This window comes from Malaya genurostris, chromosome 3, assembly GCF_030247185.1.
Source record: "Malaya genurostris strain Urasoe2022 chromosome 3, Malgen_1.1, whole genome shotgun sequence".
Lineage (NCBI taxonomy): Eukaryota > Metazoa > Arthropoda > Insecta > Diptera > Culicidae > Malaya > Malaya genurostris.
The window spans coordinates 88,200,735-88,342,555 of NC_080572.1; the positions used below are offsets into that span (position 1 = coordinate 88,200,735).

The window sequence follows — 141,821 nt, forward strand, 5'->3', positions numbered from 1 at the left end:
CGTTGTCGTCTTATAATTTAATTCGTCGACCCTTGCCGCTCGTTCCGTAAAAATCACTCCAAATTTTTACCACCAACGTTATCGCGCTCAAGATCTCACTTTATCAAAAAAAAAATTTCTCCTCGTCGCCACTTTTTATGTCTATTAATTTAATTTTCTTTTTTAATTTTCAGGATTCGGATGATCAACTATAACCAACTACACTCGATGATTTTCAAGAAGGAAGTGAGTTTATTCTCTTTCCTAGAGCACGTTTTAATAGAGCCGTAGGTAGTATTGTCGTATGCTAAACATATCGACCATGATTAATATATGTACAGGTGTATACATATCACAACCCTGGTGGGACCTTGGTCGTATGCTGACAGGGAAGGGGAGGGGGCTTGCCTTCTCTTTACAGAGAGCGAGCCTAGCCGTGCGTCTGTTCTCCATGTTGGGGCGGCTGATTACCGTCCTTGTGTCAGTGTGCGACTCTAAACAGTGCTGACACGATGGCCCTCCGGCGAGACAGGAAGTTGGTGCAGACCTAACAAGCCGCCCGGAAAAAGGAAGTTACGAATAATCAAGGAAGAAATACGACTCGGAATAATCGGCAAAGACCTACGCGACGAACTAAGGACTACGATTGGAAGCTTGGAAGCACATGGAACTACAAATCGCTTGGCTTCCCAGGATACGACCGAATTCTGCATGATGAGCTTCAAATCCGCAGCTTCGATGTCGTAGCACTTTGTTGGACGGGACAGAAGGTGTGGAAAAATGGACATCGATCGGCTACTTTCTACCAGAGCTGTGGCACAACCCGAGCTAATCGAGTAATTTTTCATTTTGACTGATTTAGAGACGAAATTGAACGATTTTGATACCCTTACAAATTGTCCCAGTTCATGAATTTGATTAGTATCGGCCCTTACACGAGTCATTAAAAATGTCATTACTAAAAAACAATATCATTTTATAGAACGTGTAATGGTGCAGTAATGACGAGATTTCTATCAAATTTGAAATACATCATTACTTAGTCATCTTTAAAAATGACAAAAAATAATGCTCGTGTAAGAGCCGCTAATCGCAACTCAAAACATGAGTTATGTTTAAAGAGCGTGTAAGAAGAGTGACGACAGCTGTCCGGTTTTAAAGCGGCTCTTACACAAGAATTATTAGTGTCACCATGATTATTAAAGTAATGACATTCCAAATTTGTATGGAGAATTCATCATTAATGCCCTTACCCGTTCATTAAAAATGACATTATTTTTAAGTAATGACACTTTTAATGATCGTTCAAGGACCGCTTTGCACGAGAATTAATAATGTCGTTTTCAATAGCGGGCCTTACACGAGACTTATTAATGTCATTTTTAATGACCACTAAAGTAATGACATTCCAAATTTGTATGGAGAATTCATCATTACTGCTCTTGCACGTTCATTAAAATGACATTACTTTTTAGTAATGACACTTTTAATGATCGTGTAAGGGCCGCTAATGATTACTAAAGAATGACATACCAAACGTTTACACTCAGGCAAAAAATATATGGAATTTTATAATTATATCGTATGCGAGTCATAAGACCGTCTTATGAAGTCACGAAAATTGGAATTCCAATATAAAACCATATGAAATTCACACGAAATATTTGGGAACATAGTATGAAATTTCTATGACAAACATAACTTCTCTCATATACTGTGGAATTCAGAAATTGTTCGGATAATAACTATAATAGTGAAAGATAAGATGTATAATGCAGAGTCAGTATCATTATAATACAGGTATATTTTTCATATTACTTTTTTTGAAATGGTGATTTTGGTGGTTTTTGAAGTATCAAGAAGATTTGCCTTATGATTTTCTCTACTTATTTTATCTAAGTGTATGGAGAATCCATCATTATTGCCATTACACGTTCATTAAAAAAGGCATTACTTTTTAGTAATGACACTTTTAATGATCGCGTAAGGGCCGCTTAAGAAATATTCCCTGTCAGTGTCATTCCAAATAAACAAACTGATAACAATGTATATCAATAAATCAATAGTAATTCGGAAATTGATAAAAATAGAAGTCTCGGTTATATGCACAAATTACAATGAATAATAATGAAACAATCTCGCGACGAACGAACCCAAAGGGCAAAAAATCAACTGCACTGGCGATTGCAAAAACAAGGTTAATTGTTAATAACTTAAAAAAGAGCAGCATTCAACCACAGAGAACAGACATCCAATTAGTCAGTTCAATGTGTGTAAGAAATTTAACTTATATTAATTTTACTATTATTGAATTCGCCTACAGAGGCGCTTCGAGCAGCTCAGCAGTCGTTTATGGGCTCTTGTGTTCGAGTTTGCATACAATGGTAATTCATGCACGCGAAATCGTACTCAAAGGTGATTTTTTACGAATTTTTACTTGTATGCTTTACACAGCTTTTTTAAAACAGTTTAAACTTTCTTGAATGCCTGTTCTCTATGATTTAACTTTCCATATGCTCGAAATTGAATCCTTAATGAAGAAGTAAGTGCAGTACTTCCCAAAATCGAAACGAAGATTACCAAAAAAAACTACCTGTTTCGATCAACCTTGCGTGAAAACGGACAAATGAACATTTGTATCCAAGGCCATCGAAAACCTAAGCAGATCTTGTCAGCTTAAAGAGAAATCAGTGTTCAGTTCAGCAACGCCATCGCACGGTATCACATTTTAACATATCATGTCAAATATATGGGTGTGCAGTGCGGTTACTTTGATATTTCACATCCATAAGCAACCTGATAGAAATGATAAAACAGTTTTATCTGTTTTCCACTGAATTCAGGACGGCGCTAGTGTATCTAAACAATGCAGGTACAATGAGTTACGAAACAAAAAGATTGCAAGAGAAACCTATACTTCATAACGTTATTTACGGTTACTGTGTACACAGCCTAATAAACATGACACTAAATGATAGAGTGGATGTATTTGATAGGGTAACGTGACGCCATCATGACATCTACGAGTACTATTCCAACTAAAGGAATATTCGAAATGGCCGCTAAAATGACAAAAGAATCCAATTTGAGTGTCTGTTGTAAAGGCGTAATAATCAAAAGAAAAAGTAGACAAAGAGAGGCTCTCATTTGCAGTTCTGAGTGTCTCCAAATGAAAATTGTCTGTCAGAATCTAATTACCGGGAATTTCAGTACACGGAACCACTAAACAACATAATTTTAAGGGGGTTCGTTCAACAACCTAATTTTAGGTGAAGTTCTGTATGTACTCAATCGTAAGTTATATTTACTCTACAGTTGAGTCGTATTTACTCAATTTCAGGTTGATACGGTTTACTTAATTTTAGCTTATTGAAACTCGAAACTCTCGCTGTTAGGTGGTTTTGCTCTTTGTATTTTGACAACAATGGAAGGAGCGAATGAAAGAAAAGATTCAAAAGAACTCAAAATTAAGTAAAAAGAAGTCAAATAATAGGAAGTTTTTATTTTCAATGTAGTTTTAGAGTTTGTCGACTCTCGGCCGTTCAAATATCGGTTTAAAGTTTTAGTAATTAATGCTACTCCAAACAATAGCGGACCTTACACGATCATTAAAAGTGTCATTACTAAAAAATATTATAATTTTAATGAACGTGTATAGTGCAGTAATGACGAGTTTTCTATGCAAATTTGAAATATCACTACTTAGTCATCATTAAGAATGACAAAAATAATTCTAGGGAGTAGGGTCCACTAGGAGATTGATAGTACCTCTTAGCTCTCTCCGGACAGTACCAGCCTAGATGCCGTGTGGAATCATGCGAAAAAAAATGAACCAAGAATAGATCCACTGGGTTCCTGCTTCCATGTCGTAAAAGGCGACAATTGCAGGAGTTTCTTTTTCCTTTCAGTTATTAGATATTTTCAATGTTTCTCTTCTGATTACTCTATTTTACTGAATTATCTCTTTATTCAACCTATCAATGTCCGTCTATCTTCGGAGAAAAGTTTTATTTGGAATGTTGTCTTCTTCCATGTTATTGATTGTCTTTCAGGATTGTAAATTGAATGATAAAAATCAAACAATGCGCAAATCCGTTGATATTACAAAGCTAATAACAGAGACAACATATATCGGTATAATGAAAACATAGTAAAAATACACTTGATGTTAATATTTCAAACAATAAATTAATATTTTTCTCGGTAGCCGGCTGCCCAGATCAACCAATATAACCAATTAATAATTTTATCAAATAATTAAAATAATAAAGTGGAAATAATAAAGGATCAGGACGCGCGTGAGGTCTGTTGACCTTTGTTTGGTAATTTAAAATGATTTTATAACAACTGCTTAGAATATGTCAATGCAATGAATCAACTGTTTTGTCTAAATCCTACTCACTCGTTTATTTTGTAATTTCATTTATAAAAAAATAGGGATGTTTTTATTTTTTACGCGATAGTATTGCAAATTTTTCTTGAGTTTCCTCGAATAAGAGCTGTGAATCAAGACTTCCCGGGTCTTCAATATAGGATATTGTTGAAACGTTCACTCGGGAAGTCAGTGAGTTTAGTGGTACATCCAAGCATCTTGAAACCGGAACATACTGAGTCGCGCACGAATAATACCAATACTGAAATTTTTACTAACAAGTATCCTTCTCCCGTGACACTTGTGGAGTGCATAGTAGTATATACGGCCTCTAGTAACAACAAGTGTTGGACTAACATCCCTTCCCATTCCTTAGACGATCTACGTTCGAGCCTGGCCGGCGCCGGTACTGATCAATGAATTCTGGGATTACCAGAAGATGTACATTGAAGGATGATTTACCAGTCCCAGGTCGGATCATCTAAAAACTCCCTGTACAATTTCAGTTAATCCCGATTAGTAACGGAGTAGCAACCAGGGGTGGTCGCTCAAGATCAAGCTCAATTAAAAATGACAAAAATAATTCTCGTGTAAGGGCCGCTAATGAAATATATGTGTATTTTCCGTGTTATACCAGAGCGCAGCCATTTACGCGACTACCATGCATGATAATAAACACGTTAACTGAAATCACACCTGTATCGATGATCATTGAATACCGTCATCTAACGCCAGCAAAACAGACACCTACCGTAAGTACAGTGACAAATAGGATTTCTTGAATGAGTAAAAGCAGAAATCGGCGGAACAATCATTCTTTCTTTTTCTGTTCAAGTGATGTTTATCAGTATAAGCAGCACAAATAAAATCAGTTTCGCCCGTTTTCGGTCACATCGTTACAAAGATTCGCCTGTTAAGCTGTCAACTATTTAGTACTGTTCTGTCTGTCCACTTGTCAATTTTCATTCGAATCATCGTCATCAGTGCTTATGGAAGTTATTTTTCCGTGAAATATACGTGTTTTCAGTATCTTTTTTATAAAAGTTGGTGTGATTTCGCTAGTAAAAATTATATTCATACAAACAATAGAGCAATCGGATTCATTGTTTTTTGGGCAGTGCTAGCTTTTTGTCGCGATCGGAAACGACACGTAAAATCGGAATAGGCGTTTCACGTCATTTTCCTTGCGGAGGAAGTGTGCGATGTGCTGTGTGGTGCCAAGTTAAAAACTGGGTGTGAAAAGTAAATGACGTTCTGTGTCAATGGAATAAACAGGAAAATAATTGACTGGTTTGCGTCGGAATATATTTGGGATGTTTTTACTATCAACTGAATCATAGAATTAACTGCGCTATCCGGCGTTTTGGCTTCCACTATTTGTCCATCTGTAAGTACCATTCTGCCCCAATAATCTCATTCGCGTGACAGTACATATTAGTACAATATGGAACAAATAGTCAGGTGTACATGAAAGATCAAATATAGAAACATCAACTTATCTGAATCTGTTGAATTTTTCTTTTTCTATTTCGATATATATTTTAATAGTTAAAAAAGTGTCTGTTGCTACTCAGAAATACCAGAAAAGTTTGTTGGCTGGCTGCGTACTTAACTTGTGTATTTAGTTCCTTTTTGTATAAATCACTGTAGGGTGAATGTGCCACAGTTCGGAACCCCCAGAAGTATAACAAAAGATCATTTCTCGGTTAACTTTTCAAAAGGGCGTATAAGCAAGTGACAGTTTCTCTTTGTTTACTTTCTCTTCTATTAATTACCAAGCGGTTTCCACGTTTATCACTCAACTCTTTGCATGAAATGATAGCCGAAACTTTCGACTTTCAAACAGAATAGTGATATCAAAGAAAATCTTTTTAATCACATCACAATAATCGAAAGAGAGAGTGCTCAAAGAGAAACTGTCACTTGCTTATACGCCCTTTTGAAAAATTAATCAAGATTTATGACCATTACTAGTTCAGTATTGAGTAATTTGTTTTGTTTATTACCGCCCCGTGACGTTATACAATTAAGTCGATCGATTTTATCGAATAAGCACTCTTACAAAAACCCGTTCGTTTCGAGCTTCGTAATGCGATATCTTGTTTCAATTTTGATGTAAAAACACATCTTTAATTCTGTCTTTTTCTCTATTTTCTCAGAGTTAATATAATAGACTTATTTCAACACATCTATCCCTTTTTTATATACAAATGTCAAAATTTTGGATAGCTCTCAGATTGCTAACTCAATGCAAAAGAAAAACAGTGCTCGAGTTTATAAACAAAAGAGATTCTTGCTAATGATTCAGTTCAGCAGAAGACACCGTAGAGTAAGTCGTATGAGTGAATAAAATGCCAGCTAAAAATCATCTTGGGAGGGATTTCAAGGTTATATTTGATTGCTTCCATTTGATAATTTACATCTTGAATCAACGGAACTTGATGACATGACATGACATTTCGATTGATTTTATTGAAATCACAGACCGGTTAAAGCATAGTGAGACCACAAACCGTTTGACAACACATAAACGTATTTGCGTATGTTCCATTGATGTAAATGTACCTAATTAAGATAAATTCAACCTGTTTTGAGAAGATTTTGCGAACGAGGTGATTACAAGCAAGAGGCCGCTGTTTCAGAATGATCTTTGTTGAACTCGGGCTGCGTCACCGAGGTTTGCCTTGCCCTCGTCATATTTATTCTTGCGCCCGACTAAAGGATGAATTTATAATTGTGCACTCATATGATTACACAATAATAATCAAATATGACTGCAGATTGGATATATTCCATAAAAAAAAACTCCCAAAATGAGTCAAATATGTATATACGTATTCAAACCTAAGATAATACCTGACAACTGGCTTCTTATTTTCTCTTCATTGTTCTTCTCATCACCTTAGTAATTCTAAAAAAAATCAACTAATGTCGATTACAGTGATGGTCGATTTATTTATGTAGATATGTTCAATTCAGAACCCAAGTCAAAATCGAAAATTGGTGTTTATCTGTATGAACGGTGATTTATCGGTTCTTTTAGGAGAATATGTTTATTGTGGTATAGAGTTCAAAAATCGGTATAGCAATAGATAAGTGTACCTAGCAACGTTGAGTCTGCGTAGAGCAGAGAGCTGATTTCGACGTAAACGTTTCAAAATGACACATAACTAATGAGCGTTTTTCTTCAATTGCATTATCTTCTGTAAATAACTTCTTAATTTTGAGGTTTACTTGCAAAATATTCATGGAAAATGAAAGACGATATTTCCATTCTAACTACTATATGTAACGAACATATGTATAATAACGCAGATATAATCGAAAGAGAAAGCAAACAAAGAGAATGTGTCAATTACTTTCAGGCCCTTTTGAAATGTTTACGTAGATTTCAAGTTTTTTTTATCTGAGTTTCAAAATATTTGCTTAAAGTGTTGATCGAATCATTTGTTTAAAGTGTTGATCGAATCATGCGCACGATTTATATGCTTCACCCTATATTGGCTAATATGATGACGCAACCATTTATTCTCGCCTTGTTTTTAAAATTGACAAAACGTCAAACCCGATCTTTAGTACAAGCCGTATGCAACGAGGCGAGAATACCTACAAGCAACTTTTTGAGGGAGGACGTGGCAGCAACTGTGCCGAGTGGGATAGCAGTACGCTCTTCATCTAACCACAAGCGAACAGAGGAGCACAGGTTGTGACCGTTCTTGGTCGCTGAGTGAAAAAAAATCACCGAACCAGCGAAAGTAGGAGTACTTTGTACGGCAAAAGAGCGAGATAAAAGGTCTCTAAGGAAAATTCGCCGCCATCTTGACGTGTTAGACCGTCGTTTCTTGCGTTCATTGCAACGAAAATCGGATATTTTGCGTAAATCGGCCGTTTTCCGTCCGGTTTGGATCCTTCGCGGCTAGTGCTGTATCCTGTCCTAGCGATTAGTAGTGTGGTAGGAAAGCCTGGACCGGAATTTTCACCACACGGCCACGATCAATCCTGTGTTGCGGCGTGTGACGTGAATGAATCAGCTAACCTTTTTGTCCAGCAGGAAAGTACGTTTTCTCCGGAGGAAGAAGAAAAACTGTGTAAGTGCTAGTGCAGTGGACGTCGGTTTATTACGGAGGCCCCATTGTATCTCACAAACAGATTTGTGTTACATTGTGGATATGACTGATTTGGCCGTATAGAAAATAGTTTAACGCGTAAGGAGTGACGATTGTGAAATGCAATTAAATCAAACTGGAAAATTTGGGACGTTACGATGTCACTATCAAGAATGATTAGCACTGACGACTGGCTTCACTAGCAGACAGAAAATTGTAAATTACACAGTTCAATACATGTGTACTGTTCCTGATTCATTACTTTCTCTCCATTGAACTCAGCTAAAGCAAGAACTTAGTCATCGTTCATATGAACGACAACGAATTTGATATATCTTCCAACGTTACTCAAAAATATCTCGGTTTGATGGCCTATGATAAATGATGAAAATTATCTATACAAGACCGATTTATTACCATACATTGGAAACGAAAAGCTTTCATTTTGTATATGTCCTGAGAAAAGTGAGTGAGATCCACTTTTGAGCATATGACTATTCCCGTCGTTAATCGAAAACCGGAAACCAGGTTAGACAGAATCGGTTTATTTAGTTGCCTACTGATAATGGCTATCAATTTGTGGAGTTTTGAGTCCAGTTTAGAAAAATTTGTGCGGTTTTTGTTTCGCCGGTTTAGGTAACGGTGTACAATATTTAATACACTTTACCCTATAACTCTGGAACCGGAAGTCGGATCCGGATGTAATTCAGGAATTCCGTATGAGACCATTCATTTGAGTATAAGTTTGTGGAAATCGGTCAAACTATCGCTGAGAAAAGTGAGAGATCCATTTTGGAATATATATTTATCAATATATTTTGTTTCGCCGGTTTAAGTGACGGTGTACAATATTTATCACTCTTTACCGTATAGATCCGGAACTGGGAGTCGTATCCGGATGAAATTTAGGAAATTTTGTATGGCACCGTGAGACCTTTCATTTGAATCTGAGTTTATAAAAATTGGATGAGCGATCTTTGAGAAAATCTTTTGCACGTTTCTAGTTCATTTTGTACATTTTACCTCATAACTTCCGAATCGGAAGTCGGATCCAGATGAAATTCAATAGCATTTTATGAGACTACAAAGCCTTCAATTAAAATCTTAGTTGAAGAAAATCGGTTTAGCGGCCTCTGCGAAAATCGAGTGCACTTTCTTCATTTTTTTTGCACATTTTACCCCGTTACTCCCGAACCGGAAGTTCGATCCGGGTAAAATTCATTAGCACCCTATGGGACCAAGAGACCTTTCATTGAGTTCTGAGTTCTAAGTTTGTGAAAATCGGTCCAGCCATCTCCGAAAAAATCGAGTGCACATTTTTGTTGCACACGCAGACATTTGCTCAGTTCGTCGAGCTGAGTCGAATGGTATATAGCATTCGGCCCTCCGGGCCTCGGTTAAAAAGTCGATTTCCACAGTGATTGCATAACCTTTCTAAATGAGAAAGGCAAAAACAGTGTCACGTTCAAATAAGTTCAGATAGGGTCTTGGATTCTAATTTTGTTATAATTCAAAGGTAAAACAATTCCATCGGTGTAATCGCTTAACGGTTGTTGTTTCTTGTTTATGTTAAAATGGTTTCTATTTTACATCTATAAAATTATTAATAGTTTTTCTCAGTTTGAACTAGTAAAGTAATTTTAAATAGTGGCCCTTATTGCCGGTCTCACTTTCACTTAATTTGACTTTACCTATTCCAAGTATCACGCAAATTGAAGTGATCACTGTAGTAAAAAAATATCATTTTTTTATTTGATGGTGTGTCAACTTGACAGGGCTGGGACCTATAGAGATCTGTCTTGCCCGTTAGGTTATGTGTTCGGTTATGTTATTATTTGCGATTATGATTATATTCGATTGTAAATGCTTTTACAGTGACTCCTGATGATAGTTTCGGGGCGTTTTGTTTTAGAATTGTTATTTATTTTACTTATGTTCAGAAATATTTTTAAATATTTCGGTTGTGCAACTTTTAAGTTTCACAATACTACCGTAAGTTTCGCAATACTACCGTGAAAATCACTGTAGAACAATTTTAAGTACATCTAAAACAATTATGCAGCAAATCATTAACTTGTTCATGTTTCACTAGCAGTTATAGAAGTTCTGCAAAAATTTTCTCATCGTAATGTAAAACGGGAGTAACTATAACAATTGTACAACTTATCAAAAATTTTCCAAACGGTTGTCATAATTGTATCGGACACAATATACGTCAAAATGGCTATAAATCTTTTATAGAAAAAAAATTAGCGAAATGATGCACTCCGCATTGCAAAAAATGATAAGCCGTATTGAGAACCTTGCAGTAAAAATATTTTTCTGCTGAGTCCAGTGTGTGGAGTTTTCTTCAGTTTGAAAAAAAACAATGGTACAAAATTCAGAACTTGCAAAAAAGTTGTGCAAGTTTTATCTGTTTGAAATGAACTTTGAAAACTTGCAAACATGAGAATATTATCATGAAAGTTACTGAAATACAGCACTACCTACGCAATAAAAATAAAAATCAATCAGATAATTTGTATTCGGTTTGAATAGACGCGAAAAAATGAGCAGACCTGACTTCACTTCTTAAAGATATTGAACGAAAATTTAAGCTCATCGAAGTTACACTCATAGTTATATAGTACCACTTGGGCAACTTGTTTTTGCCACTCCAGCACTTGGGCTTACCAAAATAAAACCTACAGTGCGTATCACAAAAGTTGGGCGCGCTAAGATGAATGATTGTTAAGTATTGTTGTTTAATTCAATCAAAAAACGTAGAGCATTTCTTTTCGAAATATTAACATGTAAATGTTTCCTGTTATTTAGATAATATAGATCATTACGTTGCGTGAACTATTTTCTATTCAACTCACTGTTACCATCGATGCCATATTGGAAAATATCCAGGAAAAATTCATTTCGAGATTTCTCAGGTTCAATAAAACATTAGTTTGATCAAAATCGTCTGAAAATTTTAGGAATGTTTGAATATACGCATTTTAAACACCATTCCGATGATCCTCATTAAAAATAATTGAATGTTATTATTTTGTTAAGAGATCAATTCTACAATATGTAGCATTATTATTTTTCATGTGCATATTATTTTACAAGATCCATGTTTGTGTTAAGCGCAGTTTTATTGAAAATCAAATGTGAAACTTATTCATCAGAAATAAAGTTTATGTTTTTATAAACGTCATTCCATTTCTTGTTTACATTACACAGTAGTTTTCACGAGGTTCACAATTGTTTTTTCACTGATTTTTTTACTGCCTATGTAATGGGATCGATGCATGAGTTTTTGTATCAGTTGCACAATCGTTGTGAATAAATATTCGTAACAACGGAGGAAGCTAAAGATAAGTTGCACAACACAGAAAAATTGCGCTTTTTTATATAATAAAATTTTTATTCTGGCCTTTTCACGTAAAAGCTTTACGTGGTCGATTGGCTTACTTTTTTGTTACCTAAAATTTTTTTTTGTTATTGGATCTCGTTGTCACCCTTTTTCTAGGGGGAGATGAGTTTCCATTTCTATCCAACGAGGATCGGGGGTCACTTCCTCCGCGGCTTATCTCATCATCCATTGCTTCATCGTCGGTGTTGTGTGTGATTTCCGTTTTCTTTTCGTTTTCCTTGTTGATCGTAGTCTTGGGCTCGTTGAGAGTTGCTGTAGATGCGCCTTGTTGTACATTGGTTGCAGTTGCTGGTTGGTTGGAGGGTAAGTTGTTAACTGCAGCTGGTGTACTTTGTTCTATAGGGGATACTGATGGTTTCGTTGAAGGGTTATTGGTGGCTGTCACAGATGTACTGGGGTTGCTTGGGGTTGGTGTGAAGGAAGCACGGTGTGATAGTCTCCTTGTCCAGTTTATCACATGGCTTACCGTAGTGAACAGCTTTTTGGCAATATTCACATGTGGCCATCTGATTGTCATAGGTAACAAGTGATTTGCACGGAATTCTTGTATCTTGATCGAAAGTCACATAAGAATGTATAGGCCTCTTCAAGCGCATGCGTAACAAACGTACACCGAATATAAGAATTATAAGAATCGGTGACGCTTGAAGGAAGATCATACACACGCACTTCTATAGCACTATCTTCCATATATACTGGAATGTTGTACTTAAGGTTCTCGTGCTCCACATAGTGCACATTGTTATTGTCTTTTGCGAATTGAATTGCACCCAACTCTTTATAAAACTGTATGTAAATAACATTATTCGTCTTATTGCATTGAAGTAAATGCACACGTTTAATGTCAAGATGCATTTGCTCCTTAAGCAAACCTTCAAGTTCTCGTATCGAAGGTCGAATTTCGCACTGCCTGAAGTCAACAACAATTGTATTCTTTCGTGTCGGCGGTAGCTTTTGTTCTTTTGGTTCACTCATTTCGAGGTCGTTATATTGTTTACTACACAATACTGTACTTGGTTTCTTCCGTCCCGAACGTAAGCGGTTTTGTTTTATCGACTGACTTGGATAAGATGTGAAAGCGAACTGTGAAATTGCACTTTTTCAATGACACAACAGTTACAGGGATTGTATTCTAAACTAACTTGATTAATTTGCCCAATCAATAGAAAAATACAGGACAGCAACCTAGCATGCTACTTGAGAAGGGTCAGTATATAACAAATAAATTCAATGACCGCATGAATCATGTAAATCCTTATTACTTCACGCTTTACTTTAACTAAGATTGATCGACAATTCTGAAGCAGGTCCAATACGACCTATCAAAATTGTTTTATATTAGGTAGGAAACTACAGCGAATCAAGTACCCGCAATTAGAGTGACAACACTAGCCCGTTTAACCCGTTTTACCAAAACTCTTTTCATAATTCGAATCTTAAGATGAAATTATTTCCGAAACCAAATGGGTTTTGTTCACAACAAAAAAGGAGCGCATCTGGTAGTTGAAAGTGAGCGAAATTCGTGTTACCGTATACACTTAAACTTATTTGAAAACTTTTGATGTAGCACACATTTTTGTTTTCTATATAATAATTCAGAGAAAATGGTCAGTCACTTTCAGCTTAGCAAATTTTTGTTCTATTAGTAATATTATGATACCTACTAATTGTAAAATACGTATCGAACTGAACAGATCAAATCGATTTCGTAATAACAGAATGAAATTTTAAATATTAGCGAGTAATTTCTAATTTCTTCTGCTATAATGACAGAGACGATGGTTTTGAGGGAGTAAGCGACATATCAGTATCACTTTCTATCACAGTCACGTAACGGGATGACAAACCGTTACCGTTACGTTACACGCTAGAAAGCATACAAGCAAATCATAAACGCAAAGGTTTGGTCCACATTACCAATATAAATTACTTAAAACTTGTGTTGCCTTGTACCTCAGCGGCTATTGCGGTTAGTTTTTTTTTAATAAGACCTTTACGGACCGTTATGTGTTTGTTCAGTTCAAGTACAAAATATCCTATCGTGTATAGAAAACAGAAGGATAGATGTAGGTGGAACCATTTCTAATCGATACCCATTCTTATTACAGATTCACCACTGAAAATCATTCTGTTCCAATAGAAAAATATCGTAGCGAAAAAAATCAACGCAATAGTATAAACAGCCCCATCGTACTTTTTCTTTCATCAAAAACAACGCAAGCACACCGGAAGCAGGATCTATTTGTTGATTTAGGTTAGGGTATTTCGCGTTCTTTTCTAAGAAGCGAACCTTTAAAGAAAACAGCGAACAACAAAAGGCACCACCAGCAACAATGGGGAACGTTTTCGCGAATCTGTTCAAAGGGTTGTTCGGCAAGAAGGAGATGAGAATACTGATGGTTGGATTGGATGCCGCTGGTAAAACCACAATCCTGTATAAACTAAAATTAGGAGAAATTGTTACAACGATTCCTACCATTGGTATGTAAACTGTAAAACAGGTTCCCATAGCTATTACACCGTTTACCGTTACCTTTTTCCGCTTTTTTTTTTGCTCTTTCGCAGGTTTCAATGTGGAGACTGTAGAATACAAAAATATTAGTTTTACAGTATGGGACGTGGGCGGTCAGGACAAGATTCGGCCACTGTGGAGGCATTACTTTCAGAACACACAAGTAAGAATCAATACTAATCTAATGAGTGACTAGGAGAACTGATAATGTACCTTTGTTTGTTTCAGGGACTTATCTTTGTCGTAGACAGTAACGACAGAGAGCGTATCGGCGAAGCCAGAGAAGAACTGATGCGAATGCTGGCAGAAGACGAGCTTAGAGATGCGGTTTTACTTATATTTGCAAACAAACAGGTGAGTCGATCGTTTGAATAGTCCAGTAAGAGCAGTCAATCCTCACGCTGAATTAAATAACACCCTGAATTATGGACGATATTAGAAAATTTCTGTAAAAATAAAAACAAATAGTGATAATAGTGTGATAATGCTTGCCAAAACTGAAGCAAACAAAGATATTGTATCCGATTCTGTCACAATTGGTTGATTGAAAGTTTAGTAATACGCAAAAAAAAACTAATTAGACAACAGTGACCCTATGTAGTCCAAACAGTGTTACCAAAATAGTATAAACAATAATAGGTCTAAGACAAATATATTACCGGTTTGATAGAAAGGAGGTTTAGCATAATGGCCGTTTGACAGAAGGCTATTAGATATGATTTATATGTAGTCATCTAGTAGTCATCTGACATATGCAAACCATTAGTTAGAATGACATCTGCTGTCTCTATTGGACTTTTAGGTGCTTCGAATTTTCGCGTCGCTATAACAGCAGTATTGCTCAGATATTGTATTCGATTAATCATAATTCATTGAATGAAAGTCGAGTAATCAGTAATATAACAAGGCGACTCTGCTGATGAGATGACTATTGGAATAATAGCCCTATAATACACCGGTTTAAGCGCTATTCACACTAGGCAGTGACGTATCCGGAACGGGACTGGTCCGGATCCCGTCCGGGTTTCGCTTCAAATTTGTTCAATGCAGCTCCATGTGAATATTCTCACTAGACCGTGTCTGTATCGACACACGTCCGAAGCACGGCCAAAGCATGCGTTGACTCAAAGTTACTATTGGCAGGTATTTGAATTGTTGCATGCTTTTCATCCAAGGCTCCAAGACACAGCGGGAAATTCCACAAACATCGTTAGCAATCTTCTTCCACATATCTTCTGTTGGTTTCGGCATTGCATCGTCGAATAATTTATCGGTAATCACACGAAATATTTCGTGAACAATCTGGTAGACAGTCCCAAGTCTGTAACTAAATGCTATGGTTTTTTTCCGTGTCTCCTGTTGCTAAATATCGGAAATCATTAGACAAACACAAACTATAAGCCATATCAATGATCGTTATACAATTTTTGGTTGGAGTTTTCTTGACATTTACAGAGAAATCTTGTTAATAAATCAATGAAAATATCTTAAACAAACTGCCAGCCTCTCTTGGGGAGTCACTGCTAATCGGAATGTAGTGTAATACTTTTTAAGACATGGATGAATTTTACTCAACAGCGAGATCAAACAGGCTTCTGACAATCGGAAATATTCCTCGATCTCGTCATTCACAAGCTGCTTATACAAGGAAGTGAATTCACCCTCAATTGCTCTTTTTCGCCAAAGTTCGTGCATCCAAATCTTCTTTCTTTTTTTTTTGTTTTTAAACTGCTGAAATGACGGAAATATCATTTAGAGCAATTGCAATTACGGCTTATTCTTCGTTGGAAAAATGTGCCATTTTCGTGAGGAACAGAAAAACATCAAATGCAAATAAACTGACTAATAGCAACGGCAGCGACACGTAACAATCGAAAGAAAAAGTAAACAAAGAGAATCTTTCATTGTTACTTAGGCCGAAATGAACATTTTATACAGATTTTATTAGGTGTACAACTTTGCTTCCGCCGTTTTTTTTTCAAAAATTTAAAGCTTTATTGCGAAAAAGTGCTTACAGATGTATTATTCAAAGTATTGTCCGTCGCTAGCGACCACTTTCTCCCATCTTTCCGGAAATTTTCGGATCCCGGCTCGAAAAAAAGGAGTCCTTTTTTGACGCTATTCATAAAGCAATCCATTTTCCAACTCTTCGAAGGATTGAAAATGTTGATCTGCCAGGCCGTGTGCCATCGAACGGAATAGGTAGAAGTCAGAAGGGGCGACAATGTTCATTTCGACCTAAGTAACAATGAGAGATTCTCTTTGTTTACTTTCTCTTTCGATTATTGCGAAATATTCCTGCTTATTTTGGTATTTTTTGCAGTGTGGATACGAAGATGAGAGCTTTAGTTATTATTACTAGTAAATAATTGGAGATAAGAATTGCTAAGAGTACCGTAATAATCGAAAGAAAAAGTAAACAAAGAGAATCTTTCATTGTTACTTAGGCCGAAATGAACATTTTATACAGATTTTATTAGGTGTACAACTTTGCTTCCGCCGTTTTTTTTTTTTCAAAAATTTAAAGCTTTATTGCGAAAAAGTGCTTACAGATGTATTATTCAAAGTATTGTCCGTCGCTAGCGACCACTTTCTCCCATCTTTCCGGAAATTTTCGGATCCTGGCTCGAAAAAAAGGAGTCCTTTTTTGACGCTATTCATAAAGCAATCCATTTTTCCAACTCTTCGAAGGATTGAAAATGTTGATCTGCCAGGCCGTGTGCCATCGAACGGAATAGGTAGAAGTCAGAAGGGGCGACAATGTTCATTTCGACCTAAGTAACAATGAGAGATTCTCTTTGTTTACTTTCTCTTTCGATTATTGCGAAATATTCCTGCTTATTTTGGTATTTTTTGCAGTGTGGATACGAAGATGAGAGCTTTAGTTATTATTACCAGTAAATAATTGGAGATAAGAATTGCTAAGAGTACCGTAATAATCGAAAGAAAAAGTAAACAAAGAGAATCTTTCATTGTTACTTAGGCCGAAATGAACATTTTATACAGATTTTATTAGGTGTACAACTTTGCTTCCGCCGTTTTTTTTTCAAAAATTTTAAGTTTTATTGCGAAAAAGTGCTTACAGATGTATTATTCAAAGTATTGTCCGTCGCTAGCGACCACTTTCTCCCATCTTTCCGGAAATTTTCGGATCCCGGCTCGAAAAAAAGGAGTCCTTTTTTGACGCTATTCATAAAGCAATCCATTTTCCAACTCTTCGAAGGATTGAAAATGTTGATCTGCCAGGCCGTGTGCCATCGAACGGAATAGGTAGAAGTCAGAAGGGGCGACAATGTTCATTTCGACCTAAGTAACAATGAGAGATTCTCTTTGTTTACTTTCTCTTTCGATTATTGCGAAATATTCCTGCTTATTTTGGTATTTTTTGCAGTGTGGATACGAAGATGAGAGCTTTAGTTATTATTACTAGTAAATAATTGGAGATAAGAATTGCTAAGAGTACCGTAATAATCGAAAGAAAAAGTAAACAAAGAGAATCTTTCATTGTTACTTAGGCCGAAATGAACATTTTATACAGATTTTATTAGGTGTACAACTTTGCTTCCGCCGTTTTTTTTTTTCAAAAATTTAAAGCTTTATTGCGAAAAATTGCTTACAGATGTATTATTCAAAGTATTGTCCGTCGCTAGCGACCACTTTCTCCCATCTTTCCGGAAATTTTCGGATCCCGGCTCGAAAAAAAGGAGTCCTTTTTTGACGCTATTCATAAAGCAATCCATTTTCCAACTCTTCGAAGGATTGAAAATGTTGATCTGCCAGGCCGTGTGCATTCGAACGGAATAGGTAGAAGTTAGAAGGGGCGACATCTGGGGAATACGGCGGGTGGGGCAAGACTTCCCATTTCAGCGTTTCCAGGTACTTTTGACCACTTTTGCGACGTAAGGCCGAGCATTGTCATGTTAGAGGATGACTTTGCCATGTCGCTCTTGATATTGTGGCCGCTTTTCTTTTAGCGCGCGACTAAGGCGCATCAGTTGCGTTCGGTAGCGATCTCCTGTGATGGTTTCACCCGGTTTTAAGAGTTCGTAGTAAATTGTTATTCATCTTTGAAGGTTTTTTCTCTTACACCATCATGTTTGTCTTCGACATCGAAATCACCATTTTTAAAACGTTGTAACCACTCCCGACACGTTCTTTTTCTCAGAGCAGCATCACCGTAAGTTTCTGAAAGCATTCGATGTCCTTCAGTTGCATTTTTTTTCGAATTGAAACAGAAAAGTAAAACTTCCCGCAAATGGCGAGAATTGGGCACATAAACAGACATTTTCGAGTGTGAATAATACGAAAACAAGAACAGCTGTCACTGGAACGGCGATGACAATTCGTTAGGCACTGTACACACTCACTTTAAAGGCATTATCATCTATGTATTTTATCCAGCCTCAGCCGGTACAGCCACCTATCGGAACCTGATACAAATAAATCCCGGCACATTGCGGTTGTCGTATGTTCGAGCCCCGACCTGGAAGGATTCGTAGTGTCAGTAGCATCGCAGCACCAGCCATGCAATGGTTCTGTACACTCTGAATCGGCTGCGAAGTCTGTTGAAACAGAAGGGAAACAAATTCCACTACAGGAATGTAATACCAAGGCTTTGCCTACTCCGGTATAGGACAGCAAAGACTGCCTTGATTATACTCAAATTGCAGCGAGTCTAGTCGGTGCTGCATTACACCAGTGTAGAGCTAACAAAAAAAAGAACGACATTAGTGTTATTCTAGTTGAGTGTTTCTCTTTTCTCATACCAGCATAACATCAATTAAGTATTTTTAATATATGCGCGCTGGCATATCTTATCAGTGTTTTGATTAGTTTCATGTGATTTAATACAATTCGAATCAAAAGAGGACGTCGCTACTGATAGTATGATAGATGATGAATATTATCATTTCTAATATCTTTATAGGGTCGTGAATGCTTTGATGCTCGAGGAATGATGAAAAGTTTCATTTATTTTTCATTAAATTGAATTGTATATCGAAACTGTAACGTATAATTAGTTCCGTCAATTAAAAACCCTGAAGAAATATTTACTGGTGATCTATGGAAATTCTTACAGGACGCGCACCTACAGAAATCACCTCTTTCTAGTTGCGGGCGTTTGCCCGGATTACCAATCAAATCAAATCAAATCAAAGCCCGGATTATCAATCAAAATCCTAGTCTAAAACTCTTCCGTTTTCAAACTGCTCGAGAAAAATTATTTTAGTTTCAGCTTACTTCCGCTGACACATTTGATTAGCAACAAACACATTCCTATATGGATTTCCTCTTGCAGAAATTATTGCGATATAAAGATTTACGTAAACCCGCAAAAAATAAACCTTTAATTTAACACGCGAAAGGCAATGAGTATGGAATGTTGTAAAACTATTTATTTTTCCGACAAACTGCTTTTGTAACAGAAAATATTTAGTTTTGTTTATTTTGTGTAGCGCAATCTAATACGAATGCATTGAAGCAGTGTTGCTAACTTTTTATTAGAGAATTATATTCTAGATTATTAGGGAATTAAAATCTACATTCATTTTTATTAGGGAAATAAAATCTAAATTCATAATTCTCGGGTAATTTTTCAAAAGGGCGTATAAGCAAGTGACAGTTTTTCTTTAATCACTCTCTCTTTCGATTATCGAGGGGCTGGGGTCCACTAGGAGATTGATAGTACCTATTAGCTCTCTCCGGACTGTACCAGCCTAGATGCCGTGTGGAATCCGGCGGAAAAAAATTGAATGAAGAATAGATCCACTGGGTTCCTGCTTCCATGTCGTAAAAGGCGACAATTGCAGGAGTTTCTTTTTCCTTTCAGTTATCAGATATTTTCAATGTTTTAATTCTGATTACTCTATTTTACTAAATCATCTCTTTATTCAACCTATCAATTTCCGTCTAGCTTCGGAGAAAAGTTTTATTAGGAATGATTTCTTCTTCCATGTTATTGATTGTCTTTCAGGATTATAAAATGAATGATAAAATTCAACCATTGCGCAAATCCGTTTATATTACAAAGTTAATAACAGAGATAACATGTATCGGTATTTTGAATACATAGTAAAAAACACTTGATATTAATATTTCAAACAGTAAATTAATATTTTTCTCGGTAGCCGGCTGCCCAGATCAACTAATATAACCAATTAATAATTTTAATAAATAATTAAAATAATAAAGCGGAAATAATAAAGAATCAAGACGCGTGTGAAATCCTTTGTTTGGTGATTTAAAATGATTTTATAATAACTGTTTAGAATATTTCAATGTAATGAATCAACTTTTTTGTTTAAATCCTATTCGCTCGTTTATTTTGTATCACGTAGTTTCATTTATAAAAACGTACTTAATCCACCTAGCAGTGAGATGATACCTTTTTTTATCAATCCACATGTGTTTTTTTTGCATGACTAAAAAAAACACGAAAGGTAGATGCATAAACGAGTGACTGCATACTCGACAGCCGGCTGTCCGGAGTTTTGTCAATTTCGGAGATTGACTGTTTCGTGCATTATATTGCCAGCACAAAGTAACACATAAAACGATAATACTTTAAAACATTCTTGGTAGCCGGCTACCCAGAGCAATAAACACATGACTCTGTCAGCTTGGAGCGAAATCAATCTTCAGTTCAGCAACGCCATCGCACGGCATCACATTCAACATATCATGTCAATTGTATGGGTGCGCAGCCCTGCTAGTTTGGTGCGCACGAATTTAACATTTCTCTCCTCTACTTCTATGTATGAGATTCGATGCGGACTCACCTGAGGGTGACATGCTCGCAAAAAAGGATGTTGCCCATGATTTGTTCGGGAAATGTGAGAGCTGGATATCTTGTTAATATGATGTCTTTGGTAGTATTCAATATTGACCGTTTCACTCTTTTCAAGGTATTCAATGAACAAATTGTCATTCGACACCCAAGATACAAAGGCCCATAACTTTACCTTTCGATGTTTGGATCTTCAGACACTTTTATCCACTGATTTTTGAGGTTTTGAACAATCGAAATATTACAAGGTTATTTATAATTGATTAAATTATTACTGTTGTATACAATCAAAGTGATATGAAGCACAATGACATTGAAATTAATCAATTCTATGGTTCACATATGAATTCAAATTTATAATGAAATTAAAAAAAAACTCGCCCTAACTAAGGGGTTTGTAGGGTCTTAACACTTTTGAAAAATCATTTATTATCTCTTTGTATTTTGTTATAGTTTTGTTTGAAACGAGCAAATGACTTGTCAATTACAATGTAAAGCTACCGAAACTGCCAACAGTCATTTCGGATTAAATGTTTTGAATTATTGCCAACATTACGGATGAGATGTCATCATTCTGATTATAGGCATTCGGAGTAAAACATTTGTAGAATATTTTGTAAAATTTTAAATCCTATCAGAATTTGAGAGTATTTACAAAATTCGACATTAATTATTATAGAGTGAAACAACCTTAAAACGTCGATAAAACAAAGTGAACTGTAGAACTGTTTAATAGAGTATCTACTCAATAAAAATGCGTCTAGTTAAACTGGAGTACAAACTAATAATGACTTTATTATCTCAGACCTCACTTCGTTTCTGACATGAGTTTCACTTTTCTCTCTCGCGAGTCAAACTCTCTCTTGAGAACTAGTATAACATAACATAGAGCAGCTTAGAAAAGACAGAATTAGTGACTTTGTGAAAGTGTAATAACGTGATAGTGAAATAGTGGAATTATTTATTACATAAATAGTGCAACTATTGAATATATTCCGCTAACAGCTCCAAGTAAAATAGTCAATACAATGCAATTTAGACCAATCATTTCCTAACAAATTAAAAGTAATTCTCAAGAGTCTTGATTTGAGCAAGAACTTCCTGTATGTTAAAAAAATTGATTATGTTTTCATTCTCCTTTTTGGAGTTTGTGTTTTTACAGTAATATTTTACAGTCTGTGAAAAAAAATCACCCAATTCCATTATTATTATACATTATTGTTTGCAACATTCTAAGCCACCGCATGGCGATGAAACCATAAATTATTTAGTTAATAATAACGGGCCCTCCAATACTGGTTTCGCGCGTGGATATTATTTCCACTTTCTTTGATTAGTTTACGCTAAGTTCGGATGGGACTGATACTCGTTCTCACCAGTTATAAATTGATGCTATCAATTTAATTGACACCGGAAATTCTTCAGCTCGTCTATATAACCGACTAGGGAAAGAAGTTGTTGATTGTTATTATACATTGAATGATAGAAACCAGAGAATCCAGTATTAGCCAGCTCGTGTTTTGGTGACGCATTGATAGTGGGAACCGACCCGCATCGAAATGTTTACTGTTTATAGTTTTAGACCGCGTGTTACCACTTTTGTGCGAAATTACTCGCGTCAGTTCAATATAGAATTGTCACATACAAATTCCATGAATTTGTTTACTTGGTGCTTTTGCTGTGTTATATCCAGTCATCGCTCAACTATTCATTGTTGTTCATAACTTGGCATATCATCAATCAAACGAAATTCGCTTATGTACTTCAGTGAAACATGTATGATGTATGTATGTATGTATGTACATGAAATTTCGGTCGTCGGATTTTTTTTAGTTGATGCCAGACGCCTTAAAAATGTATGGAACGTCGAGATCTGGTATTATTTGAAAAAAAATTGGAAAAAATCGGTCAAAAAATGGTTAATTTTTTCAAGCCCTAAAGTCGATTATTTTCTAAAACCGTTTTTTTTTCGAGATGACACGACATTTCATGGTTTCGTGCATTTCTACATCTAGTTTCTGGATATCGGAAAATTTTTACCGCCGTGCGGATCCTCTTTCTATGGTCCGATTTGGTTCAAATTTAGCAGGGACTTTTTTTGAGATGCAAAAGCTTTCGGGCACTACCGGTTTGTGAAATTCAATGGTCTCCAGGTTTGCCTCATAATGGAAATTTAAAGCCTGAAGACAGAAAAAATTAAAACTGGGGATGAATTAAGATTGTGGTTTCTGAAGAGGAGAAAAAAAACTTGTTTTAATCCACCTAGTGGTGTAATGATGCCTTTCTCATATCAATTTTACTGTCATATATAATACTGTGGTATTCTTCAAAATAATTTTCTTCGATTCTTAAAAGAGTTATCCGAAATCGGTTTGTTTGACGGTCTACTGATAAAAACTATCAATTGGAAAAGATTTGAGGTCGATTTAGATTTTTTTACGGTTTTTCGCCATTTTCAGTGATGGTATAAAATTTTTAACACACTACTTCACCCTATATTTCCGGATCCGGATGAAATTCAGGTACTACGTATGGGACTGCAGGACCTTTCATTTGAACCTAAGTTTGTGAAAATCGGTCGCGCCATCTATGAGAAAAGTTGAAACACATATTTTAATTTTTTTTTGCATATTTTTGCAATTTTTTTCCTGTAACTCCGGAACAAGAAGTCGGATCCAAATAATTTTCAGGATTTTTTTATGGGACAACAAGACCTTTCATTTGAATCTAAGTTTGTGAAAATCGGTTCAGTCATCTCCGAAAAAAGTTGGTCACTTATTTTCACAATTTTTTGCACATTTTAACCCATAATTCCGGAACGGGAAGTCGGATCCAAATAATATTCAGGAATTTTGTATGGGACCACAAGACCTTTCATTTGAGTCTAAGTTTGTGAAAATCGGCGCAGCCAACTCCGAGAAAAGTTAGTGCAAAAAATGTTACATGAATCACTTGCTGATGAGCACGGCAAGCTTCTCTACGGTATTGACGAATCGCGCAGAATGCCAGTCGGTTCTTGTTTTGTGAAGGGGCTTTTTTGAAAATATGATAACACACATATTCAAGTGTGGAATTCCTTTGCAAAACTTTTGTATACGCATCTGCCGTCTTTGTTAGGAAAAGCCATACTCATGACTTTAAAAGCAACTTTAGATATTACTCGATATTAATTGAAATTTCTACCATCATTTAATTTAATTTTATCTAGTCTAATCGCATCGATGCGTAGAACTATTTCCAAGCAGTAGGTGTAGGTATGACATCAAAAATCTGTTTAAAATGGGTTAAGCTATAAATGTTCAAAACCTGACCATTGTTTGTACGGTTTTATTTTTTTTTTGGATTCGCATTCCTATACAAAAAACAAAGTCCTGCATCGAAAGAACCTACGAGTTGTATTATCCAATCCTATGTTGATGCGTTGAATTTTGCCACTTGACTTCGTTCCAACTATTTTTGCGTAGAATCGGGACGTCATCAGTTTGGTATATTATTATTAGCTCTATTAAACAGACATCTTAATTAAAAAAAATCTATGCAATCACAATAAGTGACTTTTCCAAATGTCATTCTATCGGTGACATTGTATTGATATTATATAACGTCACCCTGACAACAAACAGCTTCAAACTCCCCTAATCACGATTGTCTTTCACTTTCCAGGATCTACCAAATGCAATGAATGCCGCGGAGATCACCGACAAGCTGGGCCTGCATTCGCTGAGAAATCGCAACTGGTACATTCAGGCAACCTGCGCAACCAGCGGAGACGGTCTGTACGAGGGTCTCGACTGGCTGTCCAACCAGCTGAAGAATGCTAATCGTTAAGGAAGGGAACTGAAGCAAAAAAGAGCAGCCTCGACAGACGCGCAGTACAGGACGCGAACTAGCAATGCGAGCGAGCGAGATCGAGATAAATATTAAGCAAGAGCGTAAGAGAATAAGAAAAGCTCCGAAAAAGATGCTGTTGAGATAGGGAAAACCAACAAATAATGTAGCAAAAAAAAAATTAACAAAAAACTCAGAAAACCAACTCCCTCTTAAAGAAAATAAGGAAAAACATTAAAATGCAGAAGCCAGCCAGGTGATGTGTGTGTGAATGATTATATAAAAATGAAAGAAATAATATAAAGTAATATAATGATAAAATAAAGGAAAACACACTGAAAAAAAAGAAACAAAAATGATGCTGACGCGTATTGAAAAAAATTAGCATGTGAGAATAAAACATAAGCTAAGCTGTGCAAGTGAGCTGAAATAAACCTTGGCAAAGGAGTAAGTGAAAAACAAACGATCAACATGTGCTTATTATTGATTGTACTACGCAAACAGCTGTGTCCTGAAGCTTTTTCGCTGTCGCAGTACGAAGAAAAATGGCATTATCAGTCCTGTTAAATTTTTATGCATCTTTCGTGAGGAACAATTTTTGATATCATTCTGCCAAAACTCGGCTTGTACCGGCGGTGTTCCGCTTTCTATCCGTTGGTAATGCGCAAGTAAGGCTGCCTCTTTTAGATACAATTATTTTTTTTTTCATTGTGCAAAGGGACTCGTTTATGTTTCACCTGTTCGAGGGTATATAAAAAATAACTAAAATAGATTTTATTTATTATTGCTCCTTCCTTTATTAGTACACGATTGATGACTAGAATACAGTTATTGAGAAGTAAAGAAACATTCGCATACGGATAAGAACACTAGAAGATGAAAAAAGATTTTGTTTGCTTAAATTTCGTGAAACGGATACGTCTAGGATGGCTTTTCAGGAAGGGCTATTTGATAAGGATTCCACTTTTGAAATTAAAACACAAGTACACAATTCACGTGCAAGTGCAACAAAAGAAAATACGGAAGAGACTGCAAAAATCACTGTCATAATTCGTGAGAAAGGTGAAGAAATATGCAAGGAATTCTGACTGTGACATATGCATCAACTGAAACAGCTAATGACAGAAACTGAAACCAATAAAAGACGCTACCACATTGAAAAGAGTCACTGTAAACAGCATCAACAGGTGAAACAAAGAATATCCGGGAATGACATCCGAAAACGTTCATTCAAAATCAGTTTAAGGAGAAAATTACAGCTACAAGTGTAACAGTTACGTTTAATTAAGATGAATAAAACACTATATATAGACGATGTGTTCGAATATGAATCAAGGAACAAAAAAAACTCCTCTGTATTGTCTAGTGCAGGTATTTCCGATGTGGTCGGAATGTACAATGGAAGAAGTGTTGATTACCCCCACCGTTAACAGTTTAAGAAGACGTTTATCGTTCTCCAGGAGCTCTGTACTCCCGCTGCGCGCGCACCTACTTCGATTGCGCATACCCAGTGAGTTCAAGGTCTTTCCTGCTGTCGACGACCTCTCCCAGCTGAGCATTACGTAGACCATTCTCTCTTCCGACATTCTTGCTACATGTCTAGCCCACTATAGTCTGTCGTATTTTATAAGTCTTCCAATGTCCTCATGTATGTATAATTGGTACAGCTCAAGATTCATGTTTCTGCGCCATTCTCCACTCACTTCTGTACCGCCGAGTATTGAGCGTAGAATTTTTCTCTCAATGACGCCGAGTACTATCAGCTTCTTTCTTGAAGGGCACAAAAGCCTCTTCCACACCTCACGATGGTTCCGTTCCTCTGCACGCTGGTTTTTCGAATCGCACCTTCGAGTGCTGTATTGAACAACAAATTTGAGAGTGCGTCGCCCTGCTTCAATCCATCTAACACCACGAAAGCATAGCAGCTATATTGACGCTTGATTTCGATTCATCGAGCATCGCACGAATCAGTATAATTAGCTTTGTCGAAAAGCCATGTTCTAACATGATGTGACACAATTAGTTTCGTTTCACTGCGTCGTACGCTGATTTGAAATCTACAAGCAGATGATGAGTCCGCAAGTTGTATTCCCGAAACTTATCGAGAATTTGTCTCAAGGTGAACATCGTTCGTCGTTGAACGTCCTTCTTGAAAACCGCAAAACAGTCGACAAGCGATTCTTCCAACGGACACTGAAAAGAACTCTAGAATGTATTTTGTAGGCATTATTGAGGAGTGTTACGCCTCGATAGTTTTTACAATCAAGTCAGTGACCCTTTTTGAAGATACGGCATATGAGACCATCCAGCCTGCCCGAATGCATTTCCTCTCCTTCCCAGATCATTCCGATCACTTGAAGGAGTGCGTAGTACAGCCGCTCGCTTTCAACTTTAAGGAGTTCGGCCGAGAACCCGTCCTTTTCAACGTTTCAGCCTTTCCATTTTTAAGCTGTAGCCGCTTTCCGTACTTCGCTCAGCGTGGGTGGGTCCACAGCTTGTCTCAATTCTCATTCTGTTCGTACTCTCTTCTATCGATTGTTCATTTAATAGTCGTTTCAGCGGAGTCGCTTTACCGTTCATTGAAAAGCTCAAAGGGCGAAAAAATTACGCCACGTGGCAAGGTCACTGAAGGTCAAGAAATAGACGAAGAAACGAGCTTTCGAGCGATGGCCACCATCTATTTGAGTCTGGAGACGACTAATTACAGTCTCGTGCAGGACACAGAAGATGCCAAATTGATGACAGTGTATGGCAGTGGTAAAGAAAATATAAGCCTACAAAATGGTTTAATTCAACTTTATCGATTTTATTTAAACATAAAAAATACAACCGTTTACACTAACGTTTGAGCAAGAATGATTGAACCAGTTAAAAAAGTGATGCCAAATTACTTTGTATATAAGGAATATGTAGTCTCTATCACACTGAAAAAAGTATGATCGTTGTTTCTCAACACTCCTCCTCAACGATATTGCTCTTATTGAAAGTAAGTCCGAGTAGTTTGGAGAACTTATGCTGTTTGATTGCATTCAACGGCTTTGTAAAAATGTCAGGAATCATATGCTCGGTTGACCGATATTCCAATTCCGCTATGCCTTCATCGCAATACTGTTTCACAAAATGTCCTCTGGTCTCTATATGTTTGGATCGTCGGCTGCATCTTTCAGATTGTATGAATTTCATACAGCTCTGGTTATCTTGATATATTTTCACAGGACGTTCCACATTTTCACCAAAATCTTCCAAAAGACGACGTAGCCACACTAGCTCTTGAACTGCCTCACTAAGTGCAATATATTCCGACTCCATTGACGAAATTGCAACGCAGTTTTGTTTTCTGCTTGCCCATGATACAGCGGCGCCTCCGTAATGAAAAACAAATCCGGTGGTTGACTTCCTGGTGGAAATATCACCAGCCCAATCAGCATCCGAATGACCAATTAGCTCTCCTTCTGCATCGCTATATGCCAACCTCCAGTCTTTTGTCTTTTTCAAGTATCGTGCGACTCGCTTCGCCGCCACCCAATCTGCTTCAGTAGGCGAACTCACCTTCCTTCCTAAGATCGTTGAACTTACCGCTATATCTGGCCTTGCGCAGACAGCAATATACAAAAGAGCACCAACAAGACTTCTGTACAATGTCACGTCTTCGAATAGTGGGCTGTCATTACTCACTTTCGTATAATTCACTTCCATTGGCGTTTTAGCCCCCTTTGCATCTTTAAGTCCAAACTTCGCCAACATACGATCGATATAGCTTTCGAGTCTAATGTTATATTTTCCGTTAACTTTTTGCACTTCTAATCCCAAAAAGAAATTGAGATCACCCCAATTTCAAAACATTTCTTTAACTGCTCTCCAACTGATTTAATTTCTTCTTCGTCTTCACTTCCAATTATAATATCGTCAACGTACACCATCAAATATACTGTCTTCTTTTTGCTTTGCATTGTATATACACATGGGTCAGCGACACCTTGTTTGAAACCTATTTTTACCAAAACGCTATGCAACCGTTGATTCCAGCATCGCGCTGACTGTTTCAAACCATAGATACTCCGTTTCAAACGACATACCATGCTTTCTTTACCAGCAATAACATGGCCGGGCGGTTGACGCATATAAAGCTCTTGATCTAGTGTGCCATACAAGTAGGCCGTTTTCACATCAAAATGCCGCAATGTCATTTTCTTTCGGCTAGCCAAACCTAACAGGACACGAAACGACGAGTGCTTCGTCACAGGTGCAAAGATTTCGTCAAAATCTTCTCCGTACTGTTGAGAATATCCCTGCGCCACTAGACGAGCCTTGTATTTGGTGATGTCTCCAGAGGCGTTTCTCTTAAGTTTATAAACCCACCTACACCCGACCGGTTTCTTATCTGCAGGTAATTCAACCAAATCCCAAGTGTCATTATCGGAAAGGGATTTTAGTTCATCTGACATGGCAGCTTGCCATTTATCTCCTTGTTCACAGGCCAATGCTTCTCGAAAAGTTTTCGGTTCCAACTCCTCCTCAAGCAGTCGACCAGTAGCAAAAACTTCTTCAATCAATCGGGCAGGCTTGATACCCTTCGTCACTCGATCTGATCGCCTTGCGATTTCATCCAAAGGGAAGCCTCTGAATGAACGTTCTCCGTCAGATGCACTATCGTACTGTGATAAATCGTTGTCAAGCTCCAAGAAGGATTCTGAATCACATTGTTGTTCACTGACCGGACTCTCAAACACATGTTCCTCCGGAAACAACTGCACTTCGAAATTTCCCCTCTCAACAGGCTTTGAAGTATCCTGCTGAAAATCCACTTTTATATCACACAGCTCAAGAAATTTTGCATCTCTACTGATTGTTATGGAATCCGTCTTTACATTCAGGAAACGATAGGCTTTCCGCCCTTCAGCATAGCCAACGAAATGTAATTTTTCTGCTTTAAGATCAAGCTTTCGCCTCTTTTCTTTAGGGATATGCACATAAGCCATCGATCCAAAAACTCTTAAATGTGCATAAGACGGTTTCTTTTGGTGCCATAATTCATATGGGGTTGACTCAACCGACGAAGACGGTAAAAGATTTTGTAAATAATTTGCTGTTGTAATTGCCTCCCCCCAGTACTTTTTGTTCAAGCCTGATTCCGCCAACATGCATCTCATCATTTCTGTCAAATATCGATTCTTACGTTCAGCGACTCCATTTTGCTGAGGAGAGTATGGAGCAGTCTGCTGATGAACAATACCATTCTGTGCAAAAAATCGTTTCAACGACATGCTGGAGTATTCACCACCCCCATCTGATCGAATGATTCTAGGAAAATAACCATATTGGTTCTTGATTAGATTGCAGTATTCTTGAATTCTCTTTTCAGCATCTGATTTCTGCTGAAGCAGATAAATCGTCGAATATCGACTGAAATCATCAACCATCACAATGTAAAAACGATTTCCTCCTGGAGTACTAACTTCCAAGGGACCTCCCAAGTCAGTATGGATTAGATCGGCCACTGCCTTCGTTTTGCTTCCAGAACTCAAGAAAGATTCCCTGCTCATTTTTCCTTCAGAACAAATGCCACAAATCGATTGAACTTTACAATCACTAATCTTCAAGCCCACAGCTAGATTATTGTGAAAAATTCGAGATATGGCCTGCGAATCACGATGCCCTAGCCGCCGGTGCCATAAATGTTGACAAAATTCATTGTGCTTCGTTGATGCCATCATTGCCTTTTCTGGACACTGTTTCAAATGATATAACCCATTTTTACGTTGTCCGATTAACACCGCTTGCTCTCCCTTTAGCACTCGACAACCCATCTTCTCAAAAACTACAGTAAAACCAAGATCCGTGATTTTACTCACTGAGAGCAGATTTCCCGCAAGAGACGGAACATGGAAAACATTCTCAAGTTTGACGTTGACGCGAGTACCAGATTCGTTTTCAGAAAATAATTCTCCTACACCACAACCAGATGATTTTATAGACTTTCCATCTGCTAGACATACAGAAGATGATTGTGATCTATCGACATTGTGCAGCAAAGATATATCATTGGTCATGTGGGACGTAGCACCAGAATCCAGATACCACAGACCAGCTCCAGTTCCTTCAGCCATCAAACACAACTCGTGCTCACTAGCAAAACTATTCGCAATATTCGCTGTTTGTTTAGTTGGGTTTTCTTTGCCATTTCGATCCTGCATCAATTTCCGGCAGTCCCGTCGAAAGTGCCCATTTTTCTTACAATAGTGACAAATCTTTTCCTTTTTCACTTTGTGCTTTTCATTCACATTTGGTTTTTCAGATCCTGTGACAAAAGCCTTTTCACCTGAAGCAGAGTTTTCAGCACGACGCCGCCCTTCATCAAGTAATTTGCCTTTCACGAAGTCAACTGTGAGATCCGCATCAGGACGACTTTCAAGAGCAACAATTAGTGAGTCATAGGACTCGGGAAGACTAGACAGCATCAAGGCAACGAACCAGAAATCTTTAACTTCTTCTCCCAACGCAGCCAACCGCAAACGTAAAGAAGTCATATCCTTCAAATGATTTGCCATATTTCCACCTTCAGGCATTCGCATAGTAATCAACCGACGAACAACATGAATTACGCTTGACAGAGATGCTCGTTCGTAGTAATCTCTCAATGCATCCCACATAGCTTTTGCCGTTGTCTTTTGCATCACATGCACCAACTGACTATCTTCCAAAGCTAATCCAATTAACGCTTGTGCTCTCTCGTCATTCGATTCCCAATCTTCAGGTACAGGTTCCGGTTTAACACCTGTCACTACATTCAGCAGCTTCTCGCGTGTTAATAATAGTCGCATTTTAAATTTCCAAATAGCGTAGTTGCTGTCGTTCAGCTTTTCGACAAGCGCCTTTGTGTCCGCCATCTTTTCACTCGAACACGTTATGACAAGCAAATACGAATTTATATTTTTACGAATTTATATTAAAACGCGTTAGAAAAAAAAAGAAACTATAGGCATTCTTTCCACATACACTGGGCCCATAACCTGATGACAGTGTATGGCAGTGGTAAAGAAAATATAAGCCTACAAAATGGTTTAATTCAACTTTATCGATTTTATTTAAACATAAAAAATACAACCGTTTACACTAACGTTTGAGCAAGAATGATTGAACCAGTTAAAAAAGTGATGCCAAATTACTTTGTATATAAGGAATATGTAGTCTCTATCACACTGAAAAAAGTATGATCGTTGTTTCTCAACACAAATAAGTCTGGGAGAAACTGCGGAATGCCCTGGCCCCTCCCGAAATCAAAAACATATAATTATTTAGAACGTCTCAGACATGTGTTACAGCAACCAAACACAAGACAGTAAACTTAAAAAATGTAATACAATATCAATTCCAGTGGAAATGTTTAAAGTGTATGTTAAAAACAGCCGTAAAAGGCACACCGAGAATTAGGTACATAAGCAATCTTCAGTAACATTACTTTCCAATTTTTGGGCCCCTCCCGAAATGAAATCCTGGGTACGGGCCTGGTGGCAACAGCAAACAACGGTAGTATGATGTCAGTCGCGAAGGGACTGGTCAAGCTTGATCTCAAAGAAGAACCCATCGAAGTGAAGGAAGTGCTGCAGATTCCGGAACTAGCTACTAATCTACTGCCGATCACTAAAATTTGTCAAACTGTGTATTTCAATGCAAAGGGATGTGAAGTTCGAGAGAGTGATGGCAACGTGATCGCATCTGGCACACAGGTAGACGGCCTGTATATACTTAACCACAGGATTGAGGAAGCGCTACTGACACCGAGCACCAGCATTTGGCATAGACGGCTCGGACATCTCAATCGTCAAAGCATGAGGAAACTGGTGACGATGGCAGAAGGTTTCAAAATGGCAAATGACTTCACACCAGAGTGCAGAGTATCGCGTAATGCGAGTAATGCGATGCAAGTCAAAAGGTTTTTGTCTATTTCCTGGAACATAAGAAACAAGCTTTTGAAACATACGAAAGTTTCAAGTCCATGACTGAGCGTCAAACAGGAAGAAAGCTAAAGGCTTTGAGAACGGACAACGGAACCGAGTACGTCTACAGAACCTTGTTACAGTAATATATAGTTTATTGGGTTCATTGAGGGTGTTTAGGTTTAGCGTACCATCACACACTGAGTTTAAAGAAAACACCCCTCACACACGTCATACGTCAAGAGAAAAGAAAAAGGGAGTTGTGTGTTGGACGGGGTTGGAACCACATGTGATGAGTTGGTGGCAAGTGCATCGACCGAAAAATAATAAAAAGAAAAGTGAATCGTAAGGAGAAGCCGGGATGTTAGGTTCTTCTCGCCTTCTTGGGGAGACATCGTACGCCTTGTAAGAGCATCGGACAGGACGATCAATCGCTGGTCGCAGAGGGTTTACACCCGGCCGGCCGCATTCCGCAGGGGATCCTTGGCTCGAACGTGATAATATACGCATCACACAGCGTAGAGTGGTTCCTGTGAGCGCTGGTGCTGTAACCGCGGCGGTCACACAGGAAAACTTGGCAAACCACGCCGCGCGTGTGCCAAGGAAACCGTGGAGGAACTTTTCGGTGGAATCAACCGTCGGCATCGATTCCTCCATTCCACAAATCACAGACCGGTCAATCAGACGCAATCGAGGTGGTCGAAGTTCGGTGGAGCAGGTGTCATTGGCAACGTCACGCCACAATTCACGGACCCAAGGGAACACGGCGAGTCACGTACACGTCAGAAGTAGACCAGCTGCAGCTACATGAACAGCGCGAGTTTTCCTACGAGACTTCGCAGGCCGGCATCCATGTCAGCTCGAGGGCATCCCAGGGAATCAGCTCCCGAGTCATAAGGCCCGTATGGACTTTGGAAAAATGATGACAACACATTAGGTGAGTGATTACGCTCTTTTCCCTCAATATTTGTAAACCCTATGACATCATGTTCATTCCGTGCTTAGGGATATTTGTTCTGATTTGGATAGGCAGAGAACCTTTCAGTAACAACCTTCAGAACAAGCATGATGAAAGATGGAGTGCGCCACGAAAAGACTTGTCCGTACACCCCTCAGCAAAACGGAGTAGCGGAAAGGATGAACTGGACACTCATCGAGAAAGCCAGAAGAAATTTTAGGCCGAGGCGGTTTCAACAGCGGTGTACCTTGTTAATAGATAGTCAATCATGACAACATCGGAAGAATCTTGGACCGGTAGAAACCCCGATTTACATCAACGAAGATATTTACAATAATGAAACTGAAGATTTAGCAACATCCAGCAGCAATTCAAGTGATTCTGGGTTTCTGGATGCCGACAACGAGCCTGTGCTCCCCTCGCAACTTGCTAGACCAGCTGTAGAGCAGCAAGGGTTTAGTCACAGCGACCGGGAGCGCCGAATTCCAGGCAAGTATTCTAATTACGTGACCTATAGTTCGTTTTCTGGTGACGTTGTTTCCCCCCAGCCTATACCGATGTGTTCTAAGACGTCACTCGATAACCCTCAAACCTACGAAGAAGCACTAAACGGGCCGGATCGCGAAAAGTGGATTGCGGCCATGCGTGAGAAAATCGCTGCTCTGGAGGAAAACGAAACATGGGAGCTGGCTAGCCTGCCAAGCGATAGGGAAGTTATTCGTAACACATGGGTCTTCAAGACAAAGCGAGGACCATCTGGTGACATTGAGTGGTACAAGGCGCGTCTGGTCGTCGAAGGGTGCGACCTGGCATCGATTACGACGAGGTGTATTCCCCCGTGGTGCGTTATTGCACCATTCGTTACCTACTGGCGCTGTCAGTGAAGCATAATCTAGATGTAGAACGAATGGATGCTGTTACTGCCTTTCTCCAAGGCAATCTGTCGAACGAGGTCATCTACATGGAACCACCGACAAGGTTTGCTGGCACTACAAAGCCAGCCAGTTACGAGAAACACTTTATGGGCTAAAACAGTCGAGCCGTGTGTGGAGCACCCAGTTGGACAAAGCGCTGAAAGGATTCGGATTAGAACAATCAAATGTTCATCCTTGCCTGTATCTCCGAATCAACGATAAAAAAATGGTTTTATTTATTTCGACGATTTCATGATATTCACGAACAATGACAAGCTGAAGCAAAAGTTGAAATCGTTCCTACACAGTCGCTTCACAATGAAGGATCTTGGTGAAGCGCGTTTCTGCTTAGGACTGAGAATTACGCGACACAAATAGAACGATGGGTGGATCAGGAGCACTACATCGACAGCATTTTGGAACGATTCAATATGGTAAACTGCAATCCAGTATCTACGCCAGCAGAGGATGAAGGATGACAGGATGAAATACGCGAAATGAAGCAGATTCCCTAGCAGGAGGCAGTGGGCTGTCTCACCTATCTGGCGCAGGCAACGCGTCCCGATATAAGTTTCGCTGTTAATCAAGTCAGCTAATTCAACGCGAATCCTGGACGTAATCACTGAACAGCGGTCAAGCGGTACCTGCGATGAACACGTTCAAATCGCCTAACATATTCGAAGGAGAATTGCACATACCTAGTCGGTTTTACAGATGCTGATTGGGGAGGAGAACCGGACTCCACTTGACAGTAGAACTGTTCGAATAAATAAAACTAGAACGGCTGGCTGGGGATACGCTTTTTTCAGTTTTAGTTCTATAATAGGTCGCCCATATAAAACTTCCAGCTGCTGAATTTGCTCTAATGTAGTACTTTTGGTTTTAGAAGTTTTTTCGCATGAGAAATTAGATTTGTTGGTGACATTGTGAATATCAATATGGTATGAGATTTATTTTGACAAAAATCATCCAAGGGTGTAACAAATTCATCAACTAATATTTTAGAAAAAAAATACAAGGATGTGGTGTGTCTTGCAGCTGATTGGATTTGAATTATTTTTTTCGGAACTTTGTTTTATTTTTTACAGATAACTTGTGAATTTCGTAGAGTGGCTAAGAAAATAACTGGCCAAGGCCGGAATTGAAGTCGCCGAGGTGTGATATTTCTTCTTCTTCACTTCTGTTGGCGTCACCTCACTTGAGATGACGCCGATTGATGGAACAGCGATTTAGCTATTTTTCCAGTTAGTTTTCATTTATAGTCCAATGCACTTTCTTTTCACTGGACTACAAGTGAAACCCTCGCTATGCGACAACGTGGAGTCACCGAAGTACGGATGAAAATCCTTTCTTTCTCACGAAATACTCGAATTTTCACCGCACTAACACGATACGACGTGTTCACTCCTTGAGGGTTTCACCGGAAGTCAGGTGTGATATTTGACAGAAAAAATTAATAACCGAGGTACAAGAAAAAAATGAGGACGTCGCGAGCATGACCCATGACACAACAAATGCAAGTGTCCCTACACTCTTACCAGGGTCAAAACCTACCCAAAATCAACTGTAGTGCATCTCCCCAATTTTAGGTAACGAGTCAGAGTAGATTGAGTAGATAACGACATAATTTTGGGTAGCTTATAGAAGAGCTCGACAATGAGTGATTTCTCCTAAAAAATAGGTAAAAATGATTTTCAGTGAGTATAAATCGATGACCAAATGTTACGGTGACATTGCGAATATCAGGTGGCAATTCCTGCGGTAGCAACGAAGAAAAGTCAATTGGAGAATATCGAGATGCTGAATAGCAAAACGAAACAAGAAGGAAGTTCAAAAGACGAGTCGAATAATGTCGAGTCAAATCACTATTTCAAGGCTTAAAATGAATTTTATTTTTGGTAAGCTGTCGATAATGCTATAAATGTAACTTGAAGTTTGAATTTCAGTGTATGTTATCCGTAGTTTGGCGACTCGGCGTAGTTTGGCGTAGCCACACAGTGAGATTTTCGCTTGTAGTCCAGTAAAAAGAAAGTCCATTGGACTATAAACGAAAATGAACTGGTAATATAACCTAAGTTGCTGTGTCATCAATCGGCGTTATCTTAAGTGGGGAGACGCCAACCAGAAACGCAAAACAAGTCTTTTAAATGCTAAGGAGAAAAGCCCTGTTTCTTGCTGATAAAGTTTATGATATATTACAGATTTATAGGTGAAAGATATTACAAGATTCCAGTCGTCATTTGAGTGATTATGCGAAGAACGTAAAAATTATACGAAACTGTATTAAAAACTATTCCAATTATTTCGGTAGGTCTTATTAGTTGATGGCCAAACGAAGTATATCGAAGGTATATCGGTTCTCAGTGTCCGGTTCCAGAGGTACCAGAATCGTTCTTCGCAAGCGTATCCTCAAATGAAAAGTCTTATAATTTCATAGGTGGCTTCGATATTTTATTCAGATTCAACTTCCAGTTCCGAAATTATAGAGTGATTAGTGTTGACGATGTATAGTAGTAAAAATTATGCAATAGCAAAGAATTTTTTTGATGTGAAACACATCTTTATTTTTTATATAGGGGTGCAAATTAGAAACTCAATGAAAAATACACGTAGGAATGTGGTCAGGTTTTAAACACTTACAGCTCAGTCTATTGTGTATCAATTATTAATATTATTTCATCATTTGATAGCAAATATTTCTAAGTTTCGATTTGAATGTATCAAGCCACGTATTTTCAATTATATATGATTGAAATTTTGATTAGTAGCGAGCAGTGTCCTATTTGGCTGCTAAAAATCTTTGGCCTACCGGATTTCCCTGCCATAGACGACGGTTTCGAAGGAGTAAGCGATGTATCAAAGAGAGAGCATCGCTTTGATTGGTCAATCGATGCAAAAGCAAAGCTGTTGGAAGCACACGAATCTAGAAATAGAAGCGAAATTATAGCTAACGTTTCAATCCTACGCGTAGCATGCTAGAGGTAGGTTGTTGCTAGACAGCAATACAAAAACGTGCCATAAAAGGATTTGAAGCTTTAATTGGTATGCTATGATCTTGTGTCATGCAAGCTCGGATGAAATTTCATGTTATGTCGTTTCCCCATGAGAAATTGACAACTACCCCTGGATAAATTTTGAGTGCTTAAGATTAATTTCTAATTTATATTAGATGAACTCGATCGATAATGAGAAAAAGTTTATCGCTTCAACCGAAATCGCAGAATGGTAGAGAAACTTAACGCTAAAAAAACTGCTTGCATACAAAACTTGAACACAAGCTTGGCGAAGAGAAGCTTAATTATCGAAATCGCAAGTATGTACAAAGATATAATTGCATACATTTGGGATATTGGTGTGATTTCGTTGTCTATAAAACAAATGCAAATCAAGACAAATGATGTTCGGTGTTGGTTCGCATTGATTGAACTTTTTGATTGTAGATCATTAGAAATTTTGGTTGCCTTGTTCCACATCAATGAGTCGAACAACCCCATGGGGCTGATCCTTGTAGTTTTTGAATGAAGCTTGCTTCTATTGCTCATATTTCCAGTAGTGAGAAAGGCATCATTACACCACTAGGTGGATTAAGACGGACTTTTGTATGTGAATTTTCGAAGTTATACGGTACTTTATGCATATTTCCAAGGCTATGTGTTTTTTATGTGTTACATGAGATTACCATCCGTAAATGACCGAATTTTTTTCTCTGTATTGTTTGAAACTATTTGATGGTATAATTGATTCGGGGATGGTCGATGGAAAAATTATTTCGGAACACGATGTATGCGAAATAGGTCATCGGAAGTTGATTGAGCTTAGTCCTACCAGAGGATAAAACATGGTGTAAACATGGTAACATATTTTTTCTTCTAACTGCTATACAGTGGGGTTTGGGATAGGTTTGACACGCACACACACACATGTATATGAAAAACACTTGTTTTCCCAAATCGTTTTGCAATCGAAAAATATATGTAAAACAAAGTGATATTTATATACAATCCATGTGTAATCTGCGTCAGCAGTATTTTTCATTATTTCATAAAGATTGGTATGTCGGTGAAATTGACGCTTTTCTTCAAATAGCTAGAAATTTGAACACCTAGAAGAATATAAAACCGCTGACAGTATTTAGCACTTGAAATAGATAAAGGAATCTAGTGCTACTTATTGTTTACAATAAACAGTCGAATCCTATACGTCGTATTTGGTGCTTCCGCTTGATCGCAATATTAACAGATAGCATTTTGGCTCCCGTTGACAACAGCACAAGCTCCTCAGCGATTAGGTTGTTATTTTCACAAATACAACAGCTCTTGAATGATTTGTGGGCTCGGTATAGGATCAAATGTGATGATTGGTTGTAACAATATTGACACAACCAAATGGTTTCATTTGATGATATATGTGTTTGTGGTTCGAGAGAAGATACGTTTTTATTCGATTATGTAGACAATTCTAATTTAGAAGTTATTGGATCATCATAAATATTGACTTGTTTCTACACACTCTAATACCTCATCTGTAGCCTCAACAAAAACAAGTCTACATGTCTGTTTCAATGTGATTACAATGCTTTTCATTTGTCAAAAATTACTGCGAGACAGTGTTCTCAATTACTAGAGGTATTTGACAAAACCCCTGAAAAAAAGAAATCCAATCAGTTTTACGGCAAAGTCTTGTTCATTAAAAACTCAATTCAGTTCCACGTGTAGATTAATGCTGCTAAAAAATACGCCCGAAATTCTTGACAACTTAAAAGCACACGCGGAATGTGTTCTGCAATTTCAAATTTTCAAAAGTTAATTAGTTACATTAAAAACATTCTACCAAATGATTCTCTTCCATTCGAACTTTTGGTTACGTGGGAAAATAGCTGTTCCATTTAATGCGATAGACAAAACACTAAAGCTATTTGTTAGATAGACTAAAAACTTTTAAGATTAATACAGCAATTATTCACTCCAGGAAGAGTGATGGATCATGCCACTTATTTCTATGTCTATGTTATTAACCCTAGATCGCTCTTTTTTCTATATGTAAACGATGTGTGAGATGAATTTTTACCCCAGAATTGAAATCTGTCTAAAATTACCAAATTTCAATATATTTACAAATAAACGGTACACCACCATTCCAAAACCTATCGCGAAGAAGCCTCTATATCTTTTTCTATCTTTTTAAAATACCTTACCCTATAATTCCGGAACCGGACCTTCTATTCTAACCTATGTTTGTGAAAATCGTTTAAACCATCACTGAGAAAAGTGAGTGAGAAATTTTGGGAAATATGACTACTATTCCCGGTACCTACAGAATCGGAAACCGGAACCGACTGATAATGACTATCAAATGGAGCAGTTTTGGGTCAAGTTCAGATTTTTTTACGTTTTTGTTTTGCCCCTTTAAGTGATGGCATATAATTTTTAACACACTTTACCCTAAAATGCCGGAACCGGAATTCGGATCAAAATGAATTTCAGAAGTTTTGTATAGGACCATAAGAGTTTTGTATAGGACCATGAATCTAATACCGTTTTCGTTTTAGAACCTACACGCGAGCGACTCTGGCTCCGAGTAAAACGAACACGTGGTACGCGCCCTAAACAACTCATATAAAAAATAAAAAAAATAAACAAACTTGCATGTACATCGAGGTGCGACCCGAGAAAATGTTCAGTGCGAAACTACGCGATTGAAGTCCAATCATGAGCGACCCCAGGTTGCTAAAACAAACGCATCAAAAGTTGTTTTGGCGACTCTAGGTCAGCTCTCGGGCTGCTCTGATCAATTTACGAAAACGGTATAAGCTGGTAAAAATAGGTCACGCCATCTCTGAGAAAAGTAATTTCAGATTGGAATTTTTACACTAATCACCCTGTAATTCCAGAATCGGAAGTCGGATCAAAATTAAATTCAGTAATTTTCTATGGGACTACAAGACCTTTCATTTGAATCTGATTTTGAGAAAATCGATGTTGTCGTCTCCGAGAAAAGAGAGTACACATCATTTTTCATTTTGTTGCACATTTTACCCCATAATTCCGAAACCGAAAATCGGATCCAAACAAAAAGCAGGGATTTTATATGGAATCACAAGACCTTTCATTCATCTAAGTTTGTGAAAATCGTTCCAGTTATCTCCGTGGAAAGTTAGTACAAAAAAACGTTACATATACACAGAGATGTCCATCTTCTCTGTGTGACGAAGAGCAAGCAAAATTTCTCCTCTCGCACTGACAACTTTAACGAGAGCTCTTCTCTTTTGCATATATACATCACTGTTGTATAAAGTGTGCACGCATCATGAGTGCGCGTGTTTATTTTTTTTACCTCTAGCACTGAATCGCGCCCAAGTGCTAGAGCAGAGCTATCACACATACACATAGACATGACACTCGGACCACCGGTCACGATTCAATTTTTTTCATATTTTTTGCCATTGAAATTATTGTAATTTGTATAACAATTTTTTTAATCCCCTTTTTTGCTGTCCTATAAATTTTTGTGTTAAAATAAGTGTGTCATGAATTCGCCTTTAGTATAGGTGCACCGTTACAATTTTGAAAGTGAAGAAATAAGACCATGCACAATTCACACAATATATAAACTCATGAGAACAATTTAGATATACAAAAGTTTGAAGAAACGTGTTAGTTTATTCGTATTTACGTCATCTATTTATATCTTTGACATTACTCGTTCACTTAAAAAAACAAGCCCCTAAACACGTCCTTGTTGCGTTTCTCTATAGAAAGGTATTAGAAAAAATATCTGACTTTCGAACGAAGTCTCGGAGACCCATAGTGTTATATACAATTCGACTCAGTTCGACGAGATCAGAAAATGTCTTTACTGGAATCAGAGATGGCTCAACCGATTTAAACAAACTTAGGCTCGTTTGAAAGCTACTGATCAAGTTTAAAAATGCAAAGGCTGTGACCTACTGGTTCCGGAGATATGATGGTATAAGTGACGTAACCTACAAAACCCTTTGTTTTTTTTTACCGCGCAATTTTTTCAGAGATGGCTAAACCGATCTTAACAACCTTAGGCTCGTTTGGAAGCTACTGTTAGGCCAAAGATAAACTCAAGATAGAATAGTCTGCGATTTCTTATGTATCATTTGAATAGGACCCCTCGATGATATCGGTTCACTGTTAGTTTTAATCTTTTGAAGCAAAAAAACAAGCGTCTGATCACTAGATGCGTCGTAACTATGACAATGATTGTTTTTTATCGCATAAATACGTTAATTTCATAGGCAATATACATAAGTTTTTCTTCGCCGTGGCATAGTATACATACATAGTACTTTAAACATTAAATGAAAGTGTTATTCGAGTTTCAGTAAAAGCTAACACACAGTTCGAAATCTCGGCAAACCAAGCGGCAAACAGATTTGCTGATTTTGGTATATTTGTTGTTTACTGACAAGCTCAGCTTAATATTTTTCCAAATTTTGACAAAAGAACGCGCTTTGCCGAGATATCAGAATATTACAATAACGAATTTCGGAAAAGTGCATATGGATTACTGAACAATCAGTAAAATGTCGTGTTGCCGATCTAATTCGGTATTCTGTTTTAAGTGTGTTCGAAGTTATTAATAACTATAGGGGATTCAGTACCTCACATCTTATTAGCAGTCGTGATGATAGCTCCCAAAAGCGATCTTTCAATGGAAGAACCCCCGCTAGAACTTCAAGACTCATTGCATGTGTCGAATGCATGCAGCCTAAAGCAATTCGCAAACAACGATACTGAATTCGCTCTAATTTGATAATATGGAATTTTGCAGCGGAATGAAAACAAACACATTTATATTCCATTAATGAAAGTTTCGTTGTCTGTTACAATTTTATTAGATCTTCCGGATGAGCACCCCACCCATGATTATTTATGTTTGGAGAAATATCAAGTTACAGTATGAACGATATTGAGCAATTTCGCCTTATATCCAGTGATTCATACAATAAGAAAGTAAAAACTACTTACTTAGATCCATAGCCTAGAATTTATTTAGTTTGTTATTGCTTCATCCCATGAAGCATTAAAGCAAAGACATCATGTTAACAAGATATCCAGCTCTCACATTTCCCGAACAAATCATTGGCAACATTCTTTTTTGTGAGCATGGCGTCCTCAGGCGAGTCCGCATCAAATCTCCTACATAGAAGTAGGGGAGAGAAATGACAAATTCGTGCGCGCCAAAATAGCAGCACTGCGCTCCTACATACTCTTACCAGCCGCTACCTGATTTTGGGTCAAAACCTACCCAAAATCATCCAAAGTGCATCTCCCCAATTATGGGTAACGAGTGATGACCTCAAAGTGTAGGTAAATGTATGTTTAGTACAAGTGTTATGCCATAACAAAGCACGCTACCCATTTTTACCGATCAACTCAAAGTTTGAGGGTAGCTTATAGGAGAGCTCAACAATGAGTGATTTCTCCTCAAAAAATAGGTAGAAATGATTTTCAGTGTACAACTGACATGCTATGTTGAATGTGATACCGTGTGATGGCGTTGCTGAACTGAAAATTGATTTCGCTCCAAGCTGACAGGGTCTGATTAAAGTCAGTTGTGGCAAGAAAACATTATGTGCTGAATTTAAACATATGTTTGCTTCCTTTCTAACTTGTATTGTTTCCATGGCATTTTGTCGGAACTAGTCGACGCTTGTTAACGGAGGGTCAATAAAATACATTTTTACTGAACCAACTGGTTAACGATTACTGACCCAATATTTTTAAACATTAAGTATGGAACATTGTAATCTTGAGTTTATCTTTGGTTAGGCCATGCATCAAGTTCGAAGATCAAACAAACTTAGGCTCATTTGAAAGCTACTAGCTACTAAAACGCAAAAACGGAACTCTCTTCATGTTCTCTGAGACGGCCGAGTAGAGCGAAAATACAAAAAACCTATGTTAATCCACCTAGTGGTGTAATGATGCCTTTCTCATATCTCTCATATTCTCAAATATAAGTGGTTTTTCGCAAAATAATTCTCTTTGATTCTTGTAAAACAAAAAGGGTTTTCCATCAACTACAAAGTGAAACAGATCTCAGATCTGTAAGACTATCTTTGAGAAAACGAAGTGAGTTCCACTATTGCAGGTACTTCCGGAACCGGTATAGTCGAAGACGGTTCGAGACAATTGACAGGGATCCATTTTTGAAGCTATAGTCACAACCTCCGGTCGTTAATCGAAAACCGGGAATCAAAAAGGCCGACATTAATTTGTTTGGCCGTCTACTGACAATGACTATCGATTGGAAATGTTTTGAGGCAAGCTTAGAAATTAGTTTACTTGTTTAACTCGCCGCTTTTAGTGACGGTATACATATTTTGACAATCTTCACCCTGTAATTCCGCAACCGGATGTCGGATTCGAATGAAATTCAGAAATTCAATAGTGAACTACAAAACTTTTCATTTAAGTTTGTAAAAATCGGTCAATCCATCGCTGAGAAAAGTAAGTGAGATCCTTTTTGGAATATATGACCATTATTCCCGGTGCTTCTCGAATCGGAAACCGAGAACCAGGGTAGCCGGTTTGTTTTATCTGTCTCTGAAAAAGTGAGGAAGTAATTTGAATGATCACCCTGTAATTCCGGAAACGAAAGTTGGATCAAAATAAAATTCTAGAACTTTGTATGGGACCATAAGACCTTTCATTTGAATCTAAGTTTGTGAGAATCGCCGTCTCTGAGAAAAGTTAGTGCACTTATTTTCATTTGTTTTGCACATATCACCCTGTAATTCCGAAACCGGGAATATTGATCATGTCGTTTGGACATGCGTGGAGTATCGTGATGTCAGATCTCAACTAATAAATTCTTTGCGTACCCAAGGTAGACTATCCAATGTTCCAGTCGAGACATTCTTGCTTGTCGTGACCTTCCATACATGAAATTTCTTTATCATTTCATAAAAACAATTGGAGTTTAAATTTAATAAATGACCCTTTTAAGACTTAGTTCTGATTCCAGCTGCGTCCATGAGTTCAACCAATAGCTAAATTAGGATAGAAATTATGTAATGATACAAACAAGCTCTAAATAGTTTATGAAATTATCAACAAAATGTCTGAAAATATCAGCTTATTTTATAATTTAAAGAAGTTAATCGTTTGGTTCAAATAATAATATAGATTTCATAATTAATGACGAATTATCTAATATGATATTTAAGTAATGAGAGGAATATGTTTTAATAAATTTAAATCGTTGTGACATATTATATTATATATAGAATTATATTAGGATAAGAATTTTATGTAAAAGTGATGCTACGGCGAAGAAAAACTTATGTAAACTGCCTTAAGAAATAAACGTATTTATGGAGAAAAAATCTTTCATTTGAATCTAAGGTAATGAAAATTGGTTCAGCCATCTCCGAGAACTCATTCAGTAATAGCCGTTCAACCGAGAAGGTTGTGTATAGAAGCGTACAGTTTAATAACGCTGGTTGGTTTACACGCGTTAAATACGACAACGGTTGAACTACAGGTAGAAACCTGTTGGCAGCAGCCGTTAAAACGTATAGTCGTGCTGCATAAGAGAGCCCTAGTGCTGGGCCAAGCTGGTGAAGGAAACAACAAAGGGCGTTTCCCAAACTCTACCCAGGCCGCAATATACAGCCACAAGTGCTGAGCAGGAGAGTGCAAAGGCACATCGAAGAGGAAGAGTGCAAAGGCACATAGAAGCAGGAGAGTGCAAAGGCACACAGGTGCGAAGGCACTTCGGTGCAGAAGCATATCGGTGCGGAGCACTAGGAAGAAGGAGACAAGACAACTCGGTCTTTCCACTGCCATACAACACGCAGGTATACACCGGTGACCTGCGCTGGTTACAGCTGGCGAAGACGAAAGCAAATCGGAATTCGAGTGGTGCTGGATGTCAGGTAGCAGTAGCATCACATCATATTCTATCGCTACAGTGAGCTTCAGCATTGTATCAACGTCCAGATACATCCAACAAGAACATCTAGAGCAACGAGGATCTACACGGCAGTGCAACGGAGATAGACAACAATTTCAAGGTAGAAGTTTTTTCTTTTCCTTTTGATTGAGTACTGTGTAGTGTTGGTTTCATTTTTATTTAAAGTTTGATTAAAAATTTTAATGTGATGGATGAATCCATGGACGTAAATCCTAGCATGAATCCTATACCCCCACGAACGAAAAAATATCAGGAGAGCTCTTCTGGGCCTTGGATAGTCTTTTTTAGACGTATATCAAAGCCATTAAACATTTTTCAAATTAATAAAGGTTTGACATCACGATACTCTTCAATCAAAGAGATCATAAAAGTAAATAACGATAAAATTCGTGTTGTGGTAAATAATTTGAAACACGCGAATGATATTGTCTCTTCGGAACATTTCAATAAAGAGTATAAAGTTTACATACCCTCCAAAGATGTCGAAATTGACGGTGTTGTTACCGAAGCGAGTCTTTCGGTAGATGATTTACTCAAGCATGGTGTTGGTCGTTTCAAGAACTCTATGCTTGAGGGTGTGAAAATACTGGAGTGCAAACAACTGTACTCAGTAGTTCATGAAGAGGAAAAAAAAGTTTATCGCCCATCAGACTCGTTTCGAGTGACATTTGTCGGGTCTGCGTTGCCGTCCCATGTCTATGTCGATAAAATTCGCCTCCCTGTTCGGCTTTTTGTTCCAAATGTAATGAATTGTACGAACTGCAAAAAATTCGGCCACACAGCTACTTACTGTAGTAATAAACCAAAATGTATTAAGTGTGAAGGGCCTCATAAAGATAATGATTGCAACAAAGAAATTGAAAAATGTATTTATTGTGGGAATAGTCCTCATGATGATATTTCAGTATGCACTGCATTTAAAGTGCACAAAGACAAAATTAAGCTTTCTTTAAAAGCACGGTCTAAGCGCACATATGCAGAAATGCTTAAAACGGGTTTTCAAATCTAGAGGAACCAGAGGACTCTGACTCTGACGAAAATAGTGAAGGTAATTCGTTTATCACTACCCAAGGGTCAGTTAAGAGAAAGAAGTCTTCCTCCAAATTACCAAAAAAGACACCTAAAATTTCATCTTCAAAAAAAGATCCCCGTGTTAAACAAAAAAAGTCAAAACCAAAGACTGTGCCTCCTGGTTTGTCAAATTCACAAACCAGTCCAGGATCTAGTACAGAAAAAGATAATAATCCAGTGGGCTCCATTTCACAGCCACCAACAGGATTACTGAAGTTTTCGGAAATTGTTGAATGGATTTTCTCAGCATTCAATATATCTGAACCCTTAAAGACCCTCATAATGGCATTCCTTCCAATAGCTAGAACCTTTTTGAAGCAGTTATCAGCTCAATGGCCAATTGTCTCAGGTTTTGTATCTTTTGATGGATAATTTATCACCCGTCGCAAATGATACAATCACTGTCCTGCAGTGGAATTGTCGAAGCATCATGCCAAAACTTGATTCTTTTAAAATATTATTGCATAGTCAAAAATGTGATGTATTTGCTTTATGCGAAACATGGCTTACTTCAAACATATCTTTAAATTTTAATGATTTTAACATTATACGTCTCGATAGAGACTCTCCGTATGGTGAAGTGCTTTTGGGAATTAAGAAATGCTATTCCTTTTATAGATTAAACATCCCTTCAACTTCTAGTATAGAAGTTGTTGCTTGCCAAATAAACATTAAAGGCAAAGATATTTGCATAGCTTCGGTTTATATTCCTCCAAAAGCACAAGTTGGACAGCAACAGCTTAATGAAATGGTTGAAGCCCTTCCTGCACCACGATTGATTCTGGGGGATTTAAATTCGCACGGTATTATGTGGGGTTCCGTTTACAATGATAGCAGATCATCTTTAATACAAAACATTTGTGACAATTTTAGCATGACGGTATTAAATATGGGTAGCATGACACGGATCCCAAGACCTCCGGCACGCCCAAGTGCATTAGATCTATCTCTTTGCTCAACATCAATTCGACTAGATTGCACCTGGAAAATACTGCCTGATTTACACGGTAGCGATCATTTACCAATCATCATCTCAATTAGCAGTAGCAATTGCATTGCTACTTCCGCTAGTATTCCATATGATTTGACAAAAAATATCGACTGGATTAAATATCAAAGTAGTATCTCTAGTATTTTGAATTCAATGGAAGAGCTCCCTCCACTTGAAGAATATGACTTCCTCATTTGTTCGATTCTGGAGGCAGCAGAACAATCCCAAACTAAACGCTTTCCTGGGCCAACGACTAACAGAAGGCCTCCCAACCCCTGGTGGGACAAAGAGTGCTCAGAGGCTAAACTCGCAAAACAAAATGCTTGCAAGACGTTTCTAAAACGGGGAGGAGGAACTCCTCAGAATTTTGAAAAACTTATGGTTTTAGAAACCAAGTACAAGTACGAGCCAAAAAATGTAGCTATTGGAGACATTTTGTCGAAGGTTTGTCAAGAGATACCTCAATGAGCACTCTTTGGAACACGGCCAGACGAATGAGGAATCGTACCGTGGGCAATGAGAGTGATGAATACTCGAACCGATGGATATTTGACTTTGCTAGGAAAGTTTGCCCAGATTCTGTTCCTACGCAGAGCATTATACGGGAATCTCCTCCAAATAATGGTTTTATTAATAACCCATTTTCAATGATGGAATTTTCTATAGCACTCTTGTCTTGTAACAATAACGCTCCAGGGTTGGACAGAATTAAATTCAACTTGGTGAAGAATCTGCCCAACCTCGCAAAAAGACGTTTGTTGGAATTGTTCAACAAGTTTCTTGAGCAAAATATTGTTCCACCTGACTGGAGACAAGTGAAAGTTATCGCCATTCAAAAACCGGGGAAACCAGCTTCCAATCACAACTCATATAGACCCATTGCGATGTTGTCCTGCATCAGAAAATTGTTCGAAAAAAATATTCTACGACGTCTCGACACTTGGGTCGAGACGAACGGTTTGTTGTCAGATACTCAGTTTGGCTTCCGTAGAAATAAAGGGACGAATGATTGCCTTGCATTACTTTCGTCTGACATCCAAATTGCCTTCGCTCAAAAGCAACAAATGGCATCTGTATTTTTAGACATTAAAGGAGCATTTGATTCAGTTTCCATTGATGTTCTTTCAGACAAGCTTCACCAAAATGGACTCCCAGCGGTTATAAATAATTATTTGCACAACCTTTTGTCAGAGAAACACATGCATTTTTCACATGGCGATTTGGCAACACTCAGAAATAGTTACATGGGTCTCCCGCAAGGCTCATGCCTCAGTCCGCTCCTCTATAATTTTTACGTAAATGACATTGACAGCTGTCTAGTAACCCCATGTACACTAAGACAATTGGCAGATGATGGCGTGGTTTCAGTTACTGGACCCAAAGCTATTGATCTGCATAAACCATTGCAAGATACCTTAGATAACTTGTCCGATTGGGCTGTTCATCTTGGTATCGAATTCTCTGCGGAGAAAACAGAGTTAGTCGTCTTTTCAAGAAAGCATGATCCCGCGCAGCTTCAGCTCCATATGATGGGAAGAATGGTCCAACAGGTTTTAACTTTTAAATACCTCGGGGTGTGGTTCGATTCCAAATGCACGTGGGGAGGACACATTAGGTTTCTGATAACAAAATGCCAACAAAGAGTAAATTTTCTTCGAACAATAACAGGATCTTGGTGGGGTGCTCATCCGGAAGATCTAATAAAATTGTATCAGACAACGATACTTTCAGTTCTGGAATATGGATGCGTTTGCTTTCGTTCCGCTGCAAACTCTCATATTATCAAACTGGAGCGAATTCAGTATCGTTGTTTGCGAATTGCTTTAGGGTGCATGCATTCGACACATACAATGAGTCTTGAAGTTCTGGCGGGAGTTCTTCCATTAAAAGATCGATTTTGGGAGCTTTCATCACGCCTGCTAATAAGATGTGAGGTGCTGAATCCCATGGTAATTAATAATTTCGAACGACTAGTCGAGCTTCGAACAAAATTCATGACAGTATATTTTAACCATATGTCACAGGAAATCAACCCTTCAAGATATATTCCTATCCGTGTCAGCCTCCTAAATGTCCCTGACTCAACTTTATTTTTCGATACATCCATGCAGCGCGAAGTGCGTGGAATCCCGGATCATCTACGTTCGACGGAAATCCCAAAAATATTTTCAAGTAAGTTCAGGCATATTGACTCTGAGAAAATGTTTTACACGGACGGATCGCGAATTGAAGAAGCGACAGGGTTTGGTATGTTCAACAATAATGTTTCGGCCTCATTTAGGCTTCAAGAACCTGCATCTGTTTATATAGCAGAGCTAGCAGCAGTTCATTATAGTTTGAGTGTAATCGTCACATTAATTCCAAACCATTATTTCCTCTTCACAGATAGTCTGAGTGCAATTGAAGCCATTCGCTCAAACATGACTGGCAAGACTGAACCGTTTTTCCTGGGCAAAATAAAACAGTGCCTGAACGACATATTGAACAATAATTATCTAATCACTATAGTCTGGGTCCCGGCTCATTGCTCCATTCCTGGCAATGAAAGAGCCGATATTTTAGCCAAACGTGGTGCTATTGAGGGTGAAATTTATGAGAGACCAATTGCTTTCAACGAATTCTATAGCTCGTCTCGCCAAAGAACACTTGCCAGCTGGCAAGCTTCTTGGGATAAAGATGATCTGGGTCGGTGGATGCACTCAATTATTCCGAAAATATCGACAAAGGCATGGTTCAGGGGACTGGATGTGAGTAGAGATTTCATTCGTGTGATGTCCAGACTCATGTCCAATCACTACACGTTAGATGCACATCTTCTTCGAATTGGGCTCTCCGAGACTAATCATTGTGCTTGTGGCGAAGGTTATCGAGATATTGATCATGTCGTTTGGACATGCGTGGAGTATCGTGATGTCAGATCTCAACTAATAAATTCTTTGCGTACCCAAGGTAGACTATCCAATATCCCAGTTCGAGACATTCTTGCTTGTCGTGACCTTTCATACATGAAACTTATTTATCATTTCATAAAGAAAACTGGAGTTTCAATTTAATAAAGGCCCCTTTCAAGACTTAGTTCTGATCCCAGCTGCGTCCATGAGTTCAACCAATAGCTAAATTAAAATAAAAAAAATGTAATGATACAAACAAACTCGAAACAGTTTATGAAATTATTAACAAAATGTCTGAAAATAACAGCTTATTTTATAATTTATAGAAGTTAATCGTTTGGTTCAAATAATATTTCCGAGTAGATTTCATAATTAATGACGAGTTACCTAAGATGATATTTAAGTAATAAGAGAATATGTTTTAATAAATGCAAAACGTTGTGACTATGTTAGAATTAAATTAGGATAAGAATATTATGTAAAAGTGATGCTACGGCGAAGAAAAACTTATGTAAACTGCCTTAAGAAATAAACGTATTTATGAAAAAAAAAATCTCCGAGAACAATGAGTGCAAAAAATGTTACATACATACATTCACACACGCACACATACATACACATATACACACATGCAGACATTTTGCGTACTCAACGAATTAATGTCTAATAATAAAAAAAATCCTATGAACAGTATATACCAAGGGTAGAAATAAACAAATTTTTTGTTTCACAGTAAATAAAAATAGTCAGTATTATCTTCTCATATCACGTATTTATTGTAGATATTATAATGAATTTAAAAAAATGATTGATTTTTGATAAGATAAATTTTGGTTTTACTTAGAATTTTAAAAGGTCTTCAATTTCATTTCCCACAATTTAAAACATAATCGCAATTTTAGTTTTGTTGTTTTTTAATCACGGTGTTCGGTTTTTTGATTCACAATCGGAAATCTTGATTCACATTTTCATGCGCAAAAAGGGGCTTATTTCCACCTCTGGTATATACATTATTATTTTGAACGATTTTAGGGTGAACTATTATTGCCATTATTTATTGCATGGAGTCGTTTTTGTTTAGATATCTGACAGTTACATATGATGTAAGTAGGTCCGCATGTTCACTAAAAATATTTACGAATGTCGTTAAAATGCGATAATCACTTACACATAACTCATATCAAGTTATCAATTTGAATCACCAGGTTCAGTTTGCCACCAGTAGCCTATAAAAAAAACCATTTGATTGTTACCCTCATTGTGTCCAAATCACATGGTCGAACGCTGATTGGTTCGCGCAATGGACACACCTCTACGACCGAACGCAATGATATGTGTGTTGTTAAGCGAAAATTAATATGTAAATAACGACTATCGGCGGCCGCGGTCAAAGTAATTTTTCAAACCTGACCGGGAGTGCTCAAACCGTGATGATAGACTGACTTATGGGGCTCGTGCGATTTCGTCTAACCCTTGGCTGGACCGATGTATTTAGTTATGAATATTTTTCTCTTTTTTCCATAGGAACATATATAGCTTTGCTGTCACTAATTTCTGTTTAGATTCACTAAAAGTTTGAGTGAAAAAGTTTAATGTCATCGGTTCAATTGAGTTCCCGATCAAAAATTGCCAATGAAGCTCGGACAGTTCAGCTTACTTGATTTCGATAGATTTTTTTCGGGTATGAAATAAATAATACGAACTGATAATATCAGGGCATGTTCAGGAATGTTCTAGTTCTTGATGCATGATTAATGTCAGTTTTAAAATTGAAATCCGGAACTTATAACAGCAGCGTTTTACTCGTGTTTCAAACAAAGAAAAAATAAAACGGCAACGTATACCAGTTTTAAATTTGACAGTAGAACTGTTCGAATAAATAAAACTAGATCGGCTGGCTGGGGATACGTTTGTTTCAGTTTTAGTTCTATTATAGATCGCCCATTTAAAACTTACAGCTACTGAATTTGCTCTTAATTGTTTAATAACAATAATAATAATAATAATAATAATAATAATAATAATAATAATTATTATTATTATTATTATTATTATTATTATTATTATTATTATTATTATTATTATTATTATTATTATTATTATTATTATTATTATTATTATTAATAATAATAATAATAATTATTATTATTATTATTATTATTATTATTATTAACGATAATTACGATTGCGACGATGGATGGATGGATCATAGGGAATGTTTTTGATGTAAAACTCCTACGCACCAAGTGGTATGTTGACTACTTAAACGGGTAGTAATGTTGACTAAAGAACATTGCCAGTAATGACCTATCAAGGGTTTGTAAAATCTACTACATGTAACGAATGCTGGGTTATCATTTATTGGGTGAATTTTGTTGTTTGACTTTGCCTTCTGGCTTTTTGGGTCTCGCACGAGTGGCGCGACTGCAACATAATTACGCCGTGAGAATTTCATTGATAAGCTCTTGAGTTTGTTATATTTAGAGTTTTTTCTAAAGGTATTGTCAACCTCTAGGGTTGTCAACCGAGTAATATAGGAACATTGAGCCGAGTCAATCCGGAACTTATAACAGCAGCGTTTTACTCGTGTTTCAAATAAAGAAAAAATAAAACGGCAACGTATACCAGTTTTAAATTTGACAGTAGAACTGTTCGAATAAATAAAACTAGATCGGCTGGCTGGGGATACGTTTGTTTCAGTTTTAGTTCTATTATAGATCGCCCATTTAAAACTTACAGCTACTGAATTTGCTCTTAATTGTTTAATAACAATAATAATAATAATAATAATAATAATTATTATTATTATTATTATTAATAATAATAATAATAATAATAATAATAATAATAATAATAATAATTATTATTATTATTATTATTATTATTATTATTATTATTATTATTAACGATAATTACGATTGCGACGATGGATGGATGGATCATAGGGAATGTTTTTGATGTAAAACTCCTGCGCACCAAGTGGTATGTTGACTACTTAAACGGGTAGTAATGTTGACTAAAGAACATTGCCAGTAATGACCTATCAAGGGTTTGTAAAATCTACTACATGTAACGAATGCTGGGTTATCATTTATTGGGTGAATTTTGTTGTTTGACTTTGCCTTCTGGCTTTTTGGGTCTCGCACGAGTGGCGCGACTGCAACATAATTACGCCGTGAGAATTTCATTGATAAGCTCTTGAGTTTGTTATATTTAGAGTTTTTTCTAAAGGTATTGTCAACCTCTAGGGTTGTCAACCGAGTAATATAGGAACATTGAGCCGAGTCAATCGTGATGTATTGTTAAATACGTGAGAGTAAAAAACAATCATTCTCCTGAGTACCGTCGTCTATCTGATTTAGATCATTGTTTGAAGATATGCAACCTAATATTGTTATCGTTCGTTGTTACTAACGGCCAGTCCTTGCACAATTCAGTGCGAAGTTCATAATTCAATGATAACCAATAAAAACAACAAGTCAAATTATCAATTGGGTAGCAATCCCGCACATTTACCGTTCGGGATAATAATTCATTTCACCAGTGAGCATATTTTATGGATGCAGGGATCGGAGTATGAGTTAACTAAAACATCAAACGCCTATCTACTAATACACTATAGACAGCCGAACGATGAATGTGGCGCGAGAGTATCACTCAATCACACGCGTGCTCTGCGAATAAAAAAAACGGCCGCAGTGGAGCCTTAAAACGATTCGATTCGTATGGTTCCAGCTTCAGTCGAGTTCCCGACTAACTTGGGATCGCGGCACGCGCTCTTCAATGGTCCATAGTTGATTCGAAGTTATAATTGTGAAACGGTATTGTACAAAGCCACATCAACGGAATAACCAAGGTAATTTGGGGAATATCTGAATGAAGAAAAGTGATTTTTCATAACATTCGCAATTGAATCTGAAATGAAATGTGTGACATTCAATAAGAAAAAAACAGTAATTACTACGATTATAAAACCAAAACAGCGATTCCGAACAAAATGGACTCGAGTCTGAGAGTTTTGAATCAGCCGAATCCATAAGTTAGAAATTCATAAGTTACGTTACGAATGCTGAGAGAATACCGAACCACTATTTGTTATGCAGTTTAATGTTTGTTTGTTCTTCAAAAAGTTATTGCTTAATTTCGGTGAAGAATATCGATTTTGATCCAGGAACTGAAGTTTACGTGAGTCAATATGTAAAATACTAATCATGAGGAAGTTTCAGGTCAGTAATCGTGAATCGAAGAACTCCGTCATGGTGTCTTACCCAAGCAACCAAAAGTTTTACATAATCTGTAAAAATCTATTTTAAAGTTAACAAAAAGTAAAGATAGCAAGGTTTAGTTCCGTGTGATCTTTTTTACTACAAAAAAGTACACGTGGAACTTTCGACAACTTCAATCTACAGAACAAGTTTCGTGTAAAACAAGTGCAACGTGCGGAACTTGTTCTGTACTTTCAAGTTACTTAGAGGTGGATAGATTTATTTATTTATTTACTAGCTGAATTACCCGGCGTTACTCGGAAATGTTCCGTGAAGGAAAGGCTGCAAACGATATTCTAGCAATTGTTCTGCCAATTGAAATACTCTGATTGTAGTGAAACACAACTTAGACGGCAACCAGATTGAACAAAACTCTGTACATGTTCTGATTGCGGTATTTTTGTCAAATCGAATCAGTTTTATGTTTGATAAACTTTTTCAGGAATATTTTTTTTATTCAATAAATATAATATAATTTAAGGTTTAGGAGTATTTAAACCACCTTTCTCTCTATAAATACCGTCTTAGTAATTTCTGAGTTCCACAAAGTATACGCATTTGTAACGTACTTGAATTAACATTCCTCGTCACATCCAATCATCAATATCTCAGGCCCACTTTTTTTCGTTATAAAAATTCTTATACATCATTATTTCCACGTAACCGCTCTAGATTTTCTATTTGACTATGAACTATTTGACAACGAAAGCCTTTTTTATATCGTTCATCAAGACCCGGCTTTAACTAATTATGGTCGTTTGCCTTGAACCAAAAGGCTGTTTTTTGTAATAATGACTACATTAGTATTATAGAATAACGATTCAGTCAATACAAATGTTGTCGTAAATTTATTTCCATCACCTTGGGTCGACAGCAGTCCTAATTTATTTCAATTCAGATCAATGTTAAAAATTCTTATATCCCCTCCCTCTAGTGAATATCTTTGTGACCTCCACTTAGTTGCTGAGAATATGCTGTACTCGTCTAAAAGTACCATTTATTTGTGCAATCTTTTCAATTTCACTTTACACTTCCCATGTTTTGGGACACTTTATAAACTCCCTTTACCTTAAAATAACCTTATAATCTAGTTTGATGTGAAAGTAGTGTCTGTATCACTCAAGAAGGATTGTTTTTCGTCTAATAAATTGTACATTGAACTCCCTTTTTTTAGTGAACTTAGTACAGCTCTCCTCCATGATTACCCTTATGGTCACCTCTAATAGTGTATCTGAGCTCGTCTTGAAGTATCGATATGTGGCAAACTTGCGATTCGAGACCCCCTCTTGTTTATCGACAAATAAGATAAATTCTACACCCCATTTTAGAGGCACTTGCTACAAACACCACCCTTTTGTTCGCCTCAGCAATGAATATCTAAGCTCGTCAGGAAAAATTAAAAATACCTTTATGACCATTTTTGAGTTGCAAAAAGTACCAAGTTGTGTAATAATTCACTGAGCTATTATGAAACTATTCGATATATACAAACAATTTGGCTTCCAGTTTATTATATAAGACTCTTGCTCTCAGGCGTATAAATATCTGTGCCTGTCGATTTTTGCAAAATTCGAAACATTTTGCCTCAAATACTCCCTGTTAGCAAACACTTACTACATCTATCCTCCTTAGAATATTCTCATAGAAACCTATGAACAGCAAGAATAACTTGTGCCAAGTTAGGTGATAATACCTTATGATCAAAAAAGTACCGGAATTTTCGTAACACTTTTATACACATTCTGTCAAATTTTGACGCATATCGTACGATTAGTTTTTGTTTGGCGTCTATACAAAGAAGTTGAAAAATTTTCGTGTGGCGATTTTTATAATGGATGAAGCTCGCCTTCGAAGCGCCATTCAGTCGATTGTTGTGCGGTTTCGATGTCATATTCATAGATCCACACCTCATCACCAGCTATGATGCATTCGATGAATGTGGGGTTACTATCTGCGTTGGAAATCATCTCTTTGGCCAGATCAACACGACGCTGTTTTTGAATGAAATTCAGCTTTTTTGGCACCAGCCGAGAAGCGACGCGTTTCAAACCCAAAACATCAGTTAAAATGTGTTCGGCTGATCCATAAGAGATGCCCAACAACACAGCAATCTCTCTAATCGGTACAGAACGATTTTGCAACACGATTTGCTTCGCCGATTCAATGTTTTCTTCAGTAGCAGATGTTGTTGGGCGGCCAGGGATCTCATCATGATCCAAGCTTGTACGACCATCTTTGAAGCGATTATACCACTCGTATGCCTCTGTTTTTCCTAGACACGATTCACCAAAGGCCTTTTCTAACATTTTCAACGTTTCGGAACACTTAAATCCATTTGCAACACAAAATTTGATGCACGCACGTTGTTCTAAATCTTCATCCATTATAAAAATCGCCACACGAAAATTTTTCAACTTCTTTGTATAGACGCCAAACAAAAACTAATCGTACGATATGCGTCAAAATTTGACAGAATGTGTATAAAAGTGTTGCCAACGTTGAGAGAATAAAAGTTTGTCGATTGGACAAGCGCGGGAATTTTAAAATGAAAATTCCGGTTCTTTTTTGATCATAAGGTATGTTCAGTTGTTTCGGAGCTATGTTCGATCATATAAACAATTTGATCTTTGCACCCACCTTCGTTGAGATCCTTACTCTTTCCCCTCCCCCCTCCTTCTCCTCCTCCTAAAAATGCCCTTATGATCATCTAAAGTGCAAATGATGAAATGAAGGACACTTCAAATAAATAAATATCAAAGGCCCGGGTTGGGTATCCTGTGGAATTGCAAACGCAGCGAGGAACTCATTGGAAACGTGATCGCTAAGTTTTACAGCTAAATGACAATCCATAAGGTATGTTTGCGGCTATCGAATCATGTTCGAACCGAACACCGGGAACATAAACGAAGACTTCCATAAAATAATACAAATTTCTTTAGAGATTGACACTCGAAATAGTCGAGATAGAATAGATACTATTTGTTCAATATCAAGCTACATTTATCTTCACATTCAAAGAGTCACATTTCTGAAATTGTTTGTCTGCGTTTTGTTATTCACTTCAAAACAAATATTGTTATAGAGGAGGGGTGGTTAAAAAAACTGTTTTGTTAAGGCAGCCTTGAACTTGTTTCAGTTTTTATCAGTACCTAACGCGAATACAAAAAGGAGAAAGATTGATAAAGGAAATAGCAGAAACGAGAATTTGCGAAAAATACGACGGAGATGGAACTAGAATGTGGAACACAGCGTAGAAATCAACCTAATTGAACCGAACATGCAAACAAGGATGGCTTTTATCGTATCAAAGAACGCTCTCTAGCAACTCTTCACACGATTCAATCAGTGCCATTAAAGAGAGACGGATATCATCGCAGCAACAAAAAAAACGGCATGGCTCATTTTACATAGAATGGACACCAGTGCGAGAGCGAATTTCTCTCGATAACCTGTCTGAGAATCTTGCGGTTCTCTCTTGGTAAATTCCACACAGCACCGATCATTATCAGACTGTACTTTTTTTTAAGGGCCGTAAAATACTCAGAGTACGAAGTGGAGCTGGGTTGACGGTTCAATACATAGGGCGCTGGTCTTACAAACCAGTTGTCGTATGTTCGAGTTTCGACCTGGAAGGATTCGTAGTGTCTAGCCATGCAATGGTTATGTACACTCTGAATCGTCTGCGAAGTCTGTTGAAACAGAAGATCAAATTCCACTACAGCAATGTAATACCACGGCTTTGCTTTACGAAGTAGAGCGAAGAAATGTAGAAAAATTCTCTCACGGTTCATGCATTGAGAGACACAAGTTCTTGCAGCATCTTCTACCGGATTGAAAATGGTGTATACAATACAAAGAAATATCGAGCACGTTCTGTCAAATTATAGGCAATCACCAACACTGCATACAAACATGTTCTTCTTTGTACGGCCTCTTCGTAGGTCAATTATACATGGGGACGGTACCGGCCGGCAGCAGAAACGATTCATAAACGACTTTTTGGAAAACTTTTTTAATCCTTAACTGCATACCGTTGCCATCAACCAGAGAGTGGTGGGTAATTGAAAGCAATAATATTCATTATTAAATTAGTGTAAATAATACGATGTTTGAGTTATATGAACGCCATAGTTCAAAAGGAATGTATCAATTTTGATCTTACATCTTACAACGTTAGTTTACTACTTTTGATCGAATTCAATACAAGCGGAAAGTTTGCACGAAAAAAATCCGAATGGAAAGTTTGCCTGAAACGAATGTTGGAAATTATCCATTAACTACCCTCGTTTTATTGCATCCCTCCACATAGGACATAGGGTTATTGTTCCCATTTTTATTCGACAGGCGGTGCACCTCATTATATTATTTATTGTTTAGTTAGAATAGATAAATTGGTTTATAAATGTTTGCTTTTGTCATAAGAAGAAATATTAAAGTGAAGTTAAAATAACAATACTGTTGCATTAACGATGAAATTGTCTATGAATCGATCGCACCAATTTTCACCCCCTTTTGAGCGCATTGTCTTAAACAGAGAAGGTAGATCTTAATCCAAACATCTGGGATGAGTATGGGAGTGGTTACTCTTACCACCTCGATATCTTGCGTACCTGCACTGCTAGTAAAATTTAATAAAAAATCTTATTACCTTTTTGTTATCTTTTAACAATTTAGTTCTCAGGAATATTTTTTGTATTATTTTGCAAGTAAGGGAAGAAGTGAAAATAATTGGATTAAAATCGATACCAAGTCCCGGTACGATTCCGAGAACAGGTCTTCTATCTCAAAATAGAAGGAGATTTGTCCTACATCAGTGCTAAAAAATATCTATCCAATTAGACTATCTCTAACAGATAACAGTCAAAAATCAATAAGATCTAATGACGCGTGCAATCCTATTCGCTCAATAAACGTACGACACAGGTTGATTATTGGAAACAATCATACCACAACCTACGTCTAAGTCCTTGAAAGTATGTTTTTTCTCTTAAACGTAAACGTAACATCCTCCTCGACGGGCAAGCATGACGGTGCAGGAAACTAACATTATAGCGATTTTCTTCAGTTCGTTAATCGATTCGTGTTCCAAACAATCAAAAGTGGGCAAATGCTAATTTTCATAAATGGAACCGGTCAATCTACTGGCTAGTCACTGAACGGCAAGGTCGTTTTTGTTATTGATAGATTCGAATATACCGTTACAGTAGCGTCGGTTGTGTTTGTATTGCAAACACCAGGAGTGTTACAACTCCAACCAAGGCAGGCTATGAAAAAGGCACGACATCCATCGTGATAGGATATGCGCATGAAAAGTTCGGTTGATCTCGCAGTGTATTAATGTTCACACCGGAGATATGTTAGTATAGGTAGAACTGTTACAAAGCCGGCATATATTTATTTCAGTATACTTGTTCCTGAATCAACTAACGGTTATGTGATAATCAGCACAGGTGTTGCGATATCATATAAAATTCGTAACTAAGAAAGATACAAACTATGATTCTGCTTAAGTATTTGATAACGTTTTCAAATGCAATTTTGAAATGAATCGGATATTTTGAATGAGATGTTTTTACCTCTACTGTCTTGTTTGTTTAATTTTTCGTATGTAGATTTCCTAATTAAAATATAAATAAAACCTATCAAAAATTCATCGTTTGGTAAATCATTAAGCTCATGTTGATAACAAGTTGAATACATTATAATCTCAGTATATTAATTTAAACAAGCTCATATAGAAATAGAACTGAGCAAATGTATATATATATATATATATATATATATATATATATATATATATATATATATATATATATATATATATATATATATATATATATATATATATATATATATATATATATATATATATATATATATATATATATATATATATATATATATATTTATATATATATATATATATATATATATATATATATATATATATATATATATATATATATATATATATATATATATGTATATATATATATATATATATATATATATATATATATATATATATATATATATATATATATATATATATATATATATATATATATATATATATATATATATATATATATATATTTATATATGTGTGTGTGTGTATGTGACGAATAATGTAACTCGATTTTCTCAGAGATGACTGGATCGATTTTCAGAAACTCAGATTTAAATGGAAGGTCTAAAGGTCCCATAGATCACTATTGAATTTTATCTCGCTCCGATTTCCGGTTCCGAAGTTACAGGGTGATATGCATCAAAAAATGAAAAAAATTGTTAATTTTCTCACAGATGGCGTGACCGATTTTCACAAACTTAGATTTAAAGAAAGGCAGTTTAGTCACATAGATCGCTTTTGAATTTTATCTTTATCCGACTTCCGGTTCCGGAATTACAAGGCAATATGTGCAAATCTATGAGAAAATGCGCATTTTCTCGGAAATTTATCAACCCATTTTTACAAAGTAAGAAGCAAATAAAAGGTCTTAAAATTCTTTATAAAGTCCCCGAGATGTTGATCCAGATCCAACTTCCGGTTCCGGTATTACAGTGCGATTAGTGAAAATTTTCAATTCAATGAGTATTTTTTCACATGCGATGGCGAAACGAGGTGCACATTTTTATAAAACTAAGTTCATCTAGTTGGCACTACTAGTCTCCGCACTACTAAAACTAATTTGGGACTACTAGTCTCCGGTTTTCGTCTCCGAAAGCACCGATAATAGTGAAAAAATCTCCAAAGGCGGAACATTACGGAACAGGTTTTCACGAATCATAATTCAAATTAAAGCTCTTATTGTCTTGAAGAACACTATGCAATTTCATCCAGATCCGACCTCCGGTTCCGAAATTATAGAGATGAGTGTCAAAACATTCAAATCGTCATTCATAATGACAATGCAAGACTGGTACGCGCCGGTACGTGTGGGTTTGCTCCGTTCGCAGCATGCTTTGTTCAATTTCGTATAGCATGCAAGGTTGACACATTAAAATTTATATTTTTCAGATGAAAAAAATTCTTCTATTCAATTTGTACCTACTTGTTAGTTCTATTACAAGATCATGATAACGATGCTTTTCTATAAAAAAAACACTTATTGCCTTTCTCATATGGAAAGTTCATGCAATCACTTGAAAAATTGGCTAGTGCAAATTGGCCCAGAGGGGTAAGTGTTCTATATCATTCGAAACAGTTCATCGAGAAAACTGATTCAATTTGTAGGATATATTAGTTACTTACTAAGCGAACCGATTTCGGCTATTCTGGTTCCAAGTTCCCGGTTCCAGTGGCCAAAATTCTAAAACGAGATTCACTCAATTTTTTCAGAGATAATTTGATCGATTTCCACAAACAGACTCAAATAAAAATTCCTATATTCTCATAGGTTGCTGTTTAATTTCATGCGGATCCGAATTCCGGTTCCAGAACTATAGGGTAAAGTGTGTTTCATCATTTAGTGCTACGATGCAAAATAAAGAAAAAAATCTCATTAACTTGACATAACTGTTCACAAATTGAAAAGGTTAGGTTAGTTTATACCCAAAGAAAGTTTCTTTTATTCAAGATTGAAAAAAAAATTTCTTCGCTGAATCTTCTAGTGATATTTTTTAAAATATAAGTAATATGAGAAGGGCACCCATTACACCACTAGGTGGAGCAAAATCATACTGGTAATTGAATAACCAAACACATAAGGTGTATGTGCGAAGAACATGTTCCGAATGCTCTGGAATCGACAGCTTGTTAGTTAGATAAGAAAATAATGAATTGTTGATTGAATTGATAATGATTGTGGCTTGCAAATCGGCAGTTCCTATCAATCTAATCTGGGCTCTTCTAATCCAACGGTTTTCCGATAAATCGAAAATATAATTGTAGGACCTCCGGAAAGGTGTATGGTTTATAAATAACTGATTCGTGCGATAATCTCGTATTATTCCTAAAATGATGAGTTTTACCCTATCGATTGATGTAAAGCTAATTTATTTGATTGCCAGCCAGGGAACTCAGTTTTTAATGAAAAACTAATAATTTTACTGGAATTGTGTTAGTTATCTGTAGAAACCAATAATTTATCATTTACTCATAAGATGTATGTTGTAAAATAAGAAAACAACAGCATGGATGACCTGAAAAATGGAGCTATCTGATTTTTTTGAACCGAATCGAAGCTGTTCTATTCATCGAATGCCATCATAGGCTCACGGGGATGTGAAATATTGGTTCCGAAAGTTTCATGGTGGCTGAAACTCTACTGCCTATGAAGTTCGCAGAGGTAGGGCATCCGATGCAGTTACACCCCATTCATCTCAGCTCCACCGTTGATTTCATATATTTGTTGGAGATTTGTTGGAGTGAGATATGATCTCTCCGTTCGATGTATTTGTGGTTCAAAGGATAATATGAAAATTGGTGTAACAGTATTGCATATTTTTCGAAATATTTTTCTGCGATATTGCTTCTTAGAGCCATAACGAGGACGTGGTATTTATCACCACTCGTTCATTGGAAGTCTCTGTAAGCCTAAGTAAGTTTCGTTAATTGGAAGTCGCTGAGTGCCGCGCATGCTGAATCCTAATTAAAAACACATACGCGAGCGCCTTTCGGAAGCGCGTTTGATCATGCGGAATCCAGTGGACTTTTAGTGACGTTTTGGTAACTTTTGTTAAAATCGTCATTGTCTGACATTGTACTAAAGTCGACACGAGTGCTCTGATGCGGCTTAGGAGGACTTAATGGGTCGGAAAGGTCATGACGTTTGGTTTCTGGAATTTTTCGCTGAACTTCCTAGAAAAAGTAACCACCATCGACAGCGAGTATTACTGGGATTGATTTTTACAACACAATCAACGACTTAGACCTACAATTGCTTCCCCATGCACATTATTTACCTCTCGAAATATCTTCCCATGAACATCGGCACGTTTGTTCCTGTGCACGAAATTTCAAGCACATATCCAGCCTAAAACTTACTGCGAGTCCATGTTCAAGTTCATTTCGAGCACCGCACGCGAACGATTTCGGACAGTACGTACATTGGTTCGAGTTTCCATGTGCGTAAACCAGGCATATGTAAGGTACGCTTTACAAGCCAGTTATCGTATGATCGAACCCCGACCTCGAAGGATTCTTAGTATTGGTAGGATTGTAGCACCAGCCATACAATGGTTCTGTACGCTATAAATCGACTTCGAAGTCTGTTGAAACTGTAGGTCAAATTTCACAAAAGGAATGTATTATCAAGACTTTGCTTTGCCTCGAACTGTTATCCGTTCTAAAACCTCAAAAGAACCTCAAAACTGTCCGCGCGACTATACAACTACAAAAATGGAGAACATTTATTTCATTCCAAAGGAACTAAATCCGCACTTTACCTAGTAAGTGTAGAGTTATTAAATAATGAATCATTTTAAAAGTTACAAGGCAATGGTTAGTAAAGTTCATGGGCTTATAGGTTTTCTTTTAGGGGAGTTAAGGTTAAATCAATACCAAAAACGGAATGTTTTGGCAATTTTATCGAGAACTGATTGAAGAATTAGGTCTTAAGAAAAAAATAGTAAACAGGGGCCCTTATTACGGATATCACTACACGGTGAAAGCCAAGTGAAGTAACTGTGACCCTTATTATCGGTATCACTTCACGGTGAAAACCAAGTGAAGTGAATGTAGGTCTTTATCACGAAGGTCACTTCAGAGAAAAAAGTAATTACATAGATGAGCTTGTTGTTATTACGAACATCAAAACACTAAAATTTTGTTGGTAAAATTATTTTTTCACTACATTGATTACTTCACTGAGCGTGATACTGGTAATAGGTAAAATCAAGTGAAGTGATATGTGAGTGAAGTGAAAGTGGAAGTGGACGTGAGAACGGTAATAAGGCCAGGAGCCCATTTTAAACGAATAATAATTGCCTATTCTTCTCAGAAGGAAGGAACAATTATTGCGAACTATTTTGAACCGGTCACTGTTTTTCTGAATGTGACATTTGTAACCTTTGAAAAAGTTCACAAGAGCGAAGGATTGAAATTAGTTTTAAGTAAGGGGCTGTCCATAAAAGACGTCACGCCGCAAAGGGGAGGGGGGTGTTTCATAAAACGTGACCTTTTGTGACAGGGGGAAGGGGAGGAGGTTTTTGGAATGCGACGTCCAATATTTTCAATGAGCTCATTTTTGAAATACCTAATTATATTACTGCTTTGCCCTATTTCCTGAAAAAATCTCCAAAATAAACGTTTACATTCTATAGGAAAACGTGTATTTGTTGATGTAAAAGCTTCTTCTTGTAAATTCGGAAATGAATGATGCAGGAAATCATTTCTGTTGTGATCAGTAAAAGTGCACGGAGGAGCGAGTAAATTAACGAAAATTATAAATTTTGCCTAATATGAGTAAAAAAGAAAAAGATGCCTTCAAACGGTTTAACTTAAATTATGCACTGACAATGTTTTCATTAATTTGATTTTCTAGCATTGATAATAGTATATCATAAGAATTTCTCTTATCTGATTCTGATGCAGTTTATTCAATAGTACTCCATTTGAAAAAGGGCGGGAGATCAACGATTTCAGACGTAGATCATGTCATGTCTTACCTTGATCATATGTGATTTTCCTCCACCAACATCAAAGCTTATCGAATCATCCAATGATTGAACTTACATAAATCAAGAATCATTTTAGCTCAAAATCACTACCCATTGTGTGCGGAAGATCAGTACCGATATTGATCGATGTGATTTAAAATTCACTGATCAACTGATCATGAAAAGATTCTCCGGCAGTGATCTCGTTTTGATGAGGTTTTGGTCTTTATTTTCTCAGCCCTGTATGCTACACTAAGGACATATTATTCTTTACCTAAAACAATAATATATCTGTGTACTCCTAGGAGGAATAAAACTGATGATTTAAATGTTTCATCAATTCCAACCAAATACTTTTGTTAATTTATATAATTGATATTAATAAAATAATTCCGATGATTTTATAGTTCCAGGGATATTTTTTAATCTAATGACAGCATGTAATAAATCGATTTTTCCCTCATATTTGTATGGTTTGTCATACAAATTGAGAATGTATTGAGAAGAATTTTATTTATTTTGAACTCGTGACATGTGACATAGGGGAGGGGGAGGGATCTTTGCTTCAGTTACAATTTGTGACAAAGGGGGGATGGGGAGTCAAAAATCGTCAAAAAAAGCGTGACGTCTTTTATGGACAGCCCCTAAAAGCTCCTTCATCATTTTTCGAAAAAAATTGAAATGTCCAGATAAACGAAGGAACGGGTCAGAAGAATATGTCTTTCTTTAGACTTATCTTCGATCGATACGTTGAAAATGGCAAAACTTTAGAACCTTTTTTTCAAAACGGCAAATCCTACAAAAAAGTATTGTAGTAGTGATTTTCACAAAATCAGTCGAATTTTTGAGTACAAACACTGAAAAAATCATACAATGAGTAAATCTGGCTTTAAAAATTCAGAATCGATTCACAGAAAAAAATATTTTTGATTTTGATAATACTTTGTCCGAAGATAGATGATTATGTTCCCAACCAACCGTTTATACATTGCAAGGTGGACACTTTTAACAAGAAAGTTTTAATAACAAAAACTATTTCTTGTTCAAACTTTTTCTAATTTTGCCTTTCTCATATAGAAAGGTTATGCAATCACCGTGGAAACCGACTTTATAACCGATGCCCGGAGGGCCGAATGTAATATACCATTCGACTCAGTTCATCGAGTACGCAAAATGTCTGTGTATGTGTGTGTATGTGCGTATGTGCACTAACTTTTCTCGGAGATGACTGAACCGATTTTCACAAACTTAGATTCAAATGAAAGGTCTTGTGGCCCCATACAAAATTTCTAAACATTATTTGGAGCCGACTTCCGGTTCTGGAATTAAGGGCTGAGGACAGTACCGTAAATTGGTAGGTTTTTTTTTGCTATTTTCCCGTTTCAAATTAAACAAAGTCTAGATAATTTAATTTAGATGCGATTATTACATTAAAACATATATGTTATCGCGATAAAAATAAAGTCTTGTATTTTTCTGTGAAACAAAGTCAGTTTTAATGCATCCGCCATTTTTTTCGCTTTGATTTCCTGATAGCATTCTGAAAAAGGAGAGAGAAATAAAATTGGCTCGACAAGGCTGCCAAACACACAGACAGTCAATCTTTATGAAAGTTGAATATTTTTTCATTGTTCATTGGAATCCATGTAATTTCCAACTCATACGATAGATTAATGTGATAAAACTTCTCATCAAAATAATAAAATGTATGCTGGCAACCCGGAACAGTTTGCTCATATACGAGAGAGTACAAGAGAAATACGATGCGCGAAGGGAATTGAGCGAGTCACGTAATCGATTTAAAACTCAATACGCGACCCTCTGTCCTCAAACCTTGAGGGATCAAATGTGCTAAAAAATGTGAAAATAAGTGAACCAACTTTTCTAGCAGATAACTAAACCTATTTTCACAAACTAAGATTCAAATGAAAGGTCTGCAGTCCCATACAAAATTCCTGAATTTTGTGTCGATCTGACTTCCAAATCCGGAGTTATGGGGTAAAATTCCAATTTCAAATAACTTTCTCGCTTTTCTCAGAGATGGCGTGACTGATTTTCACAAATTTAGATTCAAATGAATGATCTTATGGTTCTTTACAAAAATTATAAATTTCATGTGTATCCGATACCCCTTCCGGAATTTTAGGGTAAAGTGTGTTAGCAATTCTAAACTATCATTTAAAAGGCGAATCAAAACACGTAAAATATTTTATAAACTGGCCTCAAAACTCCTTTCGATAGTTGTTATCAGTAGACGGCCAAGGAAACCGATTGCTGCTATCCTGGCTACCGGTTTCCGATTCTCCCAAATGGATCTTACTAACTTTTCTTAGCGATGATTTGATCGATTTTTACAAACTTAAGTTCAAATGAAGGGTCCTGTGTTCCCATAAAGAATGACTGAATTTCATCAGGATCCCTAGAGTGACTATAATCAGAGTGGCGACAGCTGTTCATTTGGAATGACAGCTATCAGTTCCAAACGAGCAAACGACCTGTCAATTCAATGTAAAGCTAATGGAATGTTTTGAATTGTTGCCAACATTACGGATGAGAAGTCGTCACTCTGGTTATAGGCACTCTAAGGATCCCACAACCGGTTCCGGAATTAAAGGGTAAAGTGTGTTATAAATTTTATACCATCACTTAAAGGGGCGAATCGAAAAACGTAAAAAAAAGTTTAAAACGGCTTCTAAACTACTCCAATCGGTAGTCATCATCATTAGACGACCAAACAAACCGATTCCGTTTATTCTTTCAAGAAACGAAGTATTACATATGATAATATGATTGATATGAGAAAGGCATCATTACACCACTAGGTGAATTAAAATAAGTTTTTTTTTATCTAAAACTAAACTCAACTGAAAGTCATAATCATAAAAAATTCCAATAAAACTCAGTTTTACTATCATAAAAAACTCCAATAAAACTCAGTAGTTACTAGTTTTAACGTCAGTTTTTTTCGGTGTAGGACTCGAAAAGGATTTTATTCAATATTTTTATTCGAAAATTTAACTGAATTTGAAAAAAAAACTTTTATGTAAGATTTGTCATTTTTTGGCAATGACTTGCCCTTTTCAGCATACATTCTAGATCAATTTTGGAATGTCTGTTGAAAAGTATGCAAAGTTGTTTTTTTGGGTCAAGTCCACTTGTCCAGAAAATTTCATTCAAACCTGAGAAAGTGTTGCCAACTGCGATTACGATTTGGTGCGAAATTCGTCTATATGAGTGTTTGAGTTTCAAACTGCAAACAAGATCTGAACAACTGTAATGGTGAAAATTCATTTAAGAGTAAAAATGTTTAATATTGTTCTAATTTATTTATTTCACCTATCATCCTAACCCGAGGAATTCGTATGAATTCGTTCGTCGCTGACGAATATTAAATGATCTATAACTATGAATGTGAACAAATATGTAACACCTATATGGACATATAGATCAGTTTCATCGAATGTTTACACTGTCGTAAAAATCCTCAATGTGTACTAACTAGGTACTTTTTAAAATAATGAGCCTAAGCCTGCATATGTCTCTTTCCATTTAGAATGATTTTCCATCTTTCTGTCTCTTTCACAGAAGCTCACTCATCGGCCATCGGTCATTTATCGTGCATAGCCGTTTCATACACTGCTACAACCGTCATTATTCGGACAAAAAAGCCTCGGACAATCACACCAACCGGGCAGTTATTATTCTGTGCTCCATCGATAAAGTATTCAGTGTCGTCCTGCACAAGTGATCTATTTATTACCCCTATCCCTTATACACACCGCCGGTACGGTTAACTGCTTGAAGCAGTGGAAAATCAAGTCTTATCCTCGAGCACAGATCGAATCCAGTCATCATGAACCGGCAATTTCCGCAACGGCAAGAACTGACGGCATCGGTGCCCGTCAAGCTGCTCACCGCCGGAACGGCCGCGTGTTGGGCCGATTTCGTTACCTTTCCGCTAGATACGGCCAAAGTTCGACTGCAGGTGAGTTCAATAGCGCCAAGATCGCCATCGGATTGCTTCTTTGTTGCAATGGCGCATTCTTCATTTTGTGAACTTCGAAAGTCCTCTGTCTTAAAATAGTTTACACAACTAGTGCAGCTTGTTCATACAAATATAATAAACTTACCTCACCCTCGTGTCAATAGTTGGGTACAAAGTTTACTTTGGCAAGTGGCAAACTGTAAAAACCGCCAGACAATCAGATAGTAAATAGTCAAGCTCAGAGGAAATAACACCGTGTCTCTCGCTGTACATCTCGGGGTGTCAGTCGATTTACAACACTCATAGACACGAGTAGCTGTTGTGGGTGATCAGAGACGGGGAAGTAGGGCACAGCTGATCAGTTATGACTGTAGTGCGAGAAACTGGTTAATTGCGGACTTTGATCAGTGACGTAGCACTGCTCACTATGATTAATGAATCCTAACAGACAGAGTGTGAGCAAAGATAAAAGTGGCGCGTCGAATAACCTCTCAGCGATCAGACGCGACTGGAAATCTTCGAGCATATTTTAACATATTCCTCATGTGTAACATATTTTCAAGGAAACATTATGTCGGAATTTGTTTTGTTTTATTTGTTCGCATATGTATCTAGAAAATTTATTTGAATTCCATTGAAAAATTTTGCTTCACATAGAGACAAAAATCATACAAATGTTATATGTCTCTTGGATAGGTAAGTAGTTTTGCTGTTGGTTGAAGCAAACTAGAACTTATAATTTTCATTAAATTCGTTTTGCTTGACCTCGCTTTTAACCTTCATGTCGTCGACGAGGGAAAACTGGAACTTGTGTGCATGATTGGAATTGAAATTCAATTTAATGTCTGCATATCGTGAAAATAGCCTTTCGGTAATCTTGTTGAATAATACACAACGATAGTACCACAGATAACAGATATACAGGCTCACATATGAACTGTGTGTAAAATTTGCTCAATCAGCGTGGCGAACACTTGCAGATATCACCATGATCAACACATGGCCACCACGATTTGGGTGCCGTTTTCACTGAGCCACAATTTTGGGTGCAACATTCACTTCACGCTAGATTTTTGTTTTGCTGTTGGTTAAAATGACAACTTTATTTTTGTGCTCTTTTTTGTTTTATTCCGATCGAATTCTCGTGTGTTTTATGCGACATGAAAATAAATTTATCTTAAGCACTTAGGAAAATCGTGTGATAAGTGCTAAAATTGTTGTAGTTGGAATATTCCTATATCAGGCAAAGGATTTTGTTATCGTTCCGGAACGTAGTGGAACGTTTTGAAAAATTGCGGTGAACTATCGAGTAGGTGGCAGTAGTGTTTCCAACGTATAGCAAATTTTAAATTTACACAGGATTTTGAAAAATTTTCTTTGAGCCTGTATATCTGTTATCTGTGATAGTACTATGAGTCAAAAAGGTTCACATGTTGAATGAAAAAAAGCGAATAATCGTGTTTTTTTTGCTTTTGACTTCAACAAAATATTGATGGTTTTGGTAGTTCTTTAAAAAAAAATCAGATCAGGGCTATTCTATTGACTACTAATAGTATTTCTTGCAGAGAAAACCGTAGTTCTCATAAACATTCTTCTTATTCTAATAGACACTAACCATGTCTTTACCAGGTTTTAAAAGAAATATATGTTGATTATAAGCAATAGGATCGACACATGATATATTCAACGTAGTTGCCTTCGAATGCTATGCATTTTTTCATCTTTCCATTAACTCACGAATTGAAAGAACTGTTCAACTTTTCCATGTCTTCGTAACTAGTGAAGTGCGGCTCAGCAAGTGTGTGAGATATCGATAAAAACAAATGATAGTCGGGATGGGACACGTCTGGGGTGTTTGGCCACTGGGGCCAAAGTTCCCATCTGAGTTCAGAAATGACGTTCTTGACCGCTTTCGCTGTTGTGTGGGGCGTTGCCGTGCTGCTAATCTCTGGCCGTTTATCCAGCAATGTTTGATTCAATTTCATCATCACTTGCTGTCGATAGCGAATAGTATTTACCTCTGGTTCAAGAAGCTCATGGTACAAAACACCTTTTTGATTCTACCAAATGCAGAGCAACACAAACCTGTTTAATCCTTCTACTGGTGTAATAATATCATCCTAATATAACTCATATTTTCATACATATTACTAAAAGGTTCTTTAAAAAAATTGCATTGAATCTTAAAAATGAACACGAAAGTTTATTTGGGTATAAACTAGAATAATCTCTTCGATTTGTGAACAATTTTGAACCAAATTCTTTTAGGTTTTATGCATTGTCGCTCTAAATGACGGTTTAAAATGTTATACACACTTCATCCTGTTTTTCCGGAAGTCGGATCCGAACAAATGCAGTCTATGAGATCGTAAGACCTTTCATTTGAGTCTAAGTTTGTTAAAACCCAAATTTAGAAAAAAAAATCCGTTCGATTTATAGTGGGTTCATTTCATGCAAACTTCATCCTGTAGTTCCGGAATAGGAAGCCGAATCTAAACAAAATTATGAAATCAACTTATGGGAGCATAATATCTTTTATTCGAACCTAATTTAGTGAAAATCGGTCTGGTCATTTCCGGGAAATTTAAGGGATTTCCGATTTGAAGTAAGTGATCACTTTTTCCGATACTTCCAAAACCGGAAACAAATATCCGGTATATACACGCTAAAAGTTAAATACACTCTTATTAATTCTTTTTTCATTTCAATCCACACCCCTGCTTTACTCAAGAGTTCAGTCGCGGTAACATCCGGTATAGCGAAAATCAATGTATTAGGTTATCTTCATCAACCAGACCTGAACAATAGAAGAACTATACGGCTAGTTGAAAGTTTTGGAAACTACCTTAAAATTTAAATTTTTATACCTATCAGCCTGAAATTCCGGAACCAGTCCTCGGTTCAAAAGTTGAGATTCACAGTGATTGCATATCCTTTCTATATGAGAAAGAAAAAAAGATTAGATTTTGCAGTTGGCCATGATTTTCTGTGCTTAGGATTCTCAAAATAAATTCATTTCTTAGCTTACCGAGAAAATAAATTTAGCTCATCGTGTTTCGTTTTTCCTGCTATCTGTCATTCTGCTCATGAGGAACCCATGTCCCTACCTTCTGAATCATTCCCATGACGTGTAGACGATCAGAAATGGTTTGGCGACTTACGTTTAAACTCTCCGCTAATTCCTTCCTTGCTTGTTTGGCATCTTCTGATTTTTGGGGGAACCTGTGCGTTTGTCTTTTACTTAGATGGTTCCAATAATTTCTCCTGATCATGAGAGATTGGCAGATTCTCAAGATACTTTTTGTACCGCAGAAGCCAACAACCATGCGAGATCTTTTGATGGTTACGCCGGATCTCAGATGCTATATTGATGCGTTATCTACCCTCTGACACGAGTAAACAAGCCCATATCTTTCGATTAATGCAGGCAGTGGCGTACCAAGGAAATTTGGCGCCCGTGCAAAATAAGAGATTTGCCGCCCCCATCGTTGGTTTAGCGAGCAAAAAAAACCTGTTTGATTCTTTGATTCTTTAAAAACAAACATAAACTGTTCATAAACTAGTATAACCTATAGAGTGAAAAAGTACTCAGGACTCAGGTCGGGTAGGTCATCTACGAGGAAACGAAAAGAGGTACTCCCGAAACCGGAATCTGGGAACCGGTATAATCGAAGCTGGTTCGAGAAAAGTGATTGGGATCCATTTGTGAGTCTATATGACTACAATCTTCGATTGTTCATCAAAAACCCAAAAACAAGGAAAGCCAAATTAATGTTTGACCATCTACTGACAATGACTACCGATTGGAATAGTTTTGAGGCAAGTTTAGAAATTATTTTACTTTCTATTTCCGGTGCTTCCGGAATCAGAAAACGAGAACCAAGATAGCCGGAATCGAGTTATTTGGTTGTCTATTGACAATGACTAGTTTCGAAGCAAGTTAAGAATATTTTTTTATGTGTTTTGTTTTACCGCTTCAAGTAACGGTATCCAATTTTTAACACACTTCATCATATAATTCCGGAACCGGAAGTCGGATCCGGATGAAAATTCGCCGTTTTATATGGGACCATGATACCGTTCATTTGAATCTAAGTTTGTTGAAATCGGTCACGCCATCTCTGAGAAAAACGAGGAAGTCATTTTAAATTAGAATATTTTTACTAATCATCTTGTAACTCCGGAACCGGAAGTCGGATCAAAATAAAATTCAGAAACTTTGTATAGGACAATTGTACTTTTCATTTGAATCCTAGTTTGTGAGAATCGGTTCAGTCGTCTCTGAGCAAAGTAGCTGCATTTATTTCCTTTTTTTGCGTATGTCACTCTGTAATTTCGGAACCGGAAGTCGGATTCGAATAAAATTCAGGAACTTTGTGTGGGGTTACAAGACCTTTCATTTGTGAAAATCGGTTCAGCCATCTTCGAGAAAAGTGAGTACAAAAAAATGGTACATGTATACATAAATACATACACACACACATACACACATACGGACATTTTGCGTACTCGGCGAACTGAATCGAATGGTATATAACACTCGGCCCTTCGGACCTCGGTTCAAAAGTCGGTTTTCACAGTGATTGCATAACCTTTCTATATGAGAAAGGCAAAACAAAGAGCTGAATTCCATCTCCGGAAAGAAAACAGGTCCCAAGGATTAGATTGCCGCCCACCTAAAAACATTGAATACACATGAATATTAAAATACAAATTCTTTGATAATCAAATCTAAACTGTGTCAATATTAGAATTGAAGCTACTATTGTCATATCATATTGTCATAATTTTACTTTTGTTAAATCAGACACCCTTTTTTGACAATCAAAAGCTAAGAGATTCTACTGCGGTTGGTACCTAGACATTAGTTCTATTTGATATTTGATTACAGAATGTACTTCAATTAATATTTGTTCAATGATGTGTAATTTGTAGTACATGCAATAAAAATGCTCAGACAATCGCGACAACATCTAGTATGAAACATTTCGGTCCAACGTGTCAATTTTCAACAGTGGAATGGATTCTAGTGGTTGTGAGCCACTCGGTAGTCACTACTTTTGATAGTATTCAGACACTAATCTTTATGATTACTGATTATTACCATTGTTTCTGTTAGCTTATTTGGAACGATTCTTTTACTGATCAGTTCGGTGCTTATTTACTTTCCTCTACTACATTTCGGAAAATGTAATGCAATTAAATGAACTGAAATTCTACAGATTTTATGAAATCTTTCAAATTATGGAAATTTTGATAACAGAAAACAGATTTGAGACTGTTGAGTAGTATTTGCGGTAAGCAAATACTTTCCACTCGATTTAAAAAGAAAAATTAATTCCATTTAATTCCACTACTTTTCACTACTATAATTTTTTTCAGATGACATGGTTATCAGTATTGGCATAAAACACTAACTACTGAAATGGTTGGATTAGGCTATTAATTGAATTATGTGATTCATTCTAAAAATGGGCGTTGTATATATTGCAATTTCATAAGTGGACGTTGAACCAAAAAGCTTGGGAATCAATATGATTAACATTTCAGACTATGTAATGACAACATTCATTTCAAGCTCTCCATCCGACAAACGACGTAAAATGTTGATCCGGGATAAATGATATCAATAATAATATCGTCAATCTCCTCAATCATAATTGAAGCCACTAATTAGATGCTTGATGAGCAGAAAAACGTTGCGTTTGATACTATTTACAGCAAAATTGTCCTACATAGTTAAGCAAAGTCTTGGCATTACATTCCTTTGGTGGAATTTGGCCTTTCTGTTTCAACAGACTTCGCAGCCGATTCTTAGTATACAGAATCAAAAACGAAAACGACATCAATGAACTGCCAGATCAGGGACAGTTCAAGTTGTATGTTTACGGATTGCTGTGTTAATGGGAATGTGGTAAAGTCAACTGTTAATTTGAGTAGCTTTGCCCTATTGTGTGCCAAAAAGGTCACAAGTAATTTCAACTTGTGTTAGATCAAGATTGTTAGCTGAGATGTTTTACATACTGTCATAGTTGAACATTTTATTTCAAGTATACCTTACATAATCACAGGAAATAAGATATAAGCCAGAAATCAGGTTATTATTTTCTTCTATATCTTATATCTAGCTGAATGCGAACAGTATACAGTTGTTTTTCAATTTAGGTTGAAACTCAATCGTTAAGGTCGTAATAATAATTAAGTGATTAAGTTAATAAACAAATTTCAAACGGTAGCAATTACACTCTGTACTAACTACTGTAACTTCTTCACTATTATTTTCAAACACAAATAAAATGCCCAGATGTTGAAAATTCTATTAGAGTATTGCATTTTTTTTATTTACTGGATATTTATATGATTTTTACTCTTGTTAACAACGGCATAGACTGTCACCAGAATGTTGTAGTATAGTATAAAAAAATACAAATAATACCCCTAAGTCCCATCAAAGATAAATAATCAAGACATGTACGTGCTTATGAATATTTTTAAAAAATGTGGTTCATTCCCGGTACCTTCTAAAATGACCGCACTCACCGCTTAGTGGAGCGCGAGATCAATTGCAAAAAAAGATCGTGACTGTCATGTCTGGAAATTCGTTTGTGATCCCATACAAACGAACCGCCAATGTTTGGTTCACAGCATGAACAAGTGAGCCTATCAAATATCTCTCTTTCATTGCGATAGTTTGAAAATGTGGAAGGAGATCGTTTCTGACAACGCTTTATGCTAGTTGCTACGGTGCAAAACAAACTTGTTTGTTTATGTTTATCGTTGCTATATTAAACTGCAACAATCAGTCTAAATATCACCGGCACTAGCACAAAAGATGAAAAATGAACACAAACACCCTCGTATCTACAAACATCAATACAATCGAATATATAATCCGCCAGTAGTATATTCATAGTGGCTTAACCATTCTAGATTATTGTTTAATTTTCATTTCGTTTGTAATCTTGATTATCAGATAAAAATTGTTTGTTTATTTATTTTTCACTATAATAAACAGTAACTATTGAGCACGACGTAAAATACACTGGTGGCGTAGTAAGACAGGTTTGGTTGTGTTGGTAATTTTCTCACGAAATTAAGTATGGCGCGCCGGGATTCAAGCATGTAAACATAAACAAATGACCATTTCAGATCGGGATTTCCCTTCTAAGTTACTCCAGTTGTCGCGCAGCCTGGCGAATCTTTGGCACTAATTGAAAATCTGGACATTTTATCTTCAAGGGCTTGCAAGGTAACGTCGAAATATAGTAAATTTTACACACATCCGATTCTGTTCATTTCGTTGGAGGAAGGATTTGGCGGATCGCACTGTGGTATCTATTACAGTTATTATGGATAATGGAGTGATTGTGCAGTGGGTGGCATTTCAAATGCAGGTGATGAAAACGATTGAAACATCCCGGAACAAAACACTGCATTTCACTGTCAATATTTTCGCAAACATAACCAACTCTAAATATTTTCATAAAAGCAACTCCCGGAACGTCATTTGTTTATGTTTTTTCTTCTTCACGTCTCTCTGTTATTCCAAAATAAAATGACAACCGCACTAACACATAGAAAAACGTGATCACCAGGGTATTTTACATCGTGACTATTGAGCAATTTGACGTCTCTGTTACTCACACCGATGCACAGTGCGCAGAACTATTCATATACGAAATTCGAATGTGTGCGAGCCGAAGTCAAAGTTTGTTGTGGGTTCAATTTTACACTGAGGTAAAACATTTTTGACTCATAATCATACACTGCGAAAAATGCATATAGAATTTTGTAAGCTATGAACTAATGAACCAAGTAGAAGACAGTTCCATTACGTGATATATGTAGCGTTTACACTTCTGCTGGCTGCCAGTATGCTGGTGTCAGTGTACTGCTCTCTTAGGAAAAAAACGTTCAACGGTGGCCCTTCGTTGGTCCAATACGTTCAATCATTGGACCACCGTTGAACGTTTTTTCCTAAGAGGGCAGTACACTGACACCAGCATGCTGGCAGCCAGCAGAAGTGTAAACGGGCCAATAGAGTTTCATGAACGATTTTATATCTTTCTCAACTGTTCTCTTGGCATTGCAGTGTTTTTTATTGCATATATGTCTTCAATAATTGGCACGATGCAGCTCGACAAAATTCACTGGGTTATTTCGACATACTCACACTAGCATTAACCTTTCAACTGCTGAGAATAGCCACACCAACACATTCGCACGTGGATTGGACTATGGTGAACTTGTTCTTACCCTTCAGTGTTGCTAGTTTTATAGAAAACTCGTTGAAGTACATTATCACTCTGACAGTGTATCATGACAGTGCACCGCACGATGCAAATTCGAAAAAAAACGGGTTGCTTAGAATGCTGTCTATGAACTATGGTTGTCTTACCAGTCGGTAACGTAGTTAACTCCTAAACGTTATTCTTGCGCAACTTATCTTACATAGCCTGCTTCCATAAATCTGCTTCTATACTAATCACTGCTTACTGTGCTAGTCTTCCTTCAGCATTATAACGCCTTTGGTTATTCTTGTTGGTCGGCTTGGTTCGTTGGGAATTGATATTGATTCTACTTCTGGTACATCTTCATCACAGCAAGCATCCTTTTTTCGTTTAACCTCAAGGTCACTCACCTCTTCGGGCCAGAAAAACATGCTGACCCTATGTGCGGGGTTGGGAATCGAACCCAGGTGGGTTGCGTGAAAGGTATCGACTTACCTATCACCAAAGACATCATATTAACAAGATATCCAGCTCTCACATTTCCCGAACAAATCATTGGCAACATCCTTTTTTGCGAGCATGTCGCCCTCAGGTGAGACCGCATCGAATCTCATACATAGAAGTAGGGGAGAGAAATGTCAAATTCGTACGCGCCAAAATAGCAGCACTGCGCACCCATACAATTGACATGACATGTTGAATGAGACGCCGTGCGATGTCGTTGCTGAACTGAAGATTGAGATCGCTCCAAGCTGACAGGGTCTGCTATCACGCTATACACGTCCCCAGCCAGCATCCCCATATTGACTATCATCTGCGTTATCCTCGAAATCATTCGAATTCTCGTTCGTTTCAAGATTGACATATTCGATTACTGACTCAGGCTGCTTTATTTCACCTTGATTCTCACTTCAGTTTGTATCGGACAGAGATAATGGGAAGAAAGACACTTTTTTTTTTATTTAAAAGGTATTTTTATTCAGGCCTATTTGCGTACAAGCTTTACGTGGCCGAATTAGCCGATTTTTTAAATAATGCATTTTTTGAAGTGGATCTCGTTGTCACTCTTTTTCTAGGAGGAGAGGAGCTTCCATTTCCCTCCTGCGAGGGTTGAGAGGCACTTTGTTCGTGACTCGTCTCGGCATCCATTGCCGCATCGGTGGTTTTGTTGTTGATTTCCGTCTTCTTTTCGTTTTCCTTGATGTTCGCAGTCTTGAGCTGGTTGCGTTTTTGCGGTAGATGCGCCTTGTTGTACATTGGTTGCAGTTGCTGGTTGGTTTGATGGTGAAACAGGAGTACTGCGCTCACTAGTTTCCATTGTTGAACGGTTGACCTTGTCTTTGGTTGAAGATGTCCTTTTCGCAATTTCGGTGCAAGGTTTACCGTAGTGTGCAGGTTGTTCACAAAACTGGCATGTAACCAGCTGATTTTCATAGGTAATCAGCGTTTTACACGGATGTGTCCCACCTTGACCACAAATGATGTAAGATGGAGTTGCCTTACGTAGATGCATACGTACCACTCGCACACCATTCCGGGTGCCGGGGAAAAAATTCCGCCATACTTCCCTTTCGATGGAAAGGACTTCACCGTACTGCGACATATTCTCCCGAACGTACTGATCGGTGACCTGCGGGGGAAGGTCATGCACGCGCACTTCTATAGCACTGTCCACCATGGGCACAGGGATTTTGCATTTAATGTTATCACACTCAACACTGTGCACCTCTTTGTTAACCGAAGCGAATGCAATTGCATCGCTTTCACGTTTAAACATAATGTACACACAGTTAGACGCCTTGTTGAATTGAATCTCACTTACCTTATTAGCGTCTAGATGCATTCGTTCTTTAAGTAAGATTTCAATTTCATTTGCTGCTGGTCTAACTTTGAAACGCTTGAAATCTATACAAATTGAATTTGGTCTCGCAGGCCAAGATTCCGGCTTTGTTAATTCGTATTAGACCATTCCGTACACTCTATTGTTCACTGTACTGTATTGTCTTTGTTTCTGTTGTTTCGTCCGTATATGATTTGCGACCGTAAATGATTTTCGACTGCGTCTGTGAGATGCGAGCACGAACTGTGAAGAAAGACACTTCTTTATTTTGAATCGTATCGGCATCGTTCATCACTAACGGCAGAAATCTAGCGTCTCGACTAAGAGTAAATTCAGCAGCTAGAAGTTCTATATGGAAGATCTATAATAGAACAGAAACTGGAACAAACGTATCCCCAGAAAGCCGTTCTAGTTTTATTTATTCGACCAGTTCTTCTGTCAAATTTAAAACTGGTCTACGATGCCGTTCTATTTTTTGTATATTTGAAACAGCGCTGCCAACTATACCGATTTATCGGTATTTATACCGATTTTTGGACTCGATACAGGAATACAGATATGCTTTCTCAAAATACCGATATTTCAATTTTCATACAGATAAATACCGATTTTAAGTTTTTGTGTTTGATTCCATAGAGGTAAACCTGGTCGAGCGACCTTTTTTTTGGGTCGCAAAATCAGTTTCCACACTAAATCGATGTTTGATTTTTCGAGAAAGATATTGTACAGATAAATTTTTCCGACAAATACAGATTTTTGGAAAAAAAACAGTTGACAGCACTGATTTGAAACACGAGTAAAACACTGCTGGGGCTGCTAGTTTTTCTTGTTATAAAATCCAGATATAAATTTTGTAACTGGCATAAATTATGCATCTAGAACTAAAACACTACTGAATATGCCCTAATTGTTAACGTGTTCGTCTTCTTATTGATGAAACGCCATGCTTCATGTTGTCATAAATACAACAAAAGCAAGTTTTTCTGCTTTTGATTCTAGTTTAGTTTGCTTAGCTTTAGAAAAGAAAACATATGCTGATTAACCAAAAACGTGCAATTCCGAAACATCTGGTTTAATTCCGTGCCAGATTTCGTATGGAGTTCCTTTAACCGCTTTCGTTGGAAGCAGTTTTCCCAATAACAGTTGGACGCAGGTATCCAACAGCATGCACCGAGCCATTTCCACCAGTGAACGGTTCTTTCGCTCGGCGACACCGTTTTTCTGTAGTGTATAAGCTGTCGTAAACTGTTGTTGAATACCTTCGAGCTTGAGGAATGCCATCAACTTTAAGCTTCGATGTTCTCCTCCCTGGTGTGATCTTAGCACTTTCGGTGGTTTACCAAATTGAGCTTTCATTTTCTGTATATAATCTTGAATTGCCTCTAATGCTAAAGACTTATTCTGCAAAAGATAGACTGTAGTATATCGGCTATGATCGTCGATTAATGTCAGAATATAACGACGACCACCAGGTGTAGCTGTCCACATTGGCCCGCACAGATCGCTCTGGTACACATTACAGAATTTGTACTTATCTTCGCTTTCTTCGGGAAAGATAACCGTATCATCTTGCCTTGTAAACAAGTTTCACGGGGAAGAACTTTACCAGATCTTTTGATATTGATACCAGTAGCCAGACTCAGTCGTTCTCCCTCCCTTTGGTTGGTGGGCTTGACGGTATTGCAAACATCATCACATACAATCAATTAGCGTTACAATTTGATAAAGATATGCGTTACAGTTTTTAGTTTCATAATTGAATTAAATGAATAATATATGGAACGACTTGAATAAGATGTTGATTGCATTACGCTCCAACATCCGGGGTTGGAGAGGCCGGTAGGGCTTAACTGAGCTCTTTTTTATGTTTTATTTTCATACTACCGGCCCTTATTACCAGTGTGAAGTGAAAATTAAGTAGAGTAAACGTATCCCAATTGGGTTTCACACGATGACAATAAATGAACGGTAAATCGAATCCATCTTTGACGTTTATTGGTGGTTTGTGTACCATGGAATACTGTGGAATGAAATAGAATATTGTAGAATATAATAAAATAATAATGACAGAACCAATGAGCAAACCACTGATAGCTGTCAAACGATGTTCATCCAGTTTATATTGTGAGGATGTATCGTTTGGGACCTGATGGGTGAGATGATGTGTGAATGGAATGTAAGAGTGAGTGCATGCAAGAACGGTAATAAAGGCCACCGTTTCAGCTCAGGACTAACGATCGACCAATAGAAGAGATAGAAATTGGGTAACGGTACCCTCATTCATCTCAAATCCATTAGTCATTTCATGTACGAAAACCATTAGTTAGAGTGAGATCTGTTATCTCTGTTTGATAGATTAATTTCAAGAATAACATGAAATTTGGAGCATTTTTTTTTTTGTTCGTTAAAACAGCAGTATTGAATCATTTCTGAACTACTTTTATGTGCCATTGCTTCTTACAGACGAGGCAAAGATTTTGTATTCGATTTTATCTCAATAAATTTATTGAAAGTCGAGTAATCGGTAAAATAACATGGTGACTCTACTAATGAGATGACTATTGGCACACAAATTTTAGTTAGAATCTATTAGAATAGAAATAGTAACTCAATGTTGTGATGCTTGCTTGTGGAATACATGTAGGTATGTATGCATGTGTGTATGCGTATGTGCCTGTGTGTATGTATGTGTTTTTGTGTGTACAACATATATTATACCGTTCCCTCGGGTGTGTTGTATCAAATTGGTTGTGACACATTTCGATTGCGAGTCAGTGTACCAGATGTTCAAAAGTGCCTGAGCGGATGGTAATATACTGTCAAGAATCAACCGAAGATAACGAAATGTGAACATGCTGTAGCAATACTATTAAACCCAAGTGTTATTATCATTCAAATAAAAACGCATGTCCTCAGTTCTTATCCGTCAAACCATGATGAGCTGCTCTACAAAGATCAATAAAACACATTTTTTTTTTTTTTTTTTGGAAACGGATGACTGGATGAGGAACAAGAAATACGAAAATGCTGAAAGAATTAGAAAGGAATATTGGTAAGAATATAAACACCATTGCATACAACTAACTTTTACATTTAAGGAAGCAACATAACATGCCAGCAAAAGTACGGAGTGAAAAATGACAACAAAAGACACGAATCACAGCTGAATAGAACACTGGAATTAAGGTAAAACAGAATACAAACTATGAACAAAGGTAAGAAAACCAACATGAAGAAATAATAGAAACTGCTGGGTAACAATGTAATTTCCTTATATTGAAAGAGGCGTTTATATGGCGCGCATGCGCTAATTCGGCCTGATACAAATTAACGGGGAGGGCAATACATTTTGGACAGGGCTGTAAAAAGCTGATTGGAACCCTTTCCCCACCAAAATGTAATATAAGGAATAAGGAAGTAGCCAGACTCAGTCGTTCTAGTTTTTCTATGGCTTTGACATCTCGATGACCAAGTTTACGATGCCAATTAGGCAAACAACTAGTTTCGTTGCAGTATTCTTTAGCCCTTCACTGCGATACTACTTGTGCCATAATATACAATCGCGCTTCTTATGACCAACCTTTTTACAATGGTGGCAAACGATAGCCTTCAGTTTTCCGTCCACTTTTAATACCGCTGAATCCGCCGGAATCACGTTTTTGCGCTTCTGCATCTTGCTGATGATATTATATTTTACAAGTGTTAACGTAAGCTCCTCCTTCGACCGGTTTTCTAAGGAGTGGTAAACGCATCGAACGTACCTGGTAGACTGCCGTGGAATACTCAAATTATGAGGTGGAGAGAAGAAATGTAGAAAAACTCTCACGACTAATGCATTGAGAGGCAGCGTGTTCTTGTAGCACAATCTACCAGATTGAAAATGTTGTATACAATGTAGAGAAACATCGAGCCGCTTTCCGCCAAATTATCGGCAATCACCAACACTGGTCCTCATTTCCCGGATATGACCATACTGACTCCTGGTTAAAAGTAACCCGATTGTAGCACGTGCTTCGTTGTCACTTTCGTTCCATGCTTCCAGAATTGCCGCATTCGCTCCGGTTTCATTCCATATACAATATATTTCCATAAGCCCTCTCTCACCAGTAGAAATTCCACCTCTAGCTTCCAGGTTTCAAAGTTTTCGTTAGTCAGTTTTGCGATTCCAGATCTTTCTATCCTGAATATCTGCTGGGCACATAACCTCTTGGATGATTAATTGCAATAGACAGAGTTTTCTAGTCAAGAGAAAAGAACACCTTTACTTGGTAATAGACAAACTTGGAATGAATTTTTATTGAACAGAATTATAAATCTAAAGCGGCCGATCAATCAATATGTCATTAATAAGAAGTAATATAATTTTTAATGAACTTGTAAGGGTAAGTAATGATGGATTCTCCATACAAATTTGAAATGTCATTACTTTAGTTGTCATTAAAAATGACAATAATAATTCTCACGTAAGGGCCGCTTAAGGTTGCTATTATTCGACATCGCCAACCAGATCTTCATTTCCAACAGTGTTATCAGAAAAAAATTGAATCATCCTAATAGCGTAACGGTGCCATTCCTATTAGGGTTCACATGAGAAATCTCTGTAGCGTTTGCATTTAAAAAATGAATCTTTTTCGCATGGTGATAAAAAAATCAAAGACAGATAATTGTTTTTGATAAATTTGCCATGAAAGGTAATTATTCAAGCTAACTTGTAAAAAAGTTTACTGCCTTGCGGACGAAAACATGCGTGTAGGTATGTTTTTGAGTTCTTCTTTGTCGTTTTATTCATCAAAACTGAGGAATAAGTTTTTGCGACAAAATTGTTGGAGTGATCTTACACTTCAGGTTGACCCAGAGATTATCGATGGGGACGCAGCTGGGGGGCGTTGGGCGGCTTCGCCGACTCGGGTACTACATCGATATTCAACCGCTCCATTTCCTCCAACGATCGCTGCTAGTAGTAGGCCGACACCAGATCCGCGTCTTCGCCCTTATGATATTTCTTGATGAACGACACAACTTCCGGCAGGCATTTCGTACTACACATTTCCCCTTTCACGAGCAGTCCGGAGCGAAAGAAGAGCTGCGTTAGCATCCTCTTCACGCTGATTGTCAGTCACAGCAGCACTTCACCTCGGAGCTCACTTCCTTCGTGGGGAAAGTAAAAAAAAAGTAATGTGCCCTGTCAGTCTTTGCATCCAGGGTGTGATAGGTCTCGTCGTCCATCACCACCGCCACTTCGTGATAGGGATGTCCGATACCAAGTCGATACTTTGAGGTATCGATACTTTCTTTCAGGAATCGGGTATTTTTGGTATCGATATCCCATCAAAGCGATACTGTTAGTATCGATACTTTTGGTCTCGATACATATAGTATCGCAACAGATTGAAGACAATTCCTATTACGACGGAACATTTTCTTGTTTCAATTATAGACGCTTTTATCTTAAGGTCATTCGCCTCTTCGGGCCAGAAGAACTTTCTAACTCAATGTGCGGGGTTGGGAATCGAACCCAAGTGGGCTGCGTGAAAGGGACGCTATCAGAGCTACAGAGATGGCATTTCACCAGAGTTATACACGCTAGAGTCAGATTTTTGCCACACCGAGGATGAAAAAAACGAAGCACCGCACGAAGAGGAAGGCGCACTTCTTCTCAGTGTCGAATAGACAGCATTTGAGTGTGTGCTTGTGGTTAAAGCAGCTGGCGCGAGTGAAACACATTCTCTTCGCATGAATCGCTCACACGCGCTCTCGTCTAAATACACCCAAGTGACCACTGGCGCGTGATTGTGAGCGAACACTTCTGTGAACTTCAATTAATAGAGAGTAGATCTGGCCTTGCTATGAAAAATTTGCAAGGAAAACCGAAAATTTTACGATAAATTGTTTTATTTTGCTGATTTTGCGTGTCCACGCTTCATCTACGAAAACCATACAGCAGAGTGCTCACCGGCGTGTACACCTCTGTGAAAGTATCTGCATCCTCCTCAGAGAATTTATTAGCTAATGCTCTAGCACTTTGGTGCGATTCAGTGGAAGAGGTAAAAGGAAATAAACAAACGCACTCATGATGCGTGCACACTTACACAACAGTGGTGTATAAATGTGGAAGAGAAGAGCTCTCGTTGAAGTTGTCAGTGCGAGGGGAGAAATTTTGCTTGCTCTTCGTCACACAGAGGAGATAGACATCTCTGCAGAGCTAATAAAAGTCATTTCCATTGACCCAAAATAGACGAAAACGTCAATAAATTACTGTCACTATCAGCTTCGCTTGCAAACTATGAGAACGAAATCCATGTTCAGTCAATGACATAAGCGGGACAGTAGCTACAAAATTGTGTTCTTTTTTTCATTTGCTCTTTCAATCATTTGTGGGTTTCAGTGAAAATCCCATAGTGCCGATATTCAACCGACGCTTTGAGAATCGAAAATGACAGAAACAGGTTTCACAATGACATTTACCTGTTACTGCTCGAATTTGTAGTAGTTTTAGGTTCCGTAGAGGTTCTGGGACATAACACATTGTCGATACATCGATGAAAGAATGAGAATTGAAATTCTGCTGATGCTCCCTGAAAACGTTAGTTCAGTTTCGTCTTATCATAGAGGAAAGAGTGACGTTGCAAATTATACTCTTTCTTTTTTCAATGAGAATCGATAATGATTCGTCTCTCTTCATTTGTTCTGGTGTCGGTCATTTACGAATGTGACAGTAAAATATTGAAAATGAGGCTCTTAGATTGAATTCTTTCATTGAGAATGCATGACAATTTTAAGCTTTGGACGCTATACCCATCCAGAATGGAACATTCTGGATTTCTTTGACTTCGACGAAGAGCCAAGCTCGCACATGTATTGGTATGACGTGGACTAGCCGTCGTTGAAATTTGTTCTCGATAATTTCACTTTGTCCAACAGGTGCTCTGAAAGTGAATGCAATGTGCAAAACACGCAATAAAGGTCATACTCTCAGAGGATTCAATCATTTCAATTTATCACACTCATTGCACTCTCTTTCAGTGCACCTAATAGCTATGGAATAATAGCAATATGAATTGGCTTTTAGTGTAGTATTCGTGTATCGACATAAAGGTTATGGCATGTAAATTGTCGAGAAAATAAGTGAAATTTGAAATCAACCCAAAGTGGCATGCGGAAATTCTTTGACGTGGCCCAAAGGTAACGGAAGGTGAAGTGCAATTTATGTGGGAAGGAATATGCGTATACTGGTGGCAAAACAAATTTATGCACAGCACAAAGAAGAATTGTAAAAATCTTCTCAAATGCAATAATTTTCAGTTTTCAAAATATGTTGCAAATAAATCACACTTTAGTACATCGAAACAACGTATAGAGTAGATTACATCAGCTTGACTGAAAACTTAGACGATACTGGTAGGAAATTATGCTCACTACGTATTTACAGCGTTTACATAGCGTAATATCACAACAATCTTGGTGTCGATCTAAATGTTGTAATATTACACGAAAAGATACATAATTTTCCATCAGAATCGTATTCAGTCAAGCGGATGTAATTTACTATATACGTTGTTTCGATGTCATAACGTGTGATTTATCTGCAATATTTCTTGAAAAGAGAAAATTATTGCTTTTGATGTTCAATCTCTTTTTTGGTGTGTGGAAACATCTTTACGTACATCATAAAGTAATGCCACAGTCAATAATTTTATTTTGAAATGATTGCAGCGCAAGTATCAATTGATACTTACAGGTATCGATACTTCATTGCCTTTTGATACCTTGTATCGATACCCAAAATTTCGGTATCCCGATACCCTAGGTATCGATACTTTACCTTCCGAGTACCATCCCTACTTCGTGATTTGCCGGGAAAATCGAGTTGACCATCTTATTCAGCTGCTGCCACTGCGTCATTGCCTGCAGTTCCGAAGCAAGTGCACGTGACTTCCGCTTCCAGACATGTATGTTTATGTTCGGCGCGTGCATTCACACCTATCCGGTACAGTGCCGCTTCAGTGCAGCTCGCCATCAGTGTAGCGTCCGTCCAGCGAAATCAAATTCGTCGTCACCGATATTTTTTTAATTTTTACTGAAGTCGGTATGTCACTGTCTTTGTTGTGCCGGAACGGAAACAGAACGGAAGAGTTCCGTCAAAAAAAGAAAAATTGACTGCGCTCTGAAGGCACTTTCACTGAACCGGAACGGAAATGTGTGAATAGTCCTTTATCCTACAGACTGTCAGAGCAAGAGAGTTTGTAGGTAATTCTAGTTTTTGATCACTACTTTCGGAGCTTCTGGGACCTGCACATCCACAATGAGTTTGTCTTGACCACTAACTAACTAGCTCTGCAAACTATGAATTTACTTACAATGAATTCGCTCATATTCACACTGCTTACTTTTGAAATCACATTTTTTTAAATTAAAATTTTCAACGTCTTAATCTCCGGAACCCCGAAATGCAATACCTCTTATTCCAAATTTTGTGGAATTCAGTTCGTGATGCGACATGACACCTACGAGAAAAGGAAAAAAAGAGAATAATCATACATCTTATAAACCTTTCCTTTTTGTTATAGATTCAAGGTGAAAAACCATTACGAACGGCGGCACTAAAATCAACATCTGCAGCCAATAGCATTAGTAGCAGCACCATTCAATCACTTAAACTGAATCCAACCGCATTTCCGGTGGTGCAGCATGTTCAGTACCGTGGATTGGTCGGCACTATCACAACTATTACCCGACAAGAAGGATTCCGTACCTTGTATAACGGCCTATCGGCTGGTCTTCAACGGCAGATGTGCTTCTCTTCGATTCGGATAGGATTGTATGATACAGTAAAAGAATTTTACGGAGCTTTTTTGAAAGGTAGATGACACGATGACTGGTTTTGTTTTTAAATATATTTAACATTGTGGGTCATTTTTCAGAAAATGAAGCTGGTCTTCAAATTATCACACGAATCTGTGCTGGCTTAACAACCGGTGGCCTAGCGGTTATGCTAGCTCATCCGACAGACGTGGTCAAGGTGCGCTTTCAGGCGGCATCCCGCTCGTCAACCGGTCGTCGATATACTTCTACACTAGAAGCCTACCGGACGATTCATCGCGAAGAAGGTGTTCGTGGACTCTGGAAGGGAGCTGCACCAAACATTGGGCGCAATGCCATAATCAATGTGGCCGAAATCGTTTGCTACGACGTGGTGAAAGATTGCCTTCTTACTTACACCCATATTCCCAACGATATTCGATTACACTTCAGCGCTGCAGTAATTGCAGGTTTCGCTGCCACTGTGGTTGCTTCCCCAGTGGATGTAGTTAAAACACGGTACATGAATTCTCCCAAAGGACAGTATCAGGGTGTAATTGAGTGTGCCATCAAGATGGGCAGCAAAGAGGGTATGACTGCCTTCTACAAGGGGTTCGTGCCATCGTTTGCCCGTCTAGTATCGTGGAATGTAGTCATGTGGATTACCTACGAACAACTTAAATTATTGCTATTCAAACCGCAAATGATAGAACGTAACTATTAGTCAATAGCGAATAGATGTAAACAATGCGGAAAATTCAGAATATATTTTTTTATTTGTTGACATTGTGATTTAAAACAAAGTGAAGAATGTTTATTACGAATACTGTATAGATCTTTATTTTAGTATATTTTTACAACAAGCGAATAGCTGTCGTTTTATTCACATAACGATATCACAGTACTGAGGTATTATTTCAAGCAGGTGTTCAGCATTTTCTTTCTTTACTTTATCGTTTAATATAATAAGTCGTGATTGAGTGCATTCATATAACTCCATGATGAAGGGAAACTCGTTTCCCTGGTGATATTGGATTCGCATGAACGTTCGTAATTCTTGAAGCTTGTTTTTAAAGTTGATGAGAATCTGGTAAATGTACGAAAATTAGTATTAGGTAAATTTAGAAAGATCGATTTCCAAAACACATACTCCCTCGAGCATTTTCATCACTTCTGGATTTCGAGTACGTTTCATTTGCTGAATAGAGCTAGCCTCGTGACCCACCATTTTGCTGATAACTGTCGTGTGAAAACGCACCTAAGAAAAATCTCATACATTACAATAAAAGACTCGATAAACTTTTACTTCAGACTTACCGGAAGCAATCGTTCTGATCGATCCGTTACCATTACACCTAATTTCCAGCCATCGTCCGTTATACGGATACGCTCGAATACTTCTTCTATTTCTCCGAACACTACGAATGTGCGCTTCTCCCTTTCAGCATCACTCAGTTTATTCAATTGTGTCACCGTTGCTAAGCAGTGACCATCGACCTGGAATTGATACTGCGGAGAAAGAATGCTTTCTTTGCCTGATGTGCAATTGTCTTCCAGCTTGAATTCATCTCCATCGAGACTGTCTTCGAAGAAAGCTGTTACAGAACACTTATCAAAATTTTTACTTGTAGTAGGTTGTTGACATTCAGTAACTAAATTCGCTCTAGGATTATTCAAAGCTAGTCGAGGTCGCTTGGCCTGGTGTACTGGTGTTGAATGGTTAGAAGGTAAACTTTCAATTTCTTCATTTGTGATCGGGTAACTTAAGCGAAGGCACTGCTCGTTACGGATCTCATCTTCTAGAAGGTTCATTGTATCAATGTCATCATCAGGGTAATCGAAGTTCGAGTTTTGAGCAGGTTGTGATACTTTTGTAGACGACACTTGTTGATTCATTATTTCTTGCTCTGGTAAGTCGATTATTTCCAAATCGTCGTCGTCATCCATTATTGTGCTGATGGTGGGGAGTTGTTCTGGAGGCTTCTCTAAGTCTGGTTTAGGTTCATCTATTCCTCCAATTCCATCCAAATTGATACCCAAAAATATATCATCCTCCCAGTCTTCATTGGTTCGATCGACAAGCGGCTTCACCGGAGAAGGAAATACCATCGGTATAGATTGTATATTACTGTACATTGTATTTCGATTCTTTTCAATGACAACCACTTCCTCATACTCCGTTTTCGGATTTGGATTCAACGGTTGCGCTAAAGCTTTTAGCAAAACATTTTCAAATGCATGCGTTATCAACATTGTATCAACTTCACCACCCAAAATTTTTACATTTTTTGGCTCTAGAAATAGAACCTTGTTGATACAGCGAATTGGGCCAATCAGTAAAATTTTCACTCCGGGCGGCAGTTTGGTGTTCAGTGCCGCTATCGGGCTGTGTTCCATTCCCACAACTGTCCTTTTTCCGTCAGTTAGTTCTAACTTTAGCATCCGTTTCTTTTTAACATGTTGAGATTGATTCTTCCGCATTTGAATCTCATCGTCCGCTTCATCCATCGTTTTATTGTATAGATTCCTGAGCTGATCATAGCAAGGCTCCGATATATCAATTAGATAGTTCAACTGAAGCGGAAAACGACCATTTAGCATGAAAGTTTTCGTTTCGGTATCGATGTTTTCCGGTAGTGAGGATGTTCCAATATCTTTCAAATCGGCCAAGACCCATTGGTCGAAAGCAAATTTGAAAAGAGATTCGTTTGATGTTTTGGGATTTTCTTGTAAACAGAACGAAATGCAACCGCTAATCCAATCGTCCACTACCTTAATATTGTACTCACGTTGAAAGCGAGTTTTGACTTGAGTTGCACGATTGATCTGACTTTGAATCATTGTAAACAACGAGATTGTATTAATATTTACAAACTGGTGTACAACTTGACAACTTCCATTAGGCTTTCTGACAGCTCACTTACAGGTTTGTTTTCATCAGGACACGCCTGCATTTAACAATGTGAGAGCTGGATATCTTGTTAATATGATGTCTTTGATTTAACATAATTCAGACGATCAATCAACTTTGGTTGACGTCAAGATTTATTTAGGCTGTGAACCATTTCGCGGTTAATTTAAACTTTTGGTTAAAATCTGACACTCGAGTGGTTAATTTGATGTCAAAAATAACTCTATTCGAGAGCATGGTTATTTTTGACAGATCGATGGCTATTTTCCAACACTGAAAAAAATTTGCGATGAAAATTATATATTAATTTCTTAGTTAAAATTATTTCTAGTTGAAAAAAACCCAAATAATTTTCCGTCCGTCAAATTTTGAAATGGGTCGCAGTTTCTCTTTGTTTACTTTCTCTTCTATTAATTACCAAGCGGTTTACACCTTTATCCAAGGGGCAAATCACTCTAAACTTTGTCTGAAGTCAAACATATTTTACCGGAAGTAAAAAAGTTTAGCAGGGATCTCGCTGGATTAGAATGGGATTAGAAAAGTTCAGCCGAGATCTGGAAAAGCAATATTTTGACAAAAGGAGCTGTCGACGTAGTATTTGTTTCTCTAAATTTTCCAATATAAATCAAAAGCTTGTAGTTTTACTTTGAAAGTTTTGCGAAGAGTAAAGCGTAAAATATAAAATCAGTTCGTTGAATCGTGAAAGAAAAAGTACACAAAGAGAAACCACAGACTAACAGACATGACAGTATGAGTAAATTCTTATAAAAATAATTTTTCGTGATGCACTAGTTCCACCTATATTGTACTGCGCGAACTATTTACTATCTATACACCCCTTGTGTAATGTAAAAGTTTTTTTACTAGTTGGTTTCCCCTCGTTTGTCAACACTGATCAGCTGCTTGCAGGGATGCCTGATTTCATCAAAATATTTGAAAATGAATCGTCACAATAAACTATTGGATTACGTTGATAATATATTTAACTTTTTCGCGATGTTGGAAGGTAACCTATTATATGACTCAACGTTGTTCATCTAGACTATTTTTTATTGTGTTGGTAGTTTTCACCCGAAATTAAGTGACCAGAAATTAAGCAGACCAGAAGCAAGTAAATATTGTATTGCGTTGGAGGATGAGAAGTAGGCACAATTATGTATATAGTTTTGGCAATATGTATTAAATCTGTATCCTGCATGAAATTCGCACGGACGTATACAAATCAATACATTACAGGTAATTCTGTATGAATGGCAACTCTGTTGGTAAATGAAAAAAATAAACACAGTCTAGATGACAGACAGGATGTTTTTGATAGGGTAACGTCGACGACACGACCAGGCACTCCGAAGGAAAATCGGAATAAAATGTGTTCGTGAGCGATTTACCGCCAGTTACCGCAAATATAGCGACCCCTTGTTAATGATAAAAATGAAATTCTTAAGCAACACTGTTCTGGTTGCTACAACATAGTTACCAAGGTATCCTAGAAATAAAAATAAACAAATAAATTGAGACAGTTCGTCTGAATTCGAATATCGAAAGATTGCTTCTGTGAAGTTTTGAAGATTATTTAAAATACTTCTCATAACAGATTTATAATTTCAGTTTGACCATACACGGAAAATAAAAACTACCTATTATTTGACTTCTTTTTACTTAATTTTGAGTTCTTCCTTTCATTCGCTCCTTCAATTGTTGTCAAAATACAAAGAGCAAAACCACCCAACAGCGAGAGTTTCGTTCAATAAGCTAAAATTAAGTAGAACGTATTAACTTGAAATTGAGTCAATATGACTCAACTATAGAGTAAATATAACTCATCTTTGAGTATTTTTTTTGCACGTGTCTTACGAAAACTACCTAGAGCCACTTTACCTAAAATTAGGTTATTGAACGAAACCCACAAATTGGGTGGAATGTACTTAAAATTAGGTTGATTTGCGGTTCCGTGTATGGTAGTGTTTTGGTAGAGCCTACAAGCTTTTTAATTTAAGCTCTCAAATTACCATTTAATTGTTTCCTGATAAGAAAAGAAGAGAGCGTGTATAAAACAGCCCAAGAATACGGTCGGTTACTCACTCAAATTGTTATCTGTCCATAGAATAAATATCGATTGTATTATGACACGACCGTCCGCAGTAAAATGCCTATTCATTTGTTTTTCAATAAAAAACTAAAAATAGTTGTTGCAAAGGTATTTTACTTTACATCTCGTTGATGGATGTTCTGTTTGTACAAGTACCAAGTGTTTGAATACGGGTGGATTATCTTAAATATGACTCGCAAAACTTTTAATTCTGTCATATCAAAAATATTTCTTCACTAAGATTCTTGGTGAAGTTAATCTAAGTCGTCTTAATCGTTTTAATTTTTCGTCATATTTTCCTTGTATGAGTTTTTATTGATATTTTGTAGAATTGGTAACCATATAAGCTAACCATTTAAATTAAACTCATAATACATTTATAATTGCAATTTCGTATTCTTCCTTTGCGACATACAATAGAACCGTGGTGAAATACTTATTGATTTGTTTTGCTCTATTCAATTTTTTCAATTGAACAACAAACGTAACCAAGGATATTGTTATTCTAGAATCAACAGTTTATCAACCTGGATTGCCAGTTCCAAACATATTTACCAAGATCTCATTTTGACATTACGAGTTACTAAGGGGTAGTTTAATTTACGATACAGATTTAAAAGCGAGTGGCAGGTCGTGTCGTCGGTAACGTGGCGCCATCATGACACATGTGAGTACTGTCCCAAATAAAGGAATATTCGAAATGACCGTTAAAATGATTGAAGAATCTAATTTGAGTGTCCTGTCTGTTAGTCTGTGGAGAAACTGTCATTTGCAGTTATACCGACGACACGACCAGGCACTCCGAAGAAAAATTGGAATAAAATGTGTCTGTGAGTGATTTTCCGTCAGTTACCACAAATATAGCGACCCCTTGATAATGATAAAATTAATATTTTTAGGCAACACTGTTCTGGTTGCTATGCGTTATTTGTCAAGAAACCGCAATTATAGAAATAAACAAACAAATAGGAAAAGTATCCCGATCCATTGTCAGTATCCACGAAAATGCAGTCATGTATTTCCAAATCTGTTGCAACACAAAACGAAACTAAATTTTCAATCATGTATATTTGCTAATAATCAAGTAAAATTACTGTTTCTAGAACTCGAAAAAAAGGTGGAGCAGGATGTTTATTTCGTCTATTATGCATTCAATTAAGACCAAAAATATTATATCGTAACACTAGAAGAACCCTCACAGAAGTTTAAATCAATGGAAAAAGAACGATAATGAAATTCCTGCGTTCTGTGATGTCGATTTGAAACACCATTATTAAATTTAAGCTATTTTCAAAGATCCTTTATACATTGAGTCAGTAACGAAAAAATGCATTTATTTATGTTATTTCTCTGCTAAATCATGCTAAAAAACTTAATTGTTATTCATGAAGATTTTTATTGAAGAGGCGTTTCAAGTCTTCTCAAGAGAATTTTACAAGAATTATCCAGATGTCATACTAAAACTATTCTAGGGTTAGCAAAAGTCATAAAACAAAAGTTTGTCTCAATGGCGTGAAAAAATAGTAATACTGACGATACGATCTACTTATAGGAGAGTCTTAGTCGCATAATTTGAATATATTATGAAAACTATGTATGGTGTGAGATGCCGATGTAGTTGATTGGTAACTGCTATGCTATCAAATTTCCGGTGCATACAATTACTGGTAGTGCAAATAAAATGATATATATCGGTATCGCAAAAACATAGCGCTTCACTTAACTTTTAAGAGCCGACTCTTGTTCTTAGGTACAGTGGTAAAATGCGCGACTGGTATATCGATTCGGAGTTAGTTTTGTTTATCTACATAAACATGCCTTTCATTCGTAACCGAATGTTCAAAGTGAGCACACGCGTTTTTTTAACAATCGACATCGGTAAGACGAAGGTGCCTATCACAGCAGAGGCTGTAGTATAGGCATTAAATAAAAGTGATAAAAAGTAGCATCCCCGCAAGTGAGTTCTGTCTGTGCACCGGTTTTGTATCGGTATCGACAGTAGACGCTATTGTGCTATCCTCGGGCAGCAGTTATTTCTATTGTTTGCTACCCGCATCGCAGCAGCCAAATCCTGTCGTCAAGGTCACGCTGAAGCACAACGAAGGAGTGAAGGAGCAACTCACCTAACAGCTTACCGTGACATACTGTTAAGTATTTTCTCAAACTTTTTCTTTCAACTTTTACTATTCATATATTTTCTTTTCATTTTATTTCTTTCTTTCTCATTTCAAGTGCGGGAGACTTCTTTACTCCCGCACTTTAAATATGAATATTGATGACAGTGGGGGTGTCTCGGAGGAGGGCGAAGCTGAACGAATGAACGAAGAACATTTAGAGGCTGAGTTTGCTTCCGAGATGCCATCTACCCCTCCTATACCATCTCCCCCTCCGATACCATCTCCCCCTTCGATACCATCTCCCTCTCCGATGCCATCTTCCTCTCCGATGCCTCCATCTCCCTCTAAGATATTGCCTGCTCGCCAAAAAGTTTACCAAGACGATGGCTCGGGGGGTCCGTGGGTGGTATACTTCCGGCCCAAATTAAAGTCTCTCAGAGTTTTAAATATTGCTCGGGACCTGGAAAAACATTACTCGGCAATAAAAACAATAGATAAGGTTTCGCCAAACAAGTTACGCGTTGTTGTGTCCGACCTGAAGCAAGCAAACGGGATTGCTACCAGCGAGTTGTTCACGAAGGAGTACCGCGTGTACGTCCCGTCTCATGTGGTGGAGATCGACGGTGTGGTCCGTGACGAAAGTCTGACAATCGAAGATCTGATGAAGGACGGGGTAGGCCGTTTCAAAAACCCCGACCTTCAACCAGTGAAAATTTTGGAGTGCAAGCAATTGCACTCCAAATCGATAGATGGTAAATTTTACCAATCGGACTCATTTCGCGTGACTTTTGCCGGATCTGCACTTCCAAATTATTTGGTAGTGAGTGGAGTTCGTCTACCTGTTCGGCTGTATGTACCGCGGGTAATGCATTGTACAAGCTGCAAACAGCTAGGTCATACGGCAACCTATTGTTGCAACAAACTGCGATGCGGCAAATGCGGAGAGGCCCATGAGGACGATCTCTGCAGAAGAGCAGTGGAAAAGTGTTGCTACTGCGGGGAGAATCCTCATGATCTTTCGGTGTGCCCTACGTACATACAGCGTGCGGAGAAATTGAAGCGATCCGTGAAAGAACGTTCCAAACGTTCTTATGCGGAAATCTTAAAAAGAACCACTCCATCGACCCCTGAGAACCCGTTTGCAATCTTGCCAGTTGAAGAGGATACCTCTGACGACCCAGGCGAAGGACCTTCCTACACACAGGTTGAAGGAAGCAGGAAAAGACAAAATCTGGCTTCTCCCAAGCTTCCTCGTAAAGGCCTCAGACTGTCCTCTTCGTCACAAAAGAACCAAACGGAAACAAAAAGTGCTGACTCAAAACCGAAGCAAACACCTCCTGGGTTCAAAAAACTTAGGGATGATAAGGAGTACCCAGCACTTCCTGGGGCATCAAAAAACCCGAATGACCCCAAAGCACAACCAGAAAATCCAACAAACGCTGGATTATTGAAATTTTCTGATATCGTGGACTGGATATTAACAGCCTTCAATATTACTGATCCTCTGAAAAGCTTCCTAACTGCTCTACTGCCAACAGTAAGGACATTTTTAAAACAGTTGACAGAACAATGGCCCCTCCTTGCAGCGATCGTATCTTTTGATGGATAATTTACCACTGAGAATCGAAGATATGATCATTGTGCTTCAGTGGAATTGCAGAAGTATCATCCCAAAACTTGATTCTTTCAAACACTTAATACATACTCATAATTGCGATGTATTCTCCTTGAGTGAAACTTGGCTTACTTCTAACATCAACCTCGACTTCCATAATTTTAACATAATCCGCCTGGACCGAGAAGACTCTTATGGAGGGGTACTTTTAGGGATTAAAAAGTGCTATTCATTTTATCGTATTAACCTCCCCTCGACACCGGGAATTGAAGTTGTTGCTTGCCAAATTAATATTAAAGGCAAAGATCTATGTATAGCTTCTATCTACATTCCTCCCAGAGTCTCGATAGGGCATCGTCGGCTTGCAGACATCATAGAACTTCTTCCTTCACCGCGGCTGGTTTTAGGGGACTTTAACTCGCATGGTACAGGATGGGGCTGCTTATATGATGATAATCGTTCTTCGTTAATCCAAGATCTGTGTGACAACTTCAATTTGACAATTCTAAACACGGGAGAAATGACACGGAACCCTTGACCGCCAGCACAACCAAGTGCGCTGGATTTATCCCTTTGCTCGACTTCGCTACAGTTAGATTGCAAGTGGAAGGTAATCTGTGATCCTCACGGTAGCGATCACTTGCCGATCATAGTTTCTATCACCAACCGTGGAAGACCATCGGAAACAATCAATGTTTCGTACGATTTCACACGAAACATTGATTGGAAACGTTACGCGAGCTCGATATCTGAGAAACTAGAAACATCACAGGAGCTTCCTCCGGAGGAAGAGTATACATTTTTGGCTGGCTTGATTCTTGACACCGCAATTCAAGCTCAGACGAAACGAGTACCTAGCGCGCAAACTAGTATGCGTTCTCCCAACCCATGGTGGGACAAAGAGTGCTCAGAGCTGAAAACGAAAAAAGCTTCAGCCTTCATCTCGTTTAGAAGGAACGGAACTCCAGATAATTATCGGAAATACGCGGCGTTAGAATTTCAAATGAAAAGTCTGATTAAAGCTAAGAAACGCGGTTACTGGCGAAGGTTTGTTGACGGATTAACGAGAGAAACAGCAATGAGCACTCTTTGGAATACGGCCCGTCGCATGCGCAATCGAAATCACGCGAACGAAAGCGAGGAATATTCTAACCGCTGGATATTTGATTTCGCTAAGAAAGTATGTCCTGATTCTGTTCCGGAACGGAAGATATCCCGCGTCGCGACATTGAATACAAACGAAACACCGTTTTCGATGGTAGAGTTCTCACTTGCGCTCTTGTCGTGTAACAATAGAGCCCCGGGGTTAGACAGAATTAAATTCAACTTGTTGAAAAATCTGCCCGACTCTGCCAAAAGGCGCTTGTTGAATTTATTCAACAAGTTCCTCGAGGGTAATATTGTCCCACACGAATGGAGAGAAGTGAGAGTTATTACTATTCAAAAACCTGGAAAACCAGCCTCCGATCACAATTCGTATCGGCCGATTGCTATGCTTTCCTGTATTCGGAAATTGTTGGAGAAAATGATTCTCTTCCGTCTAGACAATTGGGTCGAAACAAATGGATTGCTTTCAGGTACACAATTTGGGTTCCGCAGGGGCAAAGGAACGAACGATTGTCTAGCGTTGCTCTCAACAGAAATTCAAATGGCATTTGCTCGTAAAGAACAAATGGCATCAGTTTTCCTCGACATCAAGGGGACATTCGATTCAGTTTCCATTAACGTCCTATCTGAGAAGTTGCATCAGCATGGTCTTTCACCAGTTTTGAACAACTTTTTATATAATCTATTGTCCGAGAAACACATGCATTTTGAGCATGGTGATTTGACGACAAAGCGATTCAGTTACATGGGTCTTCCTCAGGGCTCATGCTTAAGCCCCCTTTTATACAACTTTTACGTAAATAACATTGATGAATGTATCAACACATTATGCACGCTAAGACAACTTGCCGACGACAGTGTTGTGTCTATTATAGGACCCAAAGCTGCCGATCTCCAAGGACCATTGCAAGATACCCTCGACAACTTGTCGACATGGGCTTTTCAAATGGGTATCGAGTTCTCTACGGAGAAAACTGAGCTGGTTGTATTTTCAAGGAAGCGAGAACCTGCGCAATTATAGCTTCAACTAGGGGGTGAAACCATAGCTCAGGTTTTCACATTTAAATATCTCGGGGTCTGGTTCGATTCCAAAGGTACCTGGGGATGTCACATTAGGTATTTGAAACGAAAATGCCTACAGAGAATCAATTTCCTTCGTACAATAACCGGAACTTGGTGGGGCTCTCACCCAGGAGACCTGATCAGGTTGTACAAAACGACGATATTGTCAGTAATGGAATATGGATGTTTCTGTTTCCGCTCCGCTACGAATATTCATTTCATTAAACTGGAAAGAATTCAGTATCGTTGTTTACGTATTGCCTTGGGTTGCATGCAATCAACCCATACGATGAGTCTTGAAGTGCTGGCGGGCGTCTTTCCGTTGAAAAACAGGTTCTGGGATCTCTCATATCGACTGCTAATCCGATGCGACATTTTGAATCCGATGGTGATAGAAAACTTTGAAAAGCTCGTCGAGCTTAATTCACAAACCCGTTTTATGTCCTTGTATTTTGACTACATGGCTCAGAATATAAATCCTTCTTCGTTTGTTCCCAATCGTGTTCATTTTGTGGATACTTCTAATTCTACTGTGTTTTTCGACACATCCATGAAAGAAGAAATTCGTGGAATCCCGGATCCTGTACGCCCTCAAGAGATCCCAAAAATTTTTAATAATAAATTTAAAGAAGTCGACTGTAATAAAATGTTTTACACTGACGGATCATATCTAGACGGGTCCACTGGCTTCGGTATATTCAATGTAAATTTCACCGCTTCCTATAAACTCAGTGATCCAGCTTCAGTTTACGTCGCAGAACTAGCTGCAATTCAGTATACCCTTGAGATCATTGACACTCTGCCCACAGATCACTACTTCATTGTATCGGACAGTCTCAGTTCCATTGAGGCTCTCCGTTCAGTGAAGCCTGGAAAGCACTCACCGTATTTCCTGGGGAAAATACGGGAACAATTGAGTGCTTTATCTGCAAAATCATACCAGATTACCTTGGTTTGGGTCCCCTCACATTGTTCCATACGGGGCAATGAGAGGGCGGACTCGTTAGCCAAGGTGGGCGCACTAGAAGGTGATATCTATGAAAGACCAATCTGCTTCAATGAATTTTTCAGTTGCTGTCGTCAGAAAACTCTAGCTAGCTGGCAGAATACATGGAATAGTGGAACTCTGGGACGATGGTTACACTCAATAATCCCACAGGTATCGACGAAAGCTTGGTTCCGGGGGTTAGACGTGAGCCGAGACTTTATTCGTGTAATGTCAAGGCTCATGTCTAATCATTATATGTTCAGCGCGCATCTCCGTCGTGTGGGGCTCGCTGAGAGTGGTGTCTGCGTTTGCGGTGAGGGTTATCATGACATCGAACATGTTGTTTGGACATGTGTCGAGTATTGTGATGCCAGGTCCCAACTCATAGGTTCCCTTCGGGCCCGAGGTATACCACCCTTCGTACCAGTCCGCGACGTCTTGGCAACTCGAAATCTTCCTTATATGACTCTCATCTACAACTTCTTGAAAACTATCAATGCTCAAATTTAGTGCTCTCCCTATCTCTTTCTCGTCTACAGCTCTACCGCACTCTTCTTTACGTTGCTGGAAGTATGGCCTGTGTAAACGATGCTTCGGAGCATGCACCTGCCTTGAACTGACTGAGTTGCTGGAAGCTACCCAAAAACGTCACATCAACGTCAGAACACACCAACGAAGCATCCCAATCCAGAATAATCTCTTCATTGCTACAAGCTGAAAAACATGAAGATTCATCGAACTCAAAATGTGTCTAAAAGATGTATGCCACAAACCAATGATGTATTCAAATTTCAATTCAATACTGTGTAGGTCCCACCCTCCCTATGTCCCCTTACTAACTGGGGAGTATGCCGCCCCGTAATACGGCATCCCTTTCTCTCTCCCTAACAACAAGACAATCGGCCACGTTAAGCTAAAGCAAATGAGCCTAATAAAAATTTTATTTGGAAAAAAAATAAACATGCCTTTGAACAACAGTATCCAAGGTATCGGTTATTCGAAATCAATAATTTATCAAATCGAGTTGCCAGTTTTAACAAATTTTCGAGCAATTTCGTTTTGACATTTCGAGTTACTGAGGGGTAGAGTGCCTATAACCAGAGTGACGACATCTCATCCGTGATTTTGGCAACAATTCAAAACATTCCATTAGCTTTACATTGAATTGACAGTTCGTTTGCTCGTTTGGAACTGAGAGCTGTCATTCCAAACGAACAGCTGTCGCCACTCTGATTATAGTCACTCTACTGAGGGGTAGTCAGATTTGCGATACAGTTTTAATAGACGAGTGGCAGGTCGTGTCGTCGGTTAGACCCTTTTGTCGTGGGACGGTCGTAATGTTCTGAGTAACTAAGATCATAACTATATGAGCCAAAGTAAATAACCGTGTATCTGGAAAGCACTGTCATTTTTATCTTCCATTCCATCAGACCCTGTCAGCTTGGAGCGATCTCAATCTTCAGTTCAGCAACGCCATCGCACGGCGTCTCATTCAACATGTTATGTCAATTGTATGGGTGCACAGCCCTGCTACTTTGGCGCGCACGAATTTGACATTTCTCTCCCCTACACTCAGGCAAATTGAGTAGTGAAAATCATAAGGCAAATCTTATGATGCATCAAAAATCACCAAAATCGAAATTTCATAAGATAAATATGAAAAATATACCTCTGCAATGTACATCTTATCTATCACTATTATAGTTTTCATACGAACAACTTATGAACTTCACAATATATGAGAGAAGTTATGTTTATCATAGAATTTTCGCACAATGTTCCTAAAAATTTCGTATAAATTTCATAAGGCGTTTTATTGGAATTCCTGTTTTCGGGATTTCATAAGGCGATCTTATGATTCGCTTACGATATTCTTGTGGCTAAAAATCATACGAAATCATTATGAAATTCCATATATTTTTTGCCTGAGTGTACTTCTATGTATGAGATTCGATGCGGACTCACCTGAGGGCGACATGCTCGCAAAAAAGGATGTTGCCAATGATTTGTTCGGGAAATCTGAGAGCTGGATATCTTGTTAATATGATGTCTTTGATTCCATCCTTCTAATCATAATCACGGTAAACAAAATAAAGCTTTTAGCTTAATATATAGATTAAATATTATAGTACATGAATCCTAAGTGTATTTACAAAGGAAATCTGTCACGTACAAATTGTATTACTTCAAACTGTAGAATTCATAACAATGACAATTTGTAGAGCTTGCGGTCAAAATTTAATCGATGACAATGGGAGTGTATGTTTCAAAAACTATGCCGAGATATATTTCCATCTGACGTCTATTACGGTAATATGTTGTTTCTGTGAATGTTTGTCTCTATTTCTAGTGTAAAAGACCAGTTTGACATGCGTGTACTTTTAAAAGGTTTACGATAAAATAAACAATATATTTTGCTTTGTATTATGCCGATATTTTCAAACAATAAATGAACTTTTGTTTAATTATAGCTCTATGATTACGAGGATCAAAGTCAATCAAAACTGTGTATACAGTGTATCGAAAAATTGAAAGATTTTAACGAGTTTCGCAATATCTGCCTCCATGTACATAGTTCGTTACAAAACGTGGTGAGTAGCGAAACATTCAATTATTATTTGAGAGTCATACCAAATATTTCTATTCAAGAAAGTTGAAGAACCTGAATCTCAGGAGAACATTGATTTGGAAATCGAATGCAAGTCTGAAAGTTATCATTTATCATTATCAGCAGATGAATGTTTTAACAATGAAAGTGATAGCAATGAAGAAAACGAAATTCATAAACCTGAACATGATATCCACAAAAAAAATGTTCGTCATTCAGAGAAACGTAAATCAAAAAAGAAGTGTTTCAAGAAAAACAATCAGGATAATCAAGAACTAAAGGAGCAGCGTCATCTCTATACCTGTGAGCAGTGTCCCAAACGATTTCACGTACAATCTAAATATGAAGCTCATAAACGTACACATGTTGGGCTAAAACCATACGAATGTGAAACATGCCATCGTTCGTTTACCGGCTGGCACTATCTTCGTTTTCATCGTATTCAGAAGCATAGTGGCAACAAGGTACTCCTCACATGCGATCATCCAGGTTGTGAGCAACAATTATCTACCCGTTATGCTCTCAAACGACATAAAACGCGTACACATGATCCAAACTTCGTCCCTGAAACAACTGTATTTGTTTGCGATACATGCGGGAAAACATTTAATTCAAACGGAAACTTAAAAAAGCACAAGTATACCCATACCCCGGCCGAAATGCCTTTCGTATGTGGGATTTGTTCCAAACAGTTTCCAACGTCAAACAAGTTAAAGGAACATAAATTGCGACACGATGGTGTGAAGAATCATACTTGTCCACAGTGTGGACTGCGAAAAACAACCATGCACGAACTACGGCAGCACATTAAGCATATGCATGCAGCACCACGTTCAGTCGCATGCGACATTTGCCCTCGTCGATTCAACAATGTGGGTAGGTAGCACCGAGTGACAATGACCGGGTAATATCATTTTTTTTTCTAAAAGCGATTACACCTGTTTCAGGGAGCCTTAATGTCCATGTTAGAATCGTTCATTTGGGAGAAAAACGGCACAAGTGCCCAGTATGTGAATGGGCTTTTGGAAGGAGCGATCACCTGAAGCGACATATGAAAAGCCACACGGGTTGATAGTGTTAAGTTGTTTCAGGATGCAAATATTGATTATTTTATAAATAAAGCGACCTTCAACATCCATGAGCTACTATTTATTCAGTCTGTCTTACAAAATTGGGGTTAACATTTTTATTGCACATTCTGAAAGTATATACTTTATAAAATATCTGGGTGATTTTTTATTCATATCGGAGAACTTTTAAACATCAAATGACAGCCGTTCGCACTGGTTCTATTCATAAGCACTTGACAGGCCAAATTTTAAACGCGATTATCTCGATAGAGTATTTTGAATTATACCGTTGCGGTGAACGAGTTCTTTATTCAGTAGTTCTACTTTTGAAGTGTTTCTTCACTATTGGTGCTTTTGCAACAGTAAACAGTGCCGAATTAAGTTTATATACCTAATCTAACAAGTTCTGCAAATAAGAGGATTTTGTCAGTCAGTGTTTTATGGGATATCTACCTGTTTTTAATCATCGTTTGTGAAAAAAAACTTTCGAAATAAATTTTTTTCCATATAGCGCGCTTTAGTTGTGGAATAAGAAGTCGGATACGGATCAAATGTTCTAGATTTTTTAAGAACTATAAGACTTTTCATTTGAATCTTAGTTTGCAATAATCGGTTAAGCCGTGTGTGTGCACATTTTTTCCTTTCTCATATAGAAAGGCAATTCAATCATTGTGAAACCCGACTTTTGAACCGAGGTCCGTAGGACCGAGTGTCATATACCATTCGATTCAGTTCGTCGAGTACGCAAAATGTCTGTGTATGTACTTGATTTTCTCTGATATGGCTGGACTGATTTTCACAAACATCACCGAGAAAAGTGAAAGCATATTTCTGTTACATACATACACACATACACGTAGACAGACATTTGCTCAGTTCATCGAGCATAATCGAATGGTATATGACATTCGGCCTACAGTGATTGCATAGAATTTCCTAGAGAGATTAGAGAGCGAATCACTCTGCTTCAGTCCATTTAACGTCAGTGATCTAAACGCTTGACGTCATTTTTCAATTTTTAATTTGCAGTCGCAAAACAATACAAACACACGGCAGCTGTCAAAGATGAACTTGATTCATCGGCAGTTCATTTGTGTCGTCATCGTGTAAAACCTTATCACACGTATTCAAATTAGAATGAACACGTAAACAAAACACCGATAGCTGTTCATTCAGTTTGAGTGCCTATAACCAGAGTGACGACAGCTGTTCGTTTGGAATGACAGATTTGTTCCAAACGAGCAAACGACCTGTCAATTATAACTAATTATAGCTAACGCGACTGCCAACATTTCGGATTAAATGATTTGAATTGTTGCCAACATTACGATTGACATGTCGTCACTCTGATTGTAGGCACTCTACATTCAGTGAATTTTGTGAGGTTATGTCATGTTCGGGCAAAACCTAATTACTGGTCGAATCTCACACTCTAAAAAAATTTGAATTTGACAGGTGACTTAATCCCTCATACGATGTAATTCATAAAGACCTAATTTGTCAAATGACGGAAAATTTTATTTGTAATGACTTAGGGTTAGATGGGTTTGAATTTTACTGGTTTCGACTATAACTTGCGTTCTACTAGTAAACTACTTGCGACTGTATGAATTTAAATGCACCTGTAGCTCAGTCGATTATCAGACGAACTTGCGATCCAATGATTCTCTCGTTTCAAGTCGCGGTGGGTTGCTACAAAATTTTTCTATTTTTAATTTCAATGAATTTCATGCCATGGAGTTTTAGACACAATATTAAATGTTCTTCCACGTAAATTTGCGTGAACTGCGACGCTCCATTTATGTGCATCTAAGATGTAAAAATTTTTAAGTGTGCATTCGACCTTAGCGTTCACATCTTCGGTGACATTGTTAACATCCGTTGGTTGTATTCAAACCACAAACAAATATACACTAGACAGTAACAACATTTTTTCGTCACACCGCAGTCTTCTGTTGAACTGGCGTCAGAGATTTTAAACTTGTACTCCGCAAAAAAAAATCGATGTGATTATCAATAAATGTGAACAAAATTTAGACGTACTGAACATCAAATACAATAAATTTCTTTTTTTTTCAAGAAATATTGCAGATAAATCACATGTTATTACATCGAAACAACGTATTGAGTACATTACATCATCTTAACTGAATATGATTCTGATATGAAATTATGCATCTTTTCGTGTATTATTACCACCTTTAGAACGACACAAAAATTGTTGTAATATTATATCGTAATCGCTGCACATCAGTAGTGAGTACACATATCACAAATGTGTTGGTATCGTTCTAAAGGTTGTAATAGTACACATAAAGATGCATAATTTCCTATCATAATCGTTTAAGTATTCTTTCAAGCTAATGTGATCTATACTCAATACGTTCTTTCGATGTAATAACGTGTGAGTTATCTGCAATATTTCTCGAAAACAGAAAACTATTCCATTTGATGTTCAGTGCGTTTAATTTTTTTCACATCGATTGATAATCACATTGAGATTGTTACAATTATTATTTTTTTGCTGTGTAGCACAGCTGAATAACCACCACTATTTGTTTACTGAGCAAATGTCAAAATCAAAAAATATTAGAAGACTGTTTCAAATTTCATGCGCTCGATGTGATTGTAGTATGTTTTTTCTCTCGATAGGTTGTAATCTAATGGCTTAGAGAAGTATAAGTACGACTGTTTGAAACAATCCAAACGTAAGTATGGAAAGAAACAGAACCTGTTACTTCTTTACTATTGACAATTAGTTTGAAAAAAAAATTGAATAATCAAATTGTGTTTCTTATTACTGTACTTGTTTCACAACAACAGTGTTAACAAGCAAAACATATGATTTTGATTTTGTTTCCCGAATTCATCATATCAAGCAGCGGTATGGATTGGATTCTTCAATCATTTTAACGATCATTTCGAATATTCCTTTAGTTGGGACAGTAGTAACAGTACTCGCATATGTCATGAATGTCGCCACGTTACCCTATCAACATCCAATCTGTCATCTAGACTGTGTTTATTTTTTTATTTATCAACAGAGTTGTCATTCATACAGAATTATCTGTAATGCACTAATTTGTATAGGTCCATGCGAATTTCATGCAGAATATAATTTACTTGCTTCTGGCCGCCTGTCCGATAATGAACTTTTTAAACATTCTGTGAGAAAAACTAACCAAGAATAAATATTACATCTATGTATATACCACAAACCAATAATCGATATCTGCTACCTGAGAAGTCATTTTGCTGAACAACGTTGAGAAAAATAAATTGTTGCCTTCAAACATGTCTAAAATAGTGCAATATATTGTCAACGTAATACCATATTTTATTTCGGCAATTTATTTTAAAATATTATACAATGCCTGATGAAATCAGCAGCAAGCAGCTGATATGTGTTGACAAACGGGAGGGAGCCAACTACTAAAAAATTACACAATACAAGGGGTGTACCAATAATTCATAGTTCGCACAATTCAATATAGGTGGAATTAGTGACCCACGAAAATTTATGTTTAGAAGAATTTTGCTCATAATTTCATGTCTGTTAGTCTGTGATATAACATTATAATGGAACAGAACGTTCAGCTGACTGCCGTGTGAACGATGAAAAACAACCTGTAAATTAAGCACCAGAAATTGGTTTAACTCCGCTAAAGACCGTTGAAAAAATCGAGCAACACACCTTTTTCAAATCAAAAACGTTTAGGAAGTAGATTCTGAAGCTCAAATGAAGCAGATCACATTTTTGAAATGTTGGATAAAAGTCATAAACGAGACCAAAAAATATGGTTGTATGAGGAAACGTTTGCGCAACAGAAGACACGCAAAGCAATTTAAAATGAAAGTCGAAGCGAATTTGCTCAATGCGACGCGCTATTTTTCCGTGTTCTCTAACAAAACAAATATACGGAAAAGCTACAATGTATTTTCAATATAAATGATAGAGTAATAATAGTAGATACAGAATGATCGTAAAGCTTTGTGACAATTCCAAATCGGCAACTTGGTGTATTCTGTCGTCAAGTACTTACGGACTAAGTCCCTTAATTTGCTTTGTATTCTCCTTGCAATTGTAGCGAAACAACAATTTTGCTATTAGATTATTTGCGTCAAACTCTCGACCATGCGTCGATTTATTCCGCAAGAGGGTCGTCTCGTTCATGTTCAGTGGTCCCAAACCGCGTTTTGAACTGAATTTTTCTGTCCCAGTAACATTTAATATTTGGAGCCACAAACATTCAACAACCGAACAATGGTCCTTACATACAGAATCCGTTTGGCTAGTATCTGTGACTACAATGCGTATGAATCCAGCGGATTAAGTTTTATGGAAACCTGTAGCAAATATGGCATGGTTTTTAAGAACCACCGAGGGTTCTGCTGATACACACTTAAAACCATTTCTTGAGCTCGGCATAATAAAATGCCGAAACTGATCAGCAACACGTAAATTTGCTGATTCCTCAGTAATCAATACGCATGTTTCTGAACTTCGTTAAATGCATTCACTGATATTTCGGTAAAATGCTTAACTTTACCGAAATTTGGCATAATTACTTGCTGAATTTATCAGTAAACAACAGATATGCCGACATCAGCAGAGACGTTTGCCGAGATTTCGGAATATGCGCTAGCTGTTGCCGAGATTCAGCACGACAGCTGTCATTTATTGCCGCGTTACATTTTCGCTTCGCATTGTGCGATTATTTTCTAATGAAATTCTCGAGTGAAAAAATGGATAATCTTCGAAGAAGTGTGGAACCACTTGCAAGTAAAAATATTGAATAAATATAGTGACATGTTTCGCTTTATAAAAAGCGACTTTATCAGAGCACTCGCGATTATAAGGAAAAAACACCCAACACGGGGCTCAAAGCTTCCTCGAGACAAAACTTTGGGGGATATGCGAAAAAATAACCCAATGCATGGAATAATTCAATAGATCAAAGTAAGTTTATTTTTTTAACAATACCGTATATGCATTATTAAATATTGAACATTTTTGTAAGCCAAAATCAATATATATTTTTATTCTCATATTTCCAGCTCGACTCAAGGTGGCCGCATCTGGAAACGCCGCTTTTTATTTATGCTACATGTTTTCAGGTAGGCTTTAAGCACTACTGGCAACAAATTTGTAAGCCTCCTTTAAGTGTTAATAAAATGATTTTTTTATCCTGAATGGCGTGTTTATAATGTTGAGGAAATACAAACAAAATTAATTGACTAGATTTTGAATTACTGATGAATCGGTAATTAATTTTTTTTCATTTTTTCGTTTTATTGGATTGCCGAATATTCAGTGAACATTTCACTGAGCAAACAGTAAATCTTATGCTGACGATTTCGGCAATATTTGACGTTTGTCAAATTTTAGGATGCCGAGACGCTCAGTAATTTTATTTTTGCCGAGATGATTGCTGATGACTCGGCTGTGCGAATCTCGGCATTTTTTTGCCGAGACTCAGCTAAAAAATTTAAGTGTGTAGGACAATCCAATTGAGAACCACCTCGATGTCCTGGTATTCCAGCAAATACCACGGGTAGTCGCAGGCTTTCCTGCAACAACGTAATAATCTGCAGACCATCTGGAGGGCTCGGCTCGTACGATATTCCAACGAAGATAATAAACAACGACGGTATTTGATTGTTTCCTGGTTTGAATGTGTCCCACAAGACGATGACTATCTCAGATCCGGCCAACTTGAAGCGAAATTAATCTTCAGTTCAGCAACGCCATCGCACGGCATCACATGCAACATATCATATCAATTGTATGGGTGCGCAGTGCTGCTATTTTGGCGCGCAAGAATTTGACATTTCTCTCCCCTATTTCTATGTACGAGATTCGATGCGAACTCGTCTGGATATCTGGACTGGATATCTTGTTAATATGATGTCTTTGCTTTCTGGTATGAACTGTTGAAAACGTCATTAAAGCCGGTGATTTGAACAGAGCTGCCATTTTAAAATCTGTGTTTCAACTTGGAAAATCTGTGTACCATCAGTGTTGCATATTTTCGATTATAATCTGTGGAAATCTGTAAAAAAAACATTTTGAAAATCTACCAGCTTTATGAAATATTCATAAAAATCTGTATAAATCTGTGAATTTTAATAAAATTTGTGTTCTGTGACACAGAATCTGCGTGGCAAAATAGTCAAAAAAAATCTGTGGTTTTACAGAAAAGTCTGTAAATGTGGTAACTGTGAATTTGAACGGGTGCAGGTCGAAACCGATCTGAGTATATATTAATTACACGGGTAGCGGTGTCGACAAGAAACCCACTTCACCCACTACAAACCAACTAATTTTGTAACACATGTAACTTCGATGTTGCAATACCACAAACGAATTTCCAGACATGACAGTCACGATCTTTTTTTGGCACACATCTACGGTCCTCCGTGAAACTGGCACCAATGGTGATAAATTGGTTGCACTGCTGAGTTCCTATCTTACATCCATAATGCAAATGTCAAACCGTAAGAACCCTTTCGATTCGGTAGCTCATTTGTATATATTGAGATTTTATGGCACACTTTGGTTGAAATGATAACAATGCAATTAACCTCGCGCTCCACCAAGCGGTGAGTGCGGTCATTTCAGAAGGTACCGGGAACGAACCACATTTTTTAAAAATATTTATAAGCACGTACATGTCTTTATTATTTATCTTTGGCAATACCATCATTATAGAGGGTACCGGAAACACTCAACAATGAATCCAAATTACTTCAAATGTTCTTCGTTACATTCAGGTTTTATTATTCGTCTTTGGCATTACTCAATAAATGAGTACAGTTTACCCAAATATCGTTTTCAGTACAAGAACTCAAATTTGAGTAACTAAGGAGTTACTCTAAATTAGTTGTTTTTTTTTCTGTAGATAACAGATCGGCTGAAAAGTTCGTATCGTTTCTATGAGAGGACGCCACTAGAATTAAATCCATACCATTTTCAGTTAGTACCAACCTTCAAAAGATACGTGTATAAATTTGACAGCTGTCTGATTATTAGTTTGTGAGATATTGCATTTTGAGTGAAGCTACTTTTGTTATTGTGAAAAAAATGGAAAAAAAGGAATTTCGTGTGTTGATGAAACACTACTTTTTGATGAAAAAAAGTGCCGCCGATACCAAAAAATTACTTGATGAGTGTTATCCAGACTCTGCACGTGTATAAATTTGACAGCTGTCTGATTATTAGTTTGTGAGATATTGCATTTTGAGTGAAGCTACTTTTGTTATTGTGAAAAAAAAAATGGAAAAAAAAGGAATTTCGTGTGGTGATGAAACACTACTTTTTGATGAAAAAAAGTGCCGCCGATACCAAAAAATGGCTTGATGAGTGTTATTCAGACTCTGCACCGGGCGAAGCAACAATTCGTAAGTGGTTTGCAAAATTTCGTACTGGTCATATGAGCAGCGAAGACGATGAACGCAGTGGACGTCCAAAAGAGGCTGTTACCGATGAAAACGTGAAAAAAATCCACAAAATGATTTTCAATGACCGTAAAGTGAAGTTGATCGAGATAGCTGACACCCTAAAGATATCAAAGGAACGTGTTGGACATATTATTCACGAATATTTGGATAAGAGAAAGCTTTTTGCAAAATGGGTGCCGCGTGAGCTCACAATCGATTGAAAACAACAACGAATTGATGATTCTGAGCTGTTATATCGAATTAAAACCGATTTTTATCGTCGATATATAACAATGGACGAAACATGGCTCCATCACTTCACTCCGGAGTCCAATCGACAGTCAGCTGAGGGGACTGCACGCGATGAACCGAACCCAAAGCGTGGAAAGACTCAACAATCGGCCGGTAAGGTTATGGCGTCTGTATTATGGGATTCGCATGGTATAATTTTCATCGACTACCTTGAAAAGGGAAAAACCATCAACAGTGACTATTATATAGCGTTATTAGAGCGTTTGAAGGACGAAATTTAAAAAAAAACGGCCTCATTTGAAGAAGAAAAAAGTTTTGTTTTATCAAGACAATGCACCGTGTCACAAGTCGATGAAAACCATGCTGAAATTGAACGAATTGGGCTTCGAATTGCTCCCTCATCCACCGTATTCTCCAGATTTGGCCCCCAGTGACTATTTCCTGTTCTTAGACCTCAAGAGAATGCTCGCTGGTAAAAAATTTAGAAGCAATGAAGAGGTAATCGCTGAAACTGAGGCCTATTTTGAGGCAAAGGACAAATCGTACTACAAAAATGAGACAAAGGACAAATCGTACTACTAAGATTTTACTCATTTTGGTGCACCTTTTTTAAGCGTGTAAGTCGATGATCGATTTGGCATTTTTATGCAGGGATGCCAGGTTCACAGATTTTGAACTTTCTGCACAGATTCTAAAAATGGCACAGATTTTCAGATTTCTGAAAATGATCACAGATTCTGAAATCGATCACAGATTTTTTTAAATTGATCAGTTTAGAACCAAAAAGTATAGTACCTTTTTTTTGCTCACAAAAATGATTCCGATCAACAATCATGGTATGGAAAACGTGCACAGATTTTTTTTGATCACTGACTTTTGAAAAATGACCTGGCATCCCTGGTTTTATGTGCATCATGTTTCTATCAACAATATTATTATTCTGATTATTTATACTAGAATCAAGAATAAAATTTGGAGATACAACACGCAAAATGTTGAATTGTCGCACGTGTGGTAAGGATTTGTTGGAGAATGATCTTTACGAGAATATGGAAAATTACATAGACACATACTTCCACCTAACCGCACTACAGGTATTCAAAACAAAATAAATTTATATATTTATATTTCATAGTAGTTCAATTTCAGCTCAATGACTATGAAAACCCAAGTCTTTCGAAAATATGCATATGTTGCGTAAAAAAATTGAACGAATTTGATAGATTCCGAAAAGTATGTTTAGAGGTTCATTGGCTGCTGCACAAAATAGTAAGTTATTGTAAACTATCTTTATCGTACAGCTTTATATTTTCGACAGCAAATGATATGAACTATGACGATAAATAATTATTTTTTTGTATTATAATTTTTTATTTAAAGAAAAATGAACCTAAAGAAGACGAATCAGCGCAAGAAATTGTCACTTTGAAATTTGAATGCACATTGGAAGAGAACGCTCTGCAACAAGAAGATTTATCATGCGAAAACATGGGCAGAAATTCTAATTCCAATGATAACTCTGATGATGCTGATAATGATGAAGATAATAATGATAGTGACAGTGAAATTAAAAGCGAAGCTGAGTCGGAGCCTAAGAAAAAACGTGCCAAGTGGGGCAGTCTAAAGAAAAAAGAACCCAAAGAACGAAGGACCGTTTATCCTTGTGATAGATGTAATAGAAAGTTTTTCGTATTGTTTAGATTTAAAGCCCACAAACGAACACACGATGGGCTTGTGCCATACGAGTGTGAAATATGTGGGAGAGGATTTCCTTGTGCAAAGAACTTGAAAAGGCATCACATGCAAAAGCATAGCGCCGATCGATTATCGGTACCATGTGACCATCCGGGTTGTGAGCAGGTATTTGCCACACGACAAGGATTAAACAGACATAAAAATCGTGTGCATAATCCCAACTACGTTATGCCTCCGCGGTCAGCGTTCATTTGCGATACTTGTGGAAAAGAGTACACTACTAACGGAGCACTTAAGATTCACCAATATAGTCATGCGCCCGCCGAAATGCCTTTTGTTTGCAAAATCTGTTCTAAAAAATTCTCTACTTCGGCGAAGCTGAAAGAGCACACATTGCGTCACCAGGGGGTAAAAAACCACACTTGTCCTCATTGTGGTCTTCAGAAAGTATCCAAAAACGAACTAACAACTCATATAAAAAATATGCATTCTGGACCACGTTGTTACTCATGTGAAATTTGTGACCGTGTATTCAGTAACACAAGTAAGTTGATTAAATCAACCGGATTTTGGGTTGGCCGTAGTTATGGTGTTTCAAATACTTTTTCTAGGTGGTTTGAGTCTCCATGTAAGAATCGTACACCAAGGAGTCAAACCTTACGTATGCACAGTTTGTGAATTTGCGTTTGGTAGAAGTGATCATCTAAAGCGACATATGAAAGGCCACATGCGGGTGGCTCTAACAAAACAGTGATGAAATATTCATTAGATATGTTGTGAGCACCATTGAGATAAACAAAAATTGTATTGTATTAATTATCTGATCCATGGTCTTCAAATAAACAATGAAATTTATTCTTACGATGACAATTTTAGCTCGCCATGTTTTTGGAGCTCAAGAATTCTCGATTGTTTTTTAAAAAGACCTTATGAACAGATTCTCTTAATTTACGGTCGTCAAAAAGTGAGATAACTAAGTGCTCACAAGTTCCTATTTCATGCCCCCTCGTGTGTCTAATATGAACAAAATACACGTCGATTGCTTGCCAATTTTAAGGGATTGAAAGTCTTCCTGTAATGTTTGAATCCATTTGATGCAAATATTTTATTTAGGCAGGGCTGGTCGATGGAACGGTGACCCCGGAATACGATTTGCTCTGTATATGAAATGGGTCATCGGAATTGATTCAATACCTTTCAGAGTCCTGGAATAGAGTTATTTGCATGTATAAACAAAACAGGGGTGTAGGGTCAAAATGATGAAAAAAACATCATTTTTGGCAATTTTTTTTCAGAACTATCGTTTAACAAAATAAATTCAAACATTTTGCATAATACAAAGCATCATTCGAACAACATTTTGTAATTTTTTCGTGGAAAAATGATGATCAAATCGGTGAATATGTATTTTTGAGGACGCTTCTTAAAACTCATGATATGCGCTGTCCACTGTATCTCAGCGCTGACTAATCAGAAGTCAACAAATCAAAGCAGTATAGATAGAGTAGATGTTTTTCTAGATCCAAACGTTTCTGTTTGATTTTTTTTTAATTTTGGTGGTTGTTTAAAGTCAAAACTACGATTTTGCACGATATAGTCCGCCATTTTGTAGCTGTAAAACCTCCCCAAAGTAATGAATAACAAAAAAAAAACGTTGGGGTCTGATATTTTACAAGTAGAAAGTATGTGCAAAATTTAAAATAAATTGGTGCAGTAGTTTTTGAATGGCGATGGACACCAACTTTCAAAACCTGCTTTCGAGAAAAACGCGCCTAACGTTTTGCCTTTCTCATATAGAAAGGTTATGCAATCACTGTGAAAACCGACTTTTGAACCGAGGCCCGATTGTCATATACCATACGACTCAGTTCGTCGAGTACGCAAAATGTCTGTATGTATGTATGTATGTGTGCGTGTGTATGTGTGTGTGTAACGTTTTTTTGCACTAACATTTCTCGGAGATGGCTGAACCGATTTTTACAAACTTAGATTCAAATTAAAGGTTCTTGTGGTCCCATACAAAATTCCTGAATATTATTTGAATCCGACTTCCGGTTCCGGAATTATGGAGTAGAATGTGCAAAAAATTGTGAAAATAAGTGCAATGAAAATATGTTTTCTAGCTTTTCTCATAGATGGCACGAGAAACTTAGATTCAAATGGAAGCTCCTGTGGTACCATACAGAATTCTTATTAATGGGTATGAGCAAAGTCACCGCACCGTGGAGAATATCAGCGTCATATCGAACCGGATAGGAACAGTGTGAAGACTACTTACGGTTCATAGGATATCAATTCAATTTAATTTCTGATAATTATAAACCTCATCTTCGAGCTAAATTCACCAGTTCATCAGGAAAAGATATATTTAGATTCATCCCTATTGTATCAAGTTCAATTAAATTGCTAACGAATTCCAGGCGTAAGGTTGTTGACTTGAAGCCATCTAATGACCAATTCATGGCTGATCCCTCGAACGACCGTACAACCAAATGACATTCTCTCTCCGTCTTCTCTTTCGATTATTGTGAGGTGATTATAAACATTTTATAGTACTGATCGGAAGCAAAGACATCATATTAACAAGATATCCAGCGCTCACATTTCCCGAACAAATCATTGGCAACATCCTTTTTTGCGAACATAGTGCCCTCAGGTGAGTCCGCATCGAATCTCGTACATAGAAGCAGGGGAGAGAAATGTCAAACTCGTGCGCGCCAAAATGGCAGCACTGCGCACCCATATAATTGACATGATATGTTGAATGTGATGCCGTGCGATGGCGTTGTTGAACTGAAGATTGATTTTGCTCCAAGCTCACAGGGTCTGTCGGAAGTTTTAGGATTCGGGTACTTACTAAGCCTAGCTTTACCTAGCAGCTATAGTCCTGGGGTGTCATTTGCTGTATCAAGCATACATATCCATATAATTCGGTCCATGGCTGCTTGTCGCCAGTCACTCAAGGCACGGATAATTTGTAGATCGCCCTTCACTTGATCGATCCACCTTGTTCATTGGGCTCCTTGTCTCATTATCCTAGCCGGATAAGATTAAAGCACCATTTTCACCGAACTGTCGTCCGACATCCTAATGACCTAATCCAGCCCATCGTAGCCGTCCGATTTAAGCTGTGGCGCTTTACTCGATCGAAAAGTTTTTCTGAGTATCCAAAGTATGCACGATTTTCTACTAAAATACGCTTATGAATTTCTCTGCTGGCATCATTATCCACGGTCACCAGTAAGCCCAAATACACGATCTTGTCAACCACCTCGATATCATCACCGTCTATCAATATTCGTGGAGGGAGGCATAGTGTTTATTCTTTAGAGCCTCTTGCTCTCAAGTGGTTTGTTTTCAACGTATTTTTAACCAGTGCGATGCACTTAGCTTCGCCTTTCAGTCCGATGTATGTTTCATCATTTCATCATCTTATCAATGTTATGTGTCACAATATCAAAATCGTCAGCGAAGCTGAAAAGCTGTTCGGACTTTTGGAAGATCGTAAACTCGTGTCGATCCTTGCTCTTAAACCTTCCGAAGCAATGTTAAACCAATGTGATAGATACATATGGGACTAATAAAACTAATAACCACGTGCTTGCTTTCGTCACACCGTTCGGACTAGTTGGCATTGAATCAAAGCATGTTTATTTTTCATATATGTCGTCATTCCGAACTATTTACAATGTTTTGATTTCTAACACAACCAAGCACACGTTATATCAGGTGACCGTTTCCGACAAGAAATGACAATGGAAGGGAGCTGTGCGAAACACTTATTAACACACTATGTCAACCTCACGGAACGGTTTTACTTCCGTCATGTGTATACGTTACAATAAGTCGCGATCACGTGATGAAAACAAATTCATTTCAAACTGGCGACTTAGCAATTGTGGTTGCGAATGAACTGACAGAAAATCTAATTGAGCTTTCTATACCCTCGTGGCAAATCAGAGTAGTGCGTAACACTTATTAACACGTTGTCAACCTCACGAAACCTTTTTACGTACAGCACGTGTATACGTTTGAAAAGCAATCAATAGCATGGAAGAAGAAAACATTTCAAATAAAACTTTTCTCCGAAGCTAGACGGAAATTGATAGGTTGAATGAAGAGATAATTTAGTAAAATAGAGTAATCAGGAATGAAACATTGAGAATATCTAATAACTGAAAGGAAAAAGTAACTCTTGCAATTGTCGCCTTTTACGACATGGAAGCAGGAACCCAGTGGATCTATTCTTGGTTAATTTTTTTTCCGTCGGATTCCACACGGCATCTAGGCTAGTATTGTCCGGGGAAAGCTAATAGGTACTATCAATCTCCTAGTGAAAGCTAATAGGTACTATCAGTCTCCTCAAATGTTTTGCATAATAAAAAGCATCATTCGAACAACATTTAGTAATTTTTCCTTGTGGAAATATATTGAGAAATAAGGTGGTGAAGGAGTGTTTTTAAAGACGCTTCTTAGAAATCATAATATTATAATACATACATAATAATTAGTATTTTATATGTAGAAAGCGCATGCAAAATAATTGGTGGAGTAGTTTTCGAATGCACGGACATGAACACGGACTTTAAAAACCTGCTTTCAAGAAAAAACTCGTTTAAAGTTTATTGTCTTTCAAATCGAAGCAAACAATTTATTGTTCTAAGGGGCCCGTAGGGTCTCGCACTTCCAAAAAGTCAAATTTTTTCTTTTGTATTTTGTTATAACGAAACATTTTAAGAATATTTTGTCATGTTTTTAAGTCAATCGTATGAATGTTTTGTCAAACTTTTAATCTTGGGTCTATGCGACGAGCGTTTGCCTCTTCGCAGAGTGGGATAAATATAGATAAAAGCCTATAACTTCGAGTTTCGTTCTGATAGGCTTGAAAATTTCGAGAAAATATAAAGAAAAAAATAATGATTTTCCAAGTGTTAGACTCTTCCCGCCCCTTAAATAAAATGTATTTAGTAATAAGTAACTTTTTTTGTACAGTGTTCAGTAGTTACATCGAAAAAATTCTAATCAAAAATCGATGATCGATTTGACAGTTTTATGCAAATATAGGTCTGCTTATGTGTTAAGCTTAACATGATTCGTTTACAAACAATGTTGTTCGAAACTTACACATATTTTACACGAAATTGCCTACTATAATAAACTTTACTTAAATCAAGAATAGAACTTGGAGATACAAATCTCAAAATGTTGACTTGTCGCACGTGTGGAAAGGATTTGTTAGAGAATGAAGCTTGTCAGAATATGGAAAAATACGTGGACACATACTTTCATTTAACAGCAGTACAGGTATTCAAAACAAAATGAATTGATATAATTCATGTTTGATAAGAATTCAATTTTAGCTCAATGACTATGAAAACCCAAGTCTTTCGAAAATATGCATTTGTTGCGAGAAAAAATTGAACGAGTTTGGTAGATTTCGAAAAGTATGTTTGCAGGTTCATTGGCTGCTGCACAAAATAGTAAGTTTCTGCAATTAATAAAGAATTATTTCATTAACGGCACATGTAAACAACTTTTATGATAAATAATTGTGATTCTCATTTATTTAAAGAAAAATGAACCCAAAGAAGAGGAATCAACACGAGAAATTGCAACTGTGGAATTTGAATGTACGCCAGAACTCTTGGAAAATGACGATTTAGAACAAAATGTTCTGTCATCCGGAAATGATGACGTAAACTCTAATTCCAGTGATAACTATGATGATGAATCCGATTATGATGAGGATGATGATGGCGATGATAATGATGGAGATAGTAGAAGTAGACGCACACCTATCAACTCATCAAAGAAAGATAACATAAAATCGACGCTTAGGAAAAAACGAGTCAAGTGGGGTAGTATAGAAAAAAAAGAACCCAAAGAAAGAAGGCCTGTTTATCCTTGTGATATATGTAATAAAAAATTTTTCGTATTGTTTAGATTCAAAGCCCACAAACGTACACACGATGGGCTGGTCCCGTATGAGTGTGAACTATGCGGGAAAGCATTTCCTACTGCACACAACGTAAAGAGACATCATATACAGAAGCACAGTGCTGATCGATTATCGCTACCATGTGATCATCCTGGTTGTGAGCAGGTATTTGCCACTCGACAAGGATTCAACAGACATAAAGATCGTGTGCACAATCCCAACTACGTTATGCCTTCTCGGACAGCATTCATTTGCGATACTTGTGGGAAAGAGTACACAACTAAAGGAGGACTGAAGACCCACAAATATACTCATACGCCCGCTGAAATGCCTTTTGTATGCAAAATCTGTTCTAAGAAATTTCCTACTTCGGCGAAACTAAAAGAGCATACAATGCGCCATGAGGGGGTGAGAAACCACACCTGCCCTCATTGTGGCCTTCAAAAGGTTTCGGGACACGAACTTAGAACTCATATAAAAAATATGCATTCTGGACCACGTTGTTATTCTTGCGAAATTTGCGCCAGGCTATTCAGTAATACCAGTAAGTTAAGGTTTTTGGACTTCAAACTCAATAATCAGTTTCATGTAATGTTTTAGGTAGTTTGGGTCTTCATGTTAAAATCGTACATCAAGGAGTCAAACCTTATGTGTGCTCTGTTTGTGAATTTGCATTTGGTAGAAGTGATCATCTGAAGCGACATATGAAAAGCCACATGCGGGCAGCTTTAACGAAATAGTGATGAACTATTAATTATGTTTGTTGTAAACAAATGAGACAAATTAAATTGTTTGTTGCAATGTACACTTCATTTAATTTTTGAAGGATATTTAACAGCAAAAATCGACTTTCGAATTTCAACTATTAAAATGAGCTTGCTACTATTTCTGGTTCCGGAGATATAATCACAGACTAACAGACAGGACACTCAAATTAGATTCTTCAATCATTTTAACGGTCATTTCGAATATTCCTTTATTCGGGACAGTACTCACATGTGTCATGATGGCGCCACGTTACCTTATCAAAAACATCCTGTCTGTCATCTAGACTGTGTTTATTTTTTTCATTTACCAACAGAGTTGCCATTCATACAGAATTACCTGTAATGTATTGATTTGTATACTTCCATGCGAATTTCATGCAGGATACATATTGCCAAAACTAAATACATAATTGTGCCTACTTCTCATCCTCTTACGCAATACAAAATCGAACCCGTTTTGTTACAATATTTACTTGCTTCTGGTCTGCCGTCATTTAATTTCGGGTGAAAACTACCAACACAATAAATAATAGTCTAGATGAACAACGTTGAGTCAAATAAATGGTTACCTTAAAACATCGCGAAAAAGTTAAATATATTATCAACGTAATCCAATAATTTATAGTGACGATTCATTTTCCAATATTTTGATGAAATCAGGCATCCCTGCAAGCAGCTGATCGGTGTTGACAAACGAGGGGAAACCAACTAGTAAAAAAAACTTTTACATAACACAAGGGGTGTACAGATAGTAAATAGTTCGCGCAGTACAATATAGATGGAACTAGTGCATCACGAAAAATTATTTTCATAAGAATTTACTCATACTGTCATGTCTGTTAGTCTGTGATATAATGGTATAAGTGACGTAACTAACAAAACGCACATTTTATCTCTTCGCTAAATTTTCTCGGATATGTCTGAATCGATTTCAACAAGCTTAAGCTTGTTTGGAAGCTACTTCTGGGTCATTGATCAACGACCCAATAGCAAAGATAAACTCAAGATGGAATGCTTCATGATTTTTCATGTATCATTCAAATACGACCCCTCGATGAACTCGGTTCATAGTTAGTTTCTGTTCCATTATTCTATGAAACAAAACAACAAGTGTCGAATAGCTGCATGCGTAAAAACTATGACAATGTTTGTTTATGTAGAATTAATCTTAAGTTGCAATATGAAAGAAATCGCAGTATTTCGTTGCATATCGAGTGGATCTTGAAATCGGAAACCAAAAATCAATTAGAATTAAAATTAAGAATGTATTTAAATAGTTATATTAAATTGAATGGAAGTAACAACCTATTTTGTGCAATATGTTTACCTATGTTCACTTCTTACCAAACTGGTATTGCATTGCAAATCAAGCCTTGAGACCTTTTTTTGCTCACTAAATCGATCTCTCCAGAGATGGAGTTGAGGAAACTTTTAGTTTTTTTTCTCACTTAACCAAAGACGGGGACGGCAAATCAAGTTTTGCCCCGGGTGCAGGTATTAGGTTTTGCACGAACGTGACATAACCTCACAAAAATGAACAGAATCAACTTTTTTTGACAGTCGAGGTGTACTTGTTTACAGTTTAAAAGTTCATCAGAAGTTCATCGTTGGAATGTAAAAATTGCAAGTCGCCTCACACTCAACAGATTCATACATAAATCGCTCCTTGATGCTGGAAACACATACAGCGCAATCTTTTTAGTTATTTTCACTGTGGAATACGATTTTAACAGACACTTTTCCGTCATTTTTCAATTTTTAACTTGCAGTCGAAAAACAAAACGACTGCGACTGCTAGTTAAAAATTGAAAAATGACGAAAAAGTGCCTGTTAAAAACGTATTCCACAGTGAAAATAACTAAAAAGATTGCCCTGTATGTGTTCCCAGCATCAAGGAGCGATATATGTATGAATCTGTTGAGTGTGAGGCGACTTGCAATTGGATAAGGTTTGTTTTTGAGATTTGTTAAATAAAAGTTACTAGTTGCAAAGTGTAAAAATGATTGTTTAAGATGTGTTCTTCGATTTTTGTTTAAGTTTGTTTGTAAACAGTACCACTGAACTGTCAAAGTTCATTTGTGACGTCATGATAAAATATCTAATTCTTCAGATTTTCTTCGAAATAAGAGAGAACTTCACTCTCACAAATGTGACTACCTGTACTATTACATCGTGAATCATAAATTTGACAATCCACTTACTATTTAAATTGTCAAAATTTTGCTTGTTTTGCAAATACATTTGTTTCTTCAAGTTCGCTGAGTTGCAAAAAAGTTGTTTTAGCAGATAAATTACATTGGAGATAAGAATTTTTAAAACCCTTCACAATGCAGACTTGTCGAGCGTGCGGTCAAAGTGTTTATGGCCAAAATAACTATGAAAGTTTGGAGAAATATGTCGAGGCATACTTCAATTTGACCACAATTCAAGTAATTCTAACAACATAGATACAGATAATCGATGCTCTAATTGAGTAATATTATAGCTTCGCGATTATGAGGATCCAAGTCAATCAAAAGTGTGCAGTCGATGTGTGGAAAAGCTGGACGAATTCGATCGCTTTCGAAAACTGTGCCTACAAGTTCACTGGCAAATGCACAAGATTGTAAGTATTGCTCTAAAAGTTCAAAGAATAATTAAATATATTAATTACGATGACAAATGTTTTGAATTCTTAACTGCGCTAGATTGTAAGTCATTTATGCCGAATGTACATGATATTTTTTTCTTAAAATTAACACGTTGCTTAATATTTTACTTTCACAATGATACCAAAAATGTTTTTTTAGAAAGTTGAAATACCAGAAGAGGAAGTGTATCGGGAAACAATCTCAGTAGAAGTTGAATGTAAGCCGGAAATCCCAGAAGAAGATCCAATCCAACATATTGATATCGGTACAAGTGAAACGGAGATGAAAAATGATGATAACGACAATTCTGGTGGTGAAGATGATACCGATGAGAATGACAATGATGATGACTATGACGATGATGATGGTGGCGACAACGATGATAGTAATGATGAGAATTACGAGGAACAAAATGCTAACCCAAGAAAGAATGAAAAACTTCGATTGTCGAAGACAGATGAAGGCGACGAAGTGCCACCGAAGCCTAAGAAGCCACGAGCGAAATGGGGAAGTTTGAAGAAAAAAGAACCAAAAGAGCAACGAACAGTATTCCCTTGTGACCGATGCCCTAGGAAATTTTTTGTTCTGTTTAGATTCAACGCACACAAACGTACTCACGATGGTCTAAAACCATTTGAATGTGAGGTTTGCGGAAGAGCTTTTTCGACCTCCAACAATTTGAAGTTGCATCGTATTCAAAAGCATAGCAACAATAGAATCTCCTTACCATGTGATCATCCCGGGTGCGGGCAAAGATTCGCAACGCGACTTGGACTTAACAGGCATAGGAATCGGGTTCATAATCCCGACTATGTTATGCCCGCTCAAACAGCTTTCATTTGTGACATGTGCGGTAAAAAGTTTACTACTAACGGAGGATTGAAGAGACATAAATATACCCACACTCCAGGGGAAATGCCCTTCGTGTGCGGAATCTGCTCTAAGCAATTTCCAACCTCTAATAAATTAAAGGAACATACCATGCGCCATGAAGGTGTGAAAAATCATACCTGCCCACAATGTGGTCTTCGCAAAACAACTATGCACGAATTAAAAACTCACATCAGAAATATGCATTCGACAGAACCGCGTTCCTATTCATGTGAGGTTTGCGCACGACAGTTCAGTAACACAGGTAGGTTGTTGAATTTTGTTTGAAATGCCAACACACCTGCAATACAAATCCTTTTTCTTTATATGACAGGAAGTCTCGGTCTTCACATTAAAATTGTACATTTAGGCGTCAAACCATATATATGCACGGTTTGCCAGTGGGCCTTCGGAAGAAGCGATCATCTCAAACGACATATGAAGAGCCATATGCGTGCTGGTCTTATAAAGTCAACGTAAAAAACGCATTGATTATTTGTATAAGGTTAGGATATAATGAATAATCATAACACGATTTTTTCAAGTTTAGAATGAAATGCATTATTACTTGAGAACGATCCTTAAAAAAAAAGATTTTTTCGAGTCGCAATATGTAAAATGAACATGATTTGATGCAATGAAAACTTGATCGAATGATGTGACGAACGCAGGTACGATTATAATGTTACTTTATTCAATAAGGTTTCTGTTTAGGTATCTGTTGATTTATGTTTGCTTCCTGAAGCAAAGCAAAGTCCTGGCATTACATTCTTTCCGTGAAATTTGGCCTTTCTGTTTCACTTTTGACTTTGCAGCCGATTTATAGCGTGCAGAATCATTGCATTGCTAGTGCTACGATTCTACTGACACTAAGAGTTTCTAGATGAACTAAAAATAAATGTGTTCAAATTTTTTCAAACATTGATATTCTAATCTACTCTCTACGGACGCTTCGTAGATCACCATTCACTTGATTGACCCACCTTGCTCGCTACGTTCCTCTTTATCTTGTCCCAGTCGGATTAGATTCAAGAAATATTTTCACTGGGCTGATGGTCCTCAGTACCATTCTTTCGAAAACACAAAGGGCGCGTTGGTCCTCTGCCAACATAGTCCAGGTCCAGTGGCGTACCAAGGAAATTTGGCGCCCGGGGCCGATTTGCTGCTCGCATCGTTGGTTTGAGCAAAAAAAACATGGTGAAGGCGAGCAAAAAAAAAAGGTTTCAAGGATAAGTTTCGATAACCTCGTATCTAGTACGGTTGCAGCATATCTTATATTTCTTCAGCCCTCTTCAATAGTCGCCGCGCCAAGCTGCTCTTCCGTTAGTAGCACTAGCTCCAGTTGTTGCGTCGTTCCTGTGCGACGAGTGTTGTGCACCGTCGATAGTTTTGAGCGCATACAAACCGCGTTAAGGTAGTGGTCAGAATCAATGTTGGCACTGCAGTAAGTGCGGACATTGATGACGTCGGAGAAGAATCGTCCGTCGATGAGAACGTGGTCAATTTGATTTTCCGTATGTTGATCAGATGATCTCCAGGTGGCTTTGAGAATATCTTTTCGGGGGAAGAAGGTGCTTCGAGCTACCATTCCTCGGGAGGCTGCAAAGTTCTCGCATCGTTGGCCGTTGTCGTTTGTTGTTGCGTGCAGGCTCTCCAGTCCGATCACGGGCCTGTACATTGCCTCAACGCCTACCTGGCGAGTTTTACATCCCACCGTGTACAGCTGTCGTAAATTCGTTCCAGTTGCGCGTAAAATGCTTCCTTCTCGTCATCGGGTCTCGTCTCATGTGGGCAGTGCACGTTGATAATGCTGTAATTGAAGAAACGGTCCTTGATCTTCAATACGCACATCATATCACTGATTGGCTGCCACCCAATCACGCGCTGGCGCATCTTGCCCACCACTACAAATCCCGTTCCTAGAACGCTGGTTTTGCCACAGCTCTGGTAGAAGGTAGCCGCTCAATGCCCACTTTTCCACACCTTCTATCCCGGCCAACTAAGTTCCTGCATCGCCTAGGTCTTTGCCGATTATTCCGAATTGTATTTATATCCTGATTGTACGTAACATGGAGGGCCATCGTGTCAGCACTGTTTAGAGTCCCACATTGAAACAAGGACGGTAATCATCCGCTCTTAACATGGAGAACAGACGCTGTTTCAAGTCGCACCAACATGGGGTGCGTCTTCTGTAAAGAGAAGGCAAACCCCCCTTCCCTGTCAGCATACAACCAAGGTCCCACCGGGGTTGGTTGCCCGATCTTTTCTATGTTTACTCGTACCCCAGCCGACACCGCGGGGAGGTAGGGATAGGAGTTACTGGACAAGAGGCTAAGACCTACATTTGGGCCTGAATTACGCATATTAGGTTAGTAATTTTTTTATATATGCAATTTACACATACATATATACAACCATACATGAATACTACATGGAATGAGATCTCCCGGGCCTAACAAAAAAAGTCGATTTTTACCGTGAAAACTTTCTTATTTTTTAGTATAATCTTTATCTAGAGCGAAGTTTCTCCAGAGAAACCTTTTCTGGTTTAGAAATAGATAATAGTTGCTGGGGGCTAGATACGGGAGATCCGTACGGGGGATTCGTACGGTGGACCACTCCGTACCGCAAATCATTCAATTTCACCGTTGCTGTTTTATCATGACACGAAACTCGTATTTTTCCATAGCTTGATGAAAACTAGAACTCGTCTGACACGATCAGCTGTTATTTTCCCAAATGAAACCGTGATGAATAAATTTTATGTTTGACATGTACTAGTGGTTTGTATAAGACACTCGGCCCTCGCTTCAAAATTCGGTTTTCACGGTGTCCGATCATTTCGCCGCCGATCATTTGGGATACGGCCGTTCCCGCAAAATAGGAACCTTTAATTACAGACTAACAGACATGACAGTATGAGTAAGTTCTTATAAAAATAATTTTTCGTGATGCACTAGTTCCACCTATATTGTACTGCGCGAACTATTCACTATCGGTACACCCCTTGTGTTATGTAAAAGTTTTTTTTACCCCCTCGTTTGTCAACACTGATCAGCTGCTTGTAGGGATGCCTGATTTCATCATAATATTTAAAAATGAATCGTCATAATAAATTATTGGATTACGTTGATAATATATTTAACTGTTTTTAGCGATGTGGTTTATTTTTCTCAACGTTGTTCATCTAGACTATTTTTGATTGTGCTGGTAATTTTCACACGAAATTAAGTGGCGGCAGACCGGAAGCAACTCTGTTGGTAAATGAAAAAAAGAAACACTAGATGACAGACAGGATGTTTTTGATAGGGTAACGTCGCGCCATCATGACATATGCGAGTACTGTCCCAACTAAAGGAATATTCGAAATGACCGTTGAAATGATTGAAGAATCTAATTTGAGTGTCCTGTCTGTTAGACTGTGCTTTAATTTACCACGCGAAAGGCAAAAGATATGGAATGTTGTCGTGTTTATTTGACAGAAAACTGCTTTTGTAACAGAAAATATTTAGTTTTGTTTATTTTGTGTAGCGCAATCTAATACAGATGCATTGAAGTAGTGTTGCTAACTTTTTTATTAGGGAATTAAAACCTACATACATAAAACGTAAACAATTTCCATCAAACGGTGAAAAATTGATCAAAACTGATACTTCATCCAAAAAGTCAGATTTTACATTCATTTGAGAATAAACTATTGTTAAAAAAGATTGTTTGAAACTCAATCGTGCAAACCACTTTGATAAACTGGTTGCACTGCATATAAAAACACATATATATATGACATACGTACCAAATAAAATGCACGTAATGCACAAATTACCAACACAAGTTAACTTGGTTTACTCTTGAGCCATAACATTATCAATCTATGAGCCATTCCGCGTATATCAAAATAAATTGACTGAAGTTCTAATTGAACGTAATCAACGTTTTTTCTCTAATCCTAACAGGGTATTCTTTGATCATTCGGATTTCTCAAGTACTAGAATATTTTGCGATCGAGTACCATTTATTTTAGATATTTTATTTGTTATTTCCGCGCATTTGAAAAATGGTACTGAACCAAGTATAATGCTTAGTTCTTAACAAACGTTAGTTTTTGCACCTCAAAGTAAAAATTTATTCTGCTCCATCTACTATGATTTTTTAAATGAATTTGTCCGTTTTTATAAGTAATCGTTAAAAAAGTGAAGTAATTAACATTTTTCCTACCAATTTGACAGCTCTTGATGAAGGTATCATCTCTAAACAAGCAGCACCTCTACATTTCAGTGCAGCGTCATTGTGCCAATCAGAGAAAATAAAAGTCTTTTTCATTAACTTGAAATAGGCGAAAATGACAAGAAATTAATGTCACTCTCAGCTTCGCTTGCAAACTGAGAACGAAATCCATGTCCAGTTAATGACATAAGCGGAACAGTAGTTTCCAAATTGTGTTCTTTCTTTCATTTGCCCTTTCAATCATTTGCTGTTTTCAGTGAAAATCCCATAGTATACAGTTTCGGTATTCAACCGAAGCTTCGAGAATCGAAAACGACAGAAAAAGGTTTCACAATGACTTTTACTAGTTGGCGCTCGAATTTGTAGAAGTTCTGGTTTCCAAAAAGGTTCTGGGATGTAATTACTTCGATTTATCATATTTTGGTCATTCTTTATAGCCAAGCGTCACAGATTTTCAATACATCGATGAAAGAATGAGATTGAGAATGCGTAACAATTTTATGCTCTGGTGCCAATGAACATTGTAATAAACTGGAAAATTAGCACATTGTCGCGAAACTGAATTCCGGTAGTGACACCTCCCAGTAAAAAATGGAACCAAGAAAAGGAGGATTCTTTTGAGAATTTTCCTATCTGCAGTAGTGATTTGCAACATTTTAATCGATAATAAAAATATCAGCAATAAAAGTATACTCGAAATAGATATCAGCAATAAAAGTATACTCGGAGTAGAAGGAAATCGATTTCAAAGGGATTACTACTACTTTTTTAGTGTTAACTACGATTAAACATGGAATATTTTCAGAAATGTGTGAAATTGGGTAAGGTTAGGTTTTTTCGGACCAACATTTTTTGTCGTGAATACGACTTACTTTACTATGGGGCGCCTTTTCAAAATTTACCCTCTGAGAGAGTGATAAGTTTTTGATCGTGAATATCTTCTGTTGTATCTAATGAATCAACATAATTCTTGCAACATGCCATCGGAAATATGATCACAATTTAATGATAAAATTTTCAGTTGTGTGACATAATCTTAAATAGTTCAAAATTAAACTTTTCTTAAATGTTTGGTACAAACGAGTGTCAAAGAGGATAATTCATATGGCGCGTTTGCCTTTCTCGTATTTTGGAAGCTCATAGCTCAGTGATCTGTAGAAGGATTTATATAATCTAACTACCAATAGAATCGAAAATTTTCAACTTGAACGTGTATTGCAACAACATTGAAGTTTTTCAATAGTACACTATTGAAAAACCTGTTTGATTTAACCCATGACAGCACCAGCCAATCAGAACGCGGGATGTCTGCATCTATACAAGAGCATCCATATAAAAGTTGAGCGCTTCATTTTTCCTACCATTTGCTGAGCATCTGTTCCCGAAACAAGACACACGAGAGCAACATCGTGGACCTGTCGTCTCACTGTTTCCCGTTCTGCGTACAGGAAAGGAATTCTAACAAAGGTGATGTGAAAAATAGCGGCAGTTAAGTTAAAGCACGAGTGTCAGCACGATGACAGCGAAAACCGGATGAAAGGCAGCCGAAAATTCCAGCAAATTCAAATAGCACTTTTAAGTGCTAAAAATAATCATAAAGAATTAGTTGAATTTTATCGCTTTCCTACCATTTTCCGAGCAACTGTTGCCGAAACAAGGCACACACGAGAAGTTAAATTAATTTGCACCGTCACTAACACATTCAATTACGAACGGCAATGCGAAAGTGGAAGTGATGATGTTGAATACATCTTTATACTAGTACACAAATATGCCGTGCGAAAGAGTTGCATTCTTTAGTATGGGGCGCTTTTTGATCATGATATCTAACACATTCAATTACGACAGGACAGTAACGCTGTCTCGCAATACGAAACAGAAAATTTTGATTTAGAAACATCTTTATACTAGTATACTTTATACAAATTATTAGAACAAATGTTTTCACTTGATTTACGCATTCTACTTTCCAGGCGTATCAGAACTGGCTAAATTTAAAACAATCCTAAATATTTCTTTATCACAGTTATGTGGTCGTCCTGAAAAGGACGGGGTTTTCAACTCCTCGTCGTTACGGATGGACAGCTGCAGATGGCGAGGGATGATTTTCGTTTTCTTGTTGTCGCGGGCAGCATTACCGGCCAATTCCAACACTTCGGCAGCCAAGTACTCCATCACTGTCGCCAGATAGACCGGTGCACCGGCACCGACACGCTCTGCGTAGTTTCCCTTCCGGAGCAGACGATGGATTTTGCCAACTGGGAACTGCAGACCAGCACGGTTCGAGCGGGACTTTGCCATGCCCTTAATTGTTCCTCCTGTGTGCGTGTTTCCGCGTGAAAATTCCACAAGAAGCTGTTAACCGTTAGACAGCCAATTCAGTATTACTGACTGCCGCTCTACTAACTCTCTCTTTTATATCGTCTCACTGTTTCCCGTTCTGCGAAGGGGAGGTCCGTACACCGCTACCAGTATAAATTGAAATGTGATGTGAGAAATAGCGTCATTTGAGTTAAAGCAGCTACTCTGTACGTACGAGACACCGTCAGAACGATGGCACCGAAACAGGTAGAAAAGCAGATTTGTACCGTCACTAACACATTCAATTACGAACGGCAATGCGAAAGCGAATGTTGAACACATTTTGATACTAGTATGGGGCCGTGTAAAAATATGCCATGCGAAACAGGGTTGCCATATAAACAGGTTAATCTGTTTTATTATTATTATTATTATTATTATTATTATTATTATTATTATTATTATTATTATTATTATTATTATTACTATCATTATTATTATTATTATTATTATTACTATCATTATTATTATTAGAATGACTCTTGCATACCGAATATCGTCGATACATTTCAGACCAGCCCATTGCAATTGTCTCGTACTGAAATTTCGAGAAGAATCAGATATCTTCGAACTTTGTAGCATCAATAAAAATAAACTACAAATTTGTCGTACCTAGCCTGCTATATTAGCAAATTATAAAAGAATTGTTTCAAGTTTGGAATATATAGTTGTAGAATAGTAGCTGTTTAATGTAACTAATCTGTATTTTAATGTAGGTACATCGCTTCAAACTCTATTAGTGAAAAAGAGGAAATCTTGCACAATTCATACAATCAATCAACTAACTGATATTCGGAAAAGTGATGGGAGCGTATCAGTTTTTTCGTATTCACGACATCCAGTTATGTCCCTGACATTACCCACCCACCTTTTTTAAACAGAAACCAGTATAATGTTGATTTCTCGAGTACTAGAATGTATAGCGATCGAGCGCCATTTATTTTGGATACTTTATTTGTTATTTCCGGGCATTTGAAAAATGGTATTGAACCAAGTTTAATGCTCCATTCTAAATAAACGTTAGTTTTCGCACATAACCACCTCAGAGTAAAAACTTTTTCTTAAACTTCTACTATGATTTTTCAAATGAATTTTCCCGTTTTTATAAAAAATCGTTGAAAAGGTGGAGTAATTAAACATTTTCCTACTGATTTGACAGCTCTTACTGAAAGTATAATCGCTAAACAAGCAGCGCTTCTACATTTCAGTTTTGCGACAATGTGCCAATGTATTTTCAGTTCGTGCTCGCATCTCATCCGACATAACGCATAACCACCTCAGAGTAAAAACTTTTTCTTAAACTTCTACTATGATTTTTCAAATGAATTTTCCCGTTTTTATAAAAAATCGTTGAAAAGGTGGAGTAATTAAACATTTTCCTACTGATTTGACAGCTCTTACTGAAAGTTTAATCGCTAAACAAGCAGCGCTTCTACATTTCAGTTTTGCGACAATGTGCCAATGTATTTTCAGTTCGTGCTCGCATCTCATCCGACAATGTCGAAAATTGTTTACGGTCGAGACGACACAAACAAAGACAATACAGCTTAGTGAACAATAGAGTGTACGAAATGGGCAAATACGATTTAATAAAGATGTAGGTATAGATTTCAAGCGCTGCAAAGTTAGATCAGCAGCAAATGAAATTGAAATCTTACTTAAAGAACCAATGCTTGTCTAGAAGGCTAAGGGCGTATTCAGTAGTGTTCTAGTTGTTGATGCATAATTTAAGTCAGTTACAAAATTTAAATCTGAGTTCTATAACAAGAAAAACTGGCAACCCAGCAGTGTTTTACTCGTGTTTCAAATACACAAAAAATAGAAAAGCTTCGTAGACCAGTTGTAAATTAGACAGAAGAACTGGTCGAATAAATAAAACTAGAGCTGCTTTCTGGGGATACGTTTGTTCCAGTTTGTGCTCTATTATAGATCTTCTATATAGAACTTCTAGCTGCTGAATTTGCTCTAATAATGTAAGTGAGTTTCAATTCAACAAGGCGTATAACTGTGTGTACATTATGTTCAAACGTGAAACAGATGCAATTGCATTTGCTTCGGTTAACAACGTGGTGCCAAGTGTTAATAATGACAATTTTTAATCTAAAATCCCTGTGTACATGGTGGACAATGCCATTGAAGTACGCGTGCATGACCTTCTCCCGCAGACCAGCGATCAGTACGTTCGGGAAAACATGTCGTAGTACGGTAAAGTTCTTTCCGTCGAAATGGAAGTATGGCGAATTTTTTTTCCCGATATCCGGAATGGCGTGCGAGTGGTACGTATGCAACTACGTAAGACAATTCCATCTTACATCGTTTGTGGTCAAGATGGTATACATCCGTGTAAAACGCTGATTACCTATGAAAATCAGCTGATTACATGTCAGTTTTGTGAACAACCTGATCACTACGACAAACTTTGCATTGAAACTGCGAAAAGGACATCTTCAACCAAAGACAAGGTCAACCGTTCAACAACGGAACTTAGTGAGCGCAGTACTCCTGTTTCACCATCAAACCAACCAGCAACTGCAACCAATGTACAACAAGACGCATCTACAGCAACTAGCAACGAGCTCAAGACTGCGAATAACAAGGAAAACGAAAAGAAGACGGAAATCAACAACAATACCACCGATGCGGCAATGTATGACGAGACGAGCCACTAACAAAGTGCCCCTCAATCTCCGTAGAAGGGAAATGAAAGCTCCTCTCCCCCTAGGAAAAGGGTGACAACGAGACCCGATACAAAAAAAAATATTTTGAAAATCGGCTCAATCGGCCACGTAAAGCTTGTACGCAATAAAAATAAAATAAAATTAAATAAAAACGATTAATTGGACGTCGAAAGACCTCCATTGAACGTTTTATTTTTTTCTAAGAGGGGATTCATTCAAAAATATCGTTTAAACCACAGCACATGCCGATGCGACCTTTTGAAAAATTCATCCAGACATCTTCGCGTGGTTTTCAGTTGAACTAACCCAGTAAATCCGAACATCGGACGCATCGTGCACGAAAGCTTTTGATTGCGTTTCAAGCTTACATAGTATATCAGTAGAACAAAAGAGTGAAGATATACCTAAGCAGAGAGCGGATGTCTGATACTCAGGGGATGGGATATATCGGGGCTGGATTTCCAATCCCGAACATAGGACCAGAGTTTTTCTGGTCCTAAGAGGCGAATGACCTTAAGGTGAAAGCCTCTATGATCGAAACAAAGAATGTTTAACACTCTTTCACATCCTATCGATGAGACGTTGGCTCGAAAATGTCTTGTTTGATATTCCTTCGCTCTGTTTCTCTAGCGATACATAATGTAAACATAAAGCTTTTTTAGATCGACGCGGTTGATGCAAATGGTGCAGAATTGTCCGATGACGGGCCAACCCGGTGGATTTTGTCGACCCGCATCGGTCCGATTATCGGACCGATTGAGCACGATATGGGGCCGATCGTAGCGCTTCGATCGGCCAGTCATCGGACAATTCTGCACCATTTGCATCAACCGCGTCGATCTAAAAAAGCTTTATGTTTACAATATGTATCGCTAGAGAAACAGAGCGAAGGAATATCAAACAAGGCATTTTCGAGCCAATGTCTCACCGATAGGATGTGAAAGAGTGTTAAACATTCTTTGTTTCGATAATAGAGGCTTTAACCTTGAGGTCATTCGCCTCTTAGGGCCAGAAAAAAAGGTGGGTGGGTAATGTCAGGGACATAACTGGATGTCGTGAATACGAAAAAACTGATACGCTCCCATCACTTTTCCGAATATCAGTTAGTTGATTGATTGTATGAATTGTGCAAGATTTCCTCTTTTTCACTAATAGAGTTTGAAGCGATGTACCTACATTAAAATACAGATTAGTTACATTAAACAGCTACTATTCTACAACTATATATTCCAAACTTGAAACAATTCTTTTATAATTTGCTAATATAGCAGGCTAGGTACGACAAATTTGTAGTTTATTTTTATTGATGCTACAAAGTTCGAAGATATCTGATTCTTCTCGAAATTTCAGTACGAGACAATTGCAATGGGCTGGTCTGAAATGTATCGACGATATTCGGTATGCAAGAGTCATTCTAATAATAATAATGATAGTAATAATAATAATAATAATAATAATGATAGTAATAATAATAATAATAATAATAATAATAATAATAATAATAATAATAATAATAATAATAATAATAATAATAATAATAAAACAGATTAACCTGTTTATATGGCAACCCTGTTTCGCATGGCATATTTTTACACGGCCCCATACTAGTATCAAAATGTGTTCAACATTCGCTTTCGCATTGCCGTTCGTAATTGAATGTGTTAGTGACGGTACAAATCTGCTTTTCTACCTGTTTCGGTGCCATCGTTCTGACGGTGTCTCGTACGTACAGAGTAGCTGCTTTAACTCAAATGACGCTATTTCTCACATCACATTTCAATTTATACTGGTAGCGGTGTACGGACCTCCCCTTCGCAGAACGGGAAACAGTGAGACGATATAAAAGAGAGAGTTAGTAGAGCGGCAGTCAGTAATACTGAATTGGCTGTCTAACGGTTAACAGCTTCTTGTGGAATTTTCACGCGGAAACACGCACACAGGAGGAACAATTAAGGGCATGGCAAAGTCCCGCTCGAACCGTGCTGGTCTGCAGTTCCCAGTTGGCAAAATCCATCGTCTGCTCCGGAAGGGAAACTACGCAGAGCGTGTCGGTGCCGGTGCACCGGTCTATCTGGCGACAGTGATGGAGTACTTGGCTGCCGAAGTGTTGGAATTGGCCGGTAATGCTGCCCGCGACAACAAGAAAACGAAAATCATCCCTCGCCATCTGCAGCTGTCCATCCGTAACGACGAGGAGTTGAAAACCCCGTCCTTTTCAGGACGACCACATAACTGTGATAAAGAAATATTTAGGATTGTTTTAAATTTAGCCAGTTCTGATACGCCTGGAAAGTAGAATGCGTAAATCAAGTGAAAACATTTGTTCTAATAATTTGTATAAAGTATACTAGTATAAAGATGTTTCTAAATCAAAATTTTCTGTTTCGTATTGCGAGACAGCGTTACTGTCCTGTCGTAATTGAATGTGTTAGATATCATGATCAAAAAGCGCCCCATACTAAAGAATGCAACTCTTTCGCACGGCATATTTGTGTACTAGTATAAAGATGTATTCAACATCATCACTTCCACTTTCGCATTGCCGTTCGTAATTGAATGTGTTAGTGACGGTGCAAATTAATTTAACTTCTCGTGTGTGCCTTGTTTCGGCAACAGTTGCTCGGAAAATGGTAGGAAAGCGATAAAATTCAACTAATTCTTTATGATTATTTTTAGCACTTAAAAGTGCTATTTGAATTTGCTGGAATTTTCGGCTGCCTTTCATCCGGTTTTCGCTGTCATCGTGCTGACACTCGTGCTTTAACTTAACTGCCGCTATTTTTCACATCACCTTTGTTAGAATTCCTTTCCTGTACGCAGAACGGGAAACAGTGAGACGACAGGTCCACGATGTTGCTCTCGTGTGTCTTGTTTCGGGAACAGATGCTCAGCAAATGGTAGGAAAAATGAAGCGCTCAACTTTTATATGGATGCTCTTGTATAGATGCAGACATCCCGCGTTCTGATTGGCTGGTGCTGTCATGGGTTAAATCAAACAGGTTTTTCAATAGTGTACTATTGAAAAACTTCAATGTTGTTGCAATACACGTTCAAGTTGAAAATTTTCGATTCTATTGGTAGTTAGATTATATAAATCCTTCTACAGATCACTGAGCTATGAGCTTCCAAAATACGAGAAAGGCAAACGCGCCATATGAATTATCCTCTTTGACACTCGTTTGTACCAAACATTTAAGAAAAGTTTAATTTTGAACTATTTAAGATTATGTCACACAACTGAAAATTTTATCATTAAATTGTGATCATATTTCCGATGGCATGTTGCAAGAATTATGTTGATTCATTAGATACAACAGAAGATATTCACGATCAAAAACTTATCACTCTCTCAGAGGGTAAATTTTGAAAAGGCGCCCCATAGTAAAGTAAGTCGTATTCACGACAAAACTCTGGTCCTATGTTCGGGGTTGGAAATCCAGCCCCGATATATCCCATCCCCTGAGTATCAGAAATCCGCTCTCTCCTTAGGGCATGTTCAGGAGTGTTCTAGTTCTAGATGCATAATTTAAGTCAGTTTTAAAATTTAAATCTTGAAATTATAACAAAATAAACTGGCAACCCCAGCAGCGTTTTATCTGTGTTTCAAATATAGAAAAAATAGAACGGCAGTGTATACCAGTTTCAAATTTGACAGTAGAACTGGTCGAAAAAATAAAACTAAAACGGATTGCTGGGGATACGTTTGTTTCAGTTTCATTTACATTATAGACCACCCATATGAATCTTGTAGCTGCTGAATTTGCTCTTAGGTATATCTTCACTCTTTTGTTCTACCGATACACTATGTAAGCTTGTAACGCAATCAAGAGCTTTCGTGCACGATGCGTCCGATGTTCGGATTTACTGGGAATCGAAGCGCTACGATCGGCCCCATATCGTGCTCAATCGGTCCGATAATCGGGCCGATGATAGGACTTATGCGGGTCGACAAATTTCACTGGGAATGATTGTTTGACATTAGTTCCGATCTAGGACAGGACCAGACAAATGGCTTTTTTTCCAGAAAAATATTTCTCTTCTTATTCCGGTTGCTCCCTGCTGTAAATAATAAATGCCTCGCGATCACTGTTGCCAGTAGAGATAATTGTTCATTCTGAAAACTTTCTCCCCTTATAACATGTAATTATTTATCATTTGAAAACACTTAGACAAATGTTATATCGGTCAAAAATATAGCTCTGGATTCATTTTGATCAGATGTTTGTTTAGAAGAAAACGTTTAGTTGAAACAGCTTAATAAAATTTTTCTAAAACACTCAATTTTGAATAATTAATTCTTGCAGCTTTATTAACTAAAGTATTCAACATATTCTATTTGAGAAAAATAATAACATACAGAAGTATCCAAAGATTGGGTGCTATTCTCAACCAACATAATCAATATTCTCGTCCATATCACACTTCGTGATTTCAGGCTTTCTCTTTGTATCATCCAGTGATTGTTAAATGTACTCGTATACTTTCCGCATTGACAGAATTTAAAAACAAATTGAACTTAAATCCTTTTGAAATCAATAATTTCGAAAAGATGACCCGAAAAATAAAATATCCAATATCAAGCTACATTGTTACCGACGATACTGACAACACTTTTTCTACCACCCTGCAGTAATCTTGATTTCAACAACTTGTACTTGCTTATGTCAGTTTCAACCAATCACGAGCTGGTCCGAAATTGGTCCTAAAAGTGGATTAACAATTGTCAGGTCCTGTCCTAGGTTCCGATCACGAATCAAGCACCTGTCAGAAACAGACTTCTGTGAAGTTACCGACAAAAAAGCTCACCGACCAAAATACTCATTTTTAAAACTCGCTCTCAGATAAAAGCTTCCCAGTAAATCCGAACATCGGACGCATCGTGCAAGAAAGCTTTTGATTGCGTTTCGAGCTTGCATAGTGTATCGGTAGAACAACAGAGTGAAGATATACCAAAGCAGAGAGCGGATGTCTGATTACTCAGGTGTAGAGATGTCGGAAATTTCGAATTACTCGATTATTTAATAATCGAGCATTATTTTGAAACTAATCGATTGAAATTTATTCGATTATCTGTGTTATTAATCGATTACTCGATTACTCATTCGATTATTACTATGGGAGTTCTTTATTTACTCGATTAGTTCAATAATCCGATATTAGTTTTAAGCTAATCGATTCAATATAACTCGATTATCTGGGTTATTAATCGATTACTCGATTAATCGATCGATATTACGACATCCCTACTCAGGTGATGAGATATATCGGGGTTGGATTTCCAACCTCGAACATAGGGTCAGAGTTTATCTGGCCCTAAGAGGCGAATGACCTAAAGGTTAAAGCCTCTATGATCGATACAAATGTTTAACAATCTTTCTCACCCTATCGGGAAGACGTCGGCTCGAAAATGTCTTGTTTGATATTCCTTCGCTCTGTTTCTCTAGCGATACATAATGTAAACATAAAGCTTTTTTAGGTCAGCGCGGTTGATGCAAATGGTGCAGAATTGTCCGATGACGAAGCGCTACAATCGGCCCTATATCGTGCTCAATCGGTCCGATAATCGGCCCGATGATCGGACCGATGCGGGTCGACAACATCCACCGGGTTAGTGGGAAAAAGCTCATCTCAAATGAATCCCTATAAAAAATATATCCAATGCAGCGCCTCGCATCCTAGTGGTGGGAATCGTAAAAACTGGAAATCAACGACCAAAACGGAAATTCTACTAAAACCAATATTTCTGAAAATAAAGTGATCTATTGCATGATACAAAGTATTTTCATTTAAACTAGAAAGAAATTTAGTTATGTTATTATATCTGAATTATATTTTTTATTTCAAATAAATTAACTATATTTTTTATTTCAAATCAGATAATCAAATAAAATACCCAAACTAGCATACTTTTGAGTAGGTTGCTGGTATGTTCAGCTCTCTTCAGACATAATGGTTGCTCTGGGAAAAGGGTCAGAGTCGAGCACTATGCTGAAGAGTATGAGTAGCTATAGATTCACTCAATTATTTCGAATAGATGATATATGGAAACACAAAAATAGCCAAGCTGGCATACTGCTGAGCAGGTTGCTGATATATTCAGCTATCTTCAGGCATAATAGTTGCTCTGGGAAAGTGTCAGAGTCGAGCAGTATGCTGAAGAGTATGAGTAACTATGGATTCACTAAATTATTTCGACTAGATGATATATGGGAACACAAAAATAGCCAAGCTGGCATACTGCTGAGTAGGTTGCTGGTATGTTCAGCTCTTTTCAGGCATAATGGTTGCCCAGGGAAAGGGTCAGAGTCGAGTAATATGCTGAAGAGTATGAGTAACTATGAGAATAGATTATATATGGGAACACAAAAATAGCCAAGCTGGCATGCTGCTGAGTAGGTTGCTGGTATGTTCAGCTCTCTTCAGGCATAATGATTGCTTTAACAAAATATATATATATATATATATATATATATATATATATATATATATATATATATATATATATATATATATATATATATATATATATATATATATATATATATATATATATATATATATATATATATATATATATATATATATATATCCTGCTCATATGCGAGCTTTTCATAAACACTTCGACCAAAGCTCTCAAGGAAAAGCGAGCAGCCCTATAAAAAATTAAAAATCTCCATTTCGCCCGCTGCCAAATCGAATTCGCGCTGATTTGTTCATCGGTCAATGAGCGACCTGTCAACATTTCCTTTGACGAGTTCGATACTCGTTGAGAATTAGTCATAACAAAAACGAAGTAAATGTTAACAGGCGTCTTATTAGCCGTTATAAAAAACTACAAGGATCAGCCCCATGGGGTTGTTCGAGCCATGGATGTGGAACAAGGCAACCAAGATTTCTAACGATCGACATTTTCAATTAATCGTCACACTTTTGATTCCGCAAATGCACGAGAGTCTGCTTAGTCTTTATTATGAACAAAACCGAACAGGCGAGCCCAGAATATAGACTATATTTGTCATGATTTGTATTTGTTTTTTAGCCGACGAAATTACATCAATTCCCTCCTTCTGGGCATACAAAATAGGACACTGCTAGCTATTATTCAACATTTCAATGATATAAAGGGTGATTTTTTAAGAGCTTGAGAACTTTTTTAAACAATAAAACGCATAAAATTTGCAAAATCTCATCGGTTCTTTATTTTAAACGTTAGATTGGTACATGACATTTACTTTTTGAAGATAATTTCATTTAAATGTTGACCGCGGCTGCGTCTTAGGTGGTCCATTCGGAAAATCCGCTTTTTTATCGACAAATTTTGTTCAGCGATGAGGCTCATTTCTGGTTGAATGGCTACGTAAATAAGCAAAATTGCCGCATTTGGAGTGAAGAGCAACCAGAAGCCGTTCAAGAACTGCCCATGCATCCCGAAAAATGCACTGTTTGGTGTGGTTTGTACGCTGGTGGAATCATTGGACCGTATTTTTTCAAAGATGCTGTTGGACGCAACGTTACAGTGAATGGCGATCGCTATCGTTCGATGCTAACAAACTTTTTGTTGCCAAAAATGGAAGAACTGAACTTGGTTGACATGTGGTTTCAACAAGATGGCGCTACATGCCACACAGCTCGCGATTCTATGGCCATTTTGAGGGAAAACTTCGGAGAACAATTCATCTCAAGAAATGGACCGGTAAGTTGGCCACCAAGATCATGCGATTTGACGCCTTTAGACTATTTTTTGTGGGGCTACGTCAAGTCTAAAGTCTACAGAAATAAGCCAGTAACTATTCCAGCTTTGGAAGACAACATTTCCGAAGAAATTCGGGCTATTCCGGCCGAAATGCTCGAAAAAGTTGCCCAAAATTGGACTTTCCGAATGGACCACCTAAGACGCAGCCGCGGTCAACATTTAAATGAAATTATCTTCAAAAAGTAAATGTCATGTACCAATCTAACGTTTAAAATAAAGAACCGATGAGATTTTGCAAATTTTATGCGTTTTATTGTTTAAAAAAGTTCTCAAGCTCTTAAAAATCACCCTTTACAATTAAAAATACATGGCTATGAACATTCAAATCAATACGTAGAAATATTTCCAATCAAATGGTGACATGATATTAATAATTGATACAAAATTGACTGAGCTGTAATTGTTCAAAACCTGACCACATTTCTACGTGTATTTTTCTTGAGTTTCTAGTTTGCACCCCTATATAGAAAACAAAAATGTGTTCCACATTAAAATAAACGCGAAAGTTTTCGATTTCGAAAAATGTCTATGATATTGAACGGCATTTCGACAGTTCTGCGACAAAAGCAAATGAGAGTCTCTCTTTGTTTACTTTCTCTTTTGATTATTACGGAGCCATTACTGCAATTTCTCGAATGTTTCCAATATAAATCGAAAGCAATCAGTGCTGTAAATTATGAAGGAAAAAGTAAACAAAGAGAAATTGTCATTTGCAGTTAGGCCCTTTTGTCGTGGGACTGTCGATTTGTATGTTTTGCATCACTGAGAAAAATCCTTACCATTTGATTACGTAATGAAAATTTACTATAAAATCTGCTAGTCTGGCATCTCTGCTTGCACGAAAATTCACCTTCATCGATTTTTGGTGAAAGCTTCACGTACATTTTAGCGATGCCATAAAGTATTAGATTTTGTCTTGAAAACGATTTACTTTACTATGGAGGCACCTTTTCAAAATTTACAGATTAGAGCAGATTTTTTGTTAACTATACATAATATAATAAATTACTGGGTATCTCAGCAAAAAACCTTATTCATCATCTGCAAGAAAGCAAGAATATCAACAAATGCAAATTATCTGTCAGATTCAAAATACCGATATTTTCGGATACTATAAGCTTTGCCGCGATGATTGCCGAGAACTCGGCTGGTCAATCGAAGTTTCTATATTTTATTCGATATTTAAATCAGGAAGCACACAAGTTATACTGGATTTTAAATC

The 141,821-nt window shown here is 37.4% G+C and overlaps 7 protein-coding genes across 8 annotated transcripts; 6 read left to right on the forward strand and 1 right to left on the reverse strand.

The window, feature by feature from the left end:
* The first annotated feature begins 5,308 nt into the window (after nucleotides 1–5,308).
* On the forward strand, nucleotides 5,309–26,308 carry LOC131434851 (ADP-ribosylation factor 1). Of its 2 annotated transcripts, none has more exons than XM_058602055.1 (5): nucleotides 5,309–5,738; nucleotides 13,975–14,347; nucleotides 14,432–14,541; nucleotides 14,607–14,732; nucleotides 24,829–26,308. In XM_058602055.1, exons 2-5 carry the CDS (start codon nucleotides 14,200–14,202, stop codon nucleotides 24,991–24,993), a joined length of 549 nt encoding a protein of 182 aa, XP_058458038.1. In that variant the 5' UTR covers nucleotides 5,309–5,738; nucleotides 13,975–14,199; the 3' UTR covers nucleotides 24,994–26,308. The 2 variants fall into 2 exon arrangements, with proteins under 2 accessions (XP_058458038.1, XP_058458037.1); XM_058602054.1 differs by lacking the exon at nucleotides 5,309–5,738 and adding an exon at nucleotides 8,137–8,439.
* A 28,107-nt stretch (nucleotides 26,309–54,415) lies between these two features.
* On the forward strand, nucleotides 54,416–89,292 carry LOC131438926 (dicarboxylate carrier SLC25A8-like). Its single transcript, XM_058609321.1, has 4 exons — nucleotides 54,416–54,561; nucleotides 69,155–69,554; nucleotides 88,193–88,484; nucleotides 88,547–89,292. The coding sequence occupies exons 2-4, from the start codon at nucleotides 69,423–69,425 to the stop codon at nucleotides 89,146–89,148; spliced, it is 1,026 nt and encodes a 341-aa protein (XP_058465304.1). The 5' UTR covers nucleotides 54,416–54,561; nucleotides 69,155–69,422; the 3' UTR covers nucleotides 89,149–89,292.
* On the reverse strand, nucleotides 89,238–91,574 carry LOC131438918 (recQ-mediated genome instability protein 1-like). The gene is made up of 3 exons (XM_058609313.1): nucleotides 89,742–91,574; nucleotides 89,575–89,682; nucleotides 89,238–89,511 (listed from the first exon to the last, which is right to left on the reverse strand). The coding sequence occupies exons 1-3, from the start codon at nucleotides 91,263–91,265 to the stop codon at nucleotides 89,308–89,310; spliced, it is 1,836 nt and encodes a 611-aa protein (XP_058465296.1). The 5' UTR covers nucleotides 91,266–91,574; the 3' UTR covers nucleotides 89,238–89,307.
* A 10,828-nt stretch (nucleotides 91,575–102,402) lies between these two features.
* LOC131438925 (zinc finger protein 43-like) lies at nucleotides 102,403–104,059 on the forward strand. Its single transcript, XM_058609320.1, has 4 exons — nucleotides 102,403–102,623; nucleotides 102,785–102,904; nucleotides 102,963–103,797; nucleotides 103,869–104,059. The coding sequence occupies exons 1-4, from the start codon at nucleotides 102,522–102,524 to the stop codon at nucleotides 103,991–103,993; spliced, it is 1,182 nt and encodes a 393-aa protein (XP_058465303.1). The 5' UTR covers nucleotides 102,403–102,521; the 3' UTR covers nucleotides 103,994–104,059.
* Nucleotides 104,060–112,585: 8,526 nt separating this feature from the next.
* Nucleotides 112,586–114,239, forward strand: LOC131438923 (zinc finger protein 439-like). Its single transcript, XM_058609319.1, has 4 exons — nucleotides 112,586–112,777; nucleotides 112,833–112,952; nucleotides 113,064–113,922; nucleotides 113,990–114,239. Exons 1-4 carry the CDS (start codon nucleotides 112,676–112,678, stop codon nucleotides 114,130–114,132), a joined length of 1,224 nt encoding a protein of 407 aa, XP_058465302.1. The 5' UTR covers nucleotides 112,586–112,675; the 3' UTR covers nucleotides 114,133–114,239.
* A 4,209-nt stretch (nucleotides 114,240–118,448) lies between these two features.
* On the forward strand, nucleotides 118,449–120,121 carry LOC131438922 (zinc finger protein OZF-like). Its single transcript, XM_058609318.1, has 4 exons — nucleotides 118,449–118,682; nucleotides 118,739–118,858; nucleotides 118,951–119,860; nucleotides 119,917–120,121. Exons 1-4 carry the CDS (start codon nucleotides 118,581–118,583, stop codon nucleotides 120,054–120,056), a joined length of 1,272 nt encoding a protein of 423 aa, XP_058465301.1. The 5' UTR covers nucleotides 118,449–118,580; the 3' UTR covers nucleotides 120,057–120,121.
* Nucleotides 120,122–122,310: 2,189 nt separating this feature from the next.
* Nucleotides 122,311–124,107, forward strand: LOC131438920 (zinc finger protein 652-B-like). Its single transcript, XM_058609316.1, has 4 exons — nucleotides 122,311–122,512; nucleotides 122,569–122,688; nucleotides 122,873–123,848; nucleotides 123,918–124,107. The coding sequence occupies exons 1-4, from the start codon at nucleotides 122,411–122,413 to the stop codon at nucleotides 124,061–124,063; spliced, it is 1,344 nt and encodes a 447-aa protein (XP_058465299.1). The 5' UTR covers nucleotides 122,311–122,410; the 3' UTR covers nucleotides 124,064–124,107.
* The last annotated feature ends 17,714 nt before the right edge of the window (nucleotides 124,108–141,821 follow it).

Bases quoted from the DNA above. Each gene is read 5' to 3' on its own strand.
- LOC131434851 (XM_058602055.1), top strand. From the start codon at position 14,200: ATGGGGAACGTTTTCGCGAATCTGTTCAAAGGGTTGTTCGGCAAGAAG. The intron at 14,348-14,431 runs GTATGTAAACTG...GCTCTTTCGCAG, and splicing joins TACAACGATTCCTACCATTG to GTTTCAATGTGGAGACTGTA. The intron at 14,542-14,606 runs GTAAGAATCAAT...TGTTTGTTTCAG, and splicing joins ATTACTTTCAGAACACACAA to GGACTTATCTTTGTCGTAGA.
- LOC131438926 (XM_058609321.1), top strand. From the start codon at position 69,423: ATGAACCGGCAATTTCCGCAACGGCAAGAACTGACGGCATCGGTGCCC. The intron at 69,555-88,192 runs GTGAGTTCAATA...TTTTTGTTATAG, and splicing joins CGGCCAAAGTTCGACTGCAG to ATTCAAGGTGAAAAACCATT. The intron at 88,485-88,546 runs GTAGATGACACG...GTCATTTTTCAG, and splicing joins TTACGGAGCTTTTTTGAAAG to AAAATGAAGCTGGTCTTCAA.
- LOC131438918 (XM_058609313.1), bottom strand. From the start codon at position 91,265: ATGATTCAAAGTCAGATCAATCGTGCAACTCAAGTCAAAACTCGCTTT. The intron at 89,683-89,741 runs GTAAGTCTGAAG...GATTTTTCTTAG, and splicing joins GATCAGAACGATTGCTTCCG to GTGCGTTTTCACACGACAGT. The intron at 89,512-89,574 runs GTATGTGTTTTG...TACATTTACCAG, and splicing joins TGATGAAAATGCTCGAGGGA to ATTCTCATCAACTTTAAAAA.
- LOC131438925 (XM_058609320.1), top strand. From the start codon at position 102,522: ATGACAATTTGTAGAGCTTGCGGTCAAAATTTAATCGATGACAATGGG. The intron at 102,905-102,962 runs GTGAGTAGCGAA...TTTCTATTCAAG, and splicing joins ATAGTTCGTTACAAAACGTG to AAAGTTGAAGAACCTGAATC. The intron at 103,798-103,868 runs GTAGGTAGCACC...CACCTGTTTCAG, and splicing joins TCGTCGATTCAACAATGTGG to GGAGCCTTAATGTCCATGTT.
- LOC131438923 (XM_058609319.1), top strand. From the start codon at position 112,676: ATGTTGAATTGTCGCACGTGTGGTAAGGATTTGTTGGAGAATGATCTT. The intron at 112,953-113,063 runs GTAAGTTATTGT...TTTTATTTAAAG, and splicing joins ATTGGCTGCTGCACAAAATA to AAAAATGAACCTAAAGAAGA. The intron at 113,923-113,989 runs GTAAGTTGATTA...TACTTTTTCTAG, and splicing joins CCGTGTATTCAGTAACACAA to GTGGTTTGAGTCTCCATGTA.
- LOC131438922 (XM_058609318.1), top strand. From the start codon at position 118,581: ATGTTGACTTGTCGCACGTGTGGAAAGGATTTGTTAGAGAATGAAGCT. The intron at 118,683-118,738 runs GTATTCAAAACA...ATTCAATTTTAG, and splicing joins TTCATTTAACAGCAGTACAG to CTCAATGACTATGAAAACCC. The intron at 119,861-119,916 runs GTAAGTTAAGGT...GTAATGTTTTAG, and splicing joins CAGGCTATTCAGTAATACCA to GTAGTTTGGGTCTTCATGTT.
- LOC131438920 (XM_058609316.1), top strand. From the start codon at position 122,411: ATGCAGACTTGTCGAGCGTGCGGTCAAAGTGTTTATGGCCAAAATAAC. The intron at 122,689-122,872 runs GTAAGTATTGCT...ATGTTTTTTTAG, and splicing joins ACTGGCAAATGCACAAGATT to AAAGTTGAAATACCAGAAGA. The intron at 123,849-123,917 runs GTAGGTTGTTGA...TTTATATGACAG, and splicing joins ACGACAGTTCAGTAACACAG to GAAGTCTCGGTCTTCACATT.